Source organism: Chlorocebus sabaeus, chromosome 10 (genome assembly GCF_047675955.1).
Source record: "Chlorocebus sabaeus isolate Y175 chromosome 10, mChlSab1.0.hap1, whole genome shotgun sequence".
NCBI lineage: Eukaryota > Metazoa > Chordata > Mammalia > Primates > Cercopithecidae > Chlorocebus > Chlorocebus sabaeus.
In genome coordinates, this window is record NC_132913.1 from 53739842 (window position 1) to 53884020 (window position 144179).

Genomic DNA, 144179 nt, shown 5'->3' on the forward strand with positions numbered 1-144179 from the left:
TCTCTATTTCTTAATGTGTAGAGAAATATGTTTATTTACAAAATTTAAAAGTTACAATTTCATTTTGCAATATCATATGGCATGTAATTATTTTCTGGACTCACACTTGTCACATTAGGGATCCATATTTGATAGCAATACACAGAGAAGATAACAAATATTAAGTATATCCCAGGATCCAGTGAATGTCAGGTAACACAGTAGAGAACTGTGTTATGTTTCCCATCCCCCTTCAGGAACAATGAACAACGGATTCATTTCTTCAGTTGGAGAGAGTATGGGATGTGGATGGCTCATAGCTGTGATTCTCTCTGGGAATTGTCCTTAACTAAAGGAAACAGCCCCATGCAAAGATTTGACACTTTCTCAGAGGCAGCCCACATCTAATGACTGGTTAATATGAGTATGAAGGTCCTGTTCGTTTGCTTGGGTACAAGTTAGAGCTTCCCATGATTTCACTGAGGCTGCTGTTGCAGCTGCACTGCAGTTCTGCTGCTTCTCTGCAATCTTGTTTCCTGCTTCCTCTCAGCTATAATTAGAGAGAGTACTTCCCAATGAACTTCCGTACAAATCTTTTGCTGACTCTTCTGTATCAGAAATAAGTTTATATTGCACAGTAATATTGAGGAAAATAAAGTCAGTTGCTACATATAATATCATTATAGAAAAACTACAGGAGTTTTGAGGAAAATAGTCTCATCTTCTAGCATCTGGCACTATTTATGACTTCTTCTCATTCTATGAAAGAATGAGAATGAAAGGGTTGGAGGCCAGGGCATGAATTGGCTAGTGGTTAGAACTGTAAGAGCTGTGGGAAAGAAATTGGAAATTTCCCCATCCCCAGAACTATGGCTGTTTATATTTATATTGTAGACTGAAGGTACCGATCTCCACCATGGAAAAGTCAGAAGTTGAGGAGAAGTAAAAACTCCTCATTGACTAGTACCAGTCATGGGCTAGTATTGACAACCTCTTGTCTGGAGATCCTATTATTATATTATTTTTTATCACAGATTTTGCAGTGTGATTAAACCATGGAGAGTACCCCAACTTAAACAATGCACAAAAATTCTGGACTTAATAAACACAGATAACTTGCACTCCATGTGCTTTTCAGAGTATTCATCATCATATTTTGTACTAGTTCATTTTCATCCTGCTGATAAAGACATAACCAAAACTGGATAATTTATAAAGAAAAAGAGGTTTAATGGACACACAGTTCCACGTGGCTGGGGAGTCATGGCAGAAGACACTTTTTACATGGTGACAACAAGAAAGAATTTGGGAAGGGAAACTCCCCCTTATAAAACCATCAGATCTCGTGAGACTTACTCATTATCAGGAGAACAGCATGGAAAAGACCCACCCCCATGATTCAATCACCTCTCACTGGTTCCCTCCTACGACATGTGGGAATTGTGGGAGCTACAATTCAAGATGAGATTTGGGTGCGGACACAGCTAAACCATATTAAATTCCATGCTTCAATAATAAAGGGACTTGTCTGAAGGTTCAGCCATCCACATATTCTTGTAACTTTTGGACACCCTCAAAAATATGTATCTGAACCAGAACCCCAGAGATGTGCAAACTGAGACCCAGTTGACACAATTACCTTTGCTAAATTTCTAGGCCATTGGCATTAAGGGATGTCATCACAAGCATCAGCCTCATGGGATCTAGAGAAGGAAGAGGAGGGTGATAGAAAGCCGAAATGATGGCCACTAGCCCATTGTAGCTTTAAATGATCTACTCTACAGGTTTTTGGAAGTCACCTTTATCATATATATTTGGAAAATGATCTGTGTCATCAAGTTGGGTTGGCAAGGACATTGTAGTTCTCAGGAATTGAAAACATAATTACTCCCTTTGACTAATTTATTTTCTTTAACATTATTCCCGCAATCACTTGACTTTCTATCCTATTTTTCAGTGATTTTACTTTGAAATATGACAGGTAATGAGCTGTAAAATAATGAGATATCATCTTCTCTGTCCTACATTTAAATTTAGAATTTCTAAAGCTGAACAAGTATGTTTAGAGTCAGTATTAAAGAACATCCATTTTTAGAAAGAATATGAAACAACTCTATGAAGGGATAAAACATACTATAGTGTTTTAAAAGGCTAGGCTTCAGAGGCAGGTGAAGCTTGTTAATTGTGTTATCATGAGAGTTAGTTAAACACTCTGGGCCCTAGCTCGCTCATCATAGGAATAATAACACCTGCTTTGTATGAGTCTGTGATTATTAAATAAGACTGTATTTATATAAAGACCTTAACACTGAGCTTGGCACATAATCCTTACCCTCATACTATACTACCTTGATTATTGCAGCTTTCTAGTTGTTTTTCAGACCAGATAATAAAATTTTCTCCAACTTTGTTACTCTTTTTCAAACTTATTTAGGCTATTCTAGTATCTTTGCATTTCCATATAAATTTTATAATTTGTTTGATGATATCTACTGTGATATTGATTGGGATCATGTTGAACCTGCAGATTAATTTGGAAAAAAAGTTATATCCTAGCAATATTGGATTTTTCAATCCATGAGCAATGTATTTTTTCCCATTTATTTAGGTCTTCTTTAAGTCTTCTAAAAAATGTTTTTTAGTCTTTAGAGTACAGGCTGCACACACAGTTTGTCAAATTTCTCTCTAAGTACTTAATTTAAAAAATGTTCTGGTACATTGAATCTGACATTTTAATTAAGTTAATTTTTCAGTAATTAAACCTTATTATAGGGAAACACTTTATGTTTACTAATCTTGTACCTTGCTAAATTCTGTTAGGTGTAATAGTTTTTCCTTCTAAAAACTTAGTGGGATTTTAGGTGTAGGTTATATTTTTGTCTGCAAATAAAGACAGATTTACTACATCTCTTTTGATATCTTATTTGATCTATGGATCATTTAGACATGATTTTTTCTTTTGTTTTAAAATAGGGGATTTTCCATATAGCTCTTATTTGTTGCTTTATAATTTAATTTTGATGGGGTCGGAGAACATATTTGAATAATTTCAATGCTTTCAAGTTTGTTCACACTTCTTTTATGTCCCAGCTTATTATGTATCAGTTAATACTTTGTTTGTGGCTTGAAAATAATATGTCTTCTGCTACTGTTAGGAGAGTGTTATCAATGTCAATAAAGTCAAGTTGGTAGTTCACATCTACATTATTCCTGACTGTGTACTTGTTCTACTAATTACTGAAAGAGGAGTGTTGAAAACTCTGATTATATTTGGGAATTGTGTATTTTTCCTTTAATCTCCATCAGTTTTGCTTTATGTATTTTGAAGCTATGCTATTATGTTCATACACACTTAAGATTTCTATTTATTCTTGTTAATTTGCCTCCTTTACTATAAAATATACATCTTTACCTCTCATAATATCACTTTCTTGTAAATCTACTTTCAATTTTAATAGTCCAAATTTCTTTGAATTAGTGTTTGCATATATATTTATCACAATTTTGTGTTGTTAATCTGTTTGTATCTTCATATGTAATGTGGGTTTTGTAATTTAAAATTTCTATTTGACATCATTGTATTTTAAGTCATGTTTAGAAGTATTTTAATGATGTAATTAACATTTTTGTCAATATATAGTGTCGTTTAAATCAATCATCTTGCAATTTGTTTTCTATTCTTCCAATCTGTTCCTTTTTGTTTTACAATTTTTTAAAAATAATTTGCTATTTTAAGGATTTTAATATATTCTCTCTATTGGCTTATTAGCCTTTCTCTTTGTTTTATATTTTTAATTATTGTTCTATAATTTACAATATATTGTTTCAACTTATCACAGCCTAACTTGAAATACTATTATAGCACCTCAAGTGTAGTATACAAATCTTAATTCAGTATAAATCTATTTCATCAGTCTTGTCCTTTGTCCTTTGTACTATTGTTAAACATTTTTCTTATACATATATAATATGTATTACAAATACATTATCAACAACAGAGATTGTTATCTTTGCATTACACAATCTTTTAAAAGATATTCAAAATGATAAAATGATTTTTATGTTAATCCACATGTTTATGTTTCTAGTGCTCTTCATTGTATTGTTTACATACATATTTCAATCTGATATCATTTGCTTTCTTCCTGAAGAAATTCCTTTGGCCTTTACTGTAGTATAGCACTACTGGTGGTAAATTCAATTATTTTGTGTTTGTCTTAAAAAACATCTATTTATCTTCATTTTGGAAATATTGCCCATATTTTACATTGCCATATATTGGCTCATGGGTCACAGAAGCACTTTGTTTTTTCCTCTCCTTTTTAAATTTAGTTTTTATTCCTACAGCTTCAAGTTCATTGATCTCTTCTGCAGTGTCTAATCTGCATTTAAACCCATTCAGTTTATTTTTCATTTTGGATGATTTTTTTTTAAAACCCTAACACTTCCATTTGGGTATTTAAAAAACATCTCCAATTTCTCTTATTATTATATTTAAGTGTTCCTTTATGTTTTTGTTCATAGTTATACTGTATATAATAGCTAGTTTAAGATTCTAGTCTGCGGATTTCATAGTTCATACTGTAACCAATTTTGTTTCTTTTTCCTTCTAGTTAAAAGTCATATTATCTGCTTCTTCCCTACCTAAATATTTGCACTGGACACTGGACACTGTGAATTTTATAATGTGCTATATTTTACTATATTTCTAAAATATGTCAGCCACTTAAACTATGTTCAGAGTAGTTTAACTTCTTTGAGGCTTGGATTAAAGTATATTTAAGTCAGGTCCAGAGCAGCATTTCATAGCGAACAGGGATCCTCACATTTTTGTTTTCTCAGGATCCCTTCTGTCATGTTTCACAGTCCTGTGTTACCTACTTTTCAATGTCCAAAAATATTTGTTTCATACCTTTTATCTCATTTTCTAGTTGTTTACAATGACACAGCAGTTCCCACAGTAGTTAATCCATCCTAAACGGAAACAGAAGACCCTAACTTTACTTTTAAACAACCTTAAATAAATCTAATTTTCTCAGTGATTGCACCCCCACAATAATGACAACCTGAAATTTCATTTTTTCTCTTCAGCATTAGAATATTTAATTTTTGTGCATTAAACCAATGAAGATGAGCTGGGATAGCTAAGATATGGAAAACATAACCATAGCAGACTAGTGATTAAATAAAACTTTCTGTAATCAACAACATAGAATCTCCAGAGCACTGACATGAATAACTCTATCTTATAATCTCAGAAACAAAAATATCCCATACAATTAATATTATACAAGATCTATTAACAACAATATTCACCAAGGGAAAACAATCAATATAAAACATACAGACAACATTATAATGTCTTAGACATGCCTATGAGTGTTTACTACATAATAATTCATGGTATAGTTATGATAGTATACCACATTTCCATTTTCTTGTTGATTTGTGTAAAAAGTCAAGAGGCTGATATCTGTAGCATACGATCAGACCATGGGTGTCATCCACTCTACCCCCATCAATAGCAGCAATTACACTTAGGCAATTGTGTTAATAATTTTGGCCAATTGAAGTAAAAGCACAAAGACTGTTATATTGTACATTTAATACATAGTCTGTTATTGAGGGAAAAATACCCTCTATTTTCTTCATCTAAAATAATAAAAAGGTAATGTGATCATACTGGAGAATGATGATAGCTATTCCAGGAAGGTGCCTGGCATCTTCTGACACTTCTTGTCATCGGTGTTAAGAAAACAGAACAGAGTGGATTCGTGTCCTACAATCTATTCCATCAGTGGCACATCAGCGCTGAATACTACATCACAAGCCCTTGTCCAATTGTAAGATGGCCTCATGATAGCTGCTTGTGCTTCTTAAACACTCTAGAATGAAAGAATTTCTCTGGATTTTCATACTTGAGGCTTTTAAATATTCTATATTTCTGTTTAGTGATAAAATTCTGGTTGTTGTTCTAATTTATGTGAGTTTTCGGTAAAAGTACTGCAGATCAGTGTAAGCTAATGCACATGCAATCAATGCCTTGCAAGGCTTTTCATCACACTTTCTTCCTGTATAGATCAATTGCTAATAAAGGTATCCAATTACTTCCCTCAGAGTGTACTTGGGAATAGCATTAAGTGAAGGAAGCTTGATATGGTCACCTGTTTATAACTGTACATTATTCACAAGACCTTTCCTGTGTGCATAAAACGCTGCAGCAGCAGAGATCCCTAGCAGACCTTGACTGCAGTAGAATCTTTGTGTACACTGGAAGGATCCAGTGTTGTTGTTGTTGTATTTCTGCAGAAAGCAATGTGAGGACACAGAAATAATTTAAATACTTTAAATTATTTAGTAATTTAAATGTCAAGAGAAAAGTAGACATCTTAGAGATAAATATTCATCACTTCAGTGATGTAAAAATAAAAATAAAAACAACTCATCTCCCTTAATCAAACTGATATTACTATCATGGAATCTTGCTTGTCCTAAATATGTCAGTGCTCCAACTTGGTCTAAAAAGGTTCACTCAGTTGAGAAAACAAATCGTTTTCCTGACCAGAACTATCAACCATGATTGTTAGAACAATTAAAAAGAAATATTTGTTCAGTAAACCAAGGGGGCTCTTTCACATATGAAACAAGGTGAAATACTCAATGATCAAAAAGGTATTCCTGCTTTACATTGCACTGTTTCATGGGTTCATGATAAATTCCTTCCTGTTAGTTTTTGTTTAGGAATCTTGGAGAGATTTCTACTAAGCAAAAGAAGTAAAAGTCAATGTAGGATTAGCAACTACTGCTTATAATACCTATACTGTTAATTAAGAGTCAGTTATAATGGGATATGATGTTAGACAGCTATACTACCTGTTAACACTGTGAAATTACATTCAGGTTTAGGTTTCAGATAATGTAATCATCTTAATGATGATATCTAGTTAGAAAATAAAGTTTTATTCCATCTAAAGCTCCTATTTATTTATTTATTTATTGAGACAGAGTCTCGCTCTGTCACCCAGGCTGGAGTACAGTGGCACGATCTCGGCTCACCGCAATCTCCACCTCCCATATTCAAGCAATTCTCCTGCTTCAGCCTCCTGAGTAGCTGGAATTACAGTTGTGCGCCACCACACTCAGCTATTTTTTATATTTTTAGTATAGACGGGGTTTCACCATGTTGGTTAGTCTATTCTCGAACTCCTGACCTCGTGATCTGCTCACTTTGGCCTCCCAAAGTTCTGAGATTACAGGCATGAGCCAACGTGCCTGGCTAAAGCTCCAATTTATTAAGAAAAAATATTGAAGACTTTTAATCACTGTGTGTGTCCTGAATTGTTTGCAATTTTGCTCCTCAGAGTGACAGAGCATGGCACTCATTTTTATGAGCAATTCTACTGTGGTTCCAAGCTTGTGCAACATACTCAATAAAATACAAGAATCATAGTATGCACCCTATAATAGTTTCCTTCTTCTTCCTTCCTTCCTTCCTTCCTTCCTTCCTTCCTTCCTTCCTTCCTTCCTTCCTTCCTTCCTTCCTCTTTCCTTCATCTTTCTTTTTTTCTCTCTTTATCTTGATTTTAATGAAGAGAAATAAGATTTAAGCTTACCCTGGGGAACACTACTATAGGAGATAAAATTTGAGTTATTTCAGTTTCTAAACCTACTAAAGGCCAAAAGTTCAGCTGATGCATGAAACAGGGATATGCAATTATTGTAGAAAGAAGGTCACACTCCAAGGAGACCATCTGAAGAAAAGTAAGCAAAGGGGCCTATAAATACTGTAGGCAAGGTTTAAGAGGAAACCAAAAGATTCTGCTTCTAAGACTGAAGGGACAAGAAGGGAATAGTTGCCAAAAATTGCCCTAGAGATTAGATGTAGATGTAAGAAACATTTACAGAAATTGTGGCCATAGGTAAAGAACGGAAGCTACACCCAGTGACTGGGGAGGGAGCAAACACTTGGTCTGGTGCTTCCCATTGGTCAAACTCAACCAGAAGCCACAGGTCAAGAGAACCCATTGAAACAGCTCTTGTGAGTGAGTCTCTAAGAGCTGAGGGCAAGGAGAAGAAGGGTAAAGAGTAGTTCTGGCAGGGCAAAAGGAAGATATCCAGTACAGATGATAAACTGTTACAAATATACTACTCTGACAAATTTCATTTATTCTTCAATCAATGTTGTTTAGCAGTGCTTCCTAAGATGATGAAAATGTAATAAATTTGTGCTGTCAAATATGGTGGACCCTAGATACAGGCTTTTATTGAATACTTGAAATGTGGCTAGTGGGATTTAGAAACTGAAGTTTTAATTTTATTTGCTAATTAATTTAAATTTGAATAGTCACACATGACTAGTAGCTACCAGTACAGATCTAAGTAACTGTATCATAAATTTTACTGTGCATTACAATCAGTTGAAGGGCTTGCTAACACAAGCCCCACTCCCATAATTTCTGATTCTGTGGTAGGGTCACTGAATATGCATTTCTGAAAAGTTTCCAGGCACATCATATTAAAATGTTGAATATTAAAGGCAGAAAAATCTGGAATGCAGTCAGAGAGAGATGATGCAGCCAGAGAGAGATGATGGTGATAGAAATAGCTGATTTATATTTTCATTAAACCCCATATTGATTTAAAGTGTACATACAGAGTTGCAAATTGACACTGAAATTCAATCGTAACACATAGGTAAAACTAAACCACAATACACTGATGTCAAGAAATGGTTCCAAGTAAGAAACACAGTAATGTGAAATTGTAAAACAAGAATGAGAAACAGTAGCCCCCCAAATCCTGTATACAACATAGATATACTATTTAAAAAGAATCCTCTTAGATAACTACAATTTTCAATTGTGAATGTGCACCCACGGAGAGTAGTTTTTTGTTTTTTGTTTTAAGATTCAAGATGTACATGTGCTTCTTTGTTACATGGACATTACATGAGTAGTGGTGAGGTTTAGGCTTATAAAGTACCCATCACCTCACTCAAATATTGAACATTGTACCCAATTGGTAATTTGTCAGCCCTCAGCTCCCTCCCACCTTCTTCGCTTTGGAGTCCCTAGAGTCCGTTATCCCACTGATAAGTGAGAACATAAGATGTTTTACATTCTCTAGCAGACATAATCCTTAAAGACTGGCTGAATAGAATTCTTCTAACAGAAAAGATGAATAAAATAAGAGATCATGGAGCATCAGGAAGGAAGAAGTAATAATGCAAAAAGCAGAAATATAGGTCATACAATGAGCTTTGTACGTGATGTTTGATGATTGGAACAAAATACAAGTAAACTCATAAAGAGATAGATAGATAGTGAGAGAGACAAGTAGACACAGGAATACTCAGAACAACCACTACCAAAAATGATACTCTCAAAATCACTATAATTAAATCAGATGAAATTCTAAAATATGTTCCAGGAACATGCAGGAAGAAGAGAAAAGAGAAACAGAGGTCTCAGTCCAGAGAAAACAAACAGGAAAGAACTAATAAATGGCAATCTTAAGTACTGGCATATCAACAATTGCCTCAAGTGTAAGAGTTTTAAATACATCAACAAAAAAATAGATAAAAAATATACCTCAGCTAAAGGCTGCTTACAAGAAACTCCCTTCAAATTCAATGACATATATAGGTTGAAAGTAAAATGGTGAAAAAAAATTGCCATGCAAACTTTAATTTAAAAAAAAACAAAATGGGCTACATTGTTATCTGATAAAGCTGACCTCAGAGAAAGAAAATTATTAAATACAAAAATGGACATACATAATGACTAAAAGCAAGCTATTAGGAAGAAATAACAGTCATATCTATATGCATCAAACAACAGAGTTTCAAAATACATGTAAGAAAATCTGAGAGTGCTGAAAGGAGAAACAGAAAAATTCATAATTGTAGTTGGGGATTTCAACAGCTCCTTCTCAGGAACTGATAAAAACACCAGACAGAAAATCAAAAAAGATTCTATATCCTGATTATCTGAACAACACAATCAGCGAACAGGATCTAACAAACATATACGCAACACTTCATCCAACAATTGCAGAATACACATTTTCTCCAAGTATCCATGAAGCAATTACTAAGATAGACCATGAAGCAATTACTAAGATAGACCATATCCAGGGTCATAAAACAAACCTCAATAAATTTAAAAGAATTAAAGTCATATATAGTGTATTCTCTGACCACAAAGGATTAAAATTATAAATTAAATACATAAAACAAAGGAATATCTCCAAATCTGTAGAAATTAAACAGCACACTTCTAAATCCACGGGCCTAAGAGAAAGCCTGTGTATTTCTTATATAAGCAAGAAAGAATGAAATAACAAATAGGATAATCCTATAAAATAGAAAAAGGGAAAACAACAGGAAAAATCAATGAAACAAAAGTCTGTTTTTTAAAAAGTCAATACAATTGATAAACCTGTAAATAAAAGTTAAATACATACCATATTAATGAATAAGGAAAAACAAGGCAAAAATACCCAAATGATTCTCGAAACCATTTGATAGGGTTTTGATGGCAACTCTATCAAAATCCCAGCTTGGCTTTTTTGTAGAAGTTAACAAGCTTATCATAAAATTTATGTAGAAACAGCCCTAGAATAACCTAACTATCTTAAAAAAAATTAGAACAAAGTTGAAGGAGACATATCTTCTTATTTCCAAGCTTACTACACAGCTACTGCAATCTAAACAGTTTGGTGATGGAAAAAGGATAGATATATAGGTCAAAGGAATAGAGAATCCAGACATAAACTGTTACATTTATGGTCAATTGATTTCAACAAGAGTGTCAAGACAATTGAATGGGGAAAGAACAATATTCAACAAATGGTGCTGGGACAGCTGGATAGCAATATGCAAAAGCATGATCTTAGACCCTTTCTCAAACCATACACACACAAAAATTAACTCAGAAGCATAAACTTAAATATAAGAGCTAAAAACACAACACTCTTAGAAGAAAACGTGGGAGTAAATCGTTGTAAGCTTGGATTAGGCAATAGTTTCTCAAATATCCTAAAAGTACAAGTAAAAGCTTGATAAATTGGACTTCAACAAAATTAAAACTTTTGTGTATCAAAGGACATAATCAAGAAAGTAAAAAGACAACTCACATAACGTGAGAAAACTATTTGCAAACCATATGTCTAATAAAGAACTGCTATGTAAAATATAGGAAGAACCGCAATAAAAGATAAATAATCCAATTAAAAATGGGCAATGGATTTGAATAGGCATCCCTCCAAAGACATACAGATATCCAGTAAACTCATGAAAATGTTCTCAACATAATTAGCCATTAGCAAAGTGCAAATCAAGACTACAGTGAGAATCTACTTCATACTCAGGATTGCTATAAACAAAAATACAGATAGCAAATGTTAGCAAGAATGTGAAAAAATGACACCTACATGCATTGCTGGTGGGAATATAAAATGGTTGCAACAATTTTGAAAACCAGTAGAGCAGTTTGTCAGTAAATTAAACATAGTGGTACCAATTTCACCTCTAAGTATATAGTGAATTGAATTGAAATAATGGATCTGCCCAAAAATTGTACACTAATGTTGATAGCAGCATTATTCATAATACTCAAAATGTGGAAACAATCCAAATGATGAATGGATAAATAAAATATAATATATCCACATAGTTAAACATTATTCAGCAGTAAAGAGGAATGAAGTACTGATATCTGCTACAACATTTGAAATATTGTGCTAAATGAAAGAAGCCAGTCAAAAAAAATCACATATTTACACTCCCACCAACAGTGTATAAGAAGAAAATGTGGTACATATATGCCATGTAATACCATGCAGCCATAAAAAAGAATGAGATCATGTCCTTTGCTGGGACATGGATGGAGATGGAGGCCATTATCCTTAGCAAACTAACACAGGAGTAGAAAACTAAATACTGCATGTTCTCACTTATAAGTAGGAGCTAAATGATGAGAACAGATGAACACATAGAGGGGAACAACACACCCTGGGGTCTATTGGAGGGTGAAAGGTGGTAGGAGGGAGAGAATCAGGAAAAATAACTAATGGGTACTAGGCTTAATACCTGGGTGATGAACTAATTTGTACAGCAAACCCCCATGACACAAGTTTACCTATGTAACAAACCTGCACTTGTACCCCTGAACTTAAAATAAAAGTTAAACAAAAAAGAAAAACGATCACATATTATATTATTCCATTAATATGAACTGTCTAGAACAGATAAATCTATAGAGACAGAAACTAAATTCATGGTTTTCTAGGGTTAGGTGGTGGTGGAATATGGAGTGACTCTCAACAGAGATAAAACTTACAAACTTGAATTGCTGTGATGCTTGTACAGCTCTGTTAATATACTAAAACCATCTAATTACATACTTTACAAGGATATGTTAATCATGTCTCAATTAATATATTTTTAAAAGAATGATTGATAGACAATACGAGCAATTTAATGTATAAGATAGCTATTGCTTGGTAATTGAGAAAGCCCACTTTAAGTGTTCTCTTTTTTTTAAAATTTAGAGACAGGGTCTCACTATGTTGTCCAGGCTGGTCTTGAACTCCTGGGCTCAAGTAAGCCTCCCAATTTGGCCACCCAAAGTGCTGGGATTCCAGAAATGAGCTACTGCACCCAGTCTAAGTGTTCCTTTGAAGTCATCTCAACCTTAACACTCTTGAGTTGTCATTTTTCTTTCCCTCACATGAACATATCCTAGATTCCAACTCTACCATCTCATGCCATTTTTTGAATGCTTTTTGCATAAACATACAAGTAGAGAGACTTGGGGTTTATGGACTCTATTTTTCACACTTCTATATTTGCTGTTACTTCAGCTTAGGATGTCATTCCTCATTTTCATCATCACCTCCACAAAATCCCATTTACTTGAACACTTAGCTCAAGATCCAGCTTTTCTGCTAAGTTCAGTAAGACTTTCCACTAGCTCTTGGTGAGGATCTCCGTTATTGGAAGGGAGTTAACAAATAGTTCCAACATGGTGTTTTGTCACACTAAGAGATGACTTTTTAAGGATAAGAGCAATCCTATTTATCTCTAAATTGTTGTGCCTAATATCTAGGAGGTGCTCAACAGATTTTTATAAAAGGACAAAATGGAGGGAGAAAATAAGGAAAAAATGGTGATAAAATTGTGTATAAATGTGGACTGCAAACTTATGGATCATTTGAAGGTGTAGACTTTCAAAGAGCCTAGGCTAGAATCCAGGAGTATAGGGTTATGCCACCTGGACAGTGAGTAGAACCTGGGGCTGGAGTTGAGATAGAATTCTTTGAGCCAGTGTGTGATTATAAGTAATTGAAGACAGAGGTTTCTATACGGATGAGGAGATGATTAAGTGTCTAACCCTGAAAGTTTTAGTTTACCAAACATAAAGATGAAAATTTCCACTTGTGAAGACTCATTCACTGGAGTTCTTTATTGACTGGAGTTCTTTATTAACTGGAGTTCTTTATAGCTAAGAATGCAGACCCAGAATTTATGGAAAGGAACAGATAACAGAAGAGAAAGTTCAAAAACCAAAGAGGAAAATAAAACATGTCTGAGAAGGGATTTGAGGTGTCCAGAGTAATTCTACTCAGATTTTCTAGCTGATCTCTGCAATAGGAATTTCATTGTCTCCTTGGCTCATATCTCTTTATCCTCCAGCATGAAGAACTGTAAGCTGGATGCCCCGGTCTCATCTCTGTGGTGGACTCTTCTCCTTACACGTGCCTGTGTGTTTAATAAAATCGCTTCTTTAATTGATAAAGTCCTCCTTTTCTGCAGGGGCCCACTTTACTCACTTCATCTCTGATATCCAACACAGAACCCATTATTCCTTCCTATATGTGTATTACAATGTACACTCATAGTATAAAAATTATCACATATTAGGATAACCAGCTGCATAGTTATGTTTCCCCTCAGTAGTCAGTAAGCTCTTCAGTCTCAGATATATCTTTATCTGAATAGGATGAGTTTACCTTTAGTATTCAGCATTCACAAAATATTGAATTTTTCAACTTCTGTAATTTTCTCTCTCGTGACGTCCCTTTTTTCAGGGAATGTCTCTACTTTTAAAATTCCCTTCACTAAATGGGGAAAGTGGGACAGAGGGAGATGGAGAGAGAGAGAGAGAGAGAGCGAGGGTGAGTGTGAGAGAAAACATATCAAGGTTCTGTAACTGGACCTGGTTTAGAGTCCTGGCCGTTTTACTTATAAGGTCTCTGCCATATAAAAACTTCGTGACCTTTCTAAACCTAACTTTTTTCACTCATGAACTAAGAGTGATCACTTCTTCATGCATGATAAATACATAGGATAAGGCTGGGCATAGGAGTGTGCTCAATAAATGGTAGCTGTTACCATTATCTTTAAAACAATTTCAAGTGTATTATATCTATTAATGAAGCACAATAAAATTTTTGAAGATGCAGAAATTGATAAATAGTAGCGTACCAATAAATTTAATTTCAGTATTTTCTTCCAGAAAGCAAATTCTAATAACACGAAAATATATCTAGTAAAATTATCATTATAATTTTGATAGAAGAGTGATCTTTTTATATCTTGTTAATGTGTAGGGGTCTCTGGTAAGCTTACTAAAATTTGTTTTACAAAATTATGTGATCTAAAGAGAGCACAACTGTTTCCAGTTTTAAGCCTGAATTAACAAACTTCAATGTAAAGCTTATTTTTAAAAAGTATACTACACAAAGTTGCCAACATGATTTATCAAATTAAAAACAAACATAGCTTAATGTGGTTTACAAGTTACATTTATTATTTTCTATAGTATCTAAAAAGTAACATATTGTTAAGACTTTGTTAAAAATAACTCTTTACACAGCTTTTGGAAGCTAACTGGCAAACAAGGTTTACAAGTAAAAGACATACTTTTCAAACTAAAATCAGTTTGTTGTCTTTATGCAATCTACAGAAGCAAGTTATGATTCAGTTTCAGTATCTGAAGCAGTTTCCACAGTAAAGGATTCCCAAGAAATACAAAACAGAGAAGCTTAGATAAAGCACCAGCTGTCACATTTTCACCAAGTCAACACTGGTTCCTCACTGGTCCCCATAACATGACGGAGAGCAGGGGGAGAAAGGGAAGGAACACTTAAGAGAGGAAAAAAACACCCTGAAATTACATTCATTTAGGGCATCCCCTAAAGGCATCTTGGTTAGGTTATTCAATTTCTGAGGGGCAAAGAAAGATTATAATAATTAAGGCTTGAGATCATGCATTCAGAATAAAATACAATTACTGATCCATAAATTATACGGAATGTTACATAACATACTTAAAGGATGACATTTAAATCAATAACATATAAATTTTCTTTCTGAATCTTTTAGGGCTTAGCAGGCTCACTGAAATCAATCTTCATACAGTCGGAATAACTTGCAGAATCTCAAACTACATGGAAGTAAATGACTATATTTATATGAATAAGTCAAAGGACAACTATTTATGTCTATATTTAAAAAATAATTTCAATAGTGAAAACTAATGTTTAGGATTTTACAGTTCTTTGAATATAAAACATTTTATAGAGTACTGATGTATATGATAAGATTAAAAACCTTGAAAATGTAAATATATAAGGGAAAACTCACTTGTACATACTAATGTTATAAAACAACAACAAATTTAAACTTTTATCTCCTAATTCATAGTTCCCATAGTTTGAGTGACCATTGTCTTTCTCTAAGTTATAAAGAATTATAACATACGGTAAAAAGTACCTTCAAGTTGCCACAACTTCCCAGTTAAGGGTCAAGACACTGTGAGAATCCCTGTACATAATGGTAGCTCTCAACTCTTCTAATTCATATTTAAATATACATTTGTCAGATCTTATATATTTAATGTTACATTAGAAATAACTGGTAAAAATACATCAATTTCATAATAAGGTAAAGCTTGAGTCTATTAACATATTATCTATTATATCATTTTAGTAAATGTATACTTTTTAAAAAAATAGGTGGAAATGAGAAGAAAATGCAAAAAAATGTAGGCCTTAACTCTCCTTTATGCTTCCTGTTTTATGAATCTGTCCTGTTCGAGCGCCAGAGCTTAGGTGGAACTAGCCAGAGATGAGAAACCAGGAGCTCGAGCACAATGAAATCCTATTCATTCCCCGTTCCAAAATGAAAAGAAAACAAGAACATACAAAAATAAACATAGAGCTTCAACCAATCTTTTTCAAATGCAGTTTTAATCAGCCCAAGAATCTCTGAGGCTGATCTCAAAGGCACTTTCTAAAGAACTGCTCTCTCCTTTCTTCCAATTGGCATTTGTCTAGGCAAGTTGATGATTTAATAGCCGGTAGCATTTCACCATCCCACATCAGGAAAGTATTTGCTTACTTGTGAGTCTTAATAGTGGTGACTTGAAGCCCATTAAATTATACATAAAATATAAAAGAAAGCCCCTGCTGCTGCTGATCTCTATCACCACTTCCCTTCATTCCCTAGAAGGCACACATCATATAAGCCATGTAGAGAAAACAAACATGAGATTGTCAAATGGCCACTTTAACCCACTTTAAACTCACGACAGCAATATTAAGGGTTCTCTGGATTTGTTAGATATAATGCTAAAAAGTGAATTGGCATGAAGTCTTGTGAATATGAGCTTAATTACCACGGGTTGTAAAGAATTGATTATTATCTCTACTTTTTCTGATCTTTTATTCCTGGCTTAGGCTTTCAACATTTTCAGATATGTGAAGAAATATGCAAAGAGGTGGTAAGTGGGATTAGATCTGGCTTTGAATAGGTGACTTTTCCTTAGCTTTGTCAAAATAGGCACCTTCTTTAGTAGCGTGAACATCTCTATCATCATCTATCATATGAATGTGTGATGTATTTTTGTCATTTCGCCTCAAGCGGTAATTTTTATAAGCACGTTGAATGATGGTTGCTGAAACTGCCTCTTGTTTTCGTTTCAAAGTAGTCGTAATTGGCTCACACGTGATCTTAAAAGGGTTGGCTAACAAAAACCCTGATTCTATTTCTGAAAGAAGTTTCTCCATCCTCACATCTTGACCCATAACTCTCTTTGTAAAAGCAAGTAGGATATCGAGGCAATGAATTCTGTCCCCAACAGCCATGGGGAGGTCCAAAGCAATGAGCTGGCCCTTGTTTGGTTTTGCCATGAAAAGAGGAGGATCAAGAGCAGCTGCAAAATCTGAAAGCTTGCTAGAGTCTATGTACTGGGTCCTATCAGGATCAAACCTTTTCCATACCTGAAAGAATTTCCTAAAATCATCTTCACTCAAGGTCTTGTTTTTCTTCTTAGAAGCAATATTTAAAAACTCCATGACAACAACAATATACATATTTACAATGATCAGCCATGATATGAGGATATAACTGACAAAATAAAAAATCCCAACAGAGGGGTTCCCACAATCTCCTCTAACTTGAGTCCCAGGGTTAATTTTATCAGGATCACAGTCAGACCATTTACTGTTGAAAATTGCATCAAGCATCCCATCCCAACCAGCAAATATTGCAACTTGAAAAAGACAGAGCATACTGCTGCCAAAGGTTTCAAAATTAGACACATCATTAATTCCAGCTTCTTTTTTAACATAGGCAAAATTGTACATTCCAAATATGGCATAGATGAACATGATCAGGAAGATGAGAAGAATGATGTTCAATAATGCTGGGAGGGACAACATCAAAGGAAGCATCAGATTATGAAACACCTTTGGTCCTTTTCCAAGACGCAGCATGTGAATGATCCGTGAGAGAAGTATCAGTTGCACAAATGAAGGAGACACAAGGTAGGATCCTACTGTCATAGGCAGACATAGTCCTGGGGGTGGGAAAAGATAAAGTAGGCTATACAATTATTCAAACACAATTGTATTTTGAGTACTATAAATTATTTTACACTTAATCGTTTTTCCCTATGTTTTATTAATCCTTTATTGATCCCTTCCATTTTACTAATCATTCTCATTTAACAGTTAGTATGTTGAAAGTTTGGGTCAGCTAAACACCAACTGTATCAATGCTTAGGGTATCTAGCTAAATTTGGAAGATTATTTTTCTGTAACATAATCTAAGAGTAGTACAGATCAAGCAGTTGTGGAATTACAGATGACCTGATTCTGTAATGTAGGACAATAGTCATAATTTTTTATTGCTATTGGATCAAGAAATTTTTTATTGCTATTGGATCAAGAAATTGGATCATAAATTTTTATTGCTATTGGATCAAAAATATGTAACTTTTATTGAATGCCCAATAAATATATCACATCAATATGCAAAGATGAATGACATGATTTCTGTCTTCGGGAACCTTATAATTTAGAAACTAGTGATAGACATTTAAAATAATTATAAAGCAGAAAGACCTAATTGGTAAATATAATTACAGAAATGTCTGGCATTTCATGATTCATAGATTATAATTTAATTTCTTTATTTCATAAATAGTACTGGGGCTCCAGGAACTTTAAATATGAGTTGAATAAATAAGTCTTTCTTTTTTAGAACTTTTTTGTAACTGTGGTAGTTAGATGAGGGAAGTATGGCAGTGATTAACACAAGAACTATCAAACAAGTTAAAATTATAATTACATTAAAGACATGTTCTCTGGAAGTATTAGACAGAATGTAGTTTATTTTGAGTTGAGAAGGTAGTGGAAGGAAGAATCCCAAGAGACTTCTAAGTGATACGGTAGGTTTGTTGAATCTGGAGGAATCATGTCTCACATTTCTGTTAAACTTGGTCTCTGCCTAAGATAACATTTCTCGCTGATGTTCTATCCTATCAATACCCTATCTCTATAGTGCTTTAGTGAATCTTCTACTCTGACCTAAATTCTCATTTCCCTTCAACCCTCCAAATTCTTTCATTACGATGGAAGTATCACTAATTTGTGAATTAATTCCTCTGCATTCTCATCACTAATTTTTTAACCCAATCTCTTTTTTTTTAGGGGGGGAGGTTCTTTTTTTAAATTTTGTTTTTATTTCTTCTAAAAAAAAAAACACCAGGATACATGTGCAGAACATGCAGGTTTGTTACACAGTGATACATGTGCCATGGTGGTTTGCTGCACCTATGGACCAGTCCTCTAAGTTCCTTCCCCTCACGCCCCACCCTCCAACAGACCCTGGTGTGTGTTGTTCCCCTCTCAGTGTCCATGTGTTCTCATTGTTCAACTCCCACGTATAAGTAAGAATATGTAGTGTTTGGATTTCTGTTCCTGTTTCAGTTTGCAGAGGATGATGGCTAAATCTGGCTCTATCTTGAAGCCTCTATTTCCCTTGCAACCCTCGCAAATACAGGGAGCTCATTCTTCCCCACTCCACTTTCCTCAGATTAGAAAGAAAAAATATATATCTTTCTTTTCAATATGATTTCTGGTCACTTTTCCTTCCTATTATCTTTATAAAGAAAGAGATTTTTGACACTGTGGGTCATGCCATTCAGCTATATCATTTTCTACCATTCCTTGGCTCTATAGTCTACTCAGTCTTCATTCATATTCATTGAATACTTCAATAACTGACAATCTCTCTCATTTCACCTTAGCATCTACCATCAACAATCCATTTAAAAGCTACTTTCTGTCTTTGGTCTTCTCAAGTTATTATATTCTTCTCCATCATTTTACAAATCCACACTTACAATCACATTCTGGACCCAGGATACCTTGCCTTCTGAAATTTCAAATTCAAACTGCTTTCTCTCTGACTGCAATTGCTTTTCGTTCCAGTTCTCTGATGAAGTCCCCTTCAGTCTTACAGGACTCTAATTCCATCCTTCCTCTGCCTTCTTCCTATCAGCTCCCTCCTGTCTTCACATACTTTTCTATCAGTTTTTCTGATAGTTTCTTCTTTTCTGAAACTTACGGTTTTTTTCAGTAGTTAGTTGCATTGTTTCCACTATCAACTGAATGAGTGAATATTTGGAAGCACATCTGGGCAAACAGTTTATCTACATTTTCTACTACTCAATACATAGAATAGTGCTTGATGCAGTAAACCTAAATATTGTTCCTACTCTCATGGAACTTACATCATAATATGTGTGTTATGGGGAAGCAGACAAACTTCTCTCTGCCCGAAACTCTTTGACACTAAATTCTTTGCTTGGCTATCTCCTTATCTGAAAAGTCTCTAATTAGATTTCACGTCTTCCATAAAGTTTTCTCCGACCTCTACTCACTGATTAGGTGACCTCCTTCTGCTATGCTGCTGCAGCACTCTGTGCCTTCCCTACCATAACCTTAATAGCACATATTAAAATGTACTGTTTAATTATCTATATCCTTTAATAGACTGTAAGCTATGTGTACACAGAAATTATACCTATCTTGTTGACTAAATTTTTTGCATATAATACAGCCTTTATTCACAAAGAGAATTATATTTATTAAATAAGAGAGAGATCTCCTAAGTAAGAGAAAACAAGCAACAAATTTATTAAAGCCTGAAACTCTAGTATTGTATAAGTTATAAATAGTTTTAGAGATTAGAGGGAAGGAAATAATAGCAGACTTGAAAGGTTACATCATTCTAAGGCATAAAGATCTTTCTAGTGTCATCTAGAAAATTAATGTATATTACAGAATGAAGGGGTGACTAAACATTCACCTGGTGGCTTGTGATGCAAAGTCTATGTTATTAGTCCAAGAAATATTTTTGAACATCTTATCTCTATCAGGCATGGGTGGTACATGTATGAATACAAATGTGAAGCATTCCTGTTGAAAATAAAAGAAGATCCCTATCTGTTTTGCTTATTAGGAGACTATATTTCATGAGATATTTAGTGTAAGAGCTTGCTTGAATTAATATTATTATGAATAAAAATTTGACTAAAGAAAATCTCACCTGTGATGGAGAAAATAACCACCATAAAATCAAAAATGTTCCACACAATGGTGAAATAAAAACAACGGAGAGCGATGAGCTTCAGTATACATTCCATAGTATATAGCATAACAAAAATTGAGTTAATCCAGTAGAGAGCAATGTACATTTCTAGACTCTGACCATCAGTGTCTATCATCATGGCTATTGCTTGGAAACATATAAGAACCATAACAATGACATTAAAAACTTGGCTTGTTACCAAGTCAAAAATGAATCCTTGGAGTTTGTTCTGTGGGTAAAAAAACAGGTGTAATAGTCCCATTAATAGGATACATATACATATATATGGTCTTTATACTCTACAACTTTCTTCCCAAAATAAACGAGAGTGTGAACCTAAATTTTTGTCAAACTATAACATATAGTAAAAACAAACAAACAAACAAAATGACCATGAAAAGCTTTGTTAAGGGATGCAAAAATTTTGTCAAAAGCATTTAAGGCTTTTAAAATAATATATAAAAAACACCTCCATTGAAATTTCAAAAAATCTAGACATTTCCTTACTCGTGGGTGAGGTACTGGTCTTTGAGAGTCCTCATACATTAACTTCTTCAGCCTGCGGTACTGTTTTCTCTGTTTAACTGTAATAAAGATATTTGAGCCTCCCAGGTAAAGAAAGGAAAGAAAAATATATTAAAATAGCACTTAATCCAAATTTTCCCTTATATTAGTATGCATTTTAAAGACTTGGCAATTATTGATTTACTCTTCTAAAGAAAGGCTTAACTGCAGTGAATGAAATCATGTTTGAACATGTCTGACTTTCTGCCCAAAAATCCATAAAAAGCACATACAGAATACACGCCGATAGTGACAGAAATTCAGTAATCTCTAAGAGCACTCTCTTAGGGAAGCGTCAACTCTATTTTCACATAGGGTTGTAGAAGAGGACAAAGGAGAAACAGCAGGGGATATTTGGAAATATTTACTAAGAAAGGTTGAGTTCAACAGCTAAAGGAAAAGTTGATTTGTATCTTTTAATAAGCACAAATAAACAGAAATGATCATATGTGATCATTTTTATATGACTGTATATTGCTTTATTTTTCATATACTATCAGAAGATTTTTTTTACTATTATTCCAAAAGTACCTTGTGCTTGCTTCTTCATAGCACATTTGAGGACTTATTAATTTTTGTGTTTATAGTGCTAATTTCAGTATCTTATGTAATATATGTGAAGTGAATAATGTCATGTCCTAGGAATTAGGAATTGTTACTGCTCTAAATCAGGACTTGCTCGCTTAAATTGGTGGCAAACACCAATTCGAAGCCTAGAAGCAAATCTTAGTATGTTATCCTACAGGGTTGATATTCATAGAAAGCTGAAGCATTCAATCAAAATCACATTTGATCACTCAGCTGTCTACTCCTATTTCATTGGTGGAGACTCAAGAGTGATATAAAGTAGTCCCCCCTTATCTGAAGTCTCACTTTCCACAGCATCAGTTAGCCATGGTCAACCACAGTTGGAAATTATTGCATGAAAAATACTAAAAATAAATAGTTAATACATTTTAAATTTCATGTGGGTCTGAGTTGTGTGATGAAATCTTGTGCCATCCTGCTCTGTGGAGATTGGAATGTGAATCATCCCTTTGTCCAGCATATCCCTGGACACTCATAGACTGAGTGGACATCCCTTTGTCCACTCAGTCTATGCCACCCACACATTAGTCACTCTGCAGCTATATCTGTTATCGCAGCGACTGTGTTCAAATAATCTTATTTTAATTAATAATAACCCCCAAAATGCAAGAGAAGTGATGCTGGCATTCGAATATGCCAAAAGGAAGCTGCAAAGTGCTTCCTTTAAGAGAAAAGGTGAAAGTGCTTGACTTAAGGAAAGAAAAAAAAAAAATATATATATATATATATATATATATATATATATATATATATGCTGAGGCTGTCAAATCTATGGTATGAATGAATCTTCTGTCCATGAAATTGTGAAGAATGAAAAATAAATGTATGCTTGATTTGCTGTTATACTTCAAACTGCAAATGGCCACAGTGCATGATAAGCCTTCGTCATGGAAAAGCCATCTTAACGTGAACAGAAACATGTTTTGATTTACAGCAATCAGGTTAGGTACTACCCTGCAGTTTCAGACATCCACTGGAGGTCTTGGAACAAAGTCCCCTTGGATAAGGAGGGTCTACTGTACCAGATTTTACACATGGCTAAAGTTTGATTACATGGCTGAAGATAAAATTTCAAAATTAAACTATTCTTTCCTTTGACTTTTTTGGAAGGCTTCCCAAAAGAGATTAGGTGCCTGTGTAAAACAACTCGACTTACATGTCTTTTTAGTCGTTTGCATTTGTGGAGGCTCTGAAGGAAGTTGCTTTTTAGAAATGGCATGAAACAGTAGTTACTCAATTCTGTCTCTGAACTCTGTCTTATCGGGTTCAAGCACTCCTACTTAGGCCACCCAATTAGGATTTATGACTCTCTCTACTTCTAGCAGAAAGGACTACTCTAACTTAGAAAGATGTCCATGCTGGCTGACTATGAAGGCTTTAAATATAACAGTGAGTAAAAGAGTGCTTTTTTTCTGGAACTCTTCACATATTTGTTAAGATAGAAAATTTTACATACAGTATTTATTTTGCAGTACATCACTATTTTCAAAACACTTGTAATTTTTACACAGACACTTATAATTTTTAACTTTTAAACTTGACTGTGTAGTACATATTTTGGATTTAAAAGTCAATGTAAAGATGAACATTTTGGCAATGTTCATCAAAGTGCAGGAACATTAATCATGATTTTTTAAGATACATGTCAAATAAAAATGACATTAAGCTGAATCCAAAGCCAATTATTTGAAGCAGGGCATTTATATATTTATGTATATGCCTGATTTCCTCAGACATTGGATAAACAAATAATATTTATACTTATCTTTATTTTATGCTTGTTGAAATTATCAATAATAACACTAATCAGCATACTCAGAGGGAGAAATACTCCAAATATAATAAAGTTGATAAAGTAACAATACATGTAGATGTTGACTTCAAAATGAGGCTGTATATTTACCTAGAAGTTTAAAATAAGCAAATTATTGATATCGGCTTTTTAAAACAAGTTTTATAAAACAATTTATGACAAGAAAACCCAACAATGCTACCTAAGAAACTGTTTTCTTTTTGCTCTTTGGCAAAAGGATATCATTGCTTTGTATGAATGTTAAAGTTCATTTCATTCATTTAACCATTGTTGCAAAATCTGGTAACCTTTCAAATGAGCCTATGGGACCTCAATCATTGTATATAATAACTCTGGAAGAATTTCACTGCCAATGAAATATCCAATCTGAAAAGCATTTAATTTCTATTCATTATTACTGGTGTCCTGTGCTCAAATTGCAAAAATGACTTTGCTTGTATCCTAACAATGACTTTAAAATGATATTATACTTACAGCAACAGAATCAATTGCTGAATTCATAATAGTGATCCATCCATTAAATGTTGCCTGTAAAAATGACATGCATTTAAAATTTATGCTTCCTGGCAAATAAAAAGTAAAATCTCAATCTGTTATTCGTGCACTGAAACATTTGGCACAGGTTTGCCACACTTCCATATACTGTGTCATCGGGATTCTCAACATTTTCATTATTATATTGTCTGTTAACAACTATTGCAAGTACTTAGTTTATTTGTAGTAACAAAATATTTTAAGATAGTATGACTAGAAAAAGATAAATAGAGAAACAAATACATAAATGGTAAATAAATACATGCGACCATGTGTCATGGTGACTTGTAGCTGCTATACATTTTCTTTTCTGTGAGAGACATAAGAGGAATTGTTCAACTCTTCACATCTGCTGGATACTGAGTCACTGAGTAGCAGTTCCTCAAAATGCTAAAGAGATAAAATGTAGCGACTTGGATTGGACCAAATAATTATTACCTGTGATGGTTAATACTGACTGTCAACTTGATTGGATTGAAGGATGCAAAGTATTGATCCTGGGCATGTCTGTGAGGGTGTTGCCAAAGCAGATTAACATTTGAGTCAATGGGCTGGGAAAGGCAGACCCACCCTTAATCTGGTGGACACAATCTAATCAGCTGCCAGCAAATATAAAGCAGGCAGGAAAATGTGTAAAGATGAGACTGGCCTAGCCTCCCAGCCTATATTTTTCTCCCATGCCGGATGCTTCCTGCCCTCAAACACTGGACTCTAAATTCTTCAGTTTTGAGACTCAGACTGGCTCTCCTTGCTCCTCAAGCTTGCAGACAGCCTATTGTGGGACCCTGTGATCATTGATCATGTAAGTTAATACTTAATAAACTCTTCTTTATATATATATGTGTGTATGTATATATATTCACATATATATCCTATATATATATATGAAGGAAGTGGAGAAGCAAGTAAATTTAACAGACGAAATACAGATACTGGCCCAAACTATTTTTACCACCACTGATCAAGTTATGGGGTAATGTATTAGTCAGGGTCCCCTAGAGGGACAGAACTAATGGGAGAGATATATATATATATTTTCACACACACACAAAATATACATAGAATATATATTATTATATGGGATAATATATAATGGGATAAATAATATATAATGGGATATATAATATATATTATTATATAGGATAATATATAATAGGATACATATTACATATATATAATAAGATACATATATCCTATTAGTTCTGTCCCTCTAGGGAAACCCTGACTAATACATTACCATATAACCTGATCAGCGGTGGTAAAAATAGTGTGGGCCAGTATCTATATTTCCTCTGTTAAATTTACTAGCATCTCCACTTCCTTCATCCAATGGGGCAGGGACGGTATTTAACTTTTGTCTCTCTTTTTTTTTTTTTTTTTTTTTTTGAGAGAGTGTCTCACTTTGTCACCAGGTTGGAGTTCAGTGGCATGATCTCGGCTCACTGCAACCTCCACCTGCCAGGTTCAAGCGATTCTCCTGCCTTAGCCTCCCAAGTAGCTGGGACCACAGGCGTGCGCCACCACACCCAGCTAATTTTTGTATTTTTAGCAGAGATGGGGTTTCACCATGTTGGCTAGGATGGTCTTGATCTCTTGACCTCATGATCTGCCCACCTCGGCCTCCCAAAGTGCTGGGATTACAGGCATGAGCCACTGCGCCTGGCCTATCTCTTTAAATTAGCCTAGTGTTGTATGTTGCAGGAAGTCAGGGACCTAGAATGTAGAACTGGCTGGAGTCACGGTAGAGGAACATAAATTGTGAAGATTTCGTTTTAATATGGACATTTATCAGTTTCCAAATTAATATTTTTATAATTTCTTACGCCTGTCTTACTTTAATCTCTTAATCCTGTTATCTTCATAAGCTGAGGATGTATGTCTCACTGGTACCTCAGGACCACTGTGATAATTGTGTTAACTGTACAAATTGATTGTAAAACATGTGTGTTTGAACAATATGAAATCAGTGCACCTTGAAAAAGAACAGAATAACAGCGAGTTTTAGGGAACAAGGGAAGACAACTATAAGGTCTCACTGCCTGCGGGGTTGGGCAAAAAGAGCCATATTTTTCTTCTTGCAGAGAGCCTATAAACAGATGTGCAAGTAGGGAAGATATCACTAAATTCTTTTCCTAGCAAGGAATATTGATATTAATACTCTGGGAAAGGAATTCATTCCTGCGGGGAGGTCTATAAACAGCCACTCTGGGAATGTCTGTCCTATGCAGTTGAGATAAGGACTGAGATAAGCCCTGGTCTCCTGCAGTACCCTCAGGCTTACTAGGATTGGGAAACTCCATCCTGGCAAATTTTTGGTCAGACAAGTTCTCTGCTCTTGAACCCTGTTTTCTGTTAAGATGTTTATCAAGACAATATGTGCACTGCTGAACATATAGACCCTCATCAGGAGTTCTGATTTTGTCCTTGTCCTGTTTCCTCAGAAGCATGTGATCTTTGTTCTGCTTTTTGCCCCTTGAAGCATGTGACCTACTCCCTGTTTGTACACCCCCTCCCCTTTTGAAATCCTTAATAAAAACATGCTGGTTTTAAGGCTCAGGTGGGCACCATGGTCCTACCAATATGTGATGTCACCCCCGTCGGCCCAGCTGTAAAATTCCTCTCTTTGTACTCTTTTTCTTTATTTCTCAGTCAGCTGACATGGAAAATAGAAAGAACCTACACTGAAATATTGGGGGCGGGTTCCCCTGATAGTTGTATGTCCTATTACATTTATCTACCAATTGCTAAAATATTTTATAACCAAATGTATTAATCACCCACATTTTGTCCTTTGCATTCAACCTACAATATGGATGAATATATAATTAGTAAGGAAAAGTCAAAAGTGTACTTACTACTTGAAGCAGAGAAAGGAAACCATTTCCAACATTATCAAAGTTCATTTTTGCATTTTCCCATGGCATGGATTCATTAAACAGAAGGCTTTCACACTGACTCTTATTCATGACTTCAGATGAAGGAAACCTTTCTCCACTCATTGGGTCAATGCATTCATAGAATCTGCCAGCAAATAAGTCTACTCCCATGATACTAAAAATCAGCCAGATCATCAGGCAGACAAGAAACACATTCAAAGTAGGTAAGGTTGTTTTGATCAAAGCGCTCACAACCACCTGGCATATATAAAAAATGTAAACTTTAGATAGGAAATCTGAAACTGTTTAGTTTTTGATCAGTTTGAAAAATACTAATTGATATAATGACATATTTTTAAAAAACCTTAAAAGGCTGTATCTAAAGATTTAACAGCCCACTTGCTGGTACTGGAATAACCTAAATAGCAATTCAATTTTTATTTAGAAAATACAATCAAATCAGGCCAGGCATGGTGGCTCATGCCTATAATCCTAGCACTTTGGGAGGCCGAAGCGGGTGGATCACCAGGTCAGGAGATTGAGATCATCCTGGTTAACATGGTGAAACCCCTTCTCTACTTAAAATACAAAAAATTAGCCGGGCGTGGTGGCGGGTGCCTGTAGTCCCAGTTACTTGGAAGGCTGAGGCAGGAAAATCACTTGAACCCAGGAGGTGGAGCTTGCAGTGAGCAGAGATAGCGCCACTGAACTCCAGCCTGGGCGACAGAGCCAGACTCCATCCAAAAAAAAAAAAGAAAATACATTCAAATCCAGATATTCTTAAAATGTTTGTGCTAAAAAAAATCATTAAATGACAATAGAGCTGATTAGTACAAATACTAGAAAAATAATTATTTTGCTGACTCAATGTGTGTGTGTGTGTGTGTGTATATATATATGCTTATTGATTTCCTGTATTGTGCCAGAAATGATCATTCAAGATAATTGAACCCATGTGTATGTATGAGGTTATCTTAAAATGTATATATTATACATTTTAAGTGAAATAGAATATGTGAAAGAGTAGTCAGGGGAATCAGAAGACCAATAGATTGTACTGTCAATGAAGCCAAGGGAAGAGATTGCTTCAGGAAACTAAATGGGTTGCTGTACTTCACAAAGATTCAATCATCACTGAACCATTTGGTGTCACTGGTGAATCACTCCAGAGTAGGAAGCTTGGGAGATGAATCCACCACCTAAACTTGAATACCAGCAATAATCTATAATCACTGTCATTATTTCCTCAACTGACCTCACTCTTTAAAATTCAAATCAGAATTGTATTCTTATTACTCCACTGAAGCTGCTAAGGCAAATGCAAATCAGTTGCTATATCTAATATAACAATATGTTTTACTATTTCCGCTACTTATTTTTCTCTTAGCTTCTTTTTGTTTGCCTCTGTGTGTGTGTGTGTGTGTGTGTGTGTGTGTGTGTGTCTGTGTGTGTGTTTGTTTGTTTTTTGTTTTTTTAGTAGACACAGGGTTTCACCATGTTGGTCAGGCTGGTCTTGAACTCCTGACCTCAGGTGATCCACCCACTTTGGCCTCCCAAAGTGATGGGATTACAGGCGTGAACCACTGTGCCCGGCCTCTCTTTATTTTATACTTTTGCTTTCCCTTTCCTGACCTTCTTTCACTTTCTTCCTGAGGCACCATTGATTCGTTTTCTACCATTCTAACCTTTCCTTCCTTCAGTCATTACTAGATACTAATACTTTGGCCTGCATATTCTTGCTGATATTCCATAGTTGTCTGTCTTTGAATTAATATTTTGGCTTTCAACTATGATTTCAGTAACACTTTTATTTCTAAAACTAGATCTTTTGTTAATACTTTTAAATATTTTGAAAGGTCCATTAATGGTTCTGCTAAAGAAAAATGCTATGTCTTTTAGAAAATCCACATATAGTGAATAAAAAGAGTGGATATAATTGACACATATATTTGAAAAGTAGACAGCACCTAAGATCTTAAACTTAATACATAAATCATTAATTTTATAAGCATGTAGCTTCCTAATATACTCAATGATATATCTTCAGCGATAATTTACAGAACTTCCAGAGGTTGAGATGAGGCTTCAGGTCTGAACCCGACTTTGCTCTAAGCCTGGCTACTGTTTTCCTGACCTTGAATTGTCCACAGCCTTGTCTCATTGCCATTCTAATGAATGTACAGCATTAAATAGTACAGGGCCTAATTTCTGACAGAGTCAGTTTCCCTGGCAAATCTCTTCCTGCTTTTCTCTAAACTGGGGCAGACAACTTGCTGATTGTGTTACTTTTTTTTTTCCTCCCTATATGTCTAAACTTATTAGGAAAAAGAATTGGTATTATCTCGTTTTTTGAAAATAAAAAAGAGTTTGTTTATTTTAGCTACATACTTAGGGGTGTGTGTGTGTGTGTGTGTGTGTGTGTGTGTATTTTGAGTAAATAGGCCCTCTGTAGTTTACATGTTAGAATATTCTATAATGTTTTCCTATCACTGAACAGTATTTATACTGGAAAGGTGGCTGTCTTTTTTTTTTTTTTTTTTTTTTTTTTTTTGAGACAGTCTCACTCTGTCACTCAGTCTGGAGTGCAGTGGAGCGATGTCGGCTCACTGAAGCCTTGACCTCCCAGGCTCAGGTGATCCTCTCACTTCATCTCACCTCAGCATCTCAAGTAGCTGGGACTACAGGTGCATACACCACACCTGGCTATTTTGTATTTTTTGTAGAGACAGGGTCTCACTGTGTTACCCGGGCTGGTCTCAAACTCCTGAGCTCAAGCGATCTGTTCGTCTTGGTCTCCCAAACTGCTAGGATTACAGGTGTAAGCCACCGTGCCCAGGCTGTTTTGTCATTTTAACTTCAACCTTATTGAACCATTCGACCACCTTATTTTCAGCTTATTTTCCACCTTATTTTGGTTTAAAAGCACTGGGGAATATCACCACCTTGTGGATCTTCATGATATGGTTAATGAAGTCTGTTTCTTAAGTTATTATATGTTATAATTACTATTTTAGATTTTTTTGTTTCTGAAGTGTATAATTAGGATTTTGCCACATTTGGAATTTTTATGTATTTACCACATAATCAAAATATTAATGTCCCAACACAAATAAATCAAATGTATTTAACAAACAGATCAGGCCTAAGCACTATTATTATGAGTCAATGACACATTTGTATGAATTACAAGAATATTATCAGGAATCATGCACTAAGTATATATATACAAATATAATTAATGTACTTAAGTACTTTATACAATCATATAAAAGTGAAATTATTTAAATTTCTCAAATTATTTTTTAAATAAAATACATATTTTTAATTACTTATATTTCTGTTTGTATGTATAATAACCACTCAAATTTTGAGAGAAAAATAAACATTTGCTTTTTACCAAGTGGAAAGAGTTTAAGTGTTATGGTTTCTTAATCAATAACAGTTTAAATGTAATATATAATGTATAAAATACAGAGATAAAGGTTAAACGTTAATAATTTTCTCACTAGGTTCTACCATAGCAATGAATATGTGATATGAGGTAGTAAAGTGGTAGACTGGTATAAAAAAATCTATGTAAATAAAAATGTAAAAATACATAAATGTATTATAAAATAAAGTAAAAGGTACATTTGAATATGTTCTGTCATTTCTGTATACAATGGGTCACTGTATAGCTACATACTTATACTACTTGTGGTGGTCAGAGACTCCATTTTTTTTCTATTAGGTCGAGCATTATGCAATTTCCATTTCAGGTACAAAAGATTGAACACCGGCCATTTTATAATATTCAATCTATTTTCTTTACATTGTTCAGACACTGGCCATTTTATAATATTCAATCTATTTTCTTTACATTGTTCAGAAGAGGTTTTAACACGTGAGTGATGAAGACAGGACATCGCTTGTGATTGTGACATTTAAAAAATTAAATTTATCTTAAAATTCAAACTTTTCTTTCATTCAGTGAGTAACCACTTAGGACATACAATGTTTGTATAATTTTAAAGTTTGTTAACTAATCCAAGTTTCATTTTCTAACAACTGTATTTTTAAAATGGAGACAATTTCATTAAAATGCATATGTATATGGGGTAGAAATATACTTTTAAAACTATATTTTCTCTCTCAAATACTAGTTTCTTTTACTTGTCTGTGTTGGTTTTTATACTTTATGAGGAATAAGAACGTAGAATCTTAATAAACGTACCTATTCCTCTCTGTTTCTAAGCAATGAAATGTAAGGTTTTTGTTGTATTAATACTGTTAAAGGTACAAACGAGAAGAAAACAAAGCTTCCCAATTTGTGCAAATTTAGTAATTCCAAATAAAAATCTGTAGATATAGCTTAGAAACTTATCTCTTACCTTCATTCTTTCAAATTGAGATAGAACTCTGAGGGGCCGAAGGAATTTCGTGGAAATAAGTGGTTTTAGTTCCTCCCGAGTTTTGCCTATTAAGCTAAGACAAAACACCTATATATTTTTTTTAAAAAAAGTGAATAGGATTCTGTATTAATCAATATAACATGTAAAATAAAATAAACTTTGCATTTATTACAACAGATATATACAACAAAAACTTACCAGCAAATTTGTGAATTACTTTTACATATATTTCAAAATACATTAATCATCACTTACAGAAAGTTATAAGAAAATCGTTTAGTGTTAAAATCACTTTAAAAAGATAAAACTAAATTATTTTCTGGCAATAAGGAATGTATTTTAGTGAGATAAATAAAAGTTATATATTTTATACTCTCTATGATCAACTATTTATAGTGACATCTGTTTTTAGTTTGAAATTAGATTAAGAATCAGTTTCATAATTACTTGTAATACAGTGATCGTATGCAGATATTCATTAAAACAAAATAAGAAACATATTTACAAATGCATTCATATACAAATATGGTTAAGACAATATACAAGATAGGCTTTCAGAGGATAAGCATCAAAGAAGATATGAATATTGTTAAGTCAAAAGTACACACATTACAAAAAGTATAACCAGATACAAAGGTAAATTTTAAAAGTAAATATATTCGAGGTTAATAAATGTTCATAAATACTGACTAAGTTGGTAAAGCTAAGATTAACTTTTATTATATCTTCAGATTTTTCTACATTTTCAAGTAAACATTATGAAAATTTTCTTCTTTTTACCCTTTACTAAAGAGATAGCCTTGAAGTAGGCTTTGAACTTTGGGTATTATTTTCATAAGCATGAAGGAATCTGGACACAGAACAATGACTGGGAAACAAGAAGGCGAGTCGCAGGCATAGTATGGTTTGGCTAGAGCAAAAGGCTAATTTGAAAGAGTAAACTTAGGAAAGAGAGGTCAGCTATTTTAAATCATTAATTGTAGGTTGAGGAGCTTCTATCATTATTTATAAAATAGCCATTCATTCATTCAACAAAAATACTGAGAACCTTCTAATATGACAGAAATTGTTCTAGGCACAGGACTTAAAGGAGGGAAGAAAACTAAGAAAAAATTCTACCCTAATGGAACTAACATGTTAGTGGGAGAAAACAGACAATAAACAAAATAAATGAACAAATGGTACAATATTAATAAGGGGTACGGAGATGAAGGAAGCAGACAAAGAAAAGGGAGTACTGGAGTGGTTGCAGTTTAAATAGTGTTGTAAGGAAAGACCTTCAAAGATTTCATTTTGGCTAAGGCATCAATGCCAGCCAAGGTTCCAGTTGGAAGGAAAAATAAGTACACAGGCACTAAGAAGAAAATAATCTTGGCATATTTGAAGTGCTCCATGAAAGTTGGTGCTAGTGGATCAGTAAATAGACTTGGACAGGGGAAAGGGAGCATAACAGAGAATATGTTTGGATTACACAGACACTTGTAGAGCATTGATTGCAAAGATTATTGATTTTACCCTGAATGAGATGGGTATTTATCATAAGATTTCAAGAGAAGTGACATGAGCTGACTTCCATTTCACAACAGTTACTCTGGTTGCTATGTGGAAAACAGAATGAAGGTGTGCAGGGCAGAAGCAAGGACACCACTTTGGAATCTATTGTGGAGATCTAAGTGAGAAATTTGGGGAGCTTGGATCAGCCCCATACTTGTGAACATCATAAGTAGTCTAATTGTGATACATGATTTAAGAGTTAAGCCAACAAAAGAAAGATTTTAGGGTGCTGATATCATCAAGATACTATGCAACAAACTTACATGGTTAGCAGAAAATTCAAGGTGATTATTATAATAATCCAGGAATAAAGTGCTGAACTTTTAAAATTTTGGAATGAGAAGAAAATGATAGATGTTAAATATTATAAACTAAGAAAGGTGTCATATACCAATAATGTAGATGGAGAGGGAAAGGAAAGATATAATAAACTGACAGGAAGTGAAAGAGTAAGACTGAGGAAGAAAAAGTAAATCAAATAGTCTTTTAAATTTTGTTTAAAATACGTACAATAACAACCACGAAGTCCAGCCTGTACCAGCCATTAGAGAAATAGGCTTTAAAACCATATGCCATCCATTTTAGAAGCATTTCCAGAATGAAGATGTAAGCGAAGATCATGTCAGCATATTCTAATAAAATTTTAATTGTCTTTCTCTGATCAATATATATATCTTCAAAAGCCTGTGGGTAAAAAAAATATATATATATAAGGATTAGGTGTAGAGGTAATTTCTAAAAACTCTTCTGACATAGAAGGGAACAAAATTTCATATCTAATAGGCATATGGTGAGCACTGTCAGAGGTTGTAGGCTCAGGGCTGGTTCACTATGCTTGTATTTATTGACACAATCCGTAAGTATTATTATTTGACCCCATGCCTATGACAGACATCATTAATTGATCCCAGAACTAGTTCTTATATAGGCTGAACCTGGCTTCATAATTGTTTTAAATAGCAATCCAAAAATCCCCTCCAAAATTAGTTAATCAAACTTAAGAGATAAAACCTTTAGTCACATCTGATATGAATCTTATCTGTAATTCCAGGTAGCAATTCACAGATACATGCCACTTACTCATAGAGAAACAGATGTGTTTTTTAAATGTCTTTAGAAATCCATAAGGCTATCAGGTAAACCAGTTGAAATACTGAAGATTAATTAAAACTATAATTGTTTCTCCAAAGCTTCTCAGTTTTAATGTCAACCTTAATTTGACTATGGAATATGTAAAGTCTGATCATGTCATTGAAAGCAATTTCATAAATATTTTAGCACTGAAAACAGGCAGGCAGACTTTCAGTATCAATATACGTAAGAGGACAAAAAGTAAGCAAGGATTAAAATAATCTCGTACAAAGAATGATGTGATTCCTTTTTTTTTAAAATTATACTTTAAGTTCTAGGGTACATGTGCACAACATGCAGGTTTGTTACATATGTATACATGTGCCATGTTGGTGTGCTGTACCCATTAACATTAGGTATATCTCCTAATCAAGTGGGCTTCATCCCTGGGAGCAAGGCTGGTTCAACATATGCAAATCCATAAATGTAATCCAGCATACAAACAGAACCAAAGACAAAAACCACATGATTATCTCAATAGATGCAGAGAAGGCCTTTGACAAAATTCAACAGCCTTCATGCTAAAAACTCTCAATAAATTCGGTATTGATAGAACGTATCTCAAAATAATAAGAGCTATTTATGACAAACCCACAGCCAATATCATACTGAATGGACAAAAACTGGAAGCATTCTCTTTGAAAACAGGCACAAGACAGGGATGCCCTCTCTCATCACTCCTATTCAACATAGTGTTGGAAGTTCTGGCTAGGGCAATCAGGCAAGAGAAAGAAATCAAGGGGATTCCAGTTAGGAAAAGAAGAAGTCAAATTGTCCCTGTTTGCAGATGACATGATTGCATATTTAGAAAACCCCATTGTCTCAGCCCAAAATCTCCTTAAGCTGATAAGCAACTTCAGCAAAGTCTCAGGATACAAAATCAATGGGCAGAAATCACAAGCATTCTTATACACCAGTAACAGACAAACAGAGAGCCAAATCATGAATGAACTCCCATTCACAATAGCTTCAAAGAGAATAAAATACCTAGGAATCCAACTTACAAGGGATGTAAAGGACCTCTTCAAGGAGAACTACAAACCACTGCTCAGTGAAATAAAAGAGGACATAAACAAATGGAAGAACATACCATACTCATGGATAGGAAGAATAAATGTTGTGAAAATGGCCATACTGCCCAAGGTAATTTATAGATTCAATGCCATTCCCATCAAGCTACCAATGACTCTCTTCACAGAATTGGAAAAAACTGCTTTAAAATTCATATGGAACCAAAAAAGAGCCCACATTGCCAAGACAATCCTAAGTCAAAAGAACAAAGCTGGAGGCATCATGCTACCTGACTTCAAACTATACTACAAGGCTACAGTAAACAAAATAGCATGATGCTGGTACCAAAACAGAGATATAGACCAATGGAACAGAACAGAGTCCTCAGAAATAATACCACACATCTACAGTCATCAGATCTTTGACAAACCTGACAAAAACAAGAAAGGGGGAAAGGATTCCCTATTTAATAAATGGTCCTGGGAAAATTGGCTAGCCATAAGCAGAAAGCTGAAATTGGATCCTTTCTTACTCCTTATACGAAAATTAATTCGAGATGGATTAGAGACTTAAATGTTAGACCTAAAACCATAAAAACCCTAGAAGAAAACCTAGGTAATACCATTCAGGACATAGGCATGGGCAAGGACTTCATGTCTAAAACACCAAAAGCAATTGCAACAAAAGCCAAGATTGACAAATGGGATCTAATTAAACTAAAGAGCTTCTTCACAGCAAAAGAAACTACCATCAGAGTGAACAGGCAGCCTACAGAATGGGAGAAAATCTTTGCAATCTACTCATCTGACAAAGGGCTAATATCCAGAACCTATAAACAACTCAATCAAATTTACAAGAAAAAAACAAACAACCCCATCAAAAAGTGGGCAAAGAATATGAACAGACACTTCTCAAAAGAAGACATTCATACAGCCAACAGACACATGAAAAAATGCTCATCATCACTGGCCATCAGAGAAATGCAAATCAAAACCACAATGAGATATCATCTCACACCAGTTAGAATGGCAATCATTAAAAAATCAGGAAACAACAGGTGCTGGAGAGGATGTGGAGAAATAGGAACGCTTTTACACTGTTGGTGGGACTGTAAACTAGTTCAACCATTGTGGAAAATAGTGTGGCGATTCCTCAAGGATCTAGAACTAGAAATACCATTTGACCCAGCCATCCCACTACTGGGTATATACCCAAAGGATTAGAAATCATGCTGCTATAAAGACACATGCACATGTATGTTTATTGTGGCACTATTCACAATAGCAAAGACTTGGAATCAACCTAAATGTCCATCAGTGACAGACTGGATTAAGAAAATGTGGCACATATACACTATGGAATACTATGCAGCCATAAAAAAGGATGAGTTCATGTCCTTTGTAGGGACATGGATGCAGCTGGAAACCATCATTCTCAGCAAACTATCACAAGAACAGAAAACCAAATACCACATGTTCTCACTCATAGGTGGGAACTGAGCAATGAGATCACTTGGACAAAGGAAGGGGAGCATCACACACCGGGATAGCATTAGGAATGATGTGATTCTTGAAACGTACTGTTAAATGGAAGTAAATACAAAATAACAATAGATTTTATGACTTTTAATTGAACCAATTGTGGTGTAAATGAGTCCATAAAGATTAGAAGTATAAAGTTCTTAAAAATTTTTATTTCATTACATGTACTTATTTATTATTCAATTATTCAGGTACATAATGTGAAATATAATAAAAAGATGTAGAAAAGCCTCCACTTCAATTAGCATGGGTAGAGCAGATTTCACCAGACCAATGGTCCTACTACAAAGAACCAGAAAAACAGTACAAAGTTTAAAAAGCATTTGTTTTTAAAGGCATCACAGAGCTGCTGCATCAATAAGAGCAGATGAGCCCTAATTGTAGAAAGAAGAAAGTCAAGAATATGTTCAGAACAAAAAGATTTAACATGTGAATTCTAATAAAAAGAAAGCTAGTATCAAATTAGGCAAGATACATAACTTAGGATAGTTCATAATAATAGAGGGATCAATACTATAAGAGTACATCTGCATGTCCAAAACAATGGGTCATCAAAATATATAAAGCAAAACTGATGACACTAAAAGAAAGTTTAGAAAAAAAAGCAATCATAGTGGGATAATTTAACACTATAGATAATTTATCTATAGTTAACCAAAGAAAAACATCTTTGCTATATCACTAAGGCTCCCATTGTAGATGGGAACAATGGTAATAACAAACTATAATTGCACCCAGCTACACCATACGACAGAGCTTTTCAAGTACATGTTGAACACTGTCGTAGATGGTGGAGTTGCCTACAAAGAACTCCTTTACTGGCATATCTATTTCACAGCAACCGAGTGTTGCTTGATAACACACAACTAAAGCCCTCTCTGGAGAATTGCCTCTGCTATACGAGAGCCACCCTGCCTGAGAGGCAATCTTTCCACTCCTAGAGGGACCCAGCACAACCAACGGCTGAGTGGAATAGAGATATAAATGCCAGCTCCCTTGAGTCACTCAAGGTGAAATTGTGTGGTGCAGTCTGGGCTCCAGAGCCTCCCTACAAGATCAAGCTGAAGGCCTACAATAGGGTAGGGGTCTTTTAAAAACTCTCCTTAAGGTCTACCTCTACCTCCTCTCCTGGTCACCTGATGTATAAATAGAGTCAACTGTCTTCATTCAGTGGCCTGGGAAGTACCAAGATTGCTAAGGAAGGAGAAGGATTATGTACCAGAAAACCTGGTACCTACGCAGGACCTAGAAACATGTATTAGCAGGAAATGGAGGAGCTTTCCTGGGAGGGGATCCAGAGAGGGCTCGTATCAGTTTCCTGTTGTGACTGTAACAGATTACCACAAATTTAGTGGCTTAAAAACAATACAACTCTATATACTCTCATTATTGATGTCAGAAATCACTGGGCTAAAATCAAGGTGATGAGAAGGCTAGTTCCTTTTGGTGGCTGAGGAGTCTCAGTTCCTTCCTTTTTCAGCTTCTAGTGACTGCTTATACATTTTGGCCTGTAGTGCATTCTTCTGTCTTCAAAGGATGACACCCCAATCTCTGCTTCTATCCTCACATCACCTTCTTTTCTGACTCAACTCCTATAGAAACTCTTTTGCAGGAACCATTGTGATTATGTTAGGCTCATCTAGATAATTCAGGATAATCTCCCTGTCTCAAGATCTTTAATTTGATCAGATCTGTGAAGACCCTTTTGCCATATAAGTTAACATTCAAAGGTTCTGGGGATTATGTCATGGACATATTTGAGGACCATTAATCAGCCTACCACAGGCTGGATCAAAGGGGATAGAATATGAAGCTGGATAAAGGGAAGACTGTGTTGATATGGGGGTCACAGTTAACTTCAGCACCACAGGAATTAACATCATACTGATTCATTATATTGATGATATCATGTTAATTAGACCTGATGAACAAGAAATGGTAAGTTCTCTAGATGCTTTAGAGAGACATATGTGCCTCCTACTCTAAGAAAGATACAATGCCTGATAGGTTCTTTAGGATTTGAAAGCAAAATTTCACACTTGTGAATATTGATCCAAAGATGCATTATCAGCTGATGCAGAAGATTGCTATTTTTCAGTAGAATCTGATGCAACAAAAGATACTAAAATAGGTTGACTATATTCTAAGCAGCCTTTCCATTTGAGCCATATGAAGATCCATGATGCTAGCAGAATCTGTGATGGAGAAAGGCATAGTATGGAGTATCTGACAAGTCCAGTAGGGGGTATTTATGTTTCCCATTCTCTCAACCTTAGGATAGGTGGATTCTGGGGTCTTTGCTCCCAGAAAGGGCATTAGGGTACATACTATGTCTCCTACTAAAACTCAAGCTTAGATGTCATTTGCTCAATTTTTGATTTATTGTACCAGTCAACTAGTAAGAAAGAAAGAAGTTACCATACCAGCAAGGATAATTGACCCTGATCATTATGAGCAAGTGAGATGCTGTAACAAAATAAGAGGAAGAAGAAATACAAAAGTAACACACAGTTTGAATCTATTTTTAATAAGTCTGAAATAGATAAAACTAATCTATGGCAGTTGAACTCCACATGCTGGCTTCCCTTGTGGAATAGGGAAGTAACTGAGGGGTAAGAGTGTTGTTCTGGCATCCTGGTAATGTTCTGTTTCTCAATCTAAGTCTGGAGAGGATGTGGAGAAATAGGAACACTTTTACACTATTGGCGGGACTGTAAACTAGTTCAACCATTGTGGAAGACAGTGTGGCAATTCCTCAAGGATCTAGAATGAGAAATACCATTTGACCCAGCTATCTGGGTATGCACCCAAAGGATTATAAATTATGCTGCTATAAAGACACATGCACATGTATGTTTATTGCAGCACTATTCTAGACCATTCTTTTCACTCTCTTTTCACTCTCTTGATGAATTGTAGTATAAATATGTAGATACCTTCTGAATTTTTAAAATAGCTGCACGGAGTTCCATTGGATGGTTTTTTGTAGTATAAAGTCAGCTATTACAGACCTTCTTTTCTAACCCTTTGCTATTATTACAAAATATTCTTCAGTGAATTACCTTGTAAAACCATTTAATGTGCAGATATTTGTAGAATGTTATTTAGAATTCATATTCTCACTGGAGAATTAAGATTGTAGGGTCAAATACATTTGTAGTTCACTGATCCTTTAAAGCATATGCAATAGTTCCCTTTCCTTTGATAGGCACCAAAGTACAAGCACATTATAGCAGTTTTGGATGTGCAAATCATTAAAATGTTTCACACATGAAACTACATTAAAATCAGAAGAATCTGGTATCTATTCACATTCCATTTTCCCACTGTCATTCATATATTTTGAAATTCAATATTGCAAAATAATATATTAAAAATCAGTATTAAGTTTAATATTGAGTGATGCATATATAAACTTTCTAAGAAAATATAATATTTAGATTTTAAAACCAAAATCACAGAATATGAAATTTGGTGCTATTTGGTGCTATACTAAATATCCTTGAAAATATAATCCTGGTTTTGATTTTCTAAATTAACAGAATCATGATACATTTGTCCCGAGCAAAGTATCAAACACCTGGCTGCTCACTTACCAGAGTGCCGGTGCTGAGCAGAGTAACAAGGCCAATAAAACACTTAAACCAATTGTTCTCTACAATCTTGCAGCAGGTTTTCCTGATGTTCTGCCAGATTTTTCCTTTCTTGGATGCTCCACTGATTTGACCAAGTGATGATCCGCGTCCACAACCTGTTAAGATTGGAACTGGTAAGAACAATAATCTAGAAAACTCATGAAAAAGTAAACACCTGAAACTTTCTACTATGTGCCACAGCAATTATTTATTTACAAATTCTAGTCCAGGTTGTCTCTGATTTACAAACATTTAACTTTTACCCATGGTGTAGTGACCACTGTAATCACTGACCAGAAAAAGGAAAACTGGACTTAGGAGTTTGGTAGTAATGAGAGGAAAGGCATTGTGAAAGGCAGAAATGACCTAGAACATCTTGTCACTCTGCAAAACAGTCTGAGGGTAGGTATTCACTAATACTGCAAAAGAAAATACACACAGGTATCTCACTTCTGAAAGTTACATTTTGATATAATGCCTGAAAACTTACTCTTTGAAGATTCGCATGGCATAACATGCATTCCTGTTTAAAAATATAAATACTTATGAGATGTTAAGAGGCATAAAATTAGTTAAATCAAATTAATTGCTTTGATTCCAGTTCTTATGTGGCTGGAAATGGGAATTTTTATTGAGACTATTATGGAAGTAACATGGACTGTGGAGTACTTTCTGGGCATAGTACATGTGTACGGGACTGCACTTTATGCTTTGGCCAAAAGGGTTGGCAAAATGGAAACCTGAGGCTGGAGAAGAGGTTGATATACAGGTGACAAAATGAAGAAATGGAGGTAGGTGGAGTTTAAAGCCAAAACATTTTATTTTAGAATTTTGTCTTGTGTTAAATAATACTATGAGTAGCATTGTGGCAGTGGAATATTATTGATAATGGTGATTCCAAAACACATTTTTCATGCTGTAAGTAATATTGCATAAAAATAAATAATGTTCATATTTGATTTTTTACTGGTAGTTATACCACTGTGTGCTTTAGAACAGAGCACAATTTAGGAGTAAAACAGAAAATTGGTATAGTTAAAGCAGCACTGAAATGTGTGTGTATACACATACACATGCACACATACACCTACATATGTTGAAGTCAAATGAAGTGTGCTTAGATCTCATGAAATAGAGCCAATATTTAAGTTACTTATATAAAAACGGCCTATAACTGTCAGAGGAAGGCAAATGGTAATGGTGACATTTATATATTTAACATGAATATTAAGAAATGTATAAAGATTCAGTCAATTGACTGACACACTGGATATGGAACATATACATATATTTTTGATATTTGAAAATTTTATTAAATTTGTACCTATATGTTGGTCTGTTTTAACAATGCATAATGATATTCTAGTTTAATACATATTCAAAGAACAATTAAACTTCAACTTTAAAGGTATTTTTCAATAAAATATTCAATGAAAATATTCATATTCATTTTACATATACACTAAAATGTGTACTTACCAAATACAAAAATTACACCTCACAAATTGTTTTACTAATTTAGCTTTAAACACACATAAAAACTCCAGTGGCAACAGAGATGGAATTGAAGTAAGTCAATTCTGTTTTTCTATCATTAGTCACTATACTGTCATTGTTTATTCATAATCTATTGTTTCAAAGTAGGACATAAGTAGTACTGTAGAAGTTACAGAAATGAACTAAGTCCTGAAATGAGCTGGAGATTCCAAATTCTTACTGTTCAATCAACAATTGTTAATTGTTAAAATAAGTGACTTAGCTGGTAGTGGAGTCTGAAATGTGCAATGCCACCTATTTAAGAGAGTTATTTGAATTAGCTTCCAGGTAGAATATGTTTACTAAAGGAACATATACATTTTGACAACTTGTAATTAAAATTAGTTTCCTAGCAAGATTAACAAAATTTTCTTACCATTTTTAGGATGCTTTGATCTTTCACTTCCATAGAACATTTCTTCTTCTTCAGAGATAGCAATATCAACGGTACTGCATTCAGATGAGCTAGGCTGCTTTATTTTCTAAAAGGTGAAGTCCCACCAAAAAAGTTGTGATGAAAGTTTCATTTATCCACAGTGGTCAAAGTTTATTTCATTTTCAGAAGTGAGAAAAATTTTGTACAGAAATAATATTGTTAGGTTTAAAAGACTTTAGGCCAATTTCATGGCTGATATTAAAATGCATATATATTGGTAAGAATTGAAGTTTAAAACACTATTGTATGACACTTACTTTAACCTAAAATAACACTTAGATTAAAATTAATGTTTAGTTAATAACACTTTGCTTCTTTAAGATGTATAGGTTGTCTCCAATTCACAAAAGGATTTGGGTTCCAAAGTTTTCTTGAAGTAAGTCACAAGTTTCCCATATATGCTATTTCAATTAGATGATAGAATCAAAACAAATCATCCTTTGATGCTAACGATGGGTAGATAACAGTGCACTTAGGTTTCAATGTAAAAATCAGTCCAGATGGTCTTATGTATGTCATCATAGGATGGGATTTATCATGAAGTAAAATGAGGGAAAGGCACAAGAAATAGGGATAAGGACAGGCCTAGGAAAGGGGCACAGCCTTATGAAAAGCACCCAGATGCAGAGATTGACCTTCTTTCTCTGCTTTTGACTGAAGTTGAAGGCTGGGTAGAATAAGGTGGTCATTGCTTTTACAGGTAATAGTGCAAATGATACTCTTTGCCTTTATTTAAAATTATTTCCTCACAATGCTTTATTTTACCTTATTTTGAAATAAGTATACCATAAATCATTCTTTAAAATCACCGAGATTCTAAGGTTAATAGCATATAGGTAATATTTTCTAATTAAAACAAAAATTAAGGCAAGTGTATTTTAACATTTGGAATGAAACCAATCTTATTTCGTAAAAATTAAGAAAAAAATCTAGGTAAAGCAGAGTGCCAAAAAAAAGAAATTATCAATATTTTGTCCTGCCTCTTAGACTTATACACAGTAAGTGTCAAGGAAATGTAATTAGAAAGCTATTTTGCTTTAGTCCTTACATGGCCAGTTGTCAGTAAATCATTATAGTGCTCAATTTAAAAAAGTAAGGTATCCAGCAGAATATTATTCTTAAACAGATATTTTTATTATTTCCATTACTTTTATATATTCCTATTTATTTCTAATGAAATAAAATCTGTAGCAATATATTTGTGTGAGACTAGGCATTAAGTAATTTAAATATAATATTTGGCACTCAGTAATTAAAATTATACATCATACATTTATATTTCTAAAGAGTTGTAAAAAGCCTTGCACATATCCTATTTGATGTGATTTTTCCAAAATACCTGTGAGTAGGTATTATTCTAATTTTACAAATAAATCAATTAAGACTCAAATTATAAATCATTTATTTTGATAGAAGATTTTTTTAACGGCATAAGAAAGTGACCATAATATACTTCTGCATTATAAAAAATACAAGTTATAAAATACTATGTGAGTTTTGATGTTATTTTTATAATAAACACACACTATATATATGCATATATATGTCAATATATATGCATATTTTAATAAAAATAGGCTGGAAGTACAAATACCAAATAAACAAGGGAGTGTATCTCTGAATTATCAGATCATTTATATATTTTTGTGTTTTTTTGGCTGTGGGTATACCAACATCCTAAGGAGTCATGGGCTACATAATCTAGAAAGCACCTAACTAAATACATAAATAAATGAATACATCTTTTGTGAGTAGTTAATCAACCAGCAAGACCTAATAACTATGCAGCATAAATAACTGCAATTTTGATATTTACAGTTATTTTAAGTTACAGCTTTCCTATATATTTTCATACTCCAGAATTTCTAAGGAGATTAGCATGAAGTTTTCAGGGAGACTCCAACATGATGTGCTGTGGCAAATAGCAATTTCACCCAGAAATGGATGGTAATCAAAATCTTTAATGCTGATTGAGAAGTGCGCTGAATAAGAATTTATGCCTGTTTTATAGTAATAGTATTAATTTAAAAGGTAAATGAATCTTAGACTATTGGGCATGTGGATTAAAAATGTTTCTCTAACTAAAATAATGATGGCTTTAGTAAATGATGGAAGGACCTTGGATAATTGAAACTGAACTCCTGTTAGAAGACAATTTGTGAAGTTATTGTAGAGAGCATCTCCCAAAACAGAAGAGGTCTGGGAAACAAGATGGTGCCAGAGATGATGGGGACCTGTTAAGAGACATTCCCTGACCCTCCAGTGCCCCTGAGTGATCTGAAATGATTCCCCAGTGGGGTCCAAAGTTAAAAGCCCTTGTACAGATGTGATCTCTGTAGGTGTAGCTTTCTATGAAATTGTACCTCCTTCTAAAACACAATGCTGTTGGCAAATGGAGACAATAAGACTGTTTCCAGTAGGGTGTATATTTTAGAAGGTAAGTGAACAACAGTATCTACCCTTCTTTGAATGCGACCCTGATTTTTTTTAAGCCAGTGCGTTATAAAGCTACCAACTGTGCACAATTCAAACTGGGAGGTTTTAAAAATTCCTTTAGTCCAACTTAATCATAATGTCCAAATATGGGCAGAAATGATCTGACTTAAATCTTAGAATTTTAGCAAGCAAGAAGGAATTGTAACACTGTTCTAATTCAATCTCCCATTTTAAGATGATAAAGTCCATGGAAATTTAGTGATTTCTTAAATCATACACCTTGATTTTGAAAACTTTGGTTTCCTCAGTATACTTTTCAGCACCCTCAGACTGGTTATTAATTTATAAAATGTCACAATTATATTACCTAATGTTTCCTAAGTGCTTACTCTTTACTAGGCATTGTTCTATGTACTATTATCCCCCCTATGGAGTAAATACTATTTTAGTCTTATTTAAATATGAGAAAACTGAAGCTTGGAAAGTTTAAGTAATTTGATCAAAAGCATAAATTCAGAGGCTAAGAGTGATGGAGCTCGAAGTGATGGAGTTAGAATTGAGTGGATAATCTGGCTGTGGAACTTCAGTGCTTATTTACTTCCTTATCAACAATACTACAAATCACCACTAAGCAATCAGGATATTTAAACATCTTACCTCCTTGCTGTCTCCATCACCAGACTTACTCTGAATCTCCTTATTATCCGGATTTTCTATATCAGATTCTCCTGAAGCAATTGGTACAGTTTCTGAGATACTAGGACTGGGGATAAGCGATTGGCTCTCATTTTCAGTAGTATTTTTCTCTGTGCCACTGCTTTTTTCCTTATCCTTGAGAAAATCTTGGGCGTTGCTCAATTCAGAAAGGGTATGGTCAGAAATATCTTCTTTAACATATACCTCATTTACATGGTCCATTGTGTCCTTTGGGACATTTTGTTTTTTGCATAGTATTTTAAGAAGCACATAGTTTATTCCTTTTTTAATCCTTGCCACTGCAAGCTGGAGATTTTTTGCTTCATTATTCTCTTCAGCTGTTACATCCTTGCATGAACTAAATGAGCTCACCAATGCCAGAAACAGGTAAACTACCTAAATAAGGAAGTAAAATGAGGCTAAATGTATCTCATTTCGTTTCATTTTAAGTAATGAAAAGTTTGTTTACAAAACTGACTTGAGAACATTTAATATCTACACTGTTAGCATATTTCAATAATACAATATATTGTGATTAATAACTGTAGTCACCGTGCTGTACAATGCATCTTTTGAACTTATTCTTCCTATGTAACTGTAATTATATATACTTTGGCCAATAGCTCCTCAATCTCTACTTTCCCCTAACCACCCAACTTCTGGTAACCACCATTCTGCTCTCTACTTCTAGAGTGTGAATATTAACCCATTTGTGCCTAGTGTTCCATTATTGGAAGGCTAAGCTTGTGGGAGTTATTTATGTCCTACTGCTCAAGGTCATTGCCAAGGTCTGAATTTTCACACAAAAATTGCAACTTCTGACATAAATGGGTTAAGTGTTCTCACCATTAAAACGATAACTATGTGAAGTAATGAATTTGTTAATTAGCTCTATTTAGCCATTCCACAATGTATGTCTACTTCAAAACATTACCTTGTACACCATAAATACATACAATTTTATATGTTAACTTAAAAAATGAATTTGATCAAAAAAGGCTGATCTGAGATTTGAAAATGAAGCAGATGAACTACAATACTATTCAGTTCTTATCCATCTACCACAGTGTGTTAGGTGCTGCGCTGTGGATTTGTATAGCAAGAATTTATTTTAAGCTCATGACGTCCTATGCAATATGATTTGTTTCTCTTTTACAGATAGAAAAGACAAGGTTTACAGATGTGAAATATCAAAGGATCAAAGGTTACATAGATTATACCCAAGTCTGCTTTATTCCAAAGCTTATTTTCTCACTGAGTTAGGCTGTCTCACTCAAGGTGAGCAAATAAGTTGTTTTGTCCAGGCAGCTCACTTCACTTCAGCCCTGTTCTAGGAAAACATGTAATAATTCTGCAAACCCAGGAAGAGCTATACAGGGATAGAGCTATCCATGGTCCTGAATATCATATCTAATGGCTTTTGTGGGATGAAAACACAGATGCTAGGAAGGTTAGTTGATTCTCTGTTGTAGTAAATTTGGTCAAACAAGAAACAGATAAGTGATGGAAGAATCATTCCTAATACTTGTAACTTATTTTGAACTCAAAGATAGTGTATATTTTGACTTTTACTGTCACTTAGAAATATGATTAAGTACTGATCACTTTCCAGAGAATCAGATTTTAAATTTGTTTATAATTATAAGGCATAGATTATAATTTTGGATAATTATGCTATTTATGTGTACATAAAATAAGTATGTGAGCATCTCCAAAGACTCATATTTTGAAACTTCTTTCAAAATTTGAGATCTATGTGAACAGTTGAGTTTCTCAAACACTCCAATAATTACTCTTTTTCTCATGGACATGCACATCTGGGAAAATTAGAACTTCCCACCTAATAGTGTTTAATCCTAATGGGTTACATTTACTTCTCTCTATCTAGATCTTCCTATTTCTTAGGAATAGAGAAGTTTCAAATAAGACTTGTATAGAAAAATCAAAGTATTTTGCAGTGAATAAAGTCATCAAATACATAAACTTAACCTTATCCATAGTTTTAGCATAGCAATAAAACTTTGGTTATAAGATATATCAACATGGGAAATGTTTTGTGGGTGAGAGCATCTGAAAAACTGGCAGATATCTTTTATAATCCACAATGAAAGATTCTCAGAAGAGAAAAATAAAACAGAAAGGACAATGATCAAATGCTAATAGCCTCTGAAATAAAGAAATAAAGCAGACTTAGGTCTAATCTATGTAACCTTTGATCCTTTCTGTTCTCCCATTAGTGTCTCCTTTGGCAATGAGGTTTACTTATAGATAATCTAGGCAGGAGCTGCATGGCCCCCATAGGAGCCACACTATTAGCAACTCTATTATTCTCAAAGGACAACAGCTTCGTGATATAAAAGGGTGAGACCAGATATAATTTAAGATACTCAATTGTTTCCTTTTCTTCCACTGTTTGGCTAAGTATTAGGCACAGTGTGAAATAAGGGAAGGGTGTTAGTGAGTTTCATGACTGCAAGCTTCATATGAACAAAAACCATGTTTTCTCTTAATTAGACAACCAGCACACTGCTAGACACAAAATAGGTAATAAATAAATATTTATTTTAAAAAATAATTGATTATAGAATGAATAAAAAATAGATTTTGTGCTAGGATTTGAACAAGAAAAAGTTTATGCTATATTAATCATATTTTTAGGAAATTACATCAAAGATTTCTTATATCTTAGACACACATGTACACAAATATACACACATACATTCAAATATATATATGTATATATAGTGAAAATGTTCAAAGCCTAAAAATGAACGTAATCTTAAAAGTGCTAAGTGCTCTGAAACTGTAGTGTAAGATAAGAATTTTATAACCCTCAGAAATGCTACTGCTTTGTTCAGATGTGGTCTGAATTAAAAATAGCCTACTCTCTTTTAAGGATTTAAAGGAAAAGACAGGCTGTGTAAGTGGCGCAAGTTACAGAGAACTGATTACTACTAATTTGAGCATTAACAAAAAAGAGAGCAGAAAATGCGGAGATTTGTATTGTATAAACTCAGAGTAACTTTAGTCACAGAATCTGTAACTAGATTAAAAACATATATTTATTATTTTTCTGTTAGGAGAGAAAAGGTGAAATAATGTATATAAAACAAAACTTTTTTAAAAATTCCCCTGAATTTTGTTTTCTTGCACCTGAAAGATATCCACATATTGGGTGAAAATTGAGCAACTCATAGCAAAATCAAACAGCATAAAAGAGAAAGAAAGTTCAAGATTTAAGTAATTACTTTCTGATTTGTAATCAACAAATAAACATGTATAAAGGAATTTAGCATGTATTGAGGCTGCTTAATTTTAAATTTCTTGAATTATATCTTAACATATATTTAATTTGGAATTATACAAATATATATGGAATAACATGTCTCTACAACCAAATTTTTTATTTTTAAAAAGCAACTGAATTTTGTATTAAGTTTTCTCTTTCTTTTATTTTCATGTTTCTATCCCTCAGTGTTTGGTTTATGTAACCAGAGTCGGGTACTATATTTCACTTGGTGGCAATCACCTAAATCACAAGTAAAATACCCAGAATGAAATTAAAATCTGCCTAACTAAAACTTGTTAATAATATTAAATAACTAACAAAAATCTGGTGAAGATATAGGGTTTAAATTTTTCTAGAGTGTAAAGAAATGATTTGTGTAATTTATGAATTACTTATAGGGTGCCAAATGATTACATTTAAGTTATAACAACCCTACAAGGCAAGTATTGTTATGTTCATTCCTCCATTAAGTATAGTCAGGTTTAAAGAGGCTGTGTAATATGCACAACATCATTTATTAAGAGATTGAAATGGTTTGTCTTTCTTCCCATCCAAATCTCATCTTGAATTGTAGTTCTCATAATCCCCACATGTTGTGGGTGGGAATCAGTGGGAGGTAACTGAATCATGGGGGCAGTTACCTCCACGCCGTTCTCATGGTGGGTGAATTCTCACAAGATCTGATGGTTTTATAAGGGGTTTACCCCACATTCACTCTGCACTTCTCCTTGCTGCTGCAATGTGAACAAGGACATGCCTGCTTCCTCTTCCACCATGATTGTAAGTTTCCTGAGGCCTCCCAAGCCCTGTGGAACTGTGATTCAGTTAAACCTCTTTCTTTTGTAAATTATCCAGCCTCGGTTACGCCCTTATTAGCAACATGAGAATGGACTAATACAGTACATTGATACTGCAGAGAATGGGGCACTGCTGTAAAGATACCCGAAAATGTAGAAGTGACTTTGGAACTGGGTAACAGGCAGATGTTAGAATAGTTTGGAGGGCTCAGAAGGAGACAGCAAGATGTGGGATGTTTGGAACTTCCTGGAGACTTGTTGAATGGTCTTACCAAAATGCTGATAGTGATATGGACAATAAAGTCCAGGCTGAGGTGGTCTCAGATTGAGATGAGGAACTTGTTGAGAACTGGAGCAAGATGACTCCTTTAGCCGTGCTTTAGCAAAGAGACTGATGGCTTTTTGCCCCTTCCCTAGAGATCTGTGGAACTGTGAACTTGAGAGAGATGATTTTGAGTATCTGGCAGAAGAAATTTCTAAGTGGCAAAGAATTCAAGAAGCAGAGCATAAAAGTTTGTAAAATTTGCAGCCTGATGATGCAGTAGAAAAGTAAAACCAATTTTCTGGAGAGAAATTCAAGCTGGCTGCATAAATTTGCATAAGTAATGAAGAACTGAATGTTAATCACCAAAGCAATGGGGAAAATGTCTCCAGGGCACATCAGAGACCTTCACAGCAGCCCCTCCCATAACAGGGCATAGGCCTAGGAGGAAAAAATGGTTGTGTACTCTGGGCCCAGGGTCCCCCTGCCATGTGCAGCCTAGGGACCTGGTGCCCAGTGTCCCAGCTGTTCCAGCTGTGGCCAAAAGGGGCCGAGGTATATCTTAGACCATCACTTCAGAGTGTGCAAGCCCCAAGCCTGGGCAACTTCCATGTGGTGTTGAGCCTGCAGGTGCAAAGAAGTCAAGAATTGAGGTTTTGGAATCTCCACCAAGATTACAGAGGATGTATGGAAATGCCTGGATGTCCAGGCAGAAGTTTGCTACAGGGGCAGAGCTCTCATGGAGAACCTCTGCTATGGCAGTGTGGAAAAGAAATGTAGGGTTGGAGCCCCAACACAGAGTCCCCACTGGGGCACTGCCTAGTGGAGCTGTGAGAAGAGGGCCACTGTTCTCCAGACACCAGAATGGTAGATCCACTGACAACTTACACTGCACCTGGAAAAGCCACAGGCACTTAACACTGGCCTGTGAAGGCAGCTGGGATCAGGGCTGTACCCTACAAAGACACAGGGATGGAGATATCCAAGGCCATGGGAACTCACCTCTTGCATCAGTATGCCCTGGATGTGAGACATAGAGTCAAAGGAGATTATTTTGGAACTTTGAGGTTTAATGACTGCCCTATTGGATTTCAGACTTGCATGGCAGCTGTACCCCCTTTGTTTTAGCCAGTGTCTCCCATTTGGAATGGGTGTATTTATCCAATGCCTTACCCACATTGTATCTAGTAAGTCACTAACTAGCTTTTGATTGTACAGGCTCATAGGTGGAAGGGACTTGACTTATCTCAGATGAGATTTTGGACTTGGACTTTTGAGTTAATGCTGGGATAATTAAGACTTTGGGGGACTTTTGGAAAGACATGATAGTGTTTTGAAATGTGAGGATATGATATTTGGGAAGGGCCAGGGGTGGAATGATATTGCTTGGCTGTGTCTCCAACCAAATCTCATCTTGAACTGTAGTTTCCATAATCCTCATGTGTTATGGGAGGGACTTGGTGGGAAGTAACTGAATCATGATGGTGGTTACCTCCATGCTATTCTCATGATAGTGAGTTCTCAGAAGATCTGATGGTTTTATAAGGGGCTTTCCCCTGCTTCACTATGCAATTCTCCTTGCTGCCACCATGTGAAGAAGGGCACGCCTGCTTCCCCTTCTGCCATGATTGTAAGTTTCCTGAGGTCTCTTCCACCCTATGTAAACGTGAGTCAATTAAACCTCTTGACTTTATAAATTACCCAGTGTCAGGCATGTCTTTATTAGCAGCATGAGAATGGACTAGTACAGTGATAGAACTGAAATTTGAACCCATGTTTCTTTGATTCTGAACTCTGCTTTTTCTAAAACTCAACAAGACATAGAACTATTTAAAAACCAATTCATTTCCTTTGGCATATAATAATTTTTTGTAAGGTTTCTGCATAAGGCTTAAAATTACTGCTGAGTATTCTTAGAAAAGACAAAACTAATTTTTAAAAATGTGAAATATCTTCCTTTTACACTAACCCACATTAGAAGCATGGAGGTTAAAAAGACCAACAGCTTCAAAGATTATCTCCTTATATTTTTCCCCCTTCTACTTATTCTACTGCCATTATCGTAATGTTTCAGAGTTGGATGATTACTAAGAAAAATTAAGCTGGAAGGATTTAGTGAGCCAAGAAATATGATGGCCAATGAATTGGAAATGGAGGTTCATGTAACTCCATTTATCCTGGAATCCCTCTGCACATTGATGAAGTTTCTGGTTAGTAGAAACAACAGAAAATAGAAATAGATTGGAGTTCAAAATCAAAGAAGGAGGAATGTTTAGGCAAATATATATATTATACATTTATATGTTATATCATACATATATGTATATATACATATATGCACGTGTGTGTGTGTGTGTATATATATAATGCCTTAGTATTTCTGCTTCTTTTTGAATTATGTATATGTGTGTGTTGTTGTTGTTGCTTTCCTCAACAGCCGTAACTCTTCCTTTTGGAAACAGAAATACATAATTTATTTGGGAAATTACACTTATCCCCTTATTAGTCATAGGATCTGGGTTTGATCTTATCCCATCTCCAGCTGTAAGAGAGAGTTATGAACAGTTTAACATAATAAATGCATCAACACCCTGGACAATAGAGACTAGTTTAGAATGGGCATATGATTCAGCTAATGAGATAATAAGAAAAATCGGCTGTGGCTTCTAGAAAAGAAATTCTTTCCTCTATTAGACTTGATATAACACAAAGATATGAAGCTTTAGACTGCAGCAGCCATCTTGATAAAACAGAGGATACTAGCTAGCAACGAGCACAGAGAAAAACAGAATTGAGATCTACAAAGACCTCTCTATAATGATCCCATTTGTGTCACACCCAAACTGAAGCAAGATCTATATCTGATATTTTGAGTTACGAGTTATGAATGCTGATATATATGATCATTTCTTGTTTCAGCCAGTTAGAGTGGTGTTTTATATCACTGGGAATGAGAAGTGTACTACTATAACTACAAACGGCAGAAGATATTGAAGTATCTTTTACATGTTGGGCACTGTTCTAGGTTTTATAATAAAAAGGAGAGTTATGGTCCTTTCCCTCATGGTGCTTACAGTTTAATAAAGAACACAGAGAGTACATTAACAATTAAATACAATGCTAATGTGCCAATTGTATGACAAGGGTCTTCTCGAGGTGAAACACAAGCAATGTGGACAGGCAAGGTAAAATTGAGTCTAACCTGAGATTTTTTTTCAGTCTTTTGGGAAATGTACTTGATCTTTATGACATGAGTAAAAAGAAAATACCAAGTCTTGTATTCCTGTAAGAATCATTTTTTTAGTAAGCTATATCTTTTCCATAGACACAGTGAAAGTTACTTATTTAATTCACTAAAACCACTTCAGTTATTAGGAAACTTGTAAGTGAAAGCTTTCTTAGTTAATACGTAACATTTTTATAGACCAGTGGTTTTCAATCTTGACTACACAATTTAATCAACTGAAGATTTTCAAAAAATCCTGATGACCAGGTCATATCCATATATCAATAAAATCAGAATCTCTAAGAATGGATTCTAGGCATCAGCATAGTTTTATTAATTCCCCAGGTAATTCCAATGCCCGGAAAAGACTGACAGCATTGTTACATTTAAGTGCTTCTTAAAATTTAATGGGCACACAAATCACCTGGGAACAGTGTTACAACGTAGATTATGATTGCATAGGTCTGGGGTCTGGGAGTCTGCACGTCTAACCACCTTCCAGGTGATGCCAATATTACATTGAGTAACAAGGTTAGAAGCTAGTTTTATCCAATGGAAATATGATGCAATCACATATACAATTTTAAATTTCCAGTGGCCACATAGAAAGCACAGAAAAACAGGCAAATTAAATTTACTAATACATTTTATTTAACAAATATATTTAGTTAAATACAATATACAATTTGTATGCAATACAAACATATTTGTATTTAACTAAATATATATTTAACTAAATACCAATAAATAAAGGGAGACTATTGCATTTGTATTTAACTAACAGTATTTGTATTTAGTTAAATACAAATACAGTAGTCCCCCTTTAACCAGGGCAGATAAATCCCAAGACCCCCAGTGGATGCCAGAAGCAGAGGATGGTACCAAACCTCATGCATACTACATGATCTGACAGCCCACACGCTACTAAAGGACCAATAGGTAGCGTATACAGCATGAATATGCTAGACAAAGGAATGTTTCATGCCCAGAGTAGGACAGAGTGATATGGCAGGAGATTCCATTACACTACCCAGAATGGCATGCAATTTAAAACTTACGAGTTTTATATTTCTGGAATTTTCCACTGGATGTTTTCAGACAATGGTTGACTACAGACAACTAAAATCACATACAGTGCAACTGAGCGTAAGGAGGACCTACTGTATTATCATTTAAAAATGCATTCAACCTAAAAATTATTAATGAAATAGTTCACATCACTTTTTGTGTAAAACTTCAAATCTGGTGCATATTTTACATTTACAGCACATTTCAAATGAGACTAATCACATATCAGTTGATAATGGCCACATCTGGCTAGTGGGTTACTCTATTGGACTACCACAGTTACAAACCATTAGATCCCATCAATGCACATCATGAAAATACCAAACTACATTATGCCAATTTTCAAGGAAAATGTAAAAGAACTGACTACTCACCAGTAAATTTCCAATTAAAATGACCATCAGGTAAAAAGGAATACACCAGGATTGGCCTGCAACCTCCATACAGTCCCACAAGGTCTCTACCCACTCTCCACAGAGAATTCGGAACACGTTCAGGTAGGAGTGGAAAAAGTCATGCATGTGCCAGCGTGGGAGTTGACAGTTTTTGTCTATGTGGCAAACAAATTCTTCATAATTCTGACCAAACAGCCTCATGCCGAATGCAGCAGAAAAGAACATGAATGTGAACAACAACAGGACCAAGTCTCTCAGGGTCACCCATGCATTACTAAGAGACCGCATCAAAATCTGGAATGTTGGCCAATACTTCCCCAACTTGAAAATTCTCAACTAATAGAGCAATGTAAAATCAAGAACAAGAAACAAAGGACGAAAAACCTGGTCAGTGTATCAGCGTTATACACATATACATATATAGCGTTTAGAGGTTTAAGCATTATTAATATTAACTACTGAACATTCATTTTATGTAAAATTCTTCATACATCTTAAATATTTGATAATTTTGTATACTCAGTCTAAATATATCCTCTTCTGCTGATGTATTTGTCAATTCCCATTAAGCATTATACTGCTACAATTCCTCTAGTTTTATATTTTCATAACTGTTAGAGGAAGTATTCATTCTTTGTTTTTGCTTTTCACAACATATTGAATATTTTTCCACATTTTTCCCATATGTTGACATGAAAATGATATTGAAAGTCTTCCAGGATCCACTGGATTCTGATGAAGGTACTATCATGTATTTCCCTTTTAAAATAACATGTCAAAGACCAAACACAGCATTCTAGGTGTAGTTTGGATAGTCCCCTTCCTTTCACTAGATTTTTAAAAATTTCTATTTATACAGAACAAGATTACCTTAATATTTTTGGTCACTATATCGCAGTAAACTTACAGTCAACTAGATCTCATACATCATTTTTATACAGGCTATACCTTCCTGACACTTTCTTTTCAATTTTTGTTTGTTTGTTTGATAGAGTCTCTCTCTGTCACCCAGACTGGAGTGCAGAAGCACAATCATGGCTCACTGCAGCCTCCAACTCCTGGGCCCAAGTGATCCTCCCACCTTAGCCTCCTGAGTAGCTGAGACTACAGACATGAACCACCACTGTGACTTTTTTTTTTTTTTTTTAGAAGTGGAGTCTCACTATGTTGCCCAGGCTGGTTCCAAATTCCTTGCCTCATTTCTTGACTTTTTCTAGTGTTCAGTTGTCTTTCTGGACTCAAGAGATCTTACATCTATCTATGAAAAAAATCATCTTAAATTCAGTCCATTACCAGCCTTTAAAATATTTTGATACTATCTTTTAGCACATTTTCTGCAATTGCCAGTGCTGTTTCCATAAATTTAGTGACAACATCCTGTATATATTTCTCTTATTTATTAGAAAATATTATGGATGAGGATTTAAGACAGGATTCTGAATGAGCTGCTCTCTAGGAAGTAACCATTAGAATAAGATCAAATGGACTTAATTGTTCTTAATTCCTGCTACATTCCTTCAACTTGTCACCAGAATGTGACCATGTATAACTTATCAAAAGCTTATTATTTCAATAAACATTATTCTAATAACATTACTCCTTTGTTTAATTTTCTGAGTCTCACCATTACCCTACCTCATAGACATACACTAATTTTTACCTAACAATTATTATAGTAACATTCTGCTGGCCTGACTGGTCTTCCTTTGTACCTGACATTTAGAAATACTCACCTTATTTCGGCTTCTTGGTGTCATATTAGAATTCTACTTTAGAGACTCCTAATTTTCTTGCTTTCCAAAATGTACTCAGTTACCCTGACCCTGCTTCCTAAAACTGTATCTCAAATTTCCTGCATATATGGCATTATTTCCTTTAATGTTGTGGTCAAATAACAGCATTGGAGACTGCTTACTCTTCCCTTGGCAATAAACTCTTTATATATTAATCAATTCATTTAACACTTCCAATGTCCCAATGGGATAGGTATTACTGTAGCCCCATTTTATGTCTGCAGAAACGGAGATAAACTTCGATCAAATAAAAGTTAGGTATTGGATTCTACTTACTATCCTGAATAATCGAAGAAGAGCCATTCCTTCAACATTTGCTAGACAAAGTTCTGTTAAACCATGGAACACTATTACACTATCAAAAATGTTCCAGCCTACTTGGAAATACCCATATGGATGCATTGCAATTATTTTAAAAATCATTTCTGCTGTGAAAATTCCAGTGAAAACCTAAATGAAAACCAAACACACAGGTGAGAATATGATTCCAAGAGCTGTATCAGAATCTTCACACAAAAACTCTGTAACACACACTGTTTACTTGTCACTGTCACATTCTTCACAGCTTCTCTATCAAGATCTGGTTAGTTGTGGAGTCTGCATTATAAGGACAGACTGATACATTTTATTCAACAATCCAATGTCAAACATTATATACAGAATCTTTTATTATTTTAATAAAATTCATCCTAGAAGAAAACAAACGAATATTTCAGGGTGAAGACCTTTCAAGTTTGAATGATTATTTTTGAGGTACGGAGCACATGATATGACATTTAATTTTTCAACCTCTGAAAAAACAGCACGAACCTATGGAAGCTGTCCTTTAAAAACTGTACTGGCAGAAATCACTAAATTGCTGTTTTGGTACCAAATAAATGTATAATTTGAAACTTGTTGCAGTTTGGCTGCTTTTATTAGTACCAAGCAACTAAACAACAACAACAGGGAAAGAAAATACATTTAAACAATATACATTTGCTTGAATGTGACCTATTTTTAAACTCACAGGAATTTGTTTTGTCTTTTGAATTGTATGTGAAAAAGGACAGGTGAATCTCAAAAATACCAGGCTAAAATGATAAGTTCCAATCCTGGGCAAAGATACAAGGTTAGAACAGACAGGGCCAACTGCTGTTTTAATCAGAATTAAGAATTCAGGAGTCAGGTGCTTGTTATTTCACCTCTGCCCTACTCTGATCTATGAGCTAATGGTACCAAGAGACTGTATGTTTGGGAAGGGAGGGGCAATAAATAATTTCCATGTAATGTAACTGCCAAGCAGCTGACTATGAATCCCAAATTTAAACTGGGGAATTTTAAATTCCAGCTGTAAAACTATTCAATGATAAGAGCATTTACAAAGCAGGGGTTGGAGGGATGAAGCATAAACACGAGGCTTCATTCAATAATTATGCATATTACCACACATTGGAGTTACAGAATAAAATAATTGGAATAATGATGAACAAAGAAAAGTTCAATGATAAGAAACTACAAGTGAAAATAATGTACAATGAGAGTCTTACCAGGTTTCCAATGTTGAGAAGATTGTTAGTTGATTTACTCATTGGATAACACTCCAAGGCCAGAAAACATATGTTTAAAATTATGCATATGATAAGGAAAAGATCAGTGAATGGTGCTATTACAATCCTATGGACAAATTCTTTCAATTTTGACCAACAGGGAGAACAATTCCATATCAGGAAAGTTGTCGCAAACTTATACCAATATAATGGGCATATCTTCTTGGATTTTTCAAGTTCTGAAATGAAAGAATACAAAAGTTAAACATTCTGGCCAGGTGTAGTGGCTCATGCCTGTTATCCCAGCACTTTGGGAAGCCCAGGTGGGCGAATCACCTAAGGTCAGGAGTTTGAGATCAGCCTGGCCAATATAGTGAAACCTTGTCAACACAAAAAATAGCTGGGTGTAGTGGTGCCTGTAATCCCAGCCACTCAGGAGGCCGAGGTAGGAGAATTGCTTGAACCCAGCAGGCAGAGGTTGCAGTGAGCTGAGATTGTGCCACTGCACTCCAGTTTGGGCAACAGAGTAAGACTCTGCCAAAAGAAGGAAATAAAAAGAGAGAGAGAGAGAGAGAGAGAAGGAAGGAAGGAAGGAAGGAAGGAAGGAAGGAAGGAAGGAAGGAAGGAAGGAAGGAAGGAAGGAAGGAAGGGAGGGAGGGAGGGAGGGAGGGAGGGAGGGAGGGAAGAAAGAGGAAGGAGGGAGGGAGGAAGGAAGGGAAGGAAGAAAGAGGAAGGAGGGAGGGAGGAAGGAAGGGAAGGAAGGGAAGGAAGGAAGGAAGGAAGGAAGAGAGGGAGAAAGGGAAGAAGGTTAAACATTTACAAATTGTTTTAAGTTCTAACTAATAGACAATTTTGACTTTTGCATGCAAAGGGAAATTTGAAGACAGAATTCTGATATGGAATTCAAAAACAGAAATATTCTATCCTAATAAAAAACTGAATGAAGGGAAACCCTCTCTTGGGCAACCCACTGTCTCAGCATGAGGAAGCTTTCTCTCTCTCTCCCTTTTTTTTTTTGTCTGTTAACCCACTTCACATGTGTCCATGTCGTTAATCATCTCGGCATGAGACAACTAACCACAGCCTTACATCCGCAGGATGAAGCCGACTTGATCATGGTGGATAAGTGTTTTGATGTGCTGCTGGATTTGATAAAAATAAGCAATGGGAAAAGGATTCTGTATTTAATAAATGGTGCTGGGAAAACTGGCTAGCCATATTCAGAAAACAGAAACTGGACCCCATCCTTCCACCATATACAAAAATTAAATCAAGATGGATCAAAGACTTAAATGTGAAACCTTAAACCATAAAAACCATAGAAGAAAACCTAGGCAATATGATTCAGGACATAGGCATGGGCAAAGCCTTCATGACTAAACGCCAAAAGCAATGGCAACAAAAGCCAAAATTAACAAATGGGATCACATTAAATTAAGGAGCTTCTGCACAGCAAAAGAAACTATCATCAGAGTGAACAGACAACTTACAGAATGGGAGAAAATGTTTGCAATCTATCCATCTGGCAAAGGTCTAATATTCAGAATCTTCAAGGAACTTAAACAACTTTACAAGAAAAAAACAACCCCATCAAAAAGTGGGCAAAGGACATGAACAGATACTTCTCAAAAGAAGACATTTATGTGGCCAACAAAACATATGAAAAAAAGCTCATCATCACTAGTCATTATAGAAATGCAAATCAAAACCACAATGAGACACCATTTCACGCCAGTTAGAATTGGCCTCATTAAAAAGTCAAGAAACAACAGATGCTGGCGAGGATGTGGAGAAATAAGAATGTTTTTACACTGTTGGTGGGAATGTAAATCAGCTCAACCATTGTGGAAGACAGTGTAGTGATTCCTCAAGGATCTAGAACCAGAAATACCATTTGACCCAGCAATCTCATTACTGGGTATATACTCAAGGGATTATGAATCGTTCTACCACAAAGACACATGCACACGTATGTTCATTGCAGCACTATTCACAATAGTAAAGACTTGGAACCAACCCAAATGCCCATCAATGATAGACTGAATAAAGAAAATGTGGCACATATGCACTATGGAGCACTATGCAGCCATAAAAAGAATGAGTTTATGTCCTCTGCAGGGACATGGATGAAGCTGGAAACCATCATTCTCAGCAAACTAACACAGGAACAGGAACTAAACACTGCATGTCCCCACTCATGGGTGGGAGGTGAACAAAGAGAACACATGGACACAGAGAGGGAGGCATCACACACAGGGGCCTGTCAGTGGGTAGGTGGCAAAGGGAGGGAGAACATTGGGAAAAGTGCCTAATGCATGCAGAGCTTAAGATCTGGATGCTGGGTTGATGGGTGCAGCAGATCACCACGGCACATGTACACCTATGTAGCAAACCTGCACGTCCTGCACATGTATCCCAGAACTTAAATTTTAATTAAAAAAAAAAATCTGTGTGTGAAAAAAAAAGCTGAATGAATTAAATTTCCTCTATTGTGTTCATGCTTGGCTGAGTTAGACAAAAGAAAATGAAGCAAACTATGTATTAGAAGAAAAATGTAGGGACATCTCTCAAGAAAACAAATATGGAACATAGTTGAGAACATTGTGACTTATAATGTCTAGATTTACATGCTTTACAAATTAATGCCTTTTGATATTGTCCATGATAAATAATTATTGGTTACACATAAAAATGTAGAGATAAGTCTAGAAAGGACCTTGAGATATTAATGTTATATACCACAATCTCTATTCTTAGTCACAATTTAATATGTCAGTATGTTTTTAATGTTAAAGAAAATTATTTGGTACTCTTTGGTCACTCTTTCCAATGTTTAAAACACCATGATTCTGAACTTTTTATGCATGGCTTATCCTAATATTCTCAAATATTTCTTAAATTTTTGTTGTGTTACTGTCTAAGATTCTAAAGAAATTGCTGAATTTCTTTAAAAGTGAATTTTATGAGTAGTACCTTCAATAGTGAATGTCTAATTATTTAGTACTTTACCTTCCTTATGTCTGAGAGTAGCATCTTCCAACACATCCGGTGATGTGTCTGTGGAAGTTGGTGACCTTTTCTTCATTTCTATTTGTATGGTCTTGGCCTGAAAAGGAATTTGATGGTTTAATACTGGCATCCTCTCTTTGCAGGTCCAAGATTATAAGAAGGTGCACAACCTTGCTAAAAGCTCCAGTTATTCTCCTGGAGCCTTTTCTTTTTATTAAATTGATACATAATCATTGTACCTATTTGAGGGGTATATGTGGTATTTTCATACATGCATACAATGTGTAATGATCAAGTCGGGTTAATTGGAATGCACATCATCTGAAACATTTATCTTTTCTTTGTATTGATAACATTTCAATTCCTCTCCTACAGCTATTTTGAACTATATAATAGAATATTAACTAGAGTCACTGTACTATTGAACACTAGATCTTATTCCTTCTATTTAACCATATTTTTTGCACCCATTAGCTAACCTCTCTTCATATCCCCTCATACATACACTTTGCAGCCTCTGGTAACCACCAATAAACTATCTCCTTTTATGAGATCCACATTTTTAGCTCCCACATATGACTGAAAACATGTGAAGTTGGTCTTTCTGTGCCTGGCTTATTTCACTTAACATAACCTCAAGTTCCAATCATGTTGCTGCAAATGACAAGACTTTATTCCTTTTAATGGCTGAATAATATTCCGTTGTGTATATACTACATTTTCTTTATTCAGGTATCCATTGACAGACACTTAAGTTTATTCATATCTTGGCTATTGTGAATAATACTGCAACAAACACGGAAGTACAGATATTTCTTCAATATGCCGACTTTCCTTCTTTTGAGTGCATACCCTGAAGTGGGATCCCTGAAAGATATGGTAGCTCTATTTTTAGTCTTTTGAGGAACCTCCATACTGTTCCCATAGTGGCTGTACTAACTTACATTCCCACTAAGAGTGTTCCAGAATTTTTGGGTTCTATCACTTGCCAATCTTTAGGCAGTTATTAAACTGATTTAGGAGTTCTTAAAATTAAATAAAATTTTATACTGTGAGGTCTGAGATCAAATATTAAAGGAGCAAAGACCATGAAATGGTTGTGGTATGATCCATATTTGACAAATAATCCAATATACAGTTTAGGGTTATTGCAAAATATCCAATCAGGAAACATACTACTAAGTAATAACAGAGTATTTTTCTAACATCTTAAATTTTGTTAGGATAATGTTAGCTTTATAACTTTGTAAATGATCTTGATAAAATAAAAAATTGTTTGGCATTGTGATAATAAGTCTTGAAAAATAACAAGCAATGGAATAGATTTGTGAGGGTTGTCTTAGATAGACCGTGTATGATATTAAATGAGTAGGACAGGCATAATTCTGTAAGAGAATTACTTATTTCTGTTTATCATGTCTCTTCAATAATGGTTTTAAGAGATCTTCTGCTTTACTGATCTTGCATTGGTAAGATAGTTAAAACTTCCAGGCTTTGTTGTAGATATTACAAGTTCTATGCATTGATAACTTTGAGGAGTGTGACCATAGGTGTTTCCAGTGATCAGATGTAAAGCGGTATTTGAATTTAAATGTTAAGAACTAGACAATGGATGGATGATATTACACTATAGTGATCCCCAACTGTTTTTACATTTGACACATGCAAAGGATGACACTATCTGTGTATTTGTTAACTTGGGGAAAATAGGTAAAGACTGCTCTTGAATAGAGTTAACTGACAAGGGGCTGCCACTGCCCCACCACTGAGGGAGTTAATGGTTGAAGCTTGCCAATACCCAACCCAACATTCTGGCTGGCAAGTTCTGCTGTGGTATATCTTCAATGGTATAATAGATACCATGAAAATCGTTACATTATTTCACTATCAGTCAAGACTCCTGCAATTTCACAAATACTACAGCTAGAGGAGGATAAAGCCAATCATACTGCATACTGGGTTTCCTGAGACCGATGACAGACTCTGTAGGTCTAAATTCCAGTTCCTCTTTTCTTTTTCCCCAGTAGGTAAAGTACATGAACAGACACTTCCCAAAAGAAGGTACACTGTGGTCAACAAATATATGATAAAATGCTCAACCTCAGTAATCATTAGAGAAACAAAAGTCAAAACCACGATGAGAAATTGTTTCCCACCAGTCAGAAGGGCTATTGCTAAAAAGACCAAAACAAACAAACAAAACAGATGTTGGTGAGGTTGTGGAGAAATTGGAATGCTTGTACACTGCTGGTGAGAATGTAAGTTCAGTCACTGTGGAAAGCCATTTGGAGATTTCTTAAATAACTTAAAACAGAGTTAACATTAAAGCCAGCAGTCCCAATACTGAATATATACCCAAAGGAATACAAATCATTCTATCAAAAAGACACATTCACGTTTGTGTTCATCACAGCACTATTCACAACAGCAAGGACACGGGATCATTCCAGATGCCCATAAACAGTAGACTAAATAAAGAAAATGTAGTACCCTGGAATACTATACCACTCTAAAAGAAGAACAAAATCATGTCCTTTGCAGCTTGATGAACATGGATGCAGCTGGAGGCCATTATCCTAAGCCAGTTAAGGCAGGAACAGAAAACCAAATACCATATGTTCTCACTTGTAAGTGACAGCTAAACTTTGTGTGCACATGGACATTAAGACGGGAACAATAGACATTAGGCACTGGGGACTACTAGAGGGGGAAGTCTCGCGGGTGGGCAAGAGTTGAAGGACTACCTACCAGGCACTATGCTCACTACCTGGGTGATGGGATCATTCCTACACCAAACCTCGGTGACATGAAATTTGCCCATGTAACATGTGCACATGTACCCCCGAATCTAAAATAAAAGTTGAGAAAAAAAAAGAAACTTTTAAAAAAGTAATCTAAAAGTTCAAGATGTGGATAGGTGTGGTGGCTTACGCCTGTAATCCCAGCACTTTGGGAGGCCAAGGCGGGCGGATCATGAGGTCAGAAGATTGAGGCCATTCTGGCCAACATGGTGAAACCCTGTCTCTACCAAAAATACAAAAATTAGCTGGGCGTGGTAGGGCATGCCTATAGTCCCAGCTACTTGGGAGGTTGAGGCAGGAGAGTCGCTTGAACCCGGGAGGTGGAGGTTGCAGTGAGACCAGATCGCACCACTGTACTCCAGCCTGGCGACAGAATGAGACTCCTTCTCAAAAAAGTTCAGGATGTAAGGGTTAGATTTTTGTTGTTGTTGTTTAAACTATGCTTATTCTAGAAACTATTTTTAGCTGAACTATAAGTTTACATAAAATGTAAGTTATAATTTATGCAATTTCAAATTTTCATGACATTAAAAACCAATAGAAGTAATTTTTTGTTATTAAGATCTGGCAGGGATTTCTTATATGTGTATCTCCTAAAGACGATACTGTGAGACATAGTGAATAATATCCTTGATTATATCCTTAATGGAGAGGAATTAATTACTCTTCATAGAGCCGTTTCAGATAGGGACAATGTTTGTTGGAATCGCATTAAGAAGCAATTCAGTAAAGATAATTGTCCAGGGTGGGGAATGGGGAATAAAGTACGTGGTAATAATACTGTTGCTGATATAGTTAGTGTTCAATTATCTACTACTTTGGCTTCAACTATGAATAGATTTCAGAATATGAAATGAATAAACCACATGTCTGCCTAGTAAAATATTCACCTGGATTGAGCTTCTTACAAATATCGAATAAATGCCCACACATTGGCCAAATACTAAGGACACAGCTATTTTACAATGAAAATTGAGAGGACTGTTACTCAACACCCTTCCTTTATGGGACATTTAAGAGCTAACAAGGGCATATGCCTGAACTTTTGACAATCCAATATTAAAATTAAACTGGAAAAGGTGGCTAGGATTCTTTTTCTCAAAACTAGTTTAAGTATTTTTTGGAGTGGAAGTAGTAATAAGGAAGAACTTGGTCACATGTCTCGCATTTACCTGAATATCTGACAAGTCTGTCATGAACTCAGGGTTACTCTTTCCTGCAGCCATGCTGGCCTTTTTAATTCTCTGACTCACCCTGCCTACTCCATCTATTTAGGTTGGACACATTCTTCACATCTCAGCTCAAGTGTCAGTTTCTCATAGAAACCTTCTCTGACTCAGAGAATCCTTTATAAAAGGCCTTCAAAGGACCATGTCTCTCTGTTTTATTCCACTTGCCCCAGTTTCCTTTAATTTATTAAAGCAGAGAATAATAGAGTGAACCACCGAGGAACCAATATCCAGCCTCAACAATTACTAATGTTCTATTCTTCCTTTTCCATTTATTCTTCACTCTACTTATTTTCTGAAATATTTATTTTAAATGAAATTTCAGAGATAATACACTTTTCAGATAAAATATTAAAAATATAAATAACACCACCAGTATCACAATTAGCAAAATTAGTAATTCCTTAGTATTAACCAGTACTCATATTATACCCAATTCATAACTCAAAAACATCACTACAGTTGATTTGTTCTAATCAAAATACAAACAGGTTCAAATATTTTATATACTTGGCAGTTTTATCAATTATCTTGTAATTTAATTTATTTTTTCCAACATGATTTATTTTGTAAAGATTCTGGGTTGCTTATACTTTAGACTTTTTCACACTCTGTATTAGGTAGATTGTATCATTTCAGTGTAATTTAATGTACTCCTCTCTCTCTTATAGTCTCTGGGGGGAAAAAAGCAATTGGATCAAGACGCTTATTAGACTTAACTCAAATTTTGGGAAGAATATATTGTATCTGGTATTTTGTGTTTTCTATTTCATAACAGCAAGAAACACATAATTTATTGTCCTTGAGATACAATTTAGTGTTTATGATAATTTGATAGTCTATCTATCCATTAGACCATTAGCTTCATGAAGATAGACACTCTGTGTTTATTAAAACTTTTTATATCCAGTGCTTTGTACAATTGTCAATCATGTTTTAGTTAGATGAATTATGACTATCATTTTAAATGTGATAAATATTTTTTTTAAATATTTGTATTCCAACAATTTTATATACATGATTATCTTTCTGAGATTTCGCCAGTAGTTAACAATTCATAAGAAAGTTTCACCTGCAAGGAGTGCTACTGTTTCAGCACTGAGCCTCCGGAATGAGGAAGTGAAGTGGTAAATGATGGATTCTATTCCTCAGTGTTGTGAAATCAAATATCAGTGAGTATAGATCAATCTTTGCGGCTGGAACTCCTCAGTGAGGATTAAACTCAAGAATTCATGATGGTACTTATCATATGTCTGGTGCATATTTGACACTCAATAAACATTTTATGTGACTGCTATCGTCACTTTTATTATTCTTTTAATTATACCTAAATAGAATCAAAGACAAGAATTTTATGTTTCTGAGTGTTTCTCTACTGGAACAACCATGCCTTCTTGCATTTGCCTTCTTGTGTTTTCTATAATTAGTGACTGATTATTTATGAACTTTATTACCATGAATTAAATTTTATAGTGTAATAATATAAACATTTTAATATCTTGTATAATATTACGGCTAGTTCTACATTTCCCACTTTGGAGACTGAACCTCAATTTTCTAATGTGAAATACTGAGATAATTCTAATACTTCAAAGGGTTGTCACAGTAGAAAGGCAACAATGTATGTAAAAATTTAGCATTGAGTCTGAAACATAGTAAATAAGCAATAAATGTTGCATGATATTAATGTTATTATATTGTTATGAGATAATTCACTTCTAAAATGTGAGTTTATTCAATATGATTTTTTTCCATAAAAATCAAGTGTTCTTAATATAGATTGCTGAGCGCAAAAGTTTGTGTAAAAGCTCTCTTCAACATGATGCATAATATTGACATTTCATAATAATTTTATTAATATTCTTCATAACGTTTTTCAGTTGCTTAGTATAGTGTAAGCAATGCTTAGTGCTTTACATGCATTTATTTCATTTGGACCTCACTACAACCCATAAGACAGGTACTTTATATATATTTTACAGATAAAAAAAGCTGAAGTTTAGGAAAGCTAACAAACTTGGCAAACATCATTCATTTATTAAGTAGCTAAATTGGGCTGAAATCCACATTTATCTGACTGCAGAGCTGTGCTTTTGGCCAATATGACCAACAGCTTTCCTATAATGTGAGAATACGAAGCACCTGAGCAATATCCCGGCAATTCCAGCATTGGAATTGACATCTCACTGGTTTGCAAGCAGGTCAGTGACCTGTAGAACCCTCAATTTGTTCCATTTTACATTATTTTTTCCAGTTTTTGTCTTTATAAACAAAACGGGAAAATTCTTGCACAAATAGTGTATACTTTTACTTCCCAGAAAATTCTGCTTGATAAAATGTTCTAGGAATCTTCCAGGAAAAGAAATGGGTTATGATTAAAAATTTTAATAAAAATCAGAAAATGTGATCCAGAGCAGAAAAATGAGTGGAAATATTGTAAAACTGGGAAACATCCAAGTTCTTCATAAGCAGAGTTAATAAAACATTTCATTTAGGATCAGAGAAGTATTGTTACATTCTTGGATACAATTGAGTGCAGCCATAAGCCCTTAAGATTGTGAAATACCTCTTCAGAACAAATTACACATTCAACATATCATTCAAACCCTAATCACTCAATCTGAAGGACCCCGGGCTCATTTCTTAGAAACAGAAAGCTTTTGAAATTTGTTTTTCTGTGGCTTACTCATATATAATGGGAATACTCAATAGCCGTTTTTATACATGTTTTCTTCACACAGTCCACAATTGCTTCTTGTTCAATGGTATGCATGTTATGGACACAAGCAGCTATCGAGTCATTCAGTATGATTTTACATCATGTTGTTCAGATCCCACTTTTTGGTACAATAGCTTCCTAAAGTTTCTTGACTGGTGATGACTTAATAAAAGGGTTATATACAGGGGAGTCAACATTTCCCTCTTTGACTTAGTAGGGATGTTTGGTATTAATGTACCTTACTACATATTCCACTTCGTGGCAGAGTGTATCTCGGCCCTTTACTTTTCCCCCTTGTCTTTTTATGCTCTTTATGAGAGGGTTCTGGGTATGGCTCCTCTCCATTTTTTGTTCTCTGGCTCAATGTAGACCTTTTTCCCATTTACCAGAAAGGTAGTTCAAGGAAGACATGTGAGATTGCCAGGTCCTGCAGAATATTAGAAAGCTACTTCTGGTTGCTTTCTTCCATCTGGTCCCTTCTTTAAGCACACTTATGCACAGTTAGATTTTTAAAGACAATTTTCCAAAACTTCCTTAATGCAACTTCTGTCAATACTTTCAAATTAATAGACCAAAGTTTTTGCTATGAGGCTAAATAATCTGAAAAAAATATTAAAGCACAACACTAAGGTAGTTGAAAATTACAGTAAAACATTGTTAGGTTTTATTAATCTGGATTTAATTATTTCAAGAATAAAATAATTCCCTGTACTATGATACATAGTGCATTTCCTCTGGGAAGAACTAGAAAGCCAAAAACTTAATTTTATTTCTGTCTACAACTTCAGTACTGTAATTTTATCCATCCTTTTAATACTTTCTAATTTCTAAATTATGGAAGATTCTGTCACTTTTGCATTAACACCAGACATTTTTCAAAGTTGTAGCAAAAGCAAGCTCTCTTATTGAAATATTTTTTGATCTTCTGATTACACACAGATATAAACATCTATTAGAAGTCAATGTACTCCAAGACCTTAAAAAGACACCTCTAGCACTGTGAGTTTAAGAAGCATTAAAAACAAACAAACAAACAAACAAAAAAGCCATGTCATTTGCAGCAACATGGATGCAGCTGGCAGCCATTATCCTAAGTGAATTAACACACGAACAGAAAACTAAATACTGCATGTTCTCACTTACTAAATGGCGGGGGGGCTCAGCACTGGGCACACATGGACCTAATAATGGGAACAACAGACCCTGGGGACTATTAGAGAAGGAAGAGAAGGGGGAGGGCAAGGAAGGGCTGAAAAACTGCTTGTTGGGTACCAAACACTACCTGGGTGACGGGATCATCTGTACCCTAAGCCTCACTGTCACACAATATACCCACATAACAAACCTCCACATGTAGCCCCTGAATCTAAAAGTTGAAATTTTGAGATATGTTCCATAAATACCTAGTTTATTGAGTGTTTTTAGCGTGAAGGGGTGTTGAATTTTATCGAAGGCCTTTTCTGCATCTATTGAGATAATCATGTGGTTTTTGTCATTAGTTCTATTTATGTGATGGATTACATTTATTGATTTACTTATTTTGAACCAGCCTTGTATCCCAGAAATGAAGCCGACTTGATTGTGGTGGGTAAGCTTTTTAATGTGCTGCTGGATTTGGTTTGCCAGTATTGTTAGACTGGATAAAGAAAATGTGGCACATATACACCATGAAATACTATGCAACCATAAAAAAGAATGAGTTCATGTCCTTTGCAGGGACATGGATGAAGCTGGAAACCATCATTCTCAACAAACTAACACAGGAACAGAAGATCAAACACCACATGTTCTCACTCATAAGTGGAAGTTGAACAATGAGAGCACATGGGCACAGGGAGGGGAAAAATCACACATCGGGACCTGTCGGGGAGTGGGGGCAAGGGGAGCGACAGCGTTAGGAGAAATATCTAACACAGATGACAGGTTGATGGGTGCGGCAAACCACCATGGCACATGTATACCTATGTAACAAACCTGCACATTCTAGACATATATCCCAGAACTTAAAGTATAATAATAATAAAAAGATGCTCTAATAAAGCAACTATTTAAAATTCAAAAAAATGTTGAAACTATAAAAAATTTAAAAATTTAAAACTGCATAGAAAAATAAAGAACACCACTATCACTAAGAAAAAGAACTAAAATCCAAACAAAAAAATATCATAGTATGAACCCAGGAGGCAGAGCTTGCAGTAAGCCAAGATTGCGCCACTGCACTCCAGCCTGGGCAACAGAGTGAGACTCTGTCTCTAAATAAATAAATAAATAAATAAATAAATAAATATTTTTTTAAAATCATAAGTGTGGTAGATTATTTGCAAAAATAGCCACAGATTTCCTTCTTTTTATTTATACCCTTAGGAAATCCCTTTCCACCTTAAATCTAACCTTGGCCATGTTACTTCCTTTACCCACTGGACAATAACAAATGTGACACTTGGCATTGGTGCTTGTTCCCCTGCTGTTTTTGCAATCTGTGACCACCATGAGACCAGTGATGAACTGTCTCAACTGAGCCTAAGCCATAGAATCATGAGCAAATAAATGGTGGTTGTTTCAAGATAAAAAAAATATATATATACACACACACACACACACACACACACACATATATATACCTCATCTGTTTCATTTCCTTCTTGAAGTTCTTTTCCAGTCTGTTGAAATTTTGGTTCAATCTTCTTAGATGTTTTACTAACTCTCTGCTTTTCTTCTTCATAGGCCGTGGCAAGTATGCCTAAGAACAAACTTGCCATATAAAAGGAAAACCAAAAACTTACCACAACAAAAAATATCATGTAGACTTTCCCAGAGGCATAAAGTATCTAAGGAAAGGTAGAAAGTAAGGCAAAAGAATAAAATGTTATTTATCTTCCGTGATTCTCCTATTTTAAAATAAAAGGCAAAATTTTGTTAGGAAAATAATGTAGCCATAAATGGAAAATAATCATAAGACTGTTTAAGCACTGGCTCCACCTGAAGAAATAAATGAAAACCTTTTGAACTTGAGACATGCATGTGAGATATAAAATATAGGCTGTAAAACCAAGGGAAAATTAGTAATTTAATTAACTCAGGGTAAGTATTTGATTTTTATGTCTTCATTGATAGAGAAAATACATTTGAAATAATTGTCATTTCTCGATATAGAAACTGGACAGCCTCAACATGGAAAGTTATTTTCTTTGCAGAAGAATCTTTAAATATATGAAGCTTAACGAAGTCAGAGAATGTTTGGAGATTGTTTTTTCTGATTATTACTTTATGGAAAAATCACAGCAAAGTAAAAAATTAGTCTTTACAAGGAATGGAGAGCAGAATTATTTCTTTGCCTGTCAGAGTATCTACTTTGGTGAAGAACCTTTAGACAAGCTACATGGGCAAGTCAAATTACCCATTTACATGAAGGCAGTGCAGTGGGTGACATTTATGGATAGCAAGTTACAACATTTTAGATTGCCAAACATAGCACTGACTAGCTTTTTATTTCATAATAACTGCCTAAGACAGATCAGAAAATTAAAAGATTTAAAAAATTATAAGTAGAGCATTACAAATATAAAATATTATCCATTGATTTAACCTCATCGATCAAAAGTACATGAACAAAATTTAAGAAAACAAATGAGAAATTAAATTAACAGAAAAGTATTATCTACAGAAAATAATTGTGTGGATGTAACAGTCAAGAATGTTTACAGATTAATAGAAAGTTCAAACTTTCAATGAGAAATAATTTCTTGACCTAGAGTATATTTGTCTTTAAAAGTATTTTTAATAAGCCCTATCATCACAGTGAGTAAACTATTTAGGACTGGTTAAATATTTTGTCACTGAAGTACCTGTTATTTACTGTAGTGCATTCAGCAGTCAGGAATAGGTATTATAAAGTACACTGCAAACCCCATCTCTACTAAAAATACAAAAAAATTAGTTGGATGTGATGGTATTTGCCTGTAAATACCATCACAGTTACTCAGGAGGCTGAGGTGGGAGGATTGCCTGAGCCCAGGGTGGTTGAGGCTGCTGTGAGCCATGATCACACCACTGAACTCCAGCCTGGGTGACAGAGTGACACTATCTCTCAAAAAAAAAAGTACCCTTCAGGCCATGCACATCAGTAAATAGAGTTGGTTCCAAGTATTCATGGGTTCCATTTCTGTGGATTCAACCAACCATGGGTCCAAACTATACATATTAAAATTTTATCTATATTGAACATATAGACATTTTATCTTGTCATTATAAACAATACAGTGTAACAACTGTACAGTCTCATACCATGTAAAAACATTTAGGTCAGTGACCAGCAGCATATACAACAGTGATCTCAAAAGATTCTAATGGAGCTGTTCTATATAGGTATATCAATTTTTTTGGTTTTTTATACTATGTTTTTACTGTATCTTTTATATGCCCACCTATACAAATACTTAGCATAGTGTTCCAATTGCCTACAGTATTCAGTATAGTTACATGGTGTGCAAGTTTGCCGCCTAGGATCAATAGGCTACATACGCTATATAGCCTAGGTGTACAGTAGGCTACATCATCCAAGTTTGTGGAAGTACACTCTATGATGTTCACACAATGATGAAATCACCTAATGACACATTTTTCAGAATGTATCCCTGTCATTAAGTAACACGTGACTGTATTTACATAGCATTTACATTGTACTAGGTATTACGAGTAATCTCATTTAACTTATACAGGAGATAATTTATACAGGAAGTATGTAGGTTATATGCAAATTCTATGCCATTTTACATTAAGGAACTTGAGAATTAATGGATTTTAGTATCCACCAGAGGTCCTGTAACTGATCCCCTATGGATACTGAAGGACAACTATACTTTATGTTTATTATCTTATTCAATATTGCTTTCAATACACAGAAGACAAATGAAAATTAGATAGGAAAAAAGCTACCAAGATCTCACAGTCTATGAGGGAATGCCTGAATTCAGAACTTTTGCTCTCTCCACTATATAATTCTAGTGGAGCATAAAAGCATATGCTCTTATTAGCATAAAACAGTATATAATTTCTAGTTTTATTACATTTTAGTTTGAAATAGAGGCTATGACCTCTATTTCAATGCTTTTTAAGAATATAAAATGAAACATTATACACGAAGATCTTAGCACATCCCGAGTTCCCAATAAATATTAGCTATACTGTAAACATAATTTTGTTCCCTGAAGGTTGATACTGTTTTGTTCATTTCTGTACCCACAGCATACCAGAATACTTGGATAAAATAAATATATTTTGAATTAATAGAAAACAATAATCTCCAAAACATATACTATACTCTTTGGGAAGAATTGCTAAATTTCCCTATTCATAATTAGTTCAGTTTAAGGCAATGCTCAGCGTACAAATCTAGACAAAATCAAAACAAACTCTATCTACATTAGTCAGTAAAAACTTGGAGTACACTATTCACAATAGCAAAGACTTAGAACCAACCCAATGTCCATCAATGTTAAACTGGATTAAGAAAATGTGGCACATATACATCGTGGAATACTATGCAGCCATAAAAAAGAAGGAGTTCATGTCCTTTGCAGGCACATGGATGAAGCTGGAAACCACCATTCTCAGCAAACCAACACAGGAACAGAAAACCAAACACCACATATTCTCACTCGTAAGTGGGAGTTGAACAATGAGAACATATGGACACAGGGAGGGGAACATCACACACCGGGGCGCCTGTTTTGGGGGGTGGGGGGAAGGGGAGGTATAGCATTAGGAGAAATACCTAATATAGATGATGGGTTGATGGGGTGCAGCAAACCACAATGGCACATGTTTATCTACGTAACAAATCTGCACATTCTGCACATGTATTCCAGAACTTAAAGTATAAAAAGCAAACGAAAACTTGGAGTACAATAATGAAGATCCTGAGGCCCCTAACAGCAGGACACTTCCAGACTGGTTCCCTATTTCTTTGGTAGAGGGAAAGAACTGTCTTAAAACAATTGCTAATGAGAAAATTATTTTATACATTTTGGGGGTAATAAGTGAAGAGCAAAACCTGTATTATCATAGCATATACAGTGATATAGTCCATACAAATTCACTTACATTTTTATTAAAGTTCCATTAAGCATTCTATGTATAGATGCTCAGAAAGCAACAAAAATTAAAATAAGACAAAAATTATTATTTTTTTCCTCAGATAGATAAAAAGTTAGCAGGTAGTTTCTCAGGCAGTTCGTCTCTAAGTGGGAAAATAGCTGGACAAGCAACTAAAACACCACAATCTGAGGAAAGTATAGTGGCCCGTGGCATTCCATGTAGGATGTGCCTTACTCCTACACTGGGCTTGGGGAAAAGCTCAAAGAAGAAATCATGGTTTCACAGCATAAATTTGAAGCATGAAACTGAAGGCAGATAGGAGGAAACTTAAATTTAGGGACAGGGTATAACATACATGGAAATATGACATTACGAGAAAAGCTCATTTAGGAAGCAGCAAACCTTTTAAATAATTATACAGAAAGCATATATTAGAGTATGTTAAGAAATAAATCAGGAGATGTAGGCAGATGAGACCTTGAAGGGCACTATATATCATGCATATAGAGTTGGAACTTTGGCCTATGGGAATTTGAAAAACACTGACGGATATTTTGAAGAAGAATAACATGATAAAATTATTTTAGAAATAAGAACCTCCTAGTGCTTTGGAGAAAACACTGAATCTTATCAAAGAGACTGGAAATACCAATGGAGGTACCAGTCTAACAGAATTAGAAAAATATAGTTTGTGTAAAAATGTCACTTGTAATATTTTCTTTATTTTTACCAAAAATACAATTATGCTGCATGTATGTTTGGTCTACTTGATTTCCATTTAACAATATATTATGAAACTCTGTGCCCCAAATATATTACTTTAGCCTATCATAATCGATGACCCATATATACACATATATTGCCCAAAATTTATCAAGTCAACCAAAATAAGCATGAATTGGATGTGTATGAATGTTGGTTTAAAAATAAAGAATGTTCTCCTTCAACTATAAATAACTTCAGAAGTTAGAGTAATGCTGCTTTGAAAATAACACTATTTTCTACTATGATAGAACTTCTCTTCAAAGAAAAACTGCATCCCTATTTTAATGAGCATCATACCTGAGAAACTATGACACATACATAATTAGTTATGAACACAGATTCTCAGAATTTGAATTTCAATTCTCATTACAGTAAGCCTTCTGTTATGGTAACTGGAACATGATTGAATATTGAACTGGATAAGAGGAAATAGAAGAACAAAAAGAAATAGGACACTGTATATATTCAATAATTGCTTAAAACCTGGTAATGTCATAAATTCAAAATGTTTTAACTAAAGAATTAATACCTAGAAATGTACTTTATTTAGTGATTATCAAATGCATAATATCATAGGCTTTGAAACAAGACTATGATCTGAGATCTGGGAGGTTCAACTGCTGTAAATTTTGGGAGGCTACTCGACCTCTCCAAATCTTAGTGTCTTCATATAAAAAGCACACACACAAACAAACACATACAGTCTCTCTCTTCTCTCTTCTCTCTCTCTCTGACCTTGTAGAATTGTTTCAAAGATTAAGTAAGATATAATACACGTGGCATTGTGGCCAGCTTATAATTTGACATTCAGTAATTCTAGTTCTCTTTTCTTTTGTCTTCCAATTCTTCTGCACGTAAAAATTTAAAAACCTATGTTACATTTGACCACTATCTTAGAAGCGAGGGCATGGTGCCATTCCTAACTACAGTACAGATTCTTTCTATTCTTACCTGGTGATAAAGTACTTCAGGGTAATCCTGAGCCATTAACCGAAATAGGGCAAATAAGGCCCAGCCAAAACTGTCAAAATTTGTGAAGCCTTGATCAGGATTTATGCCAGCTTTTACACACACATATCCTTCAGGACACTGACTAAAGAAGACAAAGAAAAAAACCTGCTTACTGTTAGGTGACATTATGGCCAAATCATAACTACAGAACATCTGTCCTGAGTGATAGAGAACTCACTTTTCCACAGGGAGAATAATGTCTTCTCCCAAACAATTGCCTGCTAAAAAGTCACACATGAGTTAGATTTTAAGTTGATACAGTGAACGGTGTTAATTAAGCAAAAATAAAAAGGGGCCTCAAAAGTGGTTTTTGCCAAACCATTTTTTTTCTATTTCTTTATTTTTTCATTGACAAAGAGAAACTGTATATATTTGTGAAGTACAACATGCTGTTTTGAAATATGTATATATTGTGCAGTGGCAAAATGGAGCTGATTAACACATGCATACCTCACATACTTTTTTTGTGGTGAGAATACTGAAATCTATTATCTTACCATTTTTCAAGAATAAAATGCATTGTATCAACTATATCTTTACTACTCCAATATCAAAAGGGAAATATCTGAACATCAGAGTGAACTGATGGAAAATAGTACTGATAAAAATACAACTGCAATGGTTGAGGGTATAATTTTCAAACGACTTCATGTAAAGCCTTTAGAACCCACCATTTAAGGATGAGAAAACACTTATTGCATCGATAATTTATAAGCAGTATTTGCACATGGGGAGGTAGATCCAATTAAATATTTATTTTATTTTCTTTCAGGGAGTCTTCATATTTCTATCCATTTAAGAGCTTCGGTGTTGCGTTCCATGATTACAATGGTAGCCCAGTAAATCATGCTTCCTCTCTCCATGCCCTTGTGTAGTTTTCTCTCATATTATTTTGGGTTTAGTCATGTTACTTGTTTTAGTTTTAATGGAACAAAGAGAGGTTTAAAATCATTCGTGCACTGGGACTTGCTAAATTGCTGACCCATAGTATCTGAGCAAATGAAGTTCTGTTGTCTTGTTGTTTTGGGATAATTTACCATGCAGCCAAGTATGACTGCTGCAGTTGAAACACTGCATGACTTTCTTTTCTTGCCTTGAAATATACCATTGTATCCTGAATATCCATGACCACGTACGTATATCCAAAATGTATTTCAGGTCATATTTGAGCTCGCAATGTACATAAAAGGAATTAGCTGAAATGGGATGGGACAGATACAAAGCGATGGGCTCACCATTTGGATATGAGAATAGAATGGGAGCCTAGCAGGAGCGGGGCAAAAAAATATGTGCTGAGGCCGGGCACAGGGTGCATTGGCTCACACCTGTAATCTCAGCACTTTGGGAGGCCAAGGTGGGTGAATCGCTTGAGTCCAGGAGGTCAAGACTAGCCTGGGCAACACGGCGAAAACCCACCTCTACTACAAACACAAAAATTAGCCAGTCGTGATGGCACATGCCTGTAATGCCAGCCACTTGTGAGGCAGAGGCACGAGAATCACTTGAACCCAGGAGGCAGAGGTTACAATGAGCAGAGATTGAGTCACAGCACTGCAGCCTGGGCAACAGAACAAGACTCGGTCTCAAACAAACAAACTATATATATGTATGTGTGTGATTGTGTGTGTGTGTGTGTGTGTCTGTGTGTTGAGCAAGTGAGAAAATGTCAAAATCCCCTGAATTTAACTAAACCATATAACTCATGCTGTCCTCCCCCATGAGCCTTTTGTTAATCTGGGCACCAGAGTATAAGAAAGAGCTGAGTTTACAGATGGCTGCCAAGTCATCCCAGCTGAGCAAAGCAACAGGAGGGAATTACGTGAGTCACACATTGCTGAGAAGTGCCCTGTTTCCCCTTTATGAATTGTAATTTTCATCTGAAATTATAGGACAACGAGACATGACAGTTTTGTCATCTCGCTTAAGAATTATTTTGAAATGCTGATTTTAAGAACGAGGTTTTTATTAATGTAAATTATAGCCATAAAAACATGAAAGAGATCAAATAAGTGAAATATCAGCATATCTTTTTAATTTTTTTTAAATGGATGTGAGGCTTTCAGTGCTGCCCAGGTTGGCCTCAAACATGCAGCCTTGCCTCTTTGTGCGCCAGGACAACCGGCCCGAGTTATCGCGGCTTCCATCAGCATATCTTTCATATTTCTTTTCTCCCAAAACTTCTTTCCAAATGATAGATTTATATTGTCTCTCTTGGTCATTCTCACTAGCTCTGGAGCACTCTTGAAAACAGAAGATAAGAGCAGCACACCAACATGGCACATGTATACATATGTAAAAAACCTGCACGTTGTGCATATGTACCCTAGAACTTAAAGCATAATAAAAAATAAAAAATAAAAGATTCTTGTGTAAGTCCCAGCTCTGCCATTTACTAGCTTCTTGACCTTGAAGAAATCATTGAATTAGTCTGACTATTGCTTTTTTTTATAAAATTGGATGAATAGTATTCCACATTGCATACTTCTGCTATGGTCTGAATGTTTGTGTCCCCTCCACATTCATACTGAAATTCTAACTCCCAAGGTGATTAGGAGATGGGGCCTTTGATAGGTGATTAGGTCATGAGGGTGAAGTCCTCTTGAATGTGATCGATATACCAAGAGAAAAGGCCTGAGAGAAACCTCTGGCCTCTTCTGCCATGTGAGGACACAGCAAAAAGGCACCATGTATGGGCCAGAGGACATGCCTTCACCAGACACCAAATTGGCCCAGCACCTTGATGTGGACTTCTTAGTTTCCCCAACTGTGAGTAATAAATTTTTCTTTTTTTTAAACTAACCAGTCTATAATATTTCATTAATGCAGCCTGAGTAGACTAAGACAACTTCTCAGTATGGTTTCGATGATGAAATGAGATAATACAATCAAATGGGAAGCAACAGTAAAAACAACAGTCCTTCATTAAGTATTATCAACAGGTGATAATGATCTAATAGAATAAAACTAATACCACTTACCCAGCATCTGTCCTGTTGCCACAAAGGAGAGCATATCTTTCTCCTTCCAAATAATAAAAGTTTTCTGTTTCTGAAAAATAGGCAAGAAATGATATTCTATATGTAATTATGAGTTAGCGCCACATTGGAAATCAGTTTGGATCTCTGCAGAAGCTAAAATCCCTTTCTGCAATTGTGAAGAAAAGAGCAAATATCCTTGCCTTTTTAACCTAACATCCGATACACAAGCCAGCGCCTTTGGGAATCTAGCAAAATGTTGAGTGTTCAACATTTCTGGGAAGACTGCTTTGCCTTTAACAAAAGTTTCAATTTTTTATATACATGGCAAGGTGATTCTTACCTCGAATATAGTATGGGTTTCCTGTTTTGTTGTGCAGGGTTTCATTTTCATTCTCTTGGGGCCATCGAAAACATTTATGTTTCAGGTTGCCCATGAAGAGCCCCATCCCAATTAGAGAAAATACGCTCAGAAAAAACAGAGTGAGGATAATGACACCAATAAGCTTCTTCAAGCAGTGGGTCAGGACCCCTGCGAGGGACTTCAGACCTGGAAAGAGAAACATTTGCTTTTGGAATAGTGTAATATCTTGGAAAAGCACTATTGGCAAACTTCTCCCATAGCAACTGCATACTCCATTGAAATCAATAGTTTTATCTTATAATATTCTAATTATTTGGGTCTCATACATAAAGTGAATAATAAATCAAAAGTTGAGGTTTATGTATTACTGCTAATTTTTAACACCTAACAAAATAATTCAGACACACTATTTAAAATTAATTATTTGCTTGTTTCTCTTTACAAAGAAAAACAATCTCCCTCTCTTGGTTACTGCTTGTCATACCAACCTCCAGTGTTTGCAAGCATAAATAAAGGCGTAAGGTTATAAATCAAAATTAAAATGTTCTTGAAAAAATAAACAGCTTGAAACAGTAGTATTCTATATTATTCTTTAATTGACTTTATAATAATTCAATTTTGTGAGCTAATTAAATAAAATTATGAAGAATTTCAATAAACAAGAATGAGAATAACACAACTGTGATCTATGTAAACTGTATTTATAACAGAATACTAACAGAGAATTCAAACTTAAAACTGGCTTTATTTAAGGATATTCATTTTTCTAAGTAATACATGCTGACTTCTGAAAGTAGAAAAGTAGAAAAAACAAAAACAACATAATCATAGCTCATAGAATAAATTACTATCAACTTTTTTGTGTATAAACTTGCTTTCTGTCTTCCATCCTTCCCTCCCTCCTCCCTTTTCTTTTTCACTTGCTCTCTTATTTGCTAGTCTGTGTGCATTAGTTTCCTAATAACTGCTCAGCACAATGATTAATAAGAATATACTAACTCTGTGATGTTAACTATGCAAGTAGTCAACATTTGTATGCTTTAGTTTCATAATTTTTTAAAATGGAAATGATACCTGCTTTCTATCTTATTGTGAGAATTGAAAACTATTCTTTTGAATGACCTCAGATGATAAGATTTCTTGAGTAAAATATGACAGGGTTGAAATAAAGTCATCCTTGTGACTATAGAAATGTGATAATCTAGATTAAATATACAATTTTAATTTGACTTAATAATTAAATATATGTTTATAGCCTCCTTTTGCCACTTAGAATTGTATCATTCTTTTTATTACAAGCAAATCTTTTCAAAGTATTATACTAGATATATAATAGAACTTCAGTGTCAAACATACAACAGTGGTTTAGCGTTGATACACATGTTCACATTGTTTTCGAGAGATGTTGAACCAAAGTATAAACCAGATTATAAGCCTTCACTAAAACTGGAACATTTCAAAATATATTTGGCAGTTCATTAGAAAAAAATTAAATCACTTCAATGTAATTTCTGTAGTTACTATTCCAAACTTTTAAAATAGGTGTATTTGCATGGTGTGCTTATTTGGCAACGGTCATGAGTCCTTAGTGTATCTTTATACTAATTTTTTTTCATATTGTTTTGTCAGAAATGTTTTTAAGAAGAGCAATTCTTAAAGAAAAATACATGTCTGTGTGTATATATATATAGATTATATATATAAAATACATACAGATAGATAATTTCCATTGTATTCCAAATTTTTGGTGGAGCTTTAATTTTAGCACTGACATTTTGTTTGATGGAAAAGAAATGACACCATCACATTTTTATAAAATTAAATCTGCTAATCATTTTCATTAGTATATACTAATTAGATTTTGTTAGAAAGTTCTGGGCCATATGCCAATCTTGATCTTAATTTTCTGGTATAACTTCCTCCTTCTTTTAAATTTTAACCTTCGTTTTGCTTAGTGTAAGTCTATTATAGAGTTTAATCGTATTTCTGACTTCATATTAAAGTCTCTGCCTTGATAAAAAAAAATTTAAACCAATTGCATTTATTTTCGTAAATTAGGTTTACACTAGAATATACCTTACTTTTTTTATTTCTATATTATCCTTATTATTCACTGTGTTTATTTTCCTTTGTCAGTAAATCTACTGTGTCTATTTTTTCCTTTAGTATTTTAGATAAAATACATGTTTCGAGAACTTATATCCAATTTAAGTTCCTATTTTTAAATAACATGCGTATCTCTACATCAATAAGACTGTGTCTACTCAGTCCCACCACATAAGATGAGAAAATGATTGTATTTATTTTCTCACATTTCTCTATTCTTACTTCTCAGTTTTTGCTAATATAAGTAATGACCTTTGACCTAGTTATAATTGTTGAATTGTGTATTTTGTATCACATATTATCTATCATGATTTATAGAAAGGATAAAATTCAAATCCTTACAAGGGCTTCCCAGGAAGCACAAATTCACACAAACAGGGAGTTAAGAGGACTTGGATGAAGCTGCCTGACTTGAAGTGGCAGCTGGTCTTCATCCACGGCAGGTTGTTGTCATTCATAAATGTAGGTGGACCTATCCTGACAATTCATCCAAGTTAAATTGGATTTCAACATAAAATCATTATATTTTTATAATATTAACATCTATTTCAAAGTTTTCTAAAACATAAATAAAATATGTCTCTAGTCCAAGAATGAACCACAGAAGTCCAGGTGCCGACTTCTGATTTATAATATTTGCATTCTGTTTTGCAACTCACTAACAACAGTAATTTGCAATCCGTTCTGTGTCGAAATGGTTTCAGAGCTCATTGCAATTACTTTTGGAACTAAATACTCTCATTTCTAAATATTTTATTTTCATACTTATTTTTTCAGCAGATATTCTGAAAAGATACACAAGTACTGTTTGAGAACTCTTGCACAGCTGAGAACATACATTTGTTGACTATACATACAAATGACAGCCAAGTATAGAATTCTAGTGTCTCAACTTCCCTGCCTACACTTTCCCTCAAGCTCTGAAACTCCACTGCCTACTTAAGTTTACTATTAACATGAGGTCTAAGGGTGACCTGTCCATGATGTATGTTTCTTGCTTTTTTGCTTGAAGAATTTTATAATACTTTTATTCTTTAATACTTTACATTTATAACATTTTATAATATGTCTAAGTGTATACTGTAGTTATTATTGATCTAGTATAAGCTGATCTCTTTCATTTGTAGGGTCTTTTTCCAGTTAAAATTTTTTTAAGTTTTTTCTATTGTATGTATTTCAATAATTTGTCTTTTATATTCATTCTTGTCTGTTTTCAGGATCACCACTTATGCATAAGATGGAATTTAGTCTTTTCTCCTTCATTAATCCGTTCCATTTTTCAGTTATATTGTATTAATACAGAATTCCTCTAGTCTTCCTTTATACAAGCATGCTTGTTTGATGCACTGATAATACTATTTTATGGCTTCTATTACCGCTGAATGTTCATCTAGGGTGGTATAATTTTTATCACTTTTCTGTCTTAAAGTTAGTTATATTTGCCCATATTACTCTCTCATTTCATCATTTGTTGAGAGACTGCAAAAAGATAATTTATTATGTATGCTTCTATTTTTAAGCACATTTATTTTAAAAGAGGATACTTGCTTTCTATTAAATACGTTTCTCTTTCTATATTGCAAAATATTTTCATTCACTCCATATTGCTGGTATGTGCCTAGTACATTCTTCCTTGCAAAAAAAAGAGTGAGAGGTCTCTACTAGCCTGTAGGCTTCCAACTCTAGTGAATGAATTCTTCTTGTATTATTACAACTTGAATTCATCAGATGTATTTAATAATTCTTACCTCTAGTCTTAAGATGAAGATGCATGTGAAATACGTGGGGAGTAGTAAGGGAGCTAGAGCTGTGAAATTCCCATCAGGTTAACTCTCACTAATTGATTCCTTCACTAGATTTGATAAAGCTGCCATGCCACAGACAGTTTTTATTAAACAGCTTTACTGAGATATAATTCACGAGCTCCACAATTCAACAGCTTAATGTGCACAAATCAATGTTTGAGTATATTACAGCTTATGAATTATCACCATACTTTCCTATCTGTTTTTCTCATTTGTTCTGCCTGAACTACAAATACATAGCCTATATATATTTAGCCTTCTTCCTGGTCTATGAAAGTTGCCTGTAGGCTTTGTTTTTGCTTTTATTACATCCCTTATTTGCTTTCTTGATACAGCTATTTCATAACACTTCTGAATTGCAGTTAAAACATTCTGGGTAGCGTTGTTCTTATCTAACTGTTCTTATTCATTCACAATAACAAACTAGAAGGTGTTGGTGTGTTTCTGTTAGAATGTCTTCAGAAATGGGAGCTGTAACTTAGTCTTCAGCATCTTCCATCAATGTGGTAAAGTTGCAACCACACTAATAGAAGATGAATTTTGTGGTATGTGAATTGCACCCTATCCAAACACTCAAAGAAAAGGGGAATTCATCTTATTTTATATTACTTTGTTCATATCAACTGGTTTATTGATAAAATGAGGAAAAGAAAGAGGCAGATTAGATATGTCTAGACCACTATTTCTCTCAGAAGTCTAAGAAGAAGGTTTTAAGTTCAAATATAATTTGTAAGAATTACAAATTAAAATATATTTTACTGATGTCTATATTTTGGTTTTGTAAAAATTGAGCCTACACCAAATAAATAACAGTTAATGTATTTTTCTCCTCTTTCCTAGAGTGACATAAATGTAAATTTCAGATAACTCACTGGTTTCAGAGTGGAAACATTATTCAATATTTCCTCTGAACAACAACAGGGAAGTCCAAGTGAATACATGGCAGTATGTAAAACAAAATGAAGAAAAGATATTCAATGCAATTTCTTACCTTGATTTAAAGGAATAATTTTTAAAATTCTCAAAGTTCTTGCAGTTTGAAGCATTGGAATGAAGTTTAGAGGTGAGTATCTTATAATAACCCTGTGGAATTAAATTAGAGTTACCTAAAAGTCACATTACATCTTTGATACTTATTCTTGGCTTTTTATGGTTTTTGAAACTTATTTTTAAAACCATCTATGCAAACATTTCCCTCGATCACATGATTCCATATTGCAAACAGTTTTATTATTGATTAGAAGACAAAGATTACTGCAGTGGAAAGTGGCCAGGTAAATATTAATCTATAAACTTAAAGAGAGTTTACAAAAGTTTGACACTGTGAATACTCTTAATTTCTCATCAAATATTCTATACTATGTTCATAAATCTTTTGTTATCTAATTACTGAAAAGATAGTTACAATGAAAAATGAATATCTAGTTTTTTAAGGAATAAGATTCGTTTTAAGTATTTAAACTTATGATGACGGTAATTATGGTGGTGACATGAGATAAAGATGAAGAGAGGATGAGAATGAGGATGATGGTGATGACATTGATGATGATGGTGATAATGATGACAATGGTGATGGTGATGATGATGAAGGTGTAAGGCAGACTGTGTGTTGATTAAGGGCACAGACTCTGAAGCCAGACTGCTTGTGTAGAAATCCAGGCTCTACCATGAACTAAGTGTGCAAGATGAGCAAATTATTTAAATCTTTCTTGCCTCAGTTGCCTCAACTGTAAAGTGGGGTTAATAATACTTCCTGATTCAGAGGGTTTTTTGAGAGATTTAGTGAGTTAACTTATGCGAAGTACATAGAAGAGCACCTGGCACATAGTAAGGGCTCTGCAAGTGTTAACTAACAGAAAGAGCAAAACAGCAAAGATAATGGTAATAACAGTAAAAGTAGTGATGGTAATGATTACAGTGATATGATACACTATTTTAGATTGCTTACAATATAGCAGACACTCTTTATGACCTTTATAAATGTTATTTTAAAAATTGACCCACAATTTACAAATAGAAAATCACTTTAAATTATTTTTAACAAGAGTTTGATGCCAGTAATGATTTCCGTAGCTAGAATACACTAAATAGAAGTATTTTAAAAAGAGACATGAAATTGTTAGAATTGTCTGAAGCATTCCAGAAAATGTGTGTGAGGGGGTGGGTGTTTACGATACATTATTCTGATCTCTAGCATATTTACTGGTCTTAAGCAATGTAGCTACATGCAACGTAGATTGGGAATTGAGAATCAAATCTGCTAGGACCTTCTCCTAAGTATTCAGGGGATTCGCTCACTAAAAGGCACACTTAAAATGCACAAATTCAATATTTATCATTCTTGCTCCAAATAGAAAGCAGAAAATAACCCACTCCTTTCATTTTTATTGCATCTTCTGAGGACTAGGTCAGAGGCAGCTGAGAGAGCTCACTATGACTATAACTTTGAAGTATTCTCCACTTGCAGACTATCTTCAGGCAGAAATCTTTGTAGACGTCAATTATCTTTTATGAAAAACATTTGCTGAGCAAAACATTAAAATAGACTCAATTTAAAGAAATACTCACTCAAACACAGTTACGCTGAAATCGAGCCAGTTCCACGGATCACCAAGGAAGGAAAAAGATCCTGCCCAGACACCTCTTGCAAAGAGTTTTACGAGTATTTCAAATGTGTAAATTCCAAGCAAAGTATTCCTGCAGAAATTTTTTCATATAAATATTATTGGTGAGAATAATACATTGTCAACTCTGAAATACTATGTTTATGATAACTAGCTGGCATTTAAGAATAAGTCATCAGGAAGGTGAGACCAGGTCTACTTGGTAGGCCAAAACAAACCAACCACCAATAAATTAGACAACATTCAAGAAAGCAAGTGCTCCTTGAGCCCTAATTCAATGCTTTAAATAGGGTAGGCTGTGTCTTATGGCATTTGTCATGACATTTGACTTCTTAATTTGTTTATTACTGTAGCCATGTAGTATAATTTGAAGTCAGGTAGCATGATGCCTCCAGCTTTGTTCTTTTTGCTTAGAATTGCCTTGGCTATTTGGGCTCCTTTTTGGTTCTATATGAATTTTCTTTTACAGGAACATGGATGGAGCTGGAGGTCATTATCCTTAGCAAGCACAGAAACGGAAAACTAAATACTGCATGTTCTCACTTAAAAGTCGGAGCAAAATGGTGAGAACACATGGACACATCGAGGGGAACAACACACTGGGGCCTTTTGGAGGGCAGAGGATGGGAGGAGGGAGAGAATTACGAAAAAAATAACTAGTAAGTGTTAGGCTTAATACCTGGGTGATGAATAATCTGCATAACAAAACCCCATGACAAAAGTTTACCTATGTAACAAACCTGCACTTGTGCCTCTGAATTTAAAATAAAAGTTAAAAAAAATTTAAAAAATCAATAAATCTTAGCTGAGAGGTAACAGTCTTTACATATTATGTAGGTAAATGATAAAAACATCAAATATCAAATTTGATCCCTATAGGGATTACAAAATAATTAATAATCATCATTAAGGGCATGTATAAGATCTAATTTTATTTTATATATATATAATATATATATTGAAGCATTTTTTTAATGGTGATATTGTTATAGTCAACTTCCAAAATCAAAGCTCAAAAGGTAACTTCAAGAAAGCCTTTTCCCCCAGATAATTTAATGGGTCTTTCCATCCTTACAGTCTAATGCAAGCCAGACGACGGGTATGTCTTCAGAAAGAGAGGAATAGAACAGAAAGGGAGAAAGGGATTTTCTTAATGAATGAAAAGGAATGAAAGTTACCTGAGTTAGAAGCAAATCAGGAATGAGATTGCAACAGCAAAGAAAATAGATGTGAAGCACTGAAATATTATCTTAATCATTAACAAATATTAAATTTATTATAATATAACATATAATGTATTATATAATTCAATATTATTAAAATAAAATGTAAAATACTAAAAATATATAATTATATATGATATGTATAAAATAATTATATAACATACTCTAATACTGGTCTCCATTTTGGCAAATTAGTCAGGGACATGAATATGCAATCAAGCAGGACACTAATTAGAATAAACAGTCGGAAAAAGGTAGCTTATAGTCAAGGAATAATAGTTAATAAATAATATTGGAAAAGATCTATTTCTATTAAATATATTTATATACATTGAGCTAAAATATTTTCTTAAATGTTGAAAAATATTAATCTTATTGAACAATGGGCATTAATATTTGTTAATATTTACTATTGTTGTGTATATTAGAAAATATACTTTATATGTATTTTCAAATGCGGAACACTTAATGAAGTATAATCTAGATTTCAATATGACCTAACATGAGACATAAATTGAAAAGAGAAAAATACTGCAGAAATAGTTGAATAACAGTATAGTTGCAGTTAATGTCAGCACAGTTTAAAGTCAACAAGTCAACAGAAAAGGATATGGATGTGCCAAAACCTTGATAGTTGTTCCTCTGATACAACTGAAAGGAGACAATGTACACAAGATGGAAGCCGCATTGAATCTGAAGATTGTTCTATTTTTATTTAATACTATGAAAGTCTGTAAGAAGAAAAGCGATCAAGTGAAATTAGAACTCAGAACCATAATCTCATCAATTATGCAACAAATTGTCAATCATCATTATAGTTTTCGACTCTAACAGCTATACTTTTCTTTTTTTATATATTTTTATAGACTAAGTCAAATGGAAGGATTTTGATGTTTTTATTCGCATTGAGGCTTGTCTGTTTATCTACCATTTTTGCTTTTTGGGGTTTTTTGCTACTGTTACACCCAAGAAAGTTGTTAGTCTCAAGCCAACCTCTGGTCTCCTTAGAGAACTAACAGAATAGGAAGAACACAATATCCTAATGGCTCACGAACATCCATTTAAAAATGCCGGAGCCGGTGTATCTGAGAACGTAATGAATGCTAAAAGTTAGCTTTTATTTTAGAGCAAATCAAATGTGGGATTATGGTAGCAAAGAAGATTCAATGAATTGAAATAGTACTTTATAACAATTGTCTATGAAATAAAACCAAACTTGCATGATATCATTAACATACATATATCTAAACCAGAAATTTATAACATGTAAACCTAATACGTTGAGATATTAAAGCATTAAAATTCTAACAAAAAATAATGAAATATCAGAAATATTCTGAAATTAAAATTGAGTCATATATCTAAATATGTGTACATGCTTGTGTATGTACATGAACATGTACATACATATTCAAGTGTATATATATAATGTGTGTATATAATATATATTCATGTATATATATATAGTGTGTGTATATATATACCTGCATATGAGCAAGTTTGTATATTTTTATATTTGTGTGTGTATATATATATGTGCACTCATTGAAAGTGTGTATATATATATCCACTATATATCCATTTGGAAAAATTTTATTGTGGGGTATAAATAAATACAAATAGCAAACATTTTATAGCTTACAGTCTAAAAAAGTATATTTTATAATTTATAATATATAACATACTGAAGCACAATAAATTATAGTATACTAAAATTATATATTAAATATAATCTATTAGATGCTACAGTATTATATGTTATGGAGAGGCGATTATTTCTATTTGTATTTGTATATATACAGAAAAATAGACTACTTAGTACAAATATATATTCAACAATATTTCATGAATAAATGTTCTAAATGGAAACCAAATTGTGATATAATTCTTCTTAATAAAATATTTTCTAACACACAATCTGTGAACACTTTGACCTATACTATAGCTATCTTCCCTCTATTTTAAATGCAAACAGAAAATAAAAACTGGAAAGAGCCGAAGTAAATCTGATTTTTTAAAATGGGCTTTTCATGCTGTTTTCCAGAACAATCTCAAACTTCATACAAGATGTAATATATGTGATTGTGATGAGTAATTTCAGATATAATAATCTCCCAATTTAAGAGCTGAAATTGTTTTATTAATTATAAAAGTATTTTTATGCCACCTTTAAGAGAATAAACCTAATATAACACAAACAAATTGTCATTTATAACAGCACTTTTATACCAAGCTATCTGTGCAGTTCTTGCTCCAGATGCTTCATGGGAACTAGACCAAGAGTAAATCTGGGCCTTGGTTTATTTTTCAAAATATTTGGTTTTGTCTTCAATAACACAACTAGCACTTTGCCAACCGCGTCTGTACACACCGCAGGGTACTCAGAACTTTGCAATATTACACCTATCCCTACGGTTACTGTGCCATATCAATTATTATGACATAAACATAGCAAAAACTGAATGTAGAGGTAATTGAGATGAGGGCTTAACTTATACTTTCATTAAAATGCTCTCAAGATTAAGCATGTATATTATAACAATGCTGCATAATGCCCATGGAGGCTACCAGAGATACTGGAGTCTTTTAAGTTAATATATACATTTCTACCATAAAATGTCAATACTCTTCCACCATGACAAGTATTCCAAAGAATTGTAATTTATTTAAAAAAAAAAAATCACTTTGTCCTCCATCCAGAGAATGTGGTGCAATTCCTTGTCACCCATTTGATAATATCATTGAATGCTCTACAAATTAATTTTTTTCACTATGAAGCTAATTGTCACCTTCCCCAAATTTGATATTCTTTCTAGTTATTTCATTTTGTCAGTGGCAATCCCGTTCCTCTACGCTGAAAACCTTGGCATTTTTAGCCAGTCAAATTGTGCTGTTTCCTCTCAGCTTTGTTCTCTCTGTCTCCTCTTGACTTCAGTCCTGGATTACTCTCTCTGTTATTTCATCTTTCTAATCCTGTCTCTTCCATGCAATAGTCATTTAGAAATCTGTTGGATTAATGCTACTTAAACATTATATTCATTGCATCAGGCCTTTGATCACCATATTAAATCCACGTTGACATCTCCATTATCTTACCTCATATCTCACAACTTGCAACAGCTAAGTTTCCAGTTATAGCATCACTTTTTCTTTTCCTCCTTCCAGAATCATTCTCTGCTCTTACCTACACATAGGTCTTCCCTTTCCCTTATTAAAACTTTGAAGTGTTCTTTAAGCTATAACTCAAATTCTGCAGGATCCTTAATGATTCTTTCAGCTTCATTGGTTCACACCAATCTCTGATTTCTAAATGTGATTATTTTCATATTTAACATTTTGTGCTTGTTCTGGGGTTGGACATATAGTAGCAGGTGCCTAAAGTCATTCTGGAGATAAGGAGTAAGTATATGCATGTATGAATGAATAAAAATGATAAATAACATACAGGTTGTATTTACTTTTCTAACTTCTGAGTAAGCTCATCATATTGAACATTTTAAATTGTTGAGCACATTCTAGGCATTTTACAGGCATTTTAAAATTGAAAACCACAAATGGACAATCATCATGTTCCCTTAAAATATTTCACTTACATTAAGGCATACTAATACATATATTATGAAGTAAAATAATCCAAAATATACTACCTAAGCAGGTAAGATACCAGTTTTGATAAAAATCTCCAATATGTGTGCTCCCAAAATGAGACATCTTATGTAGTTCTGTATAATTTAAAATCAGATCTTGCCCTGTTTTTCATTATCTTTTTGTATCCTATCTCAATTACATTTTCTGTATATCTGGAAATAAAATAATAGAAATGTCATCAAAATAATCTCAATTAAATCTCACATTTTTTTTCTTGTAGTAGTATGGGTCCACATCTTCCAAGGGCTCTGACACCATTCCTTGAGAAAGGTTTCCATAAATAAATGGAAGCTCTTTGCCAACTTCCAAGTCAGGATTTGGCTTTAAATCTTCTTCATGTTCCTCATTATGTGTTTTAGCAATATGTTGTTTTATAAGTTCAAAAGACTCTTTAGTGAAGGGAACAAGGCCCTTAGGTTCTGGTGAAGCCAACATTTCCAATTTTATACCTGCAAAAAGTTCTATATTAAAGTTGGGTATACTAATAAAACCATAAAAGTACAAAAGGTTGGGACATGAAAAATAGAGACCAGTAAACTGAATGCATGCATTTAAAGAACATATTCCTTAGTTTTGTAGAAATCTAAGTTGTCCTGAGTTTTATTGTACTTAATATCGAACTTAATTTGTAATTTCATGAGTAACTCAATATACTTCACTTATTCATTGTTTTAAACTCTTTCTTTTACTGAAATCTACCTTTCAACTTCTCCATTATAATAAAAGAGATCTTTTTTAGAAAGATCTTTTTTGCTAGAGATACTTTTTCTGGTCAAATCCAATTATTTCCCTGGGAGACACATTTAACAATTGACTACACTTTTCTTCTTTAAACTTACTCTGCATTGGCTCTGCACCCTGCTCTTCCATGTCTCTTTTTGTATCTCTGATTACTTTTTAAAAATCAATTACAGTATCGGTCAAATATTAACCCAAATTTTAACTCTGATATCTCTTAAGGGTTTGCCTTCTTCCTCTGGTATATCTATCATTCTGATGAATGCATGGGCAAACAGAGTTTTAATTACTCTTTGCATACAAATATTTATCAAGTACATGAGAATATTTCCCAAATGCTTTCTTCCCCCAGCTGTCTATATAGTAACTTCACCAAAGGCAGCAACTTAACAGGTAAAACCAAAATTATTTATCTTTCTGCATTGCTAGAATTACTCTTTAACCTGTGAGCCACTGCAAAAATAAAAACTCAAACTGATCACCTTGAAAATTACTCATGGTATTTTTCTCTCTGTCATCAATCCTTACACACAAAATATTTTTCTTTCAACAGTTTTCTATTATGATTATTGAATACTCTTTATTTATATATGTCCTTGAACGTAATCATCTTTGTAATTCTATCTTTGGGGTACTCCAGTAGTCTTCACATATTTCAACTCTAGTCTTTACCTATTTCAAGATATCCTATAGGCAACTCAAAGTAGTGTTCATTAAATATAATTTCATGCATCAATTTGCCATTCATGAACCTGGTTCTTTTTTCACACATACAAACCTTTTATTTTACTAATTTGTTCCAGTCCAATTCCTGTCAAAATTTACCCTTCCAATGATTCTATTCAATGTCAATTGATTGATTTTTATTCATTTGTTTATCTAAACACTCTCTGTAATTTTATTATTGCAATTAAAGATAATAAATTTTGGTTTTGATACTGTGGCATTTTGCATCTGTGTATTTTCTTTCACAGTGCTGGCACTAGCTGAGTTACTTCCATAAGATTTTCCCAAGACAGAAATCATCCACACATATATATACTCACACATACGTTCTACTTCAGAATTGTTACTATTGTGCAAAAGAGAGTTGTTTAATACTTTCACACATTACTTGTCTATTAATTAAAAGTAAGCAAAAGATAAGTTATTTAATATTATTGGAACACCATTCACTGCAAGAATCAGACTTCACTGGTAGCATAACTAAACGATGGGCAGGATATATTTTAAATATACAAAACGCAATCTTGCAGACATTCAAGGGGAGGATACATGGTACATTTCTGTGTCATAACTGTTCTGTGGAAAATAAAAATGAGAAGTAAAGATGAAAATAAAATATTGGGATGACTACTTATGCCTTTCGTGGAATCAAGTTTTCTGGGTTTTGCTTTGCTTTTCATATCTGCTGCATTCTATTTAAAGAATGGCTTCCTTTTCTTACTTCTAACAATGCACATAGACTAAAAATATTGACAGTCTGTTAACTTTATTTGGTTTTCAGTTCTGACCACATATCTATAACATATGTCTCAAAAAAAAAAAAAGATAAACAGAAATATATTTTGACTGAGCCCAGCCTCTGGATTCATTTACAAGAACCAGTCACAAATGATTGGTTCAGTCGTTTGTAATCAAAGACAGGGATATTTTTGCAACAGCAATTGTTTCTTAAGCCCAAGTCCCTTAAGAGATGTTTCAGAGATAGGGCACGAGGAAATTTTCAAGGGAAGAATACGTACTAAGAAGATCAACATATATCTACTTAGAGTTGTCTTCCTAGACTAATGGTATAAAAACTCACCTAAAAATTTACTTATTTCTAAATATCTGAGACGTTAAAAATTTGCTAAGATTATCTATAGACACCATGTAGATACACACATTTACAAACATGCATATGGTCACATTTCACATATTAAACTTCATTAAGGGGAAAGAAGATGCTCTGAATAAGTACAATTTATGAGTATAAGCTACAGATAACTAAGTTTTCTCTTACATATGAAATCTTTTTTCCTTTAAAATAGCCTTTCAGGCCGGGCGCGGTGGCTCACACTTGTAATCCCAGCACTTTGGGAGGTCGATGCGGGCAGATCACGAGGTCAGGAGGTCTAGAGCATCCTAGCTAACACAGTGAAACCCCGTCTCTACTAAAAATACAAAAAAATTAGCCGGGCGTGGCGGCGGGCACCTGTAGTCCCAGCTACTCCGGAGGCTAAAGCAGGAGAATGGCGTGAACCCGGGAGGTGGGGCTTGCAGTGAGCCTTGATCTCCCCACTGCACTCCAGCCGGGTCGACAGAGCGAGACTCCGTCTCAAAAAAAAAAAAAGAAAAAAAAAAAGAAAAGAAAATAGCCTTTCAAAATATTTTTACACAGAGATCCTTGGATGTATATTAAATAATTTATAAATAACTTATTGGTTATCTTTATAAACATTCTTTACTATATTATGATAAAATATAGTGATGCTCCCAAAGGCAACTGCTGAATGATCCTGTTATACTTTTAGAGTTTTGTTTCCTGCCTTAGCAATTAACTGTGACTTGACATTTTCTTGGTATTTCTAATCTCCTCCTTCTATGTGGAAAGAGAATATCTAAATTTTCTGAGTGAAGAACTAAAGATTGTTGAATCTCTTCAAAGAAAAAATTCATGGGCTTTGTGACAGTTACAGGCTGCTCAGGGACTTTTTTTTACATGAACCAACCCTATTCATGCTCTATTTTCTCACCATAAGCCTTGATTATTTAATAAGGAAAATGAAGTAAAATATATGTATTTGAATGTTAGTAAGTCAAACTGTAAAATGTCTCACAAGATGAAAAAATACGTGCTAGACAGCATTAAAATAAGATAGGCCTATAAGGACTCAGGGTTTTTGTCTAAAGGCCGGTGGCCAATGGATACGACATACCCAAGTTATCTATATTCTATATGACTTATTCAACATATCAACAATTTAGGTTGTGATAGAGAAACAACCTAGTAGAAACAAATAAAATCATGATCTTTGAACTCAGACCTACAGTCAAATCCTGAACTCTGTTACTAATGTTCTAAGAAACCTCAGTCAAATTATTTAATATCCCTGAACATATTTTCTCAGTCATAAAATTGGGATTCCTCCTCAGGTTAAATAAGGATAAATCAAAATAATATGAGTAAAAACACCTAGTACAGTGTCTGGCACATAATACATGGAAAATAAACATAAATTTTTAACTGTGATAAAATTTGCTATATTAGAATGGTGAGTCAAATTTACTAGAAAAAATACAATAGAAATACTTGTAAAACTTCAAAATTTGGACTAAAATACTCATCAGCACAAGTACAGTAGAGAAGAGATACGCTTTTGTAACAGAGAAAATTGTCAAGGGATTTTACTTAATAGTAACTGCAGTATAAATCAATACTAATTTGTGTCTGCCAAGAACACTAATATAACCTCTATCTGTGTTGATGGAAGATGCAGGAGGCAGTCCTTCTCTACTGTGCTGTAATCCAAGCACACCACACCTAAAAGGCGTGTACATAAACTGAAGGGTCTTCAAATGGAACCAGAAGGTTGATTGATTAAAACAGAACAATTTACAGACAAGCTAAAAGAATGGAGAATGTATAGTTGAGGTGGAAAAAACTCAAGTACAATCTTACTATTTCCAAGTATCCAAATGGTTCTAACATTTTCAAGTATCCAAATGGTTCTAAGAGAAATTAGACTTTCATGTTGTTCAAAAAATATGAACTAGAACCAATGAGGTGAAGCCAGAAGAGATTTGGCTCGAGAAAATAAAGATTTTTCTAATAGCTGTCAAAAATGAAATGGGTTGATTTGGACATCAGACCTTCCCCTACTACCAACATGGAAACACATACTTCTTGACAGGCAGTGGGATGATTTAAATAGATCTGAATATTGGTTGTTAATTTCCACATCTTATAATTTTGGAACATTCTAAGGTTAAGATCATTGGATTGAATTTGTTGCACAGTTTCACATGATATAAAAGTCTGACTGAAATATTAGCTAACTAAAACTATGCAATACTGAATTAACAAAATCAATACATTTTTGACATTTTTAGGGATTTGTTCTGATTGCTAACAAATATTACTAAACTAACGTAAGTTAAGAACATTGGCCTTAAAAGAAGACACAAAAAAAGGTTACAAACTTCTTGCATGGATGCTGCCATTAATGAAAATGGTTTAAACACCTTCTATCGAAACCGCAAGACCCAATTTGCCAGCCTGTCTTCCTATTGCATAATCCTAGTATAATATCCCCCTTTTTTTTTTTTTTTTACTATTCCATAAAAAATAACCTTGGACTCTTCATTTTGCCACCCCCCAGCTATAAGACCTTAGTAACATCACCTGACCTTTCCTCATATGTAAAATTTGGAATTCCTCATATATCTCACAAGTTTTTAAAGATTCAATCAAACCACAAAGAAATCCTGGACCACAGTAGTGGTTTCATCAGTACTGATTCTGTCATTCAACTCAGTCACTTATCCTAGAAGATTGTTTTAGTGATAATTTTGATGCTGAATGAAACTACCCTGGGTTGTTGACTAGATGAATGAATGAATGAATAGACAGCAGGCATTGCCTTCTGTGATACTGCAAAAAAAAAAAAAAAAAAAAAAATGTAAGCACTTATCAAATGGAAGTGGCATGCATCCAACTTCTAGATGGTTGAGTGCCGACTGTTAAATTATTAATCATTAAATCATAATTCAGTAAAATCATTTCTGTGGGGAATTTATGTAATATGGTCCAGGCACTATGCTTTCTGGTGAGCCATTTTAATACAGCACTAAAGTCTGAAAAAGTATAGAAAGATTAATAGTTAATCCATCCATTAGACTTCTTTCTGAAAAATTGAATAGCTAAAGTAAACTTTTGGCAATAATTGTATAAAAGTCAATTGTATCAAGTCCAGATTTGGACACTAACAAATTCATTGTACCAATATTGTATATTGTTGACTGAAGTGGAATCCATTTCTGTTGAGTATCAGTTGACATTTGCAGGAGCAGCAGAAGTACATGGAAATGGGGTGAATTCTTATAGAAAAAAAAATTCTCCTTGAAATGAATTTCAAATTTAAGTATGAGCCAAAATTTATTTTAATCTTTATGGAAATTATGATTATGGCCATGCTTACCAAGTACCATTTTTAAAGCACTGAACTAGATGTTTCTAATTAAATTATCTTATTTTCTCACATATCTTCCTTACGATTACCATTTTAAGGATGGGGAAACAGTGTTTGATCAGTATAATGACTTTTCCATCATTGTATAGCTCTTCATAAAGGTGGTAGAAATAAATGCTAATCTAGGTATTTAAATCTAAATGTTGGTACACTTAAACTACCCTGCAAAAATACTTATGATATATACTTTTTGGGGGCAAGTGTAAACAATTGATACTTCTGTATGGCTACTTTAGAAACGTCCAAAAACCAGTGAGCTCACTGGGATAATTTAGCCACCAACTTGCACAACTGAGTAGCTGACAGGTTGATGTAAGGTGGGAGTGTCTAGAAATTTTCTTTAGGCAAATGTTGTCAAAGTAAAACATTTTCTGTTTTGTAAAACCGAAGGTGAGCAAGCATAGAGGACATTAATTTAAAGGGGACATAGTACTGCCTAGCATGGTAATCCACTGTCTGGATTTAGGGAACTCATTATTGTAGGAATTGTAGTTGGAGACCTACTGCAATAGAAGTGAAAGAAAGCATCACATAATAACTTGACCAGCTTCTTATGGATATAAGAGGTGAACACATGACTGGCCAATCCAATCAATGAACCAACTCAAAATTTTGAATTTAGATCTAAAAACACAAAATAAGAGGGGAGTGGATAATACATTTTTGCAAGAGAAACAGAAGCTTCAGTAGCAATTTGGGAAGCAGTAATATCAGTGGAGCCTACAGCCGTCTCCAGTGTGACATTTTTGGTGGTTTGAGGATGAAGTATTATTTATGTCCGCTGGACTGGTTTTGTCGTTTGACATTGGCTGTGGTCTTGGCTGCATCTTAGTACCTGTCTGAGCACAGGTAGTAGTTTTAGTCTATCACATAATTTCATTTCCCCATGCCAATTTTGTTACTGTGATTAAGCATAATTTGAAGTATTAGTATAATACGGAATCTACATAACAATTGAGTAGTTTATTTCAGAAGAAAGTGGAGAAATAGAAGATATTCAATAACTGATAGAGGGAAGTTTGTAAAAAATGCTTTTTCATTGGTATATTCACACTTAGGTGGACATGCTATCAGTCACTGAATCAGTGTTAGTTCCCACCAATCACTTTTTCTCTCTTCTATGTCCCAATTTCCATAAAGGCTTTGGAGCATAAGATATAGTTCAAATAAATTTGGGTTTAATTTTCTTTTACAGGCATTTTAAAGATTGAGTATTCGCTGCCTTCTAGTTATGTGGATAGTGTGGGTTTTGTGTAGGTTTGTTATATTTAGTCGCATAGTTTTGTGTACATATTATGTTGTATTTGTTTTTCTTGTTGTACTGCATTGTTTGTGGAACACCTACAGGAAGGTTCGGAAGTGGGCAGTTCTCATTATCCCTGGCTCCATGCACTACTTGCATTAAAATAAATTCCAGATGGCTCGACTATTTAAATGTAAAATAAAATTTAAATTTAAAATAACAAAACTTATAAAATCAATCATATATAAATTTATTTTTAATAATTTAAAATGGAAATCTTAGTTTAATGAAGTAAAGTGCTGGTTAGGGTATGAAAAAAACACTCAAACTTTTTTTGATCATATAAAATAGTATAATTATTCTAAGAGGAAACCTGGTACTGTTTATAAATAAAAGTGTTTACACTTTATCCTAGCGATTCAAGCAACACAGACTTGATCCTTGGGTACAAATGTCAAACCAGTTTATGCACTCAAATATGTTCACAGTAGTGTAATTTTTATACATGAGAAACAGTCAACATGTATCTCAGGTGCAGCCACTAAAAAAGATTATAGTACATCCTTAAAAGGAACTACTATTATTTTTTGTTATTCTGTAACTATATTGCATTTTAAAGTTAAATACATATAGAATGACTTAAAAATAGAAACAAGTGTTAACTGGGAAATAATGTGTCTCTTGATAACTTAATAAATTTTTTTAAAAGACTAATAGCTTGTTTCTAAGTTTGTACATAGATAATGGGTTCTCATAGTGAAGGCTATATAATCTGGCTTGTATGACTGACAGTCATTCACATAAAGAATATGGACTATGGGGAAAGCATTGGCTTAGAAATTAGGGAAAGATAATGTCTTTTATTTTTTGGTGGGTTTGAGGCACACGCGAAACAGCTAAAAGAACAATTCAGATATTGGAAATATAAATCTGGAGGTTAATATATGTAATTAAACTGTATGTATGTGTACATGTTTTACATGCAAATATAAATAGGTATATTTATGTACATATGAGTGTGTATATTAATGTATATATAGTATATGGTTATATGGTTATATAAATATATAAATAGCTGAAACACAGAGAAATAAAAAGATTATGTGCATCTGCAAAATGTGTGAAATTCTTTATGGAGTGATTACAAGGGTAGCATATTGAAAAGAACCTACCTATTATAATTTATGATTTAAAAATCTAATCTAGAAGGCTAAAGATTTTATATATCATCACTAATACATGTTTTAAGTCACATGGCTCATATAGTAGTAAGGTATATCACAGTCAAATCTTGAAAAAATTTGGAAAAAATGACACATTATAAATTAGGAAATATTGATTAAGCATGATCACTGCCTTCTTAGCAGAAAATAAAAAGGAAACCAGAAGACAGTATAAAAATATCTTTAAGGTGTCAAAGGAAAAAGAAATTTAAAACTAGAATTCTACATACAGAAAAAATACTCCAAGAATGAAGACAAAATAAACATATTTTCACATATTTCAGATGGAAATTTCTATGTTTAAGAAGGAATGAAGAGAATGAAAAATAATAAATATATGGGAATATATTTTTTTAAAGCATAAGTACCCAAAACTGGAAATAGTCCATCAAGACGAGAATAGATTTATAAAAATAAAAATGGAAGTCTATTTATCCAATAGAATAAAATTAGCAAAATAATCAATGAACTACTAATACACATGACAATGACTGAGTGACAAAAACATTGTGCTGAGTGAAAGAAGTCTTATATCAAAGACTACAAACTATATGATCCAATTTATATGAAGTGCTAGAAGACAGCAAGCTAATCTTGGGAGTAGGGTAGGAATTGACTGCAAAGGTGTGATGATCTCTGTGGTGATGGTAATGTTCAATATCCTGTTAGCGACTTGCAGCACACCGGTGGACACATTCATCAAAACTGATAAAGTAGTACACTTCAGATTTGTGCTTTTACTTTATCTTCAAAAAAAACAAACAAATACTGAATTCTAGTTACTTATATGAATCACACAGTGTTTACGTATAAGATTTACTGTGGTTTGCAATGTATTTTGAAAAGTATCAAAAAATAAGAATTGATGCATGGTTTGAGGGATGGACACAGGAAAAGATATATGATCAAGTAAATACAAAATAATAATTGAAGACACTAGTTATTGATAATATAGTTATTCTTTGCTGTTCTGCCAACTTTTCTAGGTGTTTGAAATATTTTATCATAAATATTTGGGGAAAAGATTTAATTATGGAGCAAAATTGTCTGGATTCAAATCTGGGCTGTAACCTTTTCTAACTGTAACCTTAGGCAAGATGTTTAACCTCTCCATGCCTTAGCTTCCTCCTCTATAAAATGGAAATAATAACGGTACCTACCTCATAGATTAATATGAATATTGAATGAGTTAAGACATATAAAGCACTTAGCACAACGCCTGCCAGGTACTATGCACTCAAGAAACATTAGCTATTACTAGTTCTAATCCTTTAAAGCACTGTATTTTTATTTTTATCCATCTTTTTAATGGAAATATTATCTTAATAGAGGATATGCAGGACTTAATTTTCTTTTACTGATAACTCAAAATGATAATAATAATAGTAATAAATTACAATGATAATCTGTCACATTTTAACATTCTTAAATTATTTTTAAACTCAAAGGGCTCTGCTTTTTACATTCTTTCTTGCTTTATATATTTGTATGTCCTTTCTCATCATTTTAAGATTTTAATCTTGCTAATTTTGAGTTGCTTGTTCATATTTGCTTCATCTTCTAACAAATGTCTGTAACCTGCAACCCATAAAGACCATAATAGTAGACTGCAAGTGACATCCATGATGCCCAAAAACAACAACAAAAAGTCAACCACGCTGTCAAACGTTTTGCTGTTAAGAAACTCTCTTCCTTCTGCATGCCCCACCCCCGCCAACCTGATGCCCCAGTATTTTCTTGTCCTGAGCTGTAGCTTGAAGGGTAGAGATTGATGGATGATGACTGCTGGATAAATAAGGCATAGCATGCTTCTCTCTAGATTCCCAGACTCCACTCAGGTTTAGAAGAAATTGATGATATCTCTTTTCATTCTAAGTGTAATCCGAAACATGTCATAATTATTACTCAATGACTTAAAGTCTCAAGAGCAGAACTGTTTATCTGTGGGAAGATTGAGAGGCAGTCAGATGGACGGATGCAACATCCAATAAAAAACAGTCATATACTGCTGTGAGTATTCAAGCTCTAGTCTTCAATACTGGCTCAGGCTTGACCCTATTTGTTGCATAACTCATTTATAGTCTTGGATTCTTTTTTTTTTTTTTTTTTTTTTTTGAGACAGAGTCTCGCTCTTTTTGCCCAGGCTGGAGTGCAATAGTGTGATCTCTGCTCACTGCAACCTCCGCCCCCTGGGCTCAATCAATTCTCCTGCGTCAGTCTCCCAAGTAGCTGGGATTACAGGCATCCGCTACCATGCCTGGCTAATTTTTGCATTTTTAGTAGAGACACGGTTTCGCCATATTGGCCAGGCTGATCTCGAACTCCTGACCTCAGGTGATCCACCCATCTTGGCCTCCTAAAGTACTAGGATTACCGGCGTGAGCCACCGTGCCCAGGCAGATAGTTTTTGTATTTGCATTTCTTTATTCTAGTGTGGCTATCACTTTCTTTACTCCAACTCCTTTTCTTGCCACAGAGATTGTTCAACTCTTTTCCAACTTAATAACTTCGATGTATGGCTCTTATTTTTAGATTCCTTACAATTGTGTTCTGCCCACAGTTCAGCAGTTTTGCCTAAGGCTCCTCAGTCTCTCTGCCTGACCTAGGATTCATCTATTCTGGATCCCAGTTCTAGGATTTTGGCTGGCTTTTGATTTCTAGACTGTAAAAGTAACTCTATCCATTCTTATATCTCTTGTCCTAACCTGTCTCAGGCCCCTTGAAACATATTATTAGAATACGCTATCTTGCAGAAAGAAGTTGTGAAGAAGTAAGTCTCTCCATAATAAAATCATATTCACTAATTTTTATAATTATATATTTTAACATTTTTATTTCAGATATATTAAAAAGCTATAATTTTTCTTTAAGAGATTATTCTTGCGGGTTATATTTGGCAATAAGCTTATCGACAGTTGTTACGTTTGAAATTCATGTGTTGAGCAATCATTTGTGGAACATGTACTTATTAAGTGCCAAGTATGTTACCAGGCAGCAACACACTAGAAATAATAAAGTATAGTCACTAAATTTATGGACAATGGATAGAGACTTGTAAACAAATAAGAACCAAGTCTTACCTTGTTAATCTCTCAAAATGATTAGCTTCAGGAGGAACAGAGACTGGAATTAAAATCATCTCAACCACTGGTGGGTCTGGCTCTACAGATTATGTGTTAAATCTCCCAATAATATGGAACAATTGATAACTCTCTTCTTAAGGGAAGGAACAGTTTAGGACATTAAGCTTCAGAATGAGAGTCAACAGACACAATAGGATTAGAAGTCCACAAACAGTGTCGGACAACCAAAGCAAATCACCCTATCACATTTGATTGCAAATATGCTAAGATCAATGAGCATAAGGAAGGCTTAGTGGCAGTTGAAACACTAGAAAAGGACATGAATCACTGGGAATAAGATCTTTTTCAGGGTCTCCTGCCTCACTGAGAAATGTGAGTATGACAGTGATAAAGGCAATAGAAAGGGAGGTTTCTAGGAATAAAAAGTAAAGCTGGTTCTGCCTAAAATGTTCCTGCTTGAAGCTTCAAAACAGTAAAGATCTTTGATTCCCTACCAGTAACCCTGGGAAAGTGGTTGAGCCCCACATTCTAAAGAACTCAGTGTTCCCAATTTCTCCAGATGTTCTCAAGACTTCCACTGCTTTGCAAAATAAGCCTCTATAATTCTAAATTATCCTTTGTCATCTCATCAAAAAGAGCAAGTTGTAAAGGAGCCAGAACTGTCCTGGAATTCTATTTCTAGTGGATCCAGTCTGTTAAATCCTTGACCAAAAATTCCTGGCCAGTGGCCACATTAGGATTCAACAAGTGAAGAAAAGTAGGCTGTCCTGCTTCTCAGAGGAATACAAAGGAGGCTGTATGATGTAACCAGACTATAATTTGCCCTTCATCCTGAGGTCTTTGATACAAAATGTTCCCCTGAGATGCAAGAACTGATCTCTCAACTTCTGCTTTAAAAATTCCAGAACTGGGACATCCCTGGGACTCTTGAGGACCTCTCAGAACCAGCTGACTTCCTTGAGTATCCTCTTAATCTGTGGTTAGACTTAATCTGTAGATTTCCTTGACCCTTCATTGTTGCCAGCTTCTCCTCAGCAGTGGAACTAAGCTCATAGATCCACAAATGATACCCTAAATCAGTGAATAGACAGAAGAGTTCTAAACAGTGTCATATAAGGTCACTCATAAACCTCTAGCACCAAGTCTGACTCAGTGTTAGATTCAGATAGACACAAAACCTTCAACAATGTACCAGACCCTGGAAGGTTGACTAGATGTGACCGTGTCAAATCTGCAGTTCACAATCCTGGAGCCTCTAAGAGGACAGAGAAGATGAGAGGATGGTGACCTCTGGTTAACACGCTGGTACTGAGAGCTATAGATAAAGAAAATCTCAGTACAGGTGATTTCAATCATGCAAGCTCTGAACTGCATGTCAGAAATCTCCTGGGGTTAATATTGAAAATCTAGGAGCCAGTGGCCCAATCCAGACAGACTATTTCAGAATAGCTTGTGCTGCAGCCCATTGAGATGAATCTGATGCAGACTGCTAGGCAGAAAGATGCCTTGGCTGATAACTAAGCTTCACCCAACCACCTTTATAAAGCAAGCAGACACATCATTACATTTTCTTGTTTGTTTTTTCTCATCTGATAGCCTGAGTATGAGAGATAAAGCATATACAGGAGTTGCTGAGACAAATACCTGTTCAGCAACAGCCCTTCTCCAGAAGATCCACACTCTTTTCGTATCTTTGGGCACTGGTTTTCCCTCAGCTCTAATGACCTTGCAATGTTGGCATTCACATAGTGGAGGACCTGTTGCAAAACAGCTCTAAAGTCTGAAATCAAAAAACACAACTGGGACATTCACCTTTGCCTGAGGCTCCCACCCACCTCCAGGATAACAACTCTCTTTTCCCTTCCACTCTGTCCTCTCCTTTCCAACCCATCCAATCTCATGTTTAAGTAATGTGGCCTAAAGTTCTAGGTTACTTGGGGGCAGTTTGGGTTTACGCCTGTTGTTAAGGATTAACTATTAATTACATCCTTTCCTTTTCAAAAACATCCTGAGTTGGATGATAAATTACATGGCCACTCAATCAGTGAGCGAATGCTCTCTCTAGAGAGCCCCGTTCCCATGCAAGAGGCTGCATCAACAGCATTTCGTAAGAGCAACTGCAGCTGCATCTTCTTAGACAATGAAGGACAGGGAAGAAAAGGAATGCCGGAAGTCAGTGTTTTTCTTCTTCCTTACTCACAATTCCCAATTGTTTCCCCTGTCCATCAGTTTTATTTCTAGAGCACAGCCTGCCAGGAATGCACTCAAGCTGTGGAGACAGATTCTCCATCTGTAGGAGATGACTGCCCAGGTCAGGCACAGCCTCCTCACTTCCATTTATTCCCATCTTAGGGAATTGAAAATGCAGCACCTAAAGAATTAATCTCTCTGCTTTCTGAGAAAATGGAGTTGATCCTAGGGGAGATAAAACAAATGTTAGATAAGCTTTGCCAGATAGAATTGTGGAATGTTCTATTCTATATCAAATATATATTCCTAATGCATTCCAAACGGATTGAGGTTCACATTCAAGAATGTAGACCATAGAGCAAGATAATATCAATTAAGAAAAATGAAACAAAAAAGTAAGGACAGTGGATCAATAGACTGAGGATAATATTGCAAATGCCAATTTCATTCTGTGTGCAGCAGGAGATAAGGATAAAGTGACTCCTCACTTAGTTGTTTTCAAGCTACTTTGAAACAATTATGCTGTATATCAGATATGGACAATGTATCATGCCTATTGCACCAATGACATTTAGATAGGTATAAAACCAAAGCAGTGATGACAATAAGGCTAAGTTAACTCGGGATTAGAAGGTACCATTTGCATAAGTAAAGATACAGAGTTAATGCAACCATTGTACATAATCTGTATTGTTGAGAATGTAAGACTCATACCTGCTGACCAATTTAGCAATTTAGTGACCAACTTATATTGACATTTTTGTTGGTTTGGGCAACTTGACTGCACTTAACAGATACATTATGGCTTATATTTCATCTTTCTCACATTCCATAATGACTTACAGCTAAATTCTCTAATGCAGGGCCTTTTCCCATAGAGCTTTCTGACTAGAATGCTTTTCCCCTCAGGGTTTACAACCCAAATGATATTAAATGCATTTCTTTTTAAAATTTTTATGGAAAGCTATGAAAATTCTATCATTGACTTCTAGGAAGCAGAAACCTATGAGGAAAGATGACTGAAGCTAACAAAATTTAAAGGATATACATAAAAGTACTCAATCAGTAATTTTAATAGTCTAACTCTGTAGATACATAATTGAGATTAATCTCAATGAATATGACCATTTACAGGCTGGGATATGGAGGCAAAGGCTACCCTCACACAATGCAGGTGAGAATATAACTTGGTGCAGTTTTTTAAAAGGCTACTTGTCAACAGTTTCTTTTTTATTTATTTATTTTGAGACGGAGTCTCACTCTGTCGCCCAGGCTGGAGAGCAGTGGCACAACCTCGGCTCACTGCAACCGATGCCTCCCTGATTCAAGGGATTCTCCTGTCTCAGCCTCCTGAGTAGCTGGAATTACAGGCTCGTGCTACTACACCTAGCTAATTTTTGTATTTTTAGTAGAGCTGGGGTTTCACCATGTTGGCCAGGCTGGTTTCAAACTCCTGACCCCAGGTGATCTGCCCACCTAGGCCTCCCAAAGTGCTGAGATTACAGGTGTGAGCCACTGCGCCCGACCAACAGTTTCTCAAATAAAGTTTCGTGTACTCCTTGGCTCAGCAATTAAGCTGCCATGTAGAAATCCTTGCTGAAGTTTGAGAAGTCATATTTGCAAGGATGTTTATAATAACATAATACTTTTAACTCCAAAGAGTAGAAATAAAATGTCTACCCTAAGGGGCTAGTAACAAAAATTCTAGTACATTGCTATCATGGAATACTAGTTAGTTACAAAAAGGAATGAGATGGATATGCCTGTGCTCATATGGAAAGTTTCACCAAATCAATTACTAAGTGAAAATGTAAAGTTGAGAACAACTTGCACCATTCACCTTTGAATAAAATGTTGTATAATGATTATATACACAAAGTTGTATACGTTAGCATGTGCATAATGTTTTCCCCTCTGGACATGAGTAAAGTGTTACATCTATCGAAAGAGTCCAAAAAGGTGTCAGAGGATTCTGTTGCTTTCCAGTTAATATTTCTATACTACTTGAACATAACTCAACATGTATATGTATTATCAAAGCCCAGAAATGGAAAATTTGCACACTGAAGTTTGAGGAATAAAGGACAGCTTGACTAAAAATGACATCAATCCACTTGAAATTTTGCAGCCATCTGTGTGAATAAACGTTCTTTAAATACCTCTTGACTTCAACCCACTTGGATTTTGCTTTTGGATTATTTTTTTCACTTGGGTTGGTTACTTCCCATTTGGAGTTGATTATCTGATGCCTACTTTTTTACTTGCCTGTGGCAAACAGTTTATCAAGGCTGACTTAATTGACTTTTGCTACTTTCTCTTTGGATTCTGACTGCAGCTATGTTCTGCTTCCAAGTCAGTCCATTTTGGCTTCCGGTTCTATTCTTCAATATGTCCACTTAATTCTAGACTCAACTTTCTCACTCTGACAATTTCAGCCAACAAATTCCTAGAATATGTTATCTTGCAAAAGAAAGTGGTAAGTAAGCAACTTTCTCAAAAGCATAAATATGCACTGCCATTTAAAAATTATTTTATCTCTAATTGATAAATAGCAATTATATATATTTAGGGGACACAAGGTGATGCTATTTTATATATATATATAAAATATATATATGTACGTATACACACACATTGTGAAATGATTATATCAAGCTAATTAATATACCCACTATCTCACAAACTTATTTCTTTGTAGTGGAAACATTTAAAATCTATTCTTTTAGGATTTTGAAATATACAACACATTATTATTTAACTATCACCACCATGCTGTTCAATAGAGCACTTATACTTACGCCTCCTCTCTAACTGAAACTTTGCACACTTTGACCAACATCTTTCCTTTCCCCATTCACCCCCTCACCCCCAGTCTCTGGAAAGCACCATTCTACTCTCTGCCTCTAAGAATTTGTCTTTCTTAGATTTCACACATCTATGAGATCATGCAGTACTTGTCTTTCAATGCCTGGACTATTTCACTTGGCATAATGTCTTCCAGGTTCATTCATGTTGTCACAAATGATGTGTATTCAAAAGAACTGAAATTAGTTTGTCGAAGAGATATCTGCTCTCCCATGTTTGCTGCAGTATTACTTACAATAGCCAAGACATGGAAGAAACCTGAGTATCCATCAACATATGAATAGATAAAGAAAATGTAGTTTATATACACAATGGAACATTATTCAGACTTTTAAAAAAGGAGACTCTGTCATTTGCACTGCCATTTGTTTGGATTATAATTCTTAAAAGTTTTTGATCCAGGTATTTTCTGAAATAAAAAAATCTAGAACTGGCACATTTACTGAAACCCTGGAGGCTTCTCAGAACTGGCTATTTACCTCTGCTTCCGACAACTCCAAAAATGTCTGTGTGTTTTTCCAGGATTCCAACCCACCCTCCCCGCAACACTCCCAAAAGCTTAATGTGAAACCAAAAATACAGATGTCTATCCCCTTCTCCAATTGGAGAGAAACTAGAGAGGTGCCTTGAAACATATTAGGGTGAGCATAATTTAGTTTTTATCTCACTCTGAGTTGGGCAAAAATGTCCAACATAGAGCCCCAGGGCCAGAGAAAGAGAGTAGATATGGGCAAGAACCTGTAATCAAGTGCTTAGACCATGTCGCCTCTGGGAGAACTCAGAGGTTGAGCAGCTGGTGGACTGGAAGCCTCGCCTTAGCATTTAAAATAGAAAAGACAGACTATTCTACTCAACACAATATATTCACCCAGGGTCTATGGCCCCCAAATCAGTATCACCTCTTGTTCTAGTTTAAAACCAAATGCCCTATCATACTATCAGACCTTTCTAGGCAGAATTTCCATGAGTGGGGCCCCAGATTCTGCATTTCTATCAAGCTCTTTGAAGTCTAGGCAGTCAGTGTGGCACCAAGCCAATTACAAATACTGCAGAGACAACAGGAATACCTGTTTGCTAGGGATTCCAGGATGGAATATAAGAAGATGGAGCCTCATTTGTAATAAACAATAATTGAACAAATGTATGTAAATGATAATCTCAGCTGGGTCAGGAAATACTCACCAACTGAAAAATAACCTCTGAAGCCCTCAGATGAAATCTTATCTTTAACCTCAAAGCCTCCCTCTTTCCATGTTGCTGCAATGAGACCTCATTTATCTGGTTGGTTAGTCCTCACTAATAGAAGAGAAGGAACCAACACGGGAAAAGAAAAGTGAGATCTGTTTGTACAAGATTTTCTCATGTGACAATGGGTGACTGTGCATTGCTGATATCTGGGGTGATGGTGGGGGTGGGCAGAGGTTATAGATGCTCTTCTCACACTGAAAAATACTGAAAATGGTTAGTGGAAATAATGGGATCAGACTCCCAGAAATCAAGAATGTCCCTTTTACTCCAATGCCTCCACCATAAGCTTTCAGGAGGGAGTCTAAGGTGGTAGATAGATGGTGAGTCAATCTCTGAATACCCCAGTTGTGATGCATATCTCAACCCAATGAGATCTAGGGCTGGAGTGTCGATTTCCCAACCCGAGTAAGGGATTAGGGAAAATACTGTTATTTTTATTTCTAGTATGCTTTAGACAGGTATTTATCCTACTTTGGGAAATTCAGTGAGAGTGTATATCCCCTACCAAACCATCTACCACACAAGGCTATGGAGACAGAATGTCCAGTTTTGAAGTGCTTGGCTCTGCCTCCAGTTCTCCAATGGAGACTGATATGCAGCAGCAGGTCCAAGGGTTGTGTGCCATCTGGGATCTGTTGACCCCTTTTCCTGAGCCCATGTTCAAATTGAGGTCTTTCTTCTATTACTTTAAACATATCCATGGGAAAGAAGGGACTTACAGTACCTATCCCCCAGGTGCAAGATTTTAATTAATCTCTGTAGTCAAGAGTAGAGTATTTATGCCTAAACTTTGATTTCTCCTATGTTAAGTAATGGACCAAATACATTCAGCAATATCCAATATACGTGATGGCTTCATCCCCAGAAAACAGAACTACACATCTAAAATCAAATTTAAAACAAAAAAACAGAAAGAGAGAGGGTAAAGCATATTTGGAGAATATTACAAGGTATTTAAATATGCAAAGCTATCCAAAGCACACACTTTTCACTTTTTTGAGGATAAAGGCTTTCAGATTAGAATATGCTTTAAACTGTACAGGTGGCAAGAAATGGATTAGAATTTCACTTCCTCTAGTGCATTCTAGAGCTGCATGTCAAAGTCCTCTGTATGCTTATATTGAATCAGACTTAGAAGGAAAACCAGAATAGTGAAGAAGATAAATACACAGAATAATCCCTTATGCAATCAACAGTTACACATATTACTTTCATAAACCCTTTATATCATCTCTGTCAATTAGTTTTTATCAGGACTTTTTGGAGTGTCACTTATAAATAAAGAAAATAAAGCTTATTCAAGTTAAATAATTGGGTTAATGTGTACCCAAATTGAAATCAAGTTTTATAGTTCTAAATCCCAAAGACTTCTTCATTGGACTTCCCGCTCAATTACTGATTGCCAGGTAGCCTCAGCAAATCGCTCGTTACAGGTCTCTCTTGTAAAAACAGCAGTTGTAATATAGAATCTTTAATTAAGGCTGGTCATAGCAGGTATGGTTCCCAGGATTCTGTTTATTACAGGGCCCAGTTTCCTTCTACTTTGCCATAAACTGCTTTCCTGAATGAACAGCAGTGGGGGAAAGTATCCACAAGAAGCATCACCCAAACTCTTCCCCATTTCAAGATATTTTTCAGTCCAATATCCAAACCGGAACCCATCATTTTCATTAATGAAAGGGGCCCATCGGTGTGTCATTCCACATGCGCTCATCATTTGTCTTGTTTTGACCAAAGTCATAAGTTTTGAAGCTAATACAACCAGTCACCCTATCACTTGTAAAAGAAAACCTCCAGAAGATACGCATTTTATAGAGCAAAACAATGCAAAAACAACCACCACCACCATATCTCTGTTGATCTAGTCAATACCAAAATGCCCAACTGACTAAATCGACCACGCTGCTTCCAATCACATCAATGCCTCTACTTTTATACTGACTATTCTTTTGGGAAAATCAGTCTTGAAATCTCTGTTATTTAGAATAAGAGACAGGATTCCTAGAAGTGTACACCAATCTGCATAACCTTTCCTCCATTTTATACTATCATTGTATCATGTAATGTAAGTCATCGTCATATAGGGTGTCTAGAATTTTACACTAACAGAGAATGTTGGTTTCAAAAGCTTACCTGATGGAATTAGAAAACTGACTGCACATGCCATGCAAACGCCCACAGACCACGGCTGCTCTTGAAGTGTACTCTTGAAGTAACTCTCTCAATGCACGTTCAAAATTTAAAATCTCTATCCTCCTGCTGGGAACCCTAAGGGTGTGTATGGGATGGGGCAGGTGGGAGTGGGTGGCAAAGGCTGGCAGCAGATAGCGGCTATCACCATTAAGGACATAGCAGCAAGAAAAACGCACTTACTTGCTACGAAGCGACAGGTCTCCACCAGTGCCTGAGGGAACCTTCAGGAGCAGTGCTCCTTGGAGCCCTTTCCTCCTCCTGGGCTTCTCTTTCTCCACGGATATCTCGGGTTTTCTGAGCTCTAGTTGTAAAGAAGCTGCCGTTAGGCTGTCTGCCCTCACCAGCTGCGGCTCTGCAGTAAATGGGCCCACTAAATTTCCAGTTAGACACCGACTCCCCGGGGCGGCTCTCCAGCCGCTGACCCGAAGACCTCTCCTGCCCAGATGTCCAGTTGAGCCGCGCCCGCTGCTTGGAAGCTGTTTTTGTCTCCTTTCCACTCCTCCCTCCCCTCTCCCAGCCACTCCACTCTCTCCCCCGCCCTCATCTCCAGGCCAGTGCGCGACTTCAGCATCCAGATCGCGCGTGGGCGGGTGATATTGACAGAGACCTGCTGCAGCGGCAGTAACAGCAGCAGCTGTGGCGTCTCCTCCAGCCGCTGCCGGGAAGGGAGGGAGGAAGAGGAGTGGGGGTTGATGAGCAGGGGAAGAGGGGAGAGGGTCTTCAGAGCCTGAAGGAATGAAGGGGCTAGGGAACAGCCAAGGAGGAGAGGAAAAGGAAGAGCTCGGTGCAGCTAAGCTGGAGGGGAAGGGAGAGTGAAAATGAGGGAGAGGAGGGGAAGACAGCAAACTCTGGTACTCTGGTTCTTTAACCTCCAGTTGTATTCTCTCTCCCCTTGCCTAGGTGGTCCAGCAGAACTTAGAGGGGCAATTGTCAGCCTGCAGCATTCAAATCTGGGCATTGCTGTAGTTAAGAGTTTGTAATCTTGTTGTTGTCGTGTGAGTCTGTGTGTAGCTGTTTTTAGGAAAAAGTCAAGAGTCGGCTGGAGTTGCTTTGTACTCTGAATCGCTTTCCCACTCTAGTGATTTGAAATACGAGGGACAGAGGAAAAATTATGCTTATTTTAGAGAACTGCGACAATACAGTGTAGTTTGGGAGTGAAGGCAAGAGGGGTTGGACCTTCTTCCCAAAGGCCACACCACAGAACCTTCATTTTGTCACCCTATTTTGTGCACACATCACATCACTTACTTCAAAAATATATCAGCATATGTCTCTGAATGGTAAGAACTTCTTAAGATTTTAACTCAATACCCTGGTCACATCTAAAAATTAACAATTATTTTGTAGCATCAAACATTCACTTGATTTCTTTTTAATGGACAACTGACTGATTGCAGGCTTCTCTTCTCCACACTCTGGTGATGATGCAAATGAGTTTTCTAGAGCATAAAACTTTCCCTTAGAGCAGTCTGACACATATATCCCTTTTCACCCAGTAAAATTCTATACACCTTTCTGTACATTCAAACACAATATAAATTTAATGAACTTAATAATATCAAATATTTCAAAGTTCAGATATGATATTTAAAATAAAAGTACTGCTTTTTATAATGTGTAATGAACAGTCAGTTGATCCCAAGATATTGTACAAACCAATCATATAAACGAGAGGCAAATAGATGGGAAACCAATGGTGCTGGTTTTATATTCTGAGTTGGTCAGCCATTTTCTTGTTTTGGAACAAATATTTGGCACTACAGTTATATAATGGTTATGTAACATTACCAGGTGGGATCTGAAAAGTTTTGGCAATTACTGTGCCCCTAATCATAAGCTGAGGATCCTTCCTCCCCTATTGAGTTTCTCAGCAGGAGGAACTATGCAGTGGAGAGTCTGTTTTCAACATTTCTGCCTTAAGAACTTTATAAGCATATTTCTAAACTGTGCTTTCTAGGAATGTATTCAGCAGGTGGAAGCTCTAGACACTGCATACTCTCCCATGTCAGGAGAGAAGCTGGCTCTATCACACTGCACTGTGGGCATTGGCTTCCTTTCAGTCTGTTTAAATGGGAGCTGTTTATTGTAACCTCAGAGATGTCAGTGTCAGAAGTGTGGATGGACCCGATGTTTTAATTCTCAAAAAACTTCTCTAAATCCAGAGTTGATGAAACCCTGTATAAAAAAAGACAAGCAAACACCTCTCCCAAAACACACTCAAACAAACCCAAAACTCTTTCTTTGGAGCTATGTTCTCCAGTTGCATCATCTTTTTCTACCTGGCTACATGGTAGCCATCACATTCTGCCTTTATGGACACTCTAATTTGTTAAGAATTTATTTTGTGGTTGATAGTCTTTCCCTCCATTCACACTCTTGCTTTCCTTCTTAAAAACTTTCTCATCCATTTGAATACCAACAACTGTTTGGATGAAGCATCCAACAGCCTGACTTCTGATTTCATCCCTAATGGATTATCTTTTTCTCCACATCATCTCTGCTATCAATTTCCACTTTCAGAGTTTGAATCCTATCATAGTTAGCAACTGCTTTGTATTTCTTCTTAGCGCTTATCTGGCATGCTAAATATCTATTGCTTATTTGTTTATTTTCTGTCTTGTTCCACTAGAATGCATTCTGCATGACAGCTGATACTTGTTTATTCCCTGTTCTACAATAGGGCTTAGAAGAGAGGATGTAGTAGAGTAGGTACCAGTATATTTGCTAAAGTATTGAGCATCATGCATGACCTAATCTACTCTATGCTTTGTGTGAAAATGTGGAGATTCACTATAGGAATAGACCATAGATCACATGTAATATAAAGAACATGAGAATTGTTTGTTGGTCTGTTTCATTCTTAAACCCTGGTGCTTGGATGCTTTAAATCTTCTATAATATATAGGTATGAGAATTTCCTCTGGCTTCAGAATCTTGACATAAAGCATGGGTCTGCCTGAAAAGAAATGGCAAAAATAAGAAAGTCCAGTCCTGTCTATGAGGAATACCAAGGGATGCAGAGAAATAAAGCACTCAGCCTCAAACCTAAGCTATTTTTGATAATAGCCATTCTAACATGTGTGAGGTAATATCTCATTCTGACATTAGCAAAAAGATGAATGATAACAAGTGTGGGTGAGGATGTAGAGAAAAGAGAACCCTGTCCAGTGTTGGTGGGAATGTAAATTAGTACAGCCATTTTGGAAAAGGGCAAACTCAAAAAACTAAAAATAGAATTACCACATGATCTAGCAGTCTCACTCCTGGGTATATATCCAAAGGAATTTAAATTGCTATGTCAAAAGGATAGTTGCAGTCCCATTTTAATTCAGCGTTATTCACAGTAGCCAAGATATGGAAGCAACCTATATGTTTATTGATGGATAACTAGGTAAAGAAATGTGGTATATATACAAAATTAAGTACCATACAGCCTTTACAAAGAAGGAAATTATGTCATTCAAGACAAGGTGATACTAGTGTACATTATGTTAAATTAAATAATCCAGGCAGAGGATGATAAATGCCACATGATCTCACTTATATGTGGAACTAAAAAAGTCAATCTCATATAACAGAGACTAGAAAGGTGGTCTCCAGAGGCTTGGTTGGGAAGGGGAGGGAGAAGGAAATACAAAATGTTGATCAAAGGGTACAAAGTCTCAGTTAGAATGGATGAATACATTTTAGTGATCTATTGCATTGCATGGTGACTACAGCTAAAAATAACGTATTGCATATTTGAAAATTGCTTAAAGAATAGATTTTTTAACATTCTCACTACAGAAAAAAGGATAAGCTGGTGAGACAATGGATATGTTAATTAGCTTGATTCAATGTTTTACAATGTATATACAAATCAAAGCATCACAGTGTACCCCATAAATATACACATTTATTAATTTAACATAAAGTAAAATAAAATAAAATAAAATTCAAAAAAGGGAGCTGTGCTTCTTAGAATGCATTCAGAAGGTAGAAGATCTAGACCCAAATGTTCTGTCTTGTCAAGAGAGAAACCTCCTCTTTCACACTGCACTTGAACCAGATAGGCCTTGGGAGACATCACTTTCCCTTTAGCCCATTTAAATAAGGGTTGGTTATTCTTACCTCAAACACATCAGTGTCAAGAGTATGAATGGATACTTCCCACAGCTTTATTATAGGATAATATAAAATAGAGGCTGATTTTGTATCGCTGTCACAATGCAAGCCTAGAAAAATGAATATAATATGAACCATATTGTAGAATCATGTCTTTCTGAATCATTTGAATTTCATGATTTTTTTATTTTATTTTATTTTATTTTTTGAGACAGAGTCTGGCTCTGTTGCCCAGGCTGGACTGCAATAGTATGATCTCAGCTCACTGCAATCTCCGCCTCCCAGGTTCAAGCAATTCTCCTGCCTCAGCCTCTCAAGTAGCTGGGATTACAGGCATGTCCCACCATGCCTGGCTAATTTTTGTATTTTTAGTAGAGGCGGGGTTTCACTATGTTGACCAGGCTGGTCTTGAACTCCTCACCTCAAGTGATCTGCCCTCCTCAGCCTCCCAAACTGCTAGGATTACAGGCGTGAGCCACCATGCCTGGCCTTTTATATTCTTAATACTTCATATATTCTTTTGCAAATGCAGGTTATCTTTTCAAGTGCTATGGGCAGTATCGCTGGCAAATACCTATTGTCTTTTTTTTTTTTTTTTTTTTTTTTTAAATAATACATTTAGGGGCTGCAAGTGCAGATGTCTTATATGGATTGTGTTGAAGTCTGGGCTTTCAGTGTACCCCTCACCTGAGGCAATTTTCAACCCTTGCTCCTTCCCATGTTCCTACCTTTTGTAGGCTCCAATGTGTTTTATTCCACTCTGTGTCTATACGTACCCATTGTTTAGCTCTCACTCATGAGAATGTGTACAAATACATCTTATTTGTTCCTTTCAGTTTTTTATCATCCTTACATGCCTGCACAAACACAGTACTGCCCAGAATCAGTTTCTTGTCATTGTTCTTATGTGTACAACATTCAACTTATGATTCTAACTATTAATACTCATGTGTTTGAGTTCCTTGGAATTGCTCTAGAAAACCTTGCTGCAATCTTCAACCCTGTCCTAAGTTCCAGAACTATAAGAATCTGTATCCAATCAGTGAAAAAAACTGTGAAGAGCTGTTTGCGAATCACAGAGGAGAAAAATAAACAACTTGTTTCTCAGGGATTCTCAGAAATGAAAGAACAGGTCATAGATGATAAGAGTCACTTGGACCTCTCTCCAAAAATGTAGACAAAATCCCCTCTAGACTATTGATAATTCATTGATACATTTCTAAACTGGTTTCGATTTTCCTAAGATATATACGTAAACACATTGTCCCAGTTCTACTTTTCAAATATGTTCCAAAGTCAGGCATAGTCAATACAAATCTTAGAAAAAAAAGTCGACTTAACATTAGAAATCAGCAGAGAAAATATGTCAAACATCTCATTGAGAAAACAGACTCATAATATAAGTTGGACATTTTATACCTATATTATTTAATACTTTGTATTCCCTAAAACAGATTCCAAAAATCATAGGAACATCTGGAGTTTGTGTTCAAAATGTTCCTGACCATAATACATTCCATTACCAACTTCATGTCCAAAAATTCTCTCTCAAGTAATTCCCAGTCAGGCTTGGCAGAAGCCCAGGATAGTATATTTTCAAGTGAAAAAATAAAATACAATTACACAGATAATTACAAAGTTGTAATCTGTAATTTATCTGGAAGTCCCATTGTTACTTGTGTGCATATACATGAAATAGTTGAATATGTGCATGCCATGTGCAAAAGTCAGAATTGACTGCTGTAATAAAAAAACCAAAAAACACTAAAATAATAGTGGCTTGAATAAAACAGAAACTTATTTCTCTCAAACCTATGATTCCAGGTATAAGTAGTCCAGGGCTACAAAATACAAAGGAATCAGGACATTTTCAATCTTGTTGGTTTTTCTGCCTCTAGTGGACAACCCCCACTTGCATGAATGAGGATGGGTTAACAACACTTTTACATTCCAGGCAATGGAAAAATAGAATAGAGGAAACCAGAAGCGTTAATTAATACGTTCTTGAGTTCATATCTTTTTGGCTAGAATTTAACCCCACAGACACAACTGGTTGCAAGGAAAGGTGAGTAATGTCATATTTATTTTGGTCCCTATTTCAAGAGCTAAAAATTGAGATTTCTAATAAGGTAGATAAAGGTAACAGTAAGTTTGGGGGCATGACCAACACTTCTGTCATGCCATGTCTGTGTCTACAGTTGACGTTCTGTTTGGACTGGACGTCCCTGCTGAATTAGGAAAAATGTGTGACTTTCAAAGATTTTAGAACTTGCAAAAGCATAATCAAATTTACCAATAAACCTTTCCTCCAACTTAAATTAGAATTATCAAGCACGGAATTCATATTGAAGAATTGAATACTATAATAATAGATTCTAGTTTATTTCCTCAAATTCACTAGGTTTCACAGTTATATTATTTCATTTATTTCTACCACTTTGTGTTTGGTTTGATAAGACACCAGCTCAAAATTTTTCTCACGTATGTATTTTTTCCTTCCCCAATTATTTAAGACAAGGAAAACAAAACCCAGAAATTTCTAACTACATTTTCAGTGAAACTATGAAACATCTGTAACATCAAAATATATAATATTAAATAGAATGTAGATGGAAAAGTTAAAAATGATTTAGTAAAGTAAAACAAAGAAAGTCTAACTTAATTGTCTGTAAAAAGTGAAACTGGTAAGAATCAAGCTAATTCTATCTACAGACAACTATGACATCTCAGTCCTTGAAGAGACCTTGTTATTTTGCAACTGGACAAGGTTGGATGCTGAAAACAAAGTTGTTTGAACATCTTTAGGCCACCAGAAGGCCAGCTCCAACTTACCCTGACTACTGCTCTCATCCTCTACTTAAGGTGAGAAGTATGTTCTCTAGAAAATCTGCATTATAGAGTCTTGAAATCTGAGGTATTAAACACAGAAGATGAAGAGAAGTGCTGCCCTGGAAGCAAGAACATTAAAAAGTTTGTATTCTAAATCATGAGATTCTTCCCCTCACTCCAGGTTCTTTCCCTTACTCAGAACCCAGAAATCCGGTCCCCACATTTTATATTTCAGAAGGACTGTTCTAAAGTCTTCCTCTGAAAAACCTGACCTGACCCATAGGGGTAGACCCACTGACATTGGCATTTTAGTGTCCTCAACAAAAAAGTTAACTGATTACAGGCTCATCCTAGAATAAAGCCTTCTAATACTCAAGATTGACTTCCTAAACTCCCAAACATATGCATAAATACATAGAGTATCCTGTTGGTTTCTTAGTGATCACTAACCAAGAATCACTGGATATTTGAGGAATGCCTTCAGCATGGCAGAGAAAAATTGAAACAAACTTATTGAAAGAAGTGATTTAGTGGAGGTAGAGATCGTAAGGCACAGAAGAAAATTCAAACATAGTACGACCAATATGAGAAACAAGAGAGGTATATTTATGAAGCAAGAAGAGGATGCCGTATTTTAAAGGAACAGAATAGACAAATACTGTATGATCTCATTTACATGTGGAATCTGAAAAACTCCACCTCATTGAAGCAGAGTGTAAAAATGTGGTTTCCAATGGCTGGGACATAGGAGAAATAAGGAGAGGAGATTTTGGGAAAAGGGCACAAACTTTCAGTTATAAGATGAATAAATTTTAGGGATCTTGTGTACAGCATGATGACTACAGTCAGTAATACTTTATTTTTTTGTCAGAATTTGCTAAGAGAGTATATCTTAAGTGTCCTCACCACAAACACACACCCACACAAATAGTAATTATGTGTAATGATGATTGTGTTGATTAATTTGACCATGGTAATTATTATAGAATATATACATATGTTAAATGATCTCATTGTACACCTTGAATATATGTAACTTTTATTTCTCAAATAAACCTCAATAAAGCTAAAACATAAAGGAGCAGTATATGAAAGAGCTCTTGGAAATTTAATCTATGAGAGCTTATTATTATTATTATTATTATTAAATGGTTTGGTAATAAAATTATGGAAATTATCAAGAATATATGGGAAAAAAGGACAAAGAGATGAACATTTAACTTTAAAGTGAAGAAATGTGACAAACCCTATTTCTGCCAGGTGATCAAGGTCAGCATCAACAGTCATAAATCATATTGATTGTATGTACCTTCGATATGTGATATCATGAAAATCGTACTTTACCTCTGTGATATTCCTCCAAAATCCCTTATCATCAGACTAATAATGAGGCAAACATCAGACGAATTCCGAAGAACAACCTACAATATACCCAGCACTCTTCAAAACTGTTAAAGAAATAAAAACAAGGAAAGTTTAGGAAACATCCATGTCCAAAAGGAGCCTAAGGATATGACAACTAAATGTAATATGGCAAGTTGAATGGGATCCAAGAACAGAGAAAGGACATCAGGTAAAAACCAAAGAGATCTGAATTAACCATGTACTTTAGTTAATAATTATGTCTCAACATTGTTTTATTGATTGCAACAAATGTACTCTATTAATGTAAAATGTTAATAATAGAGTAAATTGTGTGTATATCTTGGGGATATATGAGTATTCTTTGTAATATTTTCTCAATTTTTTGCCAAATTTAAAACTTCTCTAAAAAGTAAAGTCTATTATTTAATTTTTTTTTTAAAGTCCTGTTTGTGTAGGCAAGACTCATTGATGGATGCCAAGATTAGTGAAAGAAAGTATTTGCACAGTCTCAAAGAATCTAGTTATAGGATAGGTATTCATTACAAAGGGGAAAATAGTAACTTTATAGTGGATTATCCTGACAAAGGCCAACATAATCAAATGACCAAAGTTAATATCACCAATAATAAGACTTCGGGTACCATGTTTCTCCGATATAATTCACTGTAAAGGCATCAATATAATTTCTGTGGTATTTTCCCAAACATGCATAAATTCAATATAAACCAGAGAATACATCAGAGCAGCTCAAATTAAGGAATATTCCACAAAATAGTCGGTCTGTCCTCTTCAAAGTGTCAAGGTTTTGAAAGGCAAAGAAAGACCAAGGAACAGTCATAGATTATAGGAGACTAAGGCAATATAACAATTAAATATAGCATGGAACTCTGAAACGATCTTTTTTTCCATTGCTCTTTTGTATCAAACACTTATTTTATTTTACGTTTTATTTTAAGTTCTGGGACACATGTGCAGTATGTGCAGGTTTGTTACATAGATATCCACGTGTCATGGTGGTTGGGTACAGCTATCAACCTGTCATCTAGGTTTTAAGCCCCACATGCATTAGGTATTTGTCCTAATGCTCTCCCTCCCCTTGCTACCCACCCTCTGACAGGCCCAGAGTGTGACATTCCCCTCCCTGTGTCCATGTGTTCTCATTGTTCAGCTCCCACTTATGAGTGAGAAGGTGTAGTGCTTGGTTTTCTGTTTCTGTGTTAGTTTCATGAGAATGATGGCTTCCAGCTTCATCCACTACCCTGCAAAGGACATGAGTTCATTCTTTTTTTATGGCTGCATAGTATTCCATAGTGTATATATGCCCCATTTTCTTTATCCAGTCTATCATTGATGGACATTGGGGTTGGTCCCAATCTTTGTTATTGTAAATAGTGCTGCAATAAACATATGCATGCATGTGTCTTTATAGTAGAATGATTTACAGTGCTTTTGGGTATATAACCAGTAATTAGATAGCTGAGTTAAATGGTACTTCTGGTTCTAGATCCTTGAGGAACCACCACACTGTCTTGCATGATGGTTGAACTACTTTGCATTCCCACTAACAGTGTAAAAGAGTTCCTAATTCTCCACAGTGCTGCCAGCATCTGTTGTTTCCTGAATTTTTAATGATCACCTTTCTAACTGACATGAGATGATATCTCATCGCGATTTTGATTTGCATTTCTCTAATAACCAGTGATGATGATTTTTTAAATATGTTTTTGACCACATAAATGTCTTCTTTTGAGAAGTGTCTGTTCATATCCATTGCTCACTTTTTGATGGGGTTGTCTTTTCTCGTAAATTTGTTTAAGTTCCTTGTAGATTCTGGACATTAGACCTTTGTCAGATGGATAGATTGTAAAACTTCTCCCATTCTGTAGGCTGCCTGTTCACTCTGATGATAGTTTCTTTTGCTATGCAGAAGCTCTTTAGTTTAACTAGATCTCATTTGCCAATGTTGTCTTTTGTTGCAGTTGCTTTTGGTGTTTCAGTCATGAAGTCTTTGCCCACGCCTATGTCCTGAATGGTATTGCCTAGGTTTTCTTCTAGGGTTTTTATGGTTTTAGGTTTCACATTTAAGTCTTTAATCCATCTTGAGTTAATTTTTGTATATGGTGTAAGGAAAGGGGTCCAGTTTCTCTTTTCTGCATATGGCTACCCAGTTTTCCCAACATCATTTATTAAATAGGGAATCCTTTTCCCACTGCTTGTTTTTGTCATGTTTGTTGAAGATCAGATGGTTGTAGATGTGTGGTGTTATTTCTGAGGTCTCTGTTCTGTTCCATTGGTTTATATATCTGTTTTGGTAGTAGTAACATGCTGTTTTGTTTACTGTAGCCTTGTAGCATAGTTTGAAGTCAGGTAGCGTGATGCCTCCACCTTTGTTGTTTTTGCTTAGGATTGTGTTGGTTATACGGGCTCTTTTATGGTTCCATATGAAATTTAAAGTAGTTTTTTTCTAATTCTGCAAAAAAAGTCAATGGTAGCTTGATGGGAATGGCATTGAATCTACAAATTACTTTGGGCAGTATGGCAATTTTCATGATATTGATTCTTCCTATCCATGAGCATGGATTTTTTTTTCATTTGTTTGTGTTCTCTTTTATTTCCTTGTGCAGTGGTTTGTAGTTCTGCTTGAAGAGGTCCTTCACTCAGGGAAGGTGCTTATAAGTTGTATTCCTAAGTATTTTATCCTCTTTGTAGCGATTGTGAATGGGAGTTTACTCATGATTTGGCTCTTTACTTGTCTATTATTGGTGTATAGAAATGCTTGTGATTTTTGCACATTGATTTTGTATCCTGAGATTTTGCTGAAGTTGCTTATCAACTTAAGGAGTTTTTGGGCTGAGACAATGGGGTTTTCTAAATATATAATCATGTCATCTGAAAACAGGGACAATTTGACTTCCTCTCTTTCTATTTGAATACCCTTTATTTCTTTCTCTTGCCTGAAGTTCTGCCCTGGCCAGAACTTCCAATACCATGTTGAATAGGAGTGGTAAGTGAGGGCATCCTTGTCTTGTGCCAGTTTTCAAAGGGAATGTTTCCAGTTTTTGTCCATTCAATATGATATTGGCTATGGGTTTGTCACAAATAGCTCTTATTTTAAGATATGTTCCGTCAATACCTTGTTTATTAAGTTTTCAGCATGAACAGATGTTGAATTTTATCAAAGGCTTTTTCTGCATCTGTTGAGATTATCATGTGGGTTTTGTCCTTGGTTCTTTTTATGTGATGGATTACATTTATTGATTTGCATATGTTGAACCAGCCTTGTATCCCAGGGATGAAGCCGACTTGATAGTGGTGGATAAGCTTTTTGATATGCTGCTGGATTTGGTTTTCCAGTATTTTATTGAGGATTTTTGCATTGGTGTTCATCAGGGATATTGGCCTGAAATTTTCTTTTTTTTGTTGTGTCTCTCCCAGGTTTTGGCATCAGGATGATGCTGGCCTCATAAAATGAGTTAGGAAGGAGTCTTTTTCTATTGTTTGGAATAGTTTCAGAAGAAATGGTACCAGCTCCTCCTTGTACCTCTGGTAGAATTTGGCTCTGAATCCGTCTGGTCCTGGACTTTTTTGGTTGGTAAGCTATTAATTACTGCATCAATTTCAGAACTTGTTATTGGTCTGGGATTCGACTTCTTCCTGGTTTAGTCTTGCGAAGATGTATGTGTCCAGGAATTTATCCATTTCTTTGAGATTTTCCAGTTTATTTGCATATAGTTGTTTGTAGTATTCTCTGATGGTAGTTTGAATTTCTGTGGGATCAATGGTGATATCTCCTTTATCATTTTTTATTGTGTCTATTTGATTCTTCTCTCTTTTCTTCTTTATTAGTCTAGCTAGTGGTCTATTTTGTTAATCTTTTCCAAAACCCAGCTCCTGGATTCATTGATTTTTGAAGGGATTTTATGTCTCTATCTCCTTCATTTCTCCTCTGATCTTAGTTATTTCTCATCATCTGCTGGCTTTTGCATTTGTTTGCTCTTGCTTTTCTAGTTCTTTTAATTGTGATGTTCTGGTGTCAATTTCAGATCTTTCCAGCTTTCTGAAGTAGGCATTTAGTGCTATTTCCCTCTTAACACTGCTTTTGCTGCATCCCAGAGATTCTGGTACATTGTATCTTTGTTCTCATTGGTTTCAAATAATTTCTTTATTTCTGTCTTAATTTCGTTATTCACCCAGTAGTCATTCAGAAGCATGTTGTTCTATTTCCATATAGTTGTGTAGTTTTGAGTGAGTTTCTTAGTCCTAAGTTTTAATTTGATTGCAGTGTGGTCTGAGAGATTGTTTGTTATAATTTCCATTCTTTTGCGTTCACTGTGGAGTGTTTTATTCCAATTATGTGGTCAATTTTAGAATAAGTGCCATATGGTGCTGAGAAGAATGTATATTCTGTTGATTTGGGGTGGAGAGTTCTGTAGATGTCTATTAGGTCTGCTTGGTCCAGAGCTGAGTTGATGTACTGAATACCCTTGTTAATTTTCTGTCTCTTTGACGTGTGTAATATTGACAGTGGGATGTAAAAGTCTTCCACTATTATTGTGTGGGAGTCTAAGTCTCTTTGTAGGTCTCTAAGAACTTGTTTTATGAATCTGGATGCTTCTGTGTTGGATGCAAATATATTTTGGATAGTTAGCTCTTCTTATGGCATTGATCCCTTTACCATTATGTAATACCTTTCTTTGTCTTTTTTGATCTTTGTTGGTATAAAGTCTGTTTTATCAGAGACTAGGACGGCAACTCCTGCTTTTTTTTTCGGGGGGGGGGGGAGGCTTTCCATTTGCTTAGTAAATATTCCTCCATCCCTTTATTTTGAGCCTGTGTGTGTCTTTGCACATTAGATGAGTCTCCTGAATACAGCATACTGACGGTTCTTGACTCTTTATCCAATTTGCCAGTCTATGTCTTTAAATTGGGATATTAGCCCATTTACATTTAAGTTTAATATTGTTATGAGTGAATTTGATCCTGTCATCATGATGCTAGCTGGTTATGTTGCACATTAGTTGATGCAGTTTCTTCAGAGTGTCATGTCATTGGTATTTATATTTTGGTGTGTTTTTGCAGTGGCTGGTACTGGTTTTTCCTTTCCATACTTAGTGCTTCTTTCAGGAGCTATTGTAATGCAGGCCTGGTGGTGACAAAATCTCTCAGCATTTGTTTGTGTGTAAAGGATTTTATTTTTCCTTCACTTATGAGGCTTAGTTTGGCTAGATAGGAAATTCTGGGTTGAAAATTATTTTCTTTAAGAATGTTGAATACTTGCCCCTACTCTCTTCTGACTTTTAGGGTTTCTGCAGCCTGATCTGCTGTTAGTCTGGTGGGCTTCCCTTTGTAGGTAAACTGACCTTTCTCTCGGACTGTCCTTAACATTTTTTCCCTCATTTCAACTTTGGAGAATCAGATGATTATGTGTCTTGGGGTTGTTCTTCTCGTGGAGTATCTTAGTGGTGTTCTCTGTATTTTCTGAATTTGGATGTTGGCCTGTCTTGCTATGTTGGGGAAGTTCTCCTGGATAATATTGTGAAGTGCGTTTTCCAACTTGGTTCCATTCTTCCTGTCACTTTCAGGTACACCAATCAATCGTAAGTTCGGTCTTTTCACGTAGTCCCACATTTCTTCGAGGCTTTTTTCATTCCTTTTCATTCTTTTTTTCTCTACTCTTGTCTTCACACCTTATTTCAGCAAGTTGACCTTCAATCTCTGATATCCGTTCTTCTGCTTGATTGATTCAGCTAATGATACTTGTGTATGCTTCTGCTTCACAAAGTTCTTGTGCTGTGCTTTTCATCTCCATCAGGTCATTTATGTTCCTCTCTAAACTGGTTATTCTACTTAGCAGTTCCTGTAACCTTTTATGAAGGTTCTTAGCTTCCTTGCATTGGGCAAGAACATGCTCCATTAGCTCAGAGGAGTTTGTTATTACCCACCTTTGGAAGCCTACTTCTCTCAATTCATCAGTTCCATTCTCCATCCAGTTTTGTGCCCTTACCAGAGAGAAGTTGTGATCATATGGAGGAGAAGAGGCATTATGCTTTTTGGAATTTTCAGCATTTTTGTGCTGGTTTTTCCTCATCTTTGTGGATTTATCTACCTTTGATCTTTGAGGCCAATGCTCTTTGGATGAGGTTTTTTGTGGGGGTCCTTTTTGTTGATGTTGATGTTGTTGCTGCCTGTTAGTTTTTCTTCTAATAGTCAGGTTCCTCTTCTGCAGGTTGGCTGAAAATTGCTGGAGGTCTACTCCAGATGGTTTAGCCAGGTATCACCAGTGGAGGCTGCAGAACATCAAAGATTGCTGCCTGCTCTTTCCTCTGGAAGCTTCGTCCCAGAGGGGCACCCGCCTAATACCACTGGAGCTCTCCTGTATGAGGTATCTGTTGACTCCCATTGGGAGGTCTCTCCAAGTCAGGAGGCACGGGGGTTAGGGACCCACTTGAGGAGGCAATCTATCCCTTAGCAGAGTTTGAATGCTGTCCTGGGAGAATCCTCCTTGTCAGGATCAGCTGCTCTCTTCAGAGCTGGCTGGCAGGAAAGGTTAAGTCCACTGAAGCTGCACCCACAGCCATCCCTTCTCCCAGGTGCTCTGTCCCAGGTAGATAGAACTTTTACCTGTAAACCCCTGACTGATGCTGCTGTCTTTTCTTCAGAATTGCCCTGCCCATTGAGCAGGAATCTAAATAAGGAGTCTGGCGACAGCTACTTTGCCACGTTGTGGTGAATTCCACCCAGTCCAAACCTCCCAGCCTCCTTAGCACTCTCAGGGGGAAACTGTCTACTAAAGCCTCAGTAATGGTGGATGCCCCTCCCCCTACCAAGCTCCATCATCCCAGGTCAACTTCAGACTGCTGTGCTGGCAGTGAGAATTGCAAGCCTGTGGTTCTTAGCTTTGTGGGCTCCATGGGAGTGGGACCTGCTGATGAGACCACTTGTCTCCTGGGCTTCAGTCCCCTTTTCAGGGGAGTGAATGGTTCTGTCTTGCTGGGGTTCCAAGTGCCACTGGGGAATACACACACACAAAAAAACTCCTACAGCTGGCTTAGTGTCTGCCCAAATAGCAGCCCAGTTTTGTGCTCGATACCCAGGGAGGCACACGAGGGACTCTCTTGATCTGCAGATTGTAAAAACCACAGGAAAAGTACAGTATCTGTGCAGGGCAGCACAGTCCCTCACGGCTTCCCTTGGCTAGGGGAGGAAGGTCCTCTGGCTCCTGGCACTTCCCAGGTGAGGCAATGCCCCACCCTGCTTCTGCTCGCCCTCCATGGGCTACACCCACTGTCTAAGCAATCCCAATGAGATGAACTGGGTACCTCAGTTGGAAATGCAGAAATCATCCGCCTTCTGTGTTGGTCTCACTGGGAGCTGCAGACTGGAGCTGTTCCTATTCAGCCATCTTGCTAGATTGCCTGAAATGGATCTTGAACCAGAAAAATGGCACTGATGGGCACTAGTGAGATTCCAATGAAGTCTGTAGATTAAAAACAAGAACAAGGGACTGGGCTGTAAATGGAATCAAATGTATCAATAGCAGCATTGGAATCCAGAAGACAATGGAGTGGCATATTTAAATTTCTATATAAAATTTATCTCTAATCTAGAATTCTATACACATTCAGGCCACAAATCAATATGAGAGATTACAAATAATTTTTAAACATGGAAGTTCCCCAAAATGTATTTTATATTCACTTTTTCACCTTTATGTATTCTTGCTAAAGAAGTTATTGGAAAGTGTAATATATCCAAAGAGGAAGCAAAATGAAACAGTTCCTGGTATCAAATAAACACGATTTCAATATATGAGAAATGCAAAGAGGCATTTCCTCATGATGTGAATGGATGTGCCAACAGGGAGATGCACAGGAGGCTCTAAGGGCACTCGCTGCAGATTGGAGGTGGAGGAACATGGTGTATTACAGAAATGAAAGGTGTGAGGATACTTGGCCAATGGTTAAAAAAAAATACATTTAAAAAGTTATCCAAATATTAACTCTAAGAAAAACAAATACATCTATATATACACCTATATATTTGAAGAAATATGATTACAGTACTCTCTGACTCAACAGAATCATAATTATGAAAATAACCAGTGTGGACTTAATCAGTGTCATATAGCCACATGGCAGAATGACTGCATGGAAGGTGAATGAATGAGAGGTAAAATGTTCATTTTATATAATAGAAATGTGATAGATAATATCTCATATGGATGAATTAGAAGACAGCAGTTTTTATGTATTTTTTGTAAATGTGGTAGAACATTACAGGTAAAATCACTAAAACGATTGAAATGAGTGGTTATTGGGAAGAGAATTCAGGAAGATGAGAGAGTTTTATGTCTTTTAGGACTATTTAAATTTTTAAACTATGTTCATGTTTTACCTGAATAAAACATAAAAATAAATTGAAAATAAATATATAATTTTTAGGCCACAATCACACCAACATGAAAATAATAAACAATGTTCCAACTTTTGTCCTGATTGATGCTTTATCTCTTAATCCGCCTGAAAAAAAATAAACATGGAGTAATATATTTCACAAAACAGCAATTCAAGAGGTGGCTCTCCAAATAGAGGGTATCCCCATCTTTTCACCTCAGCAGGTATGAGGTGAATTTCCAGAAAAATAACCAGATCATGAATAGGTTTTTCTTTTGTTAAATCAATATTGTATTTATAGCTATAACCCAAGAAATTTCCTTCCATCCTCCTTCCAAAGCCCACCCCTCCATTCAGCTGAGCCCTCAGGATGAGTTACAGATCTTATCTTATCACCTCCCCTGCATTGGCAACTCTCTCCCCTCTCCCAAAACGAATTGCCTTCTTCAAGGAAACAGAATAGAATGTCCTTCAGGACTCCTCCCTCAATATCATAGCTTAGGGAGGAACAAATCTTGAAGGAATCATCAGTCAACTTGGAATGAAATGCTCCAGGAAGAGTAACAGCATCTGTCTGCACAACAAATACCAGCTGGGATAAAAAAACTGATCATCTAAATCCATTATTCCAGAATGTTTACAAACAAAGAAATTAGGATTTTTCTTCAACATACTAATATGTTTCTTCTGTTTATACAAAAGCATGGAAGAATTAATTATTACTTAATCATGAGTCAGGGACTTCTCCAAAAGTATCTCAAGCTATTTTGCCTCTTGCTGTATTTTCTTTTCAACTGTTTGTCCATTTTTAAAGTCCTTAAGGAATCCTTTGCTGCATCCTACCAGACTGAGTTAGCTGGCCAAGTTATGGGCTTTCATATTACATTTATAACTAAGTTATTCATTTTGTCACTATTTGTTTAATTGTACTTTCTTCCCAGAGTGTGACACTGGAGGAGACGGAGAATGTATCTCTTTCTTACCAGGAGGTCTCAGTGTTTTAGACACTCAGATATATGTTTATTTGTTTTTGACTGATAGGCTGTAGGAGCGAACAGCTAAAATTATGAGCTTTGGAGACTCAAGAATTGTTGCATATATTAAGTCACCTGTAAAAAAAAGATAATAACGTACAGTACATATGTCTAAAGTAATTAGAAAGACTACATGATGCAATAGGGCTCTTCAAGATGGTAATTACTTTAAAAATGTCACATTTTACTTATTTTTGGATTTTTGATAATAGAGTCCTTCGGGACAATCAAAACAATAACAGAATAACAATGGTTTCCAAATATATACTTTAGAGTAAAATTAATCTGGACAAGCTAGCGGAAAATAGCACTGCATCATAATTAGACAGGCTACCTAGGAACTGTGACTGCTTATTGTAAAGTACAATGAGGACTTTGGACAGGCTGGAGAGAGGTGGAAAATAAATGATGTAACATGAGCAACAAAGGAAAGGAGATTCTCAAACATACTAAATGTTTTCAAAACATTACAGTTATACTGCATCTAGATCTCTTTTTGGAGGGTTCTGGTCTTGGTACAAGACCAGAATATTAAAACATAGCACTGATCACAGTCAGCTTAAGTGCTTACTTAGTATTTATTGATAAATTAGTTTATAATCAATGTTTATAGATATATTCTATACAATGTATTATATGGTTTTAGAGATACAGTTTTCTATGTAGCGACTATATATAGGAAAAAATATTTGGAGAAAGCTTGAGAAAAATCAAGAAGAAATGTGAAGGTCTCTAAACAATTTTTCAGGCCTCCATGATCTGATTATTCAAGACCGTTTCTCTGCCTATCTGCCTTTCTTCACTTTAATGACCAAAACTGAGGCTTTTGTAACTCTGAGAGGGAAGATTTACTTCTCCCTCTCTTCCCGATTCCTTTTCTTACCTGCTTCCTCGTGGACCTTGCTCAATTAGTTTTCACCTTTTTTTCTTTATTTTCAAATCTTCCCATTCAACAAAACTACAGATACGCTATGCACTCTATCTACAGAAAAAGAAACAAATGCCCAAACCTAGAAAGCTTTGTACGTAGTTTCATAAGATCTATGAACTTGTCTGAAGCTCGTCTGTTAATCTTAAAGTCGTCAGTACAGTGAAACAAACTCCTGGTCTTTAATAGTTGATGTTTCTACATTCATCCTATTTGTTCTTTCATTCTACTCTGGTATTTGGCCTTAGGCTCTTTCCAGTTTAATGCTGTTGCCTGGGTCACCAATATGAGAATTTAATGTGAATAAAATACCTTGCAGAGGGTACACAGTGCTTGTGTACCACTGAGGTAGTGGCCAATGTCCTTATAAGGTGCCATATTAGTTTAGCTTTCCTTCAGTTTTTAATTTCACAAGCGTTTTGTAAAGTTTACATGACAAAAAATTAAAATTGGACGTGTGCCAATGCTAATTAATTGATATTACGTACAATTTTGTCTTACAATTTAGTACACCTCATTTTGTTACAATTATTTTATCTTTCTGGAAAATCAGAATATTATGTCAGGATCCTGGGATTTGAGAAGCACTGTATATAGTTATTTAACGAGATTCCTGAAACACCAGAATCAATGAACACTTTTCATTTTCCATCTGCTTAACACTCCTGATGTATTATTTCCTTCTTGAAACTTTCTTTTTCTTTGTGTTTGCTTGACACCTCACTTTTCTGGCTCAATTTCTCTGGCACATCTTCTCAAGAGATCTGGTTTTACTCCAGCCCTTTCTCTGGTTTAGCACTGTTTTAAAGAACTTTATAAAATAATCCGCATGACAAACACCAGTGACAAGTGTTTACCTGTATAACAAACCTGCACATGTACTGTTAAACCTAAAATAAAAGTTAAAAAAATTATATGCAATTTTGCATGTAAGGTGTATATAAAGGGCCTGGTAGTTGGTAGTAATTAATGTATGTTATTATTATTATTGAATTACAGGAGCAAAAATTTCTCCAGCATTGACTGCTCTTATAGTGATCATACCAAAGAATCTGAAATGATAAAAGCCTATTGCAGTAGTGGCTATAGAAATGAAGATATGGGAGTAGACTTGGGAAAATACTCCAAAGAAGTCTATGGATAAGACACAATTTTTTTACATTGGAATTAGGCAATGTAATTAAACATAAATTACAATGTGGTTAAGATAAATGTATATTTTTTTAAAAAATGAAAACAACTTTATGCAAAGAGGAAAATGTTTGGTATCTGTCTGAATAATACGGTAGTCACTAGTCATATGTAGCTATATTGAACATTTGCAGTGAAATTGAGAAACTGCATTTTAAAATTTTATTTTATTGTAATTTAAACTTAAATAGCAACGTGTGGCTAATCACTACTATATTGATCAATGTAGCACTTGAAAATAGTGTGATATTAGGAAGATATTTCTCTTCTCAGCTGCTTCATCCGCAAAATAAAGAGGTACAAAAAGTTAGTTTCCATGATCTTTTCTACTTTCTAGCTCTAAAATTTTGCTTGTATTTCTTCACATGAAGAACAAAAAAAGTGATTTTCTGAAAACTATGATATGAAGCAGGTTGAATACTGGAGAAGAGAATTAGCACTAATTTAGTCACTGTCATTTATTCAGAAAGAATTTGGACAAAGAAAGTAGAATGCCACTCAGTAAATTATAGTCTGATTCTAGAAGAGGCATGAGCATTAGTAACTTTGGTTTTAACTGATTTAGGACACATTGACTTAAGAAAACATAGATTCTGTGGTGGATATTAAAAGTTATTGCATTTTAAATCTTATGAGCTGTATATATTATTTCTTAAGAAATTTCTTCAATGTATTATTCAAGGGTCTGCCCACAGTGGCCATTCAGTAAAGGTGGCTGATTTCAAATGCTTTTTTACAGCAAGAATTTAGACTGTATTTCAAATGAGAAAATGCCCTACCGCCCTCTGGTGTTCAAATTTAGCCTTGTATGCCACACAGTCAGTATCCCTTTCCCTTACTCCCAACATTTCATTAAGCTTTTTCCTATTGCAGATAGGGTGTTGTGCGTAATTTTGGTTCAGCAAGCAGATCTATTCTTATTCTAGCTATAACTTGGGTGATATCAGTAAATGTATTTGACATGTTCAAGTTGATGCAATTAGTATATCTGAAATAATTCCAGCCTGTAATACAAAATTCAGACTTTGTATCAGCTCTCTCTTTTTCTCACCTTCTTTCCCTCCCTTGCTCCTTTCCTTTTCTCTCCCTCTCATTAATTACTTGGCATATTAGTCTCTGTTCTCCTATATTTATTGATATTTTGTTAATATTTTCTCTCATAATAATATATAATCTTATAATACATAGCATATATATAACATAAAATTACAATACATATATATTTAATGCAATTATGGAGGTTGAGAGGTCCTGATATTGGCACTCAGACACATATTATGCTAGGCACAAGGCCAACAATTTCTATAGTCTAATAAAGGATACAGATAAATAAGTAGGACTTACAGTGTAATGTGATAAGTGCATTAAAAATAAATATAAAGTGTTATGGAGGATCAAGAAGAATTGTTCTTAATACAGATGACAGAAATTTAAAAACTTCTCATAAGAAAATTATGGCTAAGTTTTGGCTAATATAGCAATTTCAATCACAAATCCATTAACAGTTGGCTTGGTTGTATCTGCAAGAAATTTGACCAAGAGGTATAAGAGTAAGGGGCTTATATTTCCAGAGACCATATTTGTTTGGAAATAGGGATGTGTTTGTAAAGAAAAAAAAAAAATAAAACCTGAAAATCATTATCTTCCTCACTAAATAGTTGAGTCTCCCCTAAACTAGGCTTAGGGGAAAATAAGGAAAGCGATAAAGAACCAAGTTGGCAGGAAGGATAACAGAAGGTTTTAAATCATTTCAGTAAAAAATAATGCACTAAAGTGCTTTAGGGAAAGGATCACATGTGAAATTCTAGCAGACTATAGGGAATGTATATAAAATCAATGCTCAAACTTTATTTAAGAAAATTTGTTTAGAGAACTCAGACTCCCAGGAAATCTTTGCTACACTTTGGGGGAGGTGAGTGTGATCTTGTAAAAATACCAGTTTATATTGGAATCGAGAAAAAAAAAACCCATCATACTGGGAGTCAAAATTAGATGTTAAGTTCCAGATCTTTTTTTAAAAATGCTTTAGAAAATCATCTTTTGTATTTTACTGATAATTGAGAAATTATCATCCAAGACATCTACAATTTCAGATTTCAAAATTTCTACAAATGCTATAATTGTGACTAAAAGAACTTTCTGCATATAATCGATTGCAATAGCTTTTTGGCTTCCACAGACAGAGTCATTAAGAATAAATGTCAGTATTTGTAATGGTACAAAAATTAGTCTTGCTGCAATGGTAATGATTTTCAATAGTCCAAGAGTGAGGAAGAAGAACTGAATATGCATTTAGATGCTGAGGATAATGTAAGAAATAGATTACTGCCCCAGTAGTTTCTCCAAGTATTGGGGACTTGAGACCAAGAAGACTGTAATTGCTAGCTGAAAACTCACAATCGTATGTGGAGCACAATCACTTCATTTTACCTAAAATCAATTGCTTAAAAATAGGATTTATTTTTTAAATTTGTATTAATGACATTAGATATATATGGCATTCGTTTCATAGAGAGTTAGTTATTTTTGAAGTCAGAGTCAGAATGACGTGTGTAAATAATGCAATATATTGTGCTCAGATAATTTGTTTCTATGAAAATAGCCTAGATTCACTTTTCAGTGGGGATCCTCTCTCCTCAGCTAGTTCCTTCATTCCTTGTCCCTCTGAGATCTATTCTTCACTTGTTTTTAGACTGTAAATAATTCTGAATTGCTTACTTGTGTGTCAGTCACTTGGGGGCAACTCAGCCTGTGCTTCTCTGACATTGAACACAACTGGACAAAGATGCTTCTACTTAAAGAAGTCTGGGCTCTCTCAAGTGTGGTGACATAACTAGATCATAAGAAAGAAACCCCTGGCCTCTGGAAAAAAATGCAGGATGCTTATTTTTTCCATTAAAAATATACACCTAATTCTGTAGGTTTGAAATCCAGTGAAAATGATCATTTGGAACATTCTTAAAGGGGAAATGAGTTTATTAAAAGTCAGCACACAAGAAGCAAAGACATTGGAACTATGGAGCTTTGGCCTGACGATTGTCACTATAGCCAGCCTTCATCGAGCACACATCCTATGCTGTGTTAAAGACACATAAGAGAAATAAAATTATCATCTCAACATAAGTACTGAGTCCATGCTCTTAATCCCTAGAGGATAACCTCTTAACCTTTAGATTCTGAGCCAACCATAGTACTCAAACTTCAGTTTTCATTAAAATGGCTTGAAGAACTAATTGAAAACCTAGCAAATATTGAGTGTGAGAATGGGGTTCAGGGATCTCCATTTTAAGTTTAGACCAGGTCACAAGTTTAGACACACCAGAGTCTGTCCTTTACCGGTTTGGCAAGGATCATGAATATAATAATGGAGTAATTTTGCACCGTGAGCTTAAGGTATTTGTTTGCAAGGAGTAGAAGGAGCTGCCTCTTTACAACCCTCCCCCTCCTGCATGAGCTGTCTCCCTGCATTACTACTGAGTACCAGCCAAGCACTTTCTTAGGGGCTGCTCTATTTTCTCTAGAAAAGTGGCCCCGCTTCATCCAAATATCCACTTTTCCTAATGTAACTGCTTTTAAGCATTAATATATTCTTAGGACGCTATGCCAAGAGTCAGAAGAACGTAATACTCCTCTCATGCCCTCTGGGACCTGCTGAGTGGTGAGTTGAAAAATAACTCATTCCAAGTTTTACTAAGAGCCATGAGTGGCAAGTTAAAGTTGAATCCATTTTCTAAACGCAATTAAATGGAGATGATAAAAGGAAGTAGTCATCATTTATGGCAATAACACAATTTCCAGTATTATTGTAACTTGAATATAAAAGAAGTGTTAAATAACTTGTAAATCAATTAGCATATCGGTCATTTTTATTCCTTATTGGTAACCACTCTCTTTCCACTTTCACTGATATCTAAATGTACTTCTAAATTTATTTTTCAGTGAATATTGTTTATAACCATCTAAAAGGAATCCAGGTTTAGTCATCACACCAAGTTTTGTAATGTCTGAGAAATGCATAGCGCACTTAAGAAATGTTAACAGAAATAATAACTGTACTGTAAGTGCTATAAAATATGAAAAATATGTGTTTAGGTGAAGTTGTTGGTTTTGAAAAAGCTTGGCATTAGCACTGGTCTTATTAATATGTTCAGAATTTCAGCTTATGATTTATTATCTGAAAGATCCGTTATTTGAGGATACTAACCTGGTATGTGCTGCTAGGATGGGTGAAGGTGTGCCCCAGATATGAAAAATAAAATGGTATGGAATGTTTTTAAAAAGTCAGAAAGTCAATCTAGCAGTATTCTTAAGTATCAAGTTCAAAACCAGCAAATAATTTTGTTCATTGGAAAGGCAACACTAGATACAAAAATTAGCTAGGCATGGTATCTCATGCCTATAATCCCAGCTACCCGGAGGCTGAGGCAGGAGAATCCTTTGAACTCAGGAGGCGGAGGTTGCAGTGAGCTGAGATCACACCACTGCACTCCAGCCTAGGTGGCAAGTGAGACTCTGCTCCCCCCAACCAAAAAAAAAAAAAAAAAAGGCAACACTGTAGAAATACAGAATATCTTTCTAGAGTGTAACAGGCAAACTTGGGCTATATGAGTGCATCTGTCACCACTTATGGCCATGAAAGAGACCAGTTCTACGGTCCTAGCTGCTGTCACTCTACCAACTTTATGTAAACTTTGTCCTAACTGTGGCAACATTACCTAATGCCAAATTTTGTAACCCTTGGTCTTCCCATCACTACCTATCCAGAGAAAGTTCCACATAGCAGTTGGAAGGATTTGGCTTCACTTACCAAAGATAAAATGGTCAGGGGAGACACCTGGAAGTAAAAGAAAGTTGCTCTTTCATAGAGAACGTTTTGATCAATGAGAAGTATGAGACCAGAAGTAACCAGAATAAATTATCTCTCAATATATATCCTCCTGTTTTGTACTATTTGAAAAGCAAAAACTCATCCTTGCTACAAAGCTGTGGCCACTTATTAATGAACTCCGGTAAATCTGTTCTGCCTCGGCCGGGCGTGGTGGCTCACACCTATAATCCCAGCACTTTGGGAGGCCGAGGTGGGTGGATCACTTGAGGTCAGGAGTTCAAGACCAGCCTGGCCAACATGTTGAAACTCCGTCTCCAAAAATAATACAAAAATTAGCTGGGCATGGTGGAGCACACCTGTAATCCCAGCTACTTGGGAGGCCGAGGCAGGAGAATTGCTTGAATCCAGGAGGCAGAGGTTGCAGTGAGCCGAGATTGTGCTATTACACTCCAGCCTGGGTGACAAGACTGAAAGTCTGTCTCAAAATAAAAATAAAAATAAAAATAAAAAAAATCTGTTTTCCCTCACCCCCTTTAAAAGAAAAAGAAAAAGAAATCAGAACCTGAAGGAAGCATAAGCTTATCTGCATGTGTTTTCTGGTGATTGTCATCCTTCAGACCTGTTCCTATGGAGTTGCAATCATTAATTGGCACATAACCTTGCACCTCACATTCTGTTTTCTGTGTAATTCCACCTACTACAATGTGGCTGGCTGGGTAATGCTTAATTACATAATTTCAGTCCTAATGCAAGTGTCAAAGGGTGCAACAATTTGTTCAGCTTCCACTGGAGGGAGCATAGAAAGCTATGCTGAAATATGCTTCACCAGAGAAAAGAGTCAGAGAACTCAGAAACTGATCCAATAGGGAGAGTTATATGCCTGACACTGTTTAAAGACTGCCTGAGTATTGTTAGAGTGAGATTTGGAATTGTGATTGAAGGATACCCCAATTTGGGACTAGAAACACTTTCAAAAGGCAATAGAAAGGAAAATACAATAATATGAAAAATGACATTGAGGCTGCACACTTTCTATCCCAGCACTTTGGGAAGCTGAGGTTAGAGGATTGTTTGAGCTCAGGCACTGAGGCTGCAATAAGCCATGATTGTGCCACTGTACCCCAGCTTGGGCAACAGAGTGAGACTCCATCTCAAAATAATAATAAGAAGAAAAAGATATAAAAATAAAGTTGAGGCTGGGCGCAGTGACTCACGCCTGTAATTCCAGCACTTTGGGAGGCCGAGGCAGGCGGATCACGAGGTCAGGAGCTCGAGACCAGCCTGGCCAATGTGGTGAAACCCCAACCCTGCTAAAAAATACAAAAATTAGCCGAGCATGGTGGCCCGTGCCTGTAGTCCCAGCCACTTGTGAGGCTGAGGAAGGAGAATCGCTGGAACCCGGGAGGCAGAGGTTGCAATGAGCCGAGATCACGCTACTGCATTCCAGCCTGGGTGACAGAGTGACTCCATCTCAAAAATAAATAAATAAATAAATAAATAAATAAATAAATAAATAAATTTGAGGAAATAAAGAAGTAAAAGAGGCAAATGGTTCAAAATTCAGTTGAAAGAAGGACTCTGGCCTGGAGATGGAACTCTGCTATAGACTGTCATACTATCTTTGCATTCCTGCAAATAACATGAATTTGATTATGGTTTATTATCCTTTTTAATACACTGACTTTGATTTACTAACATTTTGCCCAGAGTTTTGGGATCTATGATGATAAGAGACATTGACATATAATTTGTCTTTTTATAACATGCTTGTCAGATATTGGATTTGTCATTATGCTGATCACATAAAAGAATTTGAGAAGTTCTACTATTTCCTGAAAGAGTTTATGTATATGTTTAGAGAAATTCACTTGTGAAATCATTTGGACCTGGTATTTTTTGGAGGGTAATGGTTTAATGTTTTATTTAATTTTTAAAAAGAAATAGAACTATATTATCCATTTGTTCTCATGTTTCATTTTGAAAATTACATTTTAAAGAATTTTGTCCATTTTGGTATAAAGTTGTCCATTATACCCTTGCTTTATTATCTTAAACCTATAGAATATGTAGTAATGACCCATGTTTAAATTCTCAATTTGGTAATTTCTCTTATTTTTTCTTGATTAGTTTTCTTTTCCTTTCAATTTTCTTTGAGAACTAAATTTGGTTTTATTGAATCTATTATTCATTTATTTTCTATTTCATTGTACACTTATTTTATCTTTATTATTTATTTTATTCTCTTTTACTTGGAATGGATTTGCTGATATTTTTTTATCTTCTTGAGATAGATTCTTCAATTATTAATGTTCAGACTTTCTTCTTTTCCACAATATACATTTATGTCTATCAATTTTACTTAGCTCTGCTTTAGCTGCATTTCTCAAGTCTCTGTTTTATTTTCATGTTCATTTAGCTCAAAATATTATCTAATTTCCTTGACAACTTGTTTATCCAATCAGCTAGTCAGAGTGCTTTATATAATTATTAAATAGTTGAAGATATTTTTATTCCTTGTTGTTGTTTACTACTAGCTTAATTCCACTGTGGTCAGAGAAATATTCAGTGTGCTTTTCAAACCTTAGGTTATGGCCCAAGACATGGTCTATTTTGTTAAATATTTCATAGCCCCTGGGCAAAAAGGTGTATTCTATTATTGGGTAGAAGGATCTTATGTCAGTGAGCTCATTTTTGTTAATGGTGCTGTTCAAATATTTTATATGCTTCATGATTTTTTGCCACTTTTTTATGAGTTACTGAAAGAGGCATGGTAACATAGGTTAGTATGACTTTTGGATTTGTGTATTTTTCATTTAATTTACTCCATATTGGCTCTTCTATTTGAAGCTACATTTGGAGTACACAAACATATAATACTGTGTCATTTTATCACTGTGTTTAACCTTTTATCATTATGAAATGCCATCGTTGTTTCCTGTGATGCTTCTAGCTCTGAGTCTTTTTGTATGATTTTAATAAGGCTGTTTAGTCTTTCTTTGGTTAATATTGCATGGCATATCATTTTATATCCTTTTATTTTCATCCTTTCTCATATTTAAGGAATGGCTAACATCCTCTAAATCAGCAATCAAGATTGTAATCAACAAATAGTTAGGTTTGGTTTTCATTCAGACTGGAAAATCCTCGTCTCTTAATGTTATCATTGGTATATTTGGATCTAGCACTATTTGCTTACTCTTTTATCCATCTTTCCTTTTTGTTCCTGTTTTCTTTGTTGTCTTTCTTGACTTATTGTAAATTAAAAGCTCATTTAAAAATATTTCTATGTTTCTTTTACATGAACTTGTTGACTATAGATTGTGTTACTTCTGGGGAGGGGAGAATGAGTTTTCGGAAGATTACAAAATGAACCCATGATTTATTAAATATATTTTAAATTAGCATTTTACTTCTTCTAAGGAGTACAAATTTCTCATAACACTTTAACTCAGTTTACTGTATTCCCAACTTCTGAGTTATCTTCATCATGTATTTTAAATGCACATATTGGTATTATTGTTTTAAATAACCAATGTTTATTTACATTTGCTAACATATTTATATAGCGTATTTAGATTAACCAATATAACTATACCTTCTAAAAATTATAGCAATTCAGTAAATACATGAGAATCAGGAGAAAATTATAACTTTAATAGTATTTGTTGATTAGAAGAAAATTAAACTCAAGAAAGTAACAGAAGATCATAACAACCTCAATCATGTAGTATGAAGGGATTAATATTAGTAAAAGTATAAACTAGTAATAAAATTTAAAGAAAAATTAAAAGGCACTATAGACTTGATGAATAAAATTAAATGAAAATCCAAATAAAATAAATAAACTATCTGCAAGCCTATAAAAGGAAAAAAAGGTACAATAAAACTAGAATAAAGATTAGCTATATTTTTAGTTGCAGAGAATGCTAAAAAGTATGAAGTAACTAGTGTCATTAGAAGTACATTACATTTGAAATTGTAAATGAATTAAACTAACAAAAGAGAAAAAATCCAAAGATATCAATAATTAGAGAATAATTTGAAAAGATATAAAGATTTACCACTAATACTGATACCAGCCCAGGAAATTTTATTGGAGATTCCAAATATATTTTTAGAGAACAAGTAATTCTTATGTTATGTACATTTTTTTAAAAAGTAGACAAATCTAACATTTCACCTAGGAGAACTAGGAAAAAGATCCAACCTTAAAGCTAGCAGAAGAAAAGAAATAACTAAACTCAGAGAAGAAATGAATGAAATAGAATTCAAACAAAAGATCAGAAATCAAAAGTTGGTTCTTCAAAAGAATAAACCAGATTGATAGACCACTATGTAGATTAACAAAGAAAAAAAAGAGAGAAGATTCAAATAAGCACAATCAGAAATGACAAAAGTGACATTACAACTTATCCTACAAAAATACAAAAGATCCTTAGAGACTATTATGAATACCCCTAGGTGCACAAATTTAAAAATCTAGAGGAAATGGAAAAATTTCTAGAAACATAAAATCTTCCAAGATTTAACCAGGAAGAAGTAAAAACCGGAACAAACCAATAACAAGTTCCAAAATTGAATCAGCAATAAAAAAGAATTTACCAACCCCCAAAAAAGTCCTGTACCAGATGAATTCACAGCTGAATTCTACCAGACATACAGAGAAGAGCTGGTACCAAACCTACTGAAACTATTCCAAAAAATTGAGGAGGAAAGATTCCCACTTAACCCATTCTATGAAGCCAGCATCACCCTGACACCAAACTGTGGCAATGACAAAAAGAAAAAAGAAAACTTCAGACCAATATCCCCAATGAACATAGATACAAAGATCCTCAATAAAAGACTAGCTACCACCATTTGGCCCAAAAATCTCATTACTGAGTATATACACAAAGAAAATAAATCATTCTACAAAAGGACACATGCACCCACATGTTCATCACAGGGCTATTCACAGCAGCAAAATCCTAGAATCAACCTGAGTGCCATTCAGCAGTAGATTAGATAAAGAAAATGTGGTACATATACAGCATGGAATACTATCCAGCCATAAAAAAAATAAAAAGAATAAAATCATGTCCTTTGCAGCAACATGGATGAAACTGGAGACCATTATCCTAAGGAAACTAATGCGGAAACAGAAAACCAAATACTCTATGTTCTTACTTATAAGTGGGAGCTAAACAGGGGGTACACATGGACATAAAGATGGGAATAGTAAACAGAACTACTAGAACAGGAGAGTGGGAGGAGGGAAGGGCTGAAAAGCTACATACTTGGGACTATACTCACTACCTGAGTGACAGGTTTAATTATACCAAGTCATGGCATCATGCAACATACCTTTGTAAACAACCTGCAGATGCATACCCTGATTATAAAATAAAAGTTGAAAATTAGAAAATAAAAATAATAAATGACAAAAAAAGATAAACGGGGATATATTCTCAATTCATTCTATAGTGAATCATGTTAAAAGAACAACGTAAAATGTCTACATAATGTTCATACCAGGAATGCAGCATGAGGTAACATTAAGAAAAATATGAATAAAACCCTCTATAATAATTCCAGGAAAAAATATGATTGTTACATGTCATTTATATAACTCATAATTCATTTCTGTTTAAAACTTTAAATGTTACAAGATGCTGACTTCATTTTATTTAGTAAGTGGACATTTTAATGGTCCTATGCTGGGAATATATTTTAAACTTAATACAAGTCAAAGATACATCATCTTTCCACTATCATTCAGTAGTGTTTTAAAATTTACTAGCCAATTGCAACTAAAGAAAACAGGGAAAATTTGAAAAGAAGCAGGTAAAATTAATATTTTCTTTTATGTGATTTTATATCAGAAATACTTAACAGAGTAAATTAAATCATTGTTACAAAGAATAAGATGATATGGTGAAATGATTGGGTTGAGTATTAATTTACAAACATTAGTAACTTTTCCATACTTAAGAAACAATCAATTAGAAAAATACAACGAAAGGAACAACCCATTGTAATAGCAACAAAAAATCTAAGAAACACCCCAATAAAAATGTGGAGCGCTAAATAAAAATAATATATCAATAATATATTAATCGATTTTATTAATCATTTCATATAAAGACTCAGTATCATAAAAATATTATGAATAGGTCCAGACCTCCAAAAATAAATTTATAAATGCAATATTATTCTTGTAAAATTTCTAACATGATTTGTAAAAATGATTTTTTTTTTCCCTATTGAATGGTCTTGGCACTATTGTCAGAAATCACTTGACTGTATGTGTGAGGGTTTGTGTCTGGGCTCTCTATTCCATTCTATTGGTACACATGTCTGTCTTTATACACGTACCACACTCTTCTGATAGTTGTAGCTTTGTAGCAAGCTTGGAAAATTGGAAGTGTGAATCTTTCAGCTGTGTTTGTTCTTGTTAAAGATTGGTTTGGCTATTTTGGCCCTTGAGAAACTATATAAATTTTAGGATAGATTTTTCTAATTCTGTAAATGCATTATTATAATTTTCACAGGGATTACATTAAATCTGAATTGACATCTTAACAATATTTTCTTCTAATTCCTAAACATGGGATGTGTTTCCATGTATTTAGGGCTTCTTTTATTTCCTTCAGCAATATTTTATAGTTTTCATTGTACAAGCTCTTCACTTCCTTGATTAAATTAATTTCATTAATAGAATCTTAAATATTTTATTCTTTTTGTAGTATTATAAATGGGATTGTTTTATTAATTTCCTTTTCAGATGGTTCATTGTTAGTATATGGAAATGCAACTGATTCTAGTGTGTTGACTTTTTATCCTGCTACTTTGCTGAATTCATTTATTCCAACAGTTTTCTTGTGTGGAATCTTTAGGGTTTTCCACATATAAGATCACATTATCTGCGAACAGAGACAATTTTATTTCTTATATTCTATTTGTATGCTTTTTTCATTTCTTTTTCTTGCCCCAGTGCTCTCACTAGAACTCCAGCACTATTTTGAACAGAAGTAACAAAAGCAGGCATGCTTGCTTTGTTCCTAATTCTAGAGGAAAAGATATTAATCTTTCACCATTAGTACGATTATCACTGCGGGTTTTCCATATATGGATTTTATTATATTGAGGTGGTTTGCTTCTATTTGCAGTTTTTTGAGTGTTTAAATCCTCCAAGTGTTTAATTTTATGAAATTCTTTTCCACATTGAGACAATCACATAGTTATTTTCTTTCATTTTGTTAACGTGGTGTATTTCAGTGAGCAATCTTTATATGTTGAATGATTCTTCCATTCCAGGAATAAATCCCACCTGGTCATGGTTTATAATCCTTTTAACATGCTACTGAATTTGGTTTGCTAGTATTGTTGAGGATTTTGCATCAATATTCATAAGGAATATTGGTCTGTAGTTTTCTTTTCTTGTAATGTCTTTGTCTAGGTTTGGTATCAGGATAATACTGGCCTCCCAGAATGATTTAGTGAGTGTTCTCTCCTCTTCAAATTCTTGGAAAAGTTTGAAAAAGACCAGTTTAGTTCTTTAAATGGTCGGTCAGTGGAATTCACCAGAGAAGCCATCAAGCCCAGTGATTTTTGTTGTCTGGAGATTGTAAATTACTGATTCAATCTCTTTACTAGTTACAGCTCTATTCATATTTTCTATTTCAGTGTGGTTTAGTCTTGGTAGGTTTTGCATTTCTAGGAATTTGTCCGTTTCATCTAGGTTATCCAATTTGTTGCTGTACAATTTTTCCTAGAACTCTCTTACAATCCTTTTTATTTCTGTAGAATTATTAGTAATGCCCCAGCTTTTATTTCTGATTTTAGTAATTTGAGTCTTCCCTCTGTTTTTCTTAGTCTATCTTGCTAAATGTTTAACAATTTTTTCAATTTTTTCCAAGAACCAACTTTTGATTTCATTGATTCTCTCTATTGTTTTTCTATTCTGTATTTTTAGTCACCTGTGCTCTAATCTTTATCATTTCCTTCCTTCTGCTAGCTTTGTTTTATTTTTCTTTTGTAGTTTCTTAAGTTATAAAATCATGTTGTTGATTTGTGATCTATAAAGTAAGTGTAAAGCCTCTGCATTTTAAACATATGATTTTTCTCCAAACTGATCTATACAGGTAATGCAATTCCAACTGAAGTCTCTACAAGTCTGTTTAAATTGAAAAGCCAATTTTGAAGCCGATGTGGCACAATAAATAGCCAAAATTAGTGGACATAATAGTCTTGACAAGAAAGAATATGGTTAGAGGATTTATGCTATCAGAAGTGAAGACTTATTTTAAAATTACAACAATTAAGGCAGTGTAGTATTGCCATATAGACAAATCAAACAGTATATTAGAATGGAAAGCCCCAACACATATAGACACATGTTGATTCATAATAATTCATAATTAAGTTGATACAAAAATGCTTTGGATAAAAAATGATCTATTATGTAAATAGTGCAGGGTTAATTGAATATCCATACAGAAATTTATAGCTTATCCTTATATAGATTTTCTAAAAATATATAGAAAAATATATTAATCTTGAGTCTATACCATCCCTAAAAATCAATTCTATGAATATGGCAGACCGAAATGTAAAACTTACATCATAAAATGTCTAGAGGATATTATAAGAAGCTATTTTTCATGATTTGCTATAGAAAAGGATTTTTTAAAGAGGACAGAACAGTACTAATCCTAAACAGGCAGATCTGCAAATTGAACTCCATTAAAATTTAAAACACTCTTAATCAAAAGACACCACTAAGAGAGTAAAACTGCAAGCCACACACAGAGAGCAGGTATTTGCAACACATATACCCAAGAAAGGACTAGTATCTGGAATATATTAAAGATCATGTAAATCACTAGCAGAAGGGTAGACAACCAACTTTTATTTAAAAGGACAAATAATTATAGCAAGAATATAAAAAAAGAGGCTATCTAAATTATCAGTAAACATATGAAATGTTTCTCAGTTTCACTTGTCATTATGAATATTCAAATCAAAACCACAATAAAATACCAGAACAAATTTACCAAAATGGGAAAAATTTACAAGTCTGATGATACCAATTATGACAACACCACAC

General features: G+C 34.9%; 1 protein-coding gene across 1 annotated transcript; it reads right to left on the minus strand.

The window, feature by feature from the left end:
- Positions 1 to 14769: 14769 nt before the first annotated feature.
- SCN7A (sodium voltage-gated channel alpha subunit 7) lies at positions 14770 to 110923 on the minus strand. The gene is made up of 25 exons (XM_038001981.2): positions 110597 to 110923; positions 90604 to 90848; positions 87364 to 87482; positions 86916 to 87005; positions 85473 to 85601; positions 83896 to 83987; positions 78973 to 79179; positions 78633 to 78702; positions 75595 to 75736; positions 70404 to 70610; positions 61034 to 61130; positions 58025 to 58263; positions 56772 to 56945; positions 54682 to 55038; positions 45627 to 46061; positions 42474 to 42579; positions 40523 to 40677; positions 33754 to 33927; positions 31669 to 31776; positions 27278 to 27556; positions 24363 to 24416; positions 23841 to 23978; positions 21431 to 21535; positions 20882 to 21152; positions 14770 to 17843 (listed from the first exon to the last, which is right to left on the minus strand). The coding sequence occupies exons 2-25, from the start codon at positions 90832 to 90834 to the stop codon at positions 16777 to 16779; spliced, it is 5046 nt and encodes a 1681-aa protein (XP_037857909.2). The 5' UTR covers positions 90835 to 90848; positions 110597 to 110923; the 3' UTR covers positions 14770 to 16776.
- Positions 110924 to 144179: the final 33256 nt, after the last annotated feature.

Excerpts from the sequence above, each read along its gene's own strand:
- SCN7A (XM_038001981.2), bottom strand. The coding sequence starts at position 90,834 with ATGTTGGCTTCACCAGAACCTAAGGGCCTTGTTCCCTTCACTAAAGAG. Across the intron at positions 78,703-78,972 it reads AAACCCATACTATATTCGAG|AAACAGAAAACTTTTATTAT; the intron begins GTAAGAATCACC and ends CCTATTTTTCAG. Across the intron at positions 55,039-56,771 it reads TTCTTCGATTATTCAGGATA|TTGAGAATTTTCAAGTTGGG; the intron begins GTAAGTAGAATC and ends TTGCTCTATTAG.